The sequence below is a fragment of the Ixodes scapularis genome, unplaced genomic scaffold (genome assembly GCF_016920785.2).
Source record: "Ixodes scapularis isolate PalLabHiFi unplaced genomic scaffold, ASM1692078v2 PGA_scaffold0__279_contigs__length_252992795, whole genome shotgun sequence".
Taxonomy (NCBI): Eukaryota; Metazoa; Arthropoda; class Arachnida; order Ixodida; family Ixodidae; genus Ixodes; species Ixodes scapularis.
This window is the reverse complement of record NW_024609835.1, coordinates 42,399,874-42,544,052: the sequence shown is the minus strand read 5'-3', so window position 1 is coordinate 42,544,052 and position 144,179 is coordinate 42,399,874. Positions and strand designations below refer to the sequence as shown.

At 46.6% G+C, this 144,179-nt stretch overlaps 1 protein-coding gene across 3 annotated transcripts; it reads left to right on the top strand.

Annotated features, from left to right (window-relative positions):
* The first annotated feature begins 55,243 nt into the window (after nt 1-55,243).
* On the top strand, nt 55,244-140,427 carry LOC8033158 (protein draper). Of its 3 annotated transcripts, none has more exons than XM_042286088.1 (26): nt 55,244-55,326; nt 114,990-115,157; nt 116,089-116,172; nt 117,164-117,259; nt 117,365-117,471; nt 117,609-117,701; nt 117,974-118,075; nt 119,641-119,785; nt 123,437-123,557; nt 123,960-124,145; nt 124,950-125,043; nt 125,239-125,308; nt 125,381-125,563; nt 125,968-126,080; nt 127,812-127,975; nt 128,107-128,215; nt 128,308-128,454; nt 128,919-129,053; nt 131,015-131,143; nt 132,066-132,194; nt 136,041-136,166; nt 137,941-138,109; nt 138,241-138,269; nt 138,405-138,590; nt 138,840-139,049; nt 139,449-140,427. In XM_042286088.1, the coding sequence occupies exons 2-26, from the start codon at nt 115,120-115,122 to the stop codon at nt 139,553-139,555; spliced, it is 3,072 nt and encodes a 1,023-aa protein (XP_042142022.1). In that variant the 5' UTR covers nt 55,244-55,326; nt 114,990-115,119; the 3' UTR covers nt 139,556-140,427. The 3 variants fall into 3 exon arrangements, with proteins under 3 accessions (XP_042142022.1, XP_042142012.1, XP_040076941.2); XM_042286078.1 differs by lacking the exon at nt 55,244-55,326 and adding an exon at nt 85,942-86,263; XM_040221007.2 differs by lacking the exon at nt 55,244-55,326 and adding an exon at nt 85,965-86,263 and having other exon boundaries at nt 138,444-138,590.
* Nucleotides 140,428-144,179: the final 3,752 nt, after the last annotated feature.

The following is a 144,179-nucleotide window of genomic DNA, read 5'->3' as shown; positions in this document are numbered from 1 at the left end:
CATTAGCTTGTGCAAACGTGAGCGCTTTTTTACTATAAATGGAATGCCCCTCCCCCCTCCCCTGCCTCCTTTTTATCGGAAGACCGCCCGCGCACGGTAATGCCTCCATAGCATGATAGACACTAAATTTAGTTTATCCGTTTTTTTTTTGTGTTTGTTTTTTTAGAGGCGAAAAACGATTTACTTTTGCTCACTTAGCGCCTGTCGAATGCAGAAAAGGGCAGGCTCGTCGGTGTACTATTCATTTTCTGGAAGATCATTATCGGCACGTCCCAACAAAAAACAGCGAGCCCATATATTGAGTCTGCATACCTTTTAAGTATCCAATCCAAAAATGCTGAGTCACTCAGCTGTGGACGCACGACATATCAACAGCTCATGTTGAGAAGGCGTTCACAGCCCAGCAAACAAAGATGGCGGCGCGGAGAAGGCGATTTTTGCAAAGGTCTATATATACTCCGAGCTTGTATTGGGCACGAGGGTGACGTCAGCGTTCGGCGTGAACTCGGATCCAATCACGCGCTTCGTGCCCAAGAAATGGTGACTGCCAATGTTGCTCGATGCGACCCTCGAAAAAGGCCTATCGAGTCCGAGTTCTCCTCGTTTTTGTCCTTGTACAGGCGCGATGGCGGGTCTCAGGTGCTGTCTGGCGGTGCTCTCGGAGTTCTCCGCGCTGTTCATTCGGTGGCTGGCAGGGTTGGGTCGTCGTAGCGAGCCGAGCGACCCTCTCACTTATTCACGAGGCGTGGGTCGTTTCTCAGAGGAGGTCGTGCCGTGACGTCAGCAGTGTGGAAGCGGCGCGGGGACGCCTGGCTTGCCGCTTTCGCGATTTTCCGCTTTTCGGTAATGTCCATAAAAAAAGGTGAATCCAGAAAGAAAACAACAATAGAAAAGCAAAACTGACGTCCGAGAAACCAGGCAGCGAAGGCCGCCAACATGAATCCCAAAACACTTTGGGCGATTCAGCGGAGGTATTTTAATATTCTCTTCGAGAAGAAACACGCGGGCGCAAGCAATAACTTAGCGGAAAGAAAAAAAAAAAAAGAAAGAAAGAAACGAGCGCGCTTATGCTAGCTTTCCCGTAGGTCATTATTTTATATTCTTTCGATAAATGTAATTCAGTTACCGCGTACTTTCTCGAATAACGTTCTAATGAAAAATATGAATAACTGAAAAACCTTGCCCGGCAGTCTGCCTCTTTTACTTTCTTTTTTCTCAACGGTAGTGTTTTAGTGTCTTATTGTTGTTTTATGTACCGTTCTAACGCAGTTTTATCTATCGTCGTCTCGTGTGACGGCCCCTGGCATAGCCTAGAGAGGAACGTTATCTCAATATCCCTTGATTTTCAGTGCTTCGCAAATGTTTACTCTGCGTTCGTTAGTGATGACGCCGGCCTTAATAATTGTGCTCAACTTCTTCAGATGTTTGCCGTGAAGAATTGAGCACGGCTCTTTGAGATCTTTTGCGGTTGTTTTTATTTACAGCGGGGTCATTTTCATCGTAATAGTTATCGCTCTCGAACGTCTTTTTTTTTCTTAAATTGAAGATATATATAGATATAGATATATATTATCATTAATTATTGTTTGGATTATTGCACCTCCTCGTCCTGCTTTGAGTATTCCTACATTATGATCCGTTACGTTGAATTCCTTCTCTTGCTTGCGGTTCTCAATAAAAGCGTAGATCGTGCACTACAGCTTAGCCGTCACTTCGAAGCATGGATTGAGCACGCGCCCGCTGGGCTCGTGCTCAACTACAGCCACACTGCTCATACACCATTAAAAAAAAAAAACACACGCACGGTGTTCGCTGCAAACATGATGACAAGATGATCTGCGAACCTTTACTGCTGATATACTTCAAGCTTTGAACATTTCTGCAAACATATCTGCGAACAGTTTTGGTATGACCAGTGAAACAGGGCGCTATTCAAGGAAAAATTTACTCTCAAAAACGCCCGTGTGTCTACTTTCCCGCACAACACTCGGAGAGCCAATCACCGAAACTTACGGAGGCAGCTCAGGGAATGACGATGTCGAAACATCTTTAGACAAAAAAACCCAGTCTGAGTTGTGACATTAAGCAATGCAAAACATCAGAATTGCATTGCTTGATGTCACAACTCAGACTACGTTTTCTTTTTTTTTTCGTCTAAGCATATGTTTCTGCATCGTCATTCGCTGAGCTGTCTCCGTAAGTTGCGGTGATTGGCTCTCCGAGTGTTGTGAGGGAAAGTAGACACACGGGCGTTTTTAAGAGTGAAGGTGGCCTCAGACAGCGTCAGATGTCAGATCCCTCAACAGAGGTCTTAAAAGGCAACTCCGCTTCATTTTTGTTTTTGAGAAAAAACAATGCAGTCCTCTCCAGTAACACATGGAAAGACCACACGTCAAATATTACGAAATCGGCTAACTCGAGAGTGGGAATTTAGGCACAACCAACAGCGCAATCAAAGCTACGGCGTTGGCGTGGCCAACATTAACCTAAACGACACCACCATTGCACAGTTTTGTTTGTTTTTAGTTCTCCGGGCAAGCGTAACGGGTGGCGTGAGCAACGTTTCCCCTAGGCGCTCAGCGATGTCCACGTGGTTGGCGTAACACGCCCCCGCAGCGCGCTTCTTAGGAGCCGTCCGGCCGACCCCGACGTTACGCCACCGACGTTACCGCCGTCTCCCGCGTCACAACCGCCGTCGTCGTCTCGCCATTTGTGATGATTAGGGAGTTTTAGTAGACTGTGTTTCCCCCTCCGCTACGAGGAAACTGCGCCTGCGCGCCGATGGCCTTGGCTGTAGAGTTCCGGGTAGCGGAGGGGTTTAGCGGAGCGGGAAACACGGTCTACTAAAACTCGCTACTAAGGAGTTTTAGTAGACCGTGCTTCCCCCTTCGCTAACCGTCCGCTACGAAGAAACCGCCACTGCGCCTGCGTGCCGATGGCCTCGGCTGTAGAGTTCCGATAGCGGAGGGGCTGGAGCGGGAAACACGGTCTACTAAAACTCGCTACTAAGGAGTTTTAGTAGACCGTGCTTCCCGCTCCGCTAAGCCCCTCCGCTACCCGGAACTCTACAGCCGAGGCCATCGGCACGCAGGCGCAGTGGCGGTTTCTTCGTAGCGGACGGTTAGCGCAGGGGGAAACACGGTCTACTTAAACTCCCGATTGTCTCACGGAGTTTCGTTGACACTACTCCCGCAGATTGATGCCTCAGTTGTGCAGACGTCGTCGAGTGTCGAGGACACCAAAACGTGAAGAGTGCAGTGCAGACGACACTTGCGCCTGGCACACGCACGCCCCAATGGTGGCCCGCCGCTTAGTGGATCACGTGGAATCTCGTACCACGTGATAGCCATGTTTATGACGGCCCGAGGACAATGTTGCCGGACGGAGCCGAAAGTTCGGTTTCGATCTATACTCATGTTTACATTAAGTTTCAGCCACATAAATTCTATTTTTCGCGAAGCAAACGACGCTGGCCTTTTATTAGTGCTTTTTAATGTGTAATCACTCATTATCCTGAAATTTTCGGTATTGAGCGGACTTGCCCTTTAAAGGGAATATCCAGCGCGTTTAGACGGCAAACAAAGGGACGACGAAGCCGTCGACGTGTCGTTGGCCAAAATGAAACTGAATTATGTGAGGACATGACCTCCGAGTTCCCCGGTTACGGCAACTGAGACTTACCGACGCGTCGTACGACCAGAGTTGCAGCTATCGATAAAAGTACCGAAAGAGGTTACTCCTTGCTTCGACCTTTTTTCCACATTCGAAATCTACCCTTGTTGTGTTATGCACGTATCCCAAAGGCTTGGTGGGATTAAGATTACAAGCACCTTCACTTCCACGCCTCCTTGAAATTGTTCCTTCGTTTTACGCCAGCTAAAATAAATAATCTCGAATAAACGTTTACATTCACACTAAGCTTTGTAGACCGCACCCTCAAAGCAATTGGACACGATGTACAGTGCGCAACGCTGTGAGCACGAACACGCCTTCGACGCTTTTTGCACATTTATACTTTTGGAAGGTAGTGGTGACTGCCAAACTTTACCGCTTATGTCGGTGCCCCTAATAAGCACTGTCCTCCACATTAGAAGTTTTGATGACAATCCTTCGATTGTAACAGGAAAAAAAAAAAAAAGGACCGACGATTGCTTGTTCGCGTTAGCAATGTCGTGCTGCATACACGAAAAAAAAAATAAGAATCAAAGAAAGCAGCTGCATTAATTAGGCAGACTTTGCGCGCGCGGTTGACAGCCCACCCGACCATGTGGTTGTGATGAGCGCACCTGCACGTCGTTCTTCGTAATAATAACAGCCAGGAAGAACATTCTGTGGAAGGGCGGAGGGGAGGTCATGCCGTAAAGGGCTTTTGTCGCTGTCTCGAGTGCCTCTTCACGTTTGATTGGCGCGCTCAGATTGTGGTCTTTAGGGTTACCTGAGTTTGTTGTTGCTGTCGTGGGGCTGTTTTTGTACCGCCCTCTCGAGCGGGGCTCTCTTAGCGGTTTCGTCTTGTTTGGAGGGTTTTGGAGGTGCTTCCGGCAAGGAGGGTCCCGGTGCCATTACCCGGTCGTTTTTCTAGGGCATACTCACTTGGTCTCTCTCTCGTGCGCGCGAGTGCGTGTGTGTTTGTATGTGCGTGATTACGTGTGCGTGCGTGCTGGCATCCTTGCATACATGTAAGTGTGTATGTGTGTGTATGCGTGCCGGAGTGCGTACGTGTGTATATATGCGTGACTGTATTTGTATTTTTGTGCCGGCGTGCGTGTATACGTGTGCATGTGCGTGTGAGAGATTATGTGTGTGCGCATGCCGACATAGGTGCGTGTGTATGTGCGTGCATGCGTGTATGCATTTGTGTTGTATTTGTTTTATGTGTGTGTGTGCGCGTGCGTGTGTGTGTGTGTCTACGTGTGCGCGCCTGCATACACGTGTGCGTTTATTTGGTTTAGAATGACGTGGGTTGGCGTTGTTATTCCGGCCGGAATCTTTCCCACGGCAACGAAACAACGAAGCTTCCTTTCTAGAAATGTTTTGTTGCTTATTTGTCAAGTAAGTACCCGGCCGCTTCAAGAGTGACAGTTTTTACGACAATGAATGGAGGACTCGCAGTTAGTTTTATGCGGTTTCTGAAACCCAAACTGGATGTAGTTTTCTTGGCTTATATGGAAGTTGTAGACTTGATGGGCGCACAAAATTCCCCTGGCGAAGTTTTTTTAGTTTCCGGAGTGCGTTTTTGAACTGTTTTTGCTAAATCTGTTTTTAAACAGCAATAGGTAGGCTCCGCCACAGCTGTTGGTGGTTTCTAAACTTGGATGTTACAAAGAACAATACATTTATTTTAATCTTTTATGGGTTCAAGTTACGACTATATATCACTTGACATTAACCTCCCAATTTAATATCAGACGTTGCGTGGTGGTGGACTCAAGAAAGAGGCACCAGGGCCCGTTTGCTCGAACCACTAACCGCGGCTAAAGTTAGCCGCAGTACCTAGGAGAGGGATTTTGAGATCACGTGACTGGGCTCGGTAGGGATGCGGGGAAACATGGCGGTGCCCCAGTGAGTGAGCGCCGCTCGCTTTGGAACTAATATGTCGTTGTGGTTGCAATATCGGGCGCGTTAGTCAGCAACGAATGGTGCAGGAGGCTTTCGCTTTGCCTTACCTCATTAAACCGCGAAGCATGGGCAATGACATCGCCGCATTTTTTAGATAGTCTTTCGATTCTGGGCACTCGTAAGCCTAAATGAACGCGATAATGGACCTTTTCCGAGAAGCGTTCTGCGCACGCGCGAGCGCCCGATGCCAAGCGGCGGAAGTCGGAACGAAAAATCAAGGAAATTCGGAAGGAGGCTGTATATCAGCGAGTAGAACACGTAACTGCAGCATATATATAATTGTGTTACACAAAAAAAGAACGTCGACGGAAAGGAAAACACGACGTTTGGGTGGACGCCACGGATGCCCCTTTTTAAAGTGGCGTTGGGCAAGCGCCGCTGCTCAGAGAGCGAAGAAACTGGTAGCGTAGCTCCCATTATCGATTGGTAGCGCAGGTAGGTCACTTCCTCGATTTTTAGTTCGTGCACCCACCGCCTGGTGTCGTCGGTATGTGGAAAAGGTCCATTGTCGGCATAGCAACGTCTTTGGAAAGCGGATTGTTGATAGCACACAAAAGCAGACGGCGTCCCAACAGACTTTTTTTCTAAATTATCCAAGCACCGAGGTGCATGCTACGACTGTAGTTGCACGCGTCGCACGTGCTGGCGTCTGCAGTAGTAACCGTTCTGAAGCAAAAAGTATAAAACAAATTTTGCCTTGCACGCGCGTTCGTTAAAGCCTTATTGTGATTTTTTACTTCAAATCTTTTATAAGAGGAAGGCCAGCGCGCGTGAACCGTAGAATTACACTTCCAGCGTTCTCCTCGCGATGCTTGGATAATTTATAAAAAAAAGTCTCTCGGGACGCCGTCTGCTTTTGTGTGCTATCAAGAATCCGCTTTCCGAAGACGTTGCCATGTCGACAATTATCGCGGTCATTTAGGCTTAGGAATGCCCAGAATCGAAACAATATCTAAAAAATGCGGCGATATCATTGCCCATGCTTTACGGTTTAAGTGAGGTAAGGCAAAGCAAAAGCCTCCTGCATTATTCATTGCTGACTAACGCGCCCGATATTGCAGCTACAACGACATATTACTTCCAAAGCGAGCGGCGCTCACTCACTGGGGCACCGCCATGTTTCCCCGCATCCCTACCGAGCCCAGCTCACGTGATCTCGAATTCCCTCTCCTACGTACCGCGGCTAACTTTAGCCGCGGTTAGCGCTTCGAGCAAACGGGCCCAGGTGATAACCATTGTAAATTAAAGTGGACGAAAAGTTTATGGTGTATTGCACGCGAGATATAAAATGACCCTTGGGATTCATGGCTCCAAATGTTTTATCAAAACCGAAAATGTGCAAATTTGCACTACTTTTTTTGTTTATGTGAGGAGGAGGAGGAAGAAGAGAGTGCATAACAAATGTGCATCTAGCCTCTTAAACGTTCGTGTTCGATATAATAAATTAATAAGAAAAAGAAAAACGCTTTCGTTTTCTTTATTTTTTTATTTCTGCCGTATTTATAAAATCTACCCAACGTTACAACTCTGCACGTAAATCACGCACCTAAAGTTTTTAGCCTGACCTCGCTCTACTTTATGTCTGCGCGTAAAAGCGTGTAGATGTTTTTTTTTTCTTTCTTTTTTTCAACATAAATCTTTTTTAAGATTTTTTTTTTTTTTTTACGAGCATAATTTACTTACGTATGCAGTGATGTGATTCCTGCGCCAAGTGCGCGAAACTGCGCCATGGGGCTAACCCTGCTACATCCTGCTACATTTTGCCAAAATATGAGTAATCTTTGCCAAGCCTGCGCCAAAAACAAACTAATTTCGATCGCCTTTCAAAACCGAAACTAAACTCAGTTCCGTAATTGAGCTCGCGTGTGTTATGTGGCGCAAGCGGCCGCCCGACACCAAGTTCCCTGCATCAATTGTTCATCCGGTCCTGCATAGTTTTACCGCTGTCTCGAGTTTCGCGCTCTCGTCATCTCGCGGGTCTCGTCTCGCGTCTTTTTTTTTTATTTTGAATATTTTCTACGATAGACGCGGGTGTGTGCATACGCTCCGACACTATCGTACCTCGTACCAGACATGCCGTCATGCCATGAAACCAAACCACGTTTTTTCCATGGCGGGAGTTAAGGCCCGTTCACACATTTGCGTTCGGAGCGACCACTATGCTTACGAACGAATGCAACCGCTGCGACTTCAACGACAACTGTGCGCAACGTGTACACACACATGCAACCGCATGCAACCATACGAAGCAACAGCCAATGAGAAACGAACTTCAGCTCTTGCTCCTAGCCAATAGGAAGCGACCCAGCTACGCTTACAAACATGGCGGACGGTTTCGTGCCCGACGCGGGGTAGCGGGGTCCTCACCGGAGCAGCCCGAGGGTTCGGCTACGGCGTAGTCACGAAGATCTGCTGTGCGCCTACAATAGCTGTGTAAAGGCTGGTTCAGACATCTAAAACGAACCCGTTATCCGCGACTGCGTCCGTTGTGACCAGAGCGACCGGAACGATCGCTCTGCGCCGCGCGTACACTCCTGCTACCACTGCAACAAGCGCAGCGGGTCGGCAGCACGGCGACCGCCTCTCCGTTGCCGTCAGCTCTTTCAGCGGTGCCTCCAAAAAGAAGGGGACGCGCTGCCACTCACTTGCGTAACAGAAAATAGACAGACCGTCTTCTATGACCTCAAGCTTTATTACTCTTTATTTCAGGATACGCTTGCAGGGTAGTGCATTAAAAAAAGAAAAAGATGCAGTACGCCGTCTTGGACGATTACGACTTTAATACACGACTTTGCCAACAGTACAAATCTCGCCACACGCCTTTTTTACGATTATAAAAGACGATGTAATCTTAGCAACGATATAGCAATGTAGAAATATAATTTGACAGACGATGCGAGCGTTCAGGATTGCTAACACTAATCACCTTTTTCGGGCGATGAAAACGAGTAAAAAATTCGCATCCTTTGTACGGTACGCACCAGTAATACCTTGAACTTGAGCACACGCAAGGAATGCGCCAAAAAAGAAATCCGGGGGATGTTTGAGGACACAAATGCTAAGAAAGCACCACTGTAGTCGAAGTAAACAAACACGACGGCACGGGCGTTTCTGCTGTCTTGAGAGTGCCGCCACGAGATCGCCGCACAAGTAGGTGGATCTTCCCTTTTAGTACGTGCTGGGTTATCCTAACGACACACGACGAAAATTCACAGTCAAGGATAGCCCTTTTACGGGGAACGATGAGCCTTCACCACACCGTCCTGCCGACGATCACCACCGACGCCATGTTTACAAATAGAAGGAGCCTGGAACGACCGGCATGCAACGCGCGCGACCGAGCTCCTCGACCTGTGATTGGTCTGTCGCTCCCGTCGTTCCCGAACGTAACGAAAAAGTTCAGCCCGGCTCAACTCCTTGCGTTGCGAACGAACACGAACGAAACGACCGTTTGGCGCTTCGTTGCTATGGTAACTTGTCGCTCCAACCGGTTGCATTCGTTCGTAAGCGTAGTGGTCGCTCCGAACGCAACTGTGTGAACGGGCCTTTACTTTGTGAGCTGAAGCACTCGCACCTGGAAGCAACGGCCGTGAGAAATTATATTTTGTCCCTGTCTTCCAATTACCGTGGTCGCGCGACGTCGGATGTTGCCGTCCCCACGTCGCTGCAGATATGGTGCTTTCTAAAATGAAACTAACTGTCACCGTATGTTCATCAACATTCCTGTTTTTGTTTAAATCATACGCTACTACAAAAATCCCTCTTTAACTCAGACTGCTGGGTCGAAGTATTGATTACATAGATTTCTCTGGGTGGGCTTTTTTTCGAGAGGGGCCCCGGTGAAGTTGGTGAAGAGAAGTGAGCTAAAGCAAAGAAGGCACTGTCTGCACGCTGAACCCGCACAGCGCGCTTGCTTGTCTCGAGTTCAGTCGTTGCACAAAGCGTTTATAGAGCATTTTGACCCTGTCTTGCGATATTTCTTGCATCGATGGCTCAGGTTCTTTTTTTGTTTGTGTGTGTGTGCGTGCGCGCGCGCGTATCTGTGTGCGTGCGTGCGTGCGTGCGTGCGTGTGTGTGTGTGTGTGCGTGCGCGTGCGTGTGTGTGTGTGTGTGTGTGTGTCTGTGTGTGTGTGTGTGTGTGTGTGTGTGTGTGTGTGTGTGTGTGTGTGTGTGTGTGTGTGTGTGTGTGTGTGTGTGTGTGTGTGTGTGTGTGTGTGTGTTCAGTTAGTCCTTATTTGCCGGCCTGACAAGCACGCGCCGCTAAACTGCTTTTGTCGTTGCTCGACAGTTACATTTTGCATACAATTTTTGGAATCAGTTGGCGACGGAGCGGGGTTTCGATCGAACAAGACGTCTCCGGTCGCGCGACGAAGCACGCGCAACTGCAAGCCTGCTGAAGTTGCCGTCACGTGCATGCGAACATGACTGCACGACAGAGGCATCAGCACGGTGGCCATCAGCCGGGACGCTTGCAATCCATTGTTTTACGTTTGCTTCCTTTTGACAAAGATCTGGTACTTCAGTAAAACGGTGGCAAGCGGTTTTTCGGGATAGCTCGGCAACGCGTACAGCACTGTATGCTTGTGGGATGTCTCAGCAGTAAAAACACAAGCAGCGAGTTCCACCACAACACGTCACATCAGAACACAACAGAACACAAAGTGTTCTTCGTTTCTACAGCGCTTAAAGGAAATATTTTTATTTTTCTAGAAATATCTGCTCCAAAACCCAGTTTTGCTGCTCCGAAACGCTGTTTTGGCTGCTCCGAAAAGTGCTCCAAAATGGCTTAGGACAATCACATCACCGCGTATGTATATCATGATATATGTAATTGAGCAAAATCCAAATGCTCGCCACCCCTCGTTATAAGATGATACAACCCGCGTAGTTGCGCAGCGATAAATAAAAGTGGTAAAAAAAATTACGTGATGGCTGTCATTGAACATTTAGATCGCGTTTGTACGCGCAATTAAATCGCCACATGCCGCACTGACCATAGATACACGCGCGGCGTCGTAGATCTATTTCCAAATAAATTTGGCGGAACGACTGAACAGAAGTTTTCTTATCGTCTCGCGGCACTTCGGAACAATCGCTGCCGGTAACGTCGGTGGAGAGAAGGGGGGGAATGTAATTTCGTATAATTTGTCCGCATTCGGCCCGCTCCCCTTTGCCGCCGCCGCCGTCCTGGCCGACCGGGACTCCTGCCGCGAAGAAGGTTGTGATAAGGAGCAGCCGATCTCAACAACGCATATGCACAAAGCCAGACGAATTCCGGAGAAGATAGGTCGTCGCAAAGCTGGGCGAAGAAGCACCACCGGTGACCGCTCTAGCGACGCGCCCGGGCGAGAGTGAAAGGAGGGGGAAGAAGCGGGAGGATGGCTGTTTCTATGCCTCGCTCGATCGATGCGGCCTGCAGCAGGGACCCCTCTTCTTCCCCTATGGCGCGTTTTCTGGGCTCCGGAAGCACGCAGAAAACTATCCCAGTACGAGATGGGGCACAAACCAGTCAGCATCCGCTTGTAAACCCTTGTTCCACTCTACGTATATACGATTTCTTTTTTGCCTCTTAAAATATCATGAACTCGATCTTCCACTATATGCCTTTTAGTAGCTAAAATTCTTGCGCTGCGCGTAGTTCCGACTTGCTTTTGTCGGGATGTCTCTGGTTCTCACTTTTTGTTTCGAGCACGTCGACGTCTTCGTGTAATAGGTGAAAATCAGCGAAGAAAGGGGAAAGTTTTTAGGCTGGTAGGCTCGTGGAAATATGTCAGGATCGCTTTCCAAGAACGCGTTTGTTTCCCTCTAGCCTGCGGGCTGCTCTATCGACTGTTCGGTTTTTGGTGTTTTTCTGTTTTTATTCTGGGGGCTACGTTGTCAGGTTCTGCGTTCTCTCTTGCGAGTCGAGCGCGCTCATCGTTGTTTAACGCGCCCTTTTTTTTGTTTGGTTATTATAATTTTTTTGTCTCGCTTTCCGCGGCAGACTAGGTAATACTTTCAACAACAATGAAGTCTGGGTTCGTTGAATGCGGGCGTGTTTGCGCGTGGCGTGTTTGCCCTCGGAACACATGCTCCTGTGATACGTGTTTACACTGCTGCATGCTTGCCGGATCAGAACCGGCGGGGAAACTGTCCGAGGGGCAAAAACGAACGTCTGCTCGCTCACGCCGGCGATTTGCGTGAAGCAGAGAGGTTCACTGAAACGTTCACTTTTATGAACTGAGGCGGAAATAAACCGAGTTTGCTTCCATTACGTTTTCTGCGACTGCGCTAGACAAATCTCGTTAAGTATTAGCCTTACTTGACTCGAGAGAGATTTCTTGTGTGACTTCGCTGCTCGCCTTTTATAAGAGACGTCAAAGAAAGCGAACTGTACCCGTGACTTTGCGAAGATGTATGTATGTGTGTGTGTAATGTTGATAGGGAGCGGAGCAGGTTAACGACTGACCTTAATGAACAGGGGTTTTAGTTTATAGCTTCTTCTTTTTTATATCCAATTACAAACATGACGGCAAGCCCAATTGCCATTGCACGTATTTCGACACTGTTGCCTCGCACCGTGACAGTTAAACGTGTTATATACATATATAAACACACACAAAAAAAAAAAAAACGTGCGTTTACTTTTTCGCTTAACGCTCAGCCAATCACCGCAACTTACGGAAGCAGCTCAGCGAATGACGATGCCGAAACATATTTTTAGACCAAAAAACGCAGTCTGAGTTGTATATATGTATATATAACATGAAGCAGGCAGCGGAGCATTATGAGCCTAAGTTGGTGGACATATCACTATACATGGTGTTCGGGACACTTCTGACAGCGAGCCTGGAACACTTCCGGTTCTGATTTTGTTTGCATGCTCTTAAAGGGCAGTATCGTGTATATATTCACTGACACGGTGAGAACGACAGTGGAGAGGGGCTTCAGTTGTTCCCACCTTCAGTGAAAGCTCTCTGTCTTCGACAATAATGCACGGGCGTTTCGTGGAGCATTCGCGCGCTGCCAAAGCACGGCGGAAGGCAGGGGGCGGAAGCCGGGAGTTGGAACGACACGCCCTGACCTTCTAATTCTGTCAGCGATTATACACGATTCTGAATATTTAAAGCGAACCATTTATGCGCTGAAAGCGCGATTGCAAGGTTGTCGAAGTTACCCCCGCGTACGCGCTGCACGCGCTTGCGCACGTGGGGCGCCAACCAGGGCGCGCTCTCCGCTCGGGGAGACTCCAGAGACATCTGTCAAGTTGGCTTCAGTGCTGGCAAAAGGCGCTGGCGCGAGCGCGTATCATTAAACCTTTGGTTTGGGCTAGTTGGTTCATGGTAGGTATAAGGTTTAAAAGCGCAAACAGAGAGGGACAATAAAAAATAACACAAACGACATGGACAAGGAGCTACTCTCAACTGATTTATTGCGAGACTGTTCAACGCTTATATGGACAAATCGTCTACCGTTTACATTTCAAACAACGCCAACAGCTGTTGGCGTTGCTATAACGCTTATATGGAAGGAAGAGTCCCACAAAAGAATGACCCGGATGACTCAAGTCAAGAGGGTTCGGTGTAACTTTCTGTATTTCATATCAATATGAATTTGAAATAGCTTTCGTCCCACGTTAATTTTATTCAGTAGATAAGGCCATTTGAGTTTTGAAAACGGAAAGAACCGATTCAGTGCAAACTTTCCAATCCCCAAGCCGGGCGGCGACTCTTCCCTCAACGGAGCCCGCATTTCCCCTGGCTATCCCTAATTTATCTGCACTAAAGGACCAAACATGGTTAGGAATCGACACTCTGACAAAGCATTTACTCGTCGCTTTCTTTTCTTTTTTCATGCACGCAAGAATTGTCATAAACACGGGATACGTGCTTCATGTGGACAATCGTCTATATTCTCGTAGTACTAGTTACTCCGAGAGGAAGCCTTTAGCTCGTGTCCATCGGTGGTCATTGCGGCACGCTGTTCTCGCATAACTGCTTTACCCGCCGCAGGGCGCATGGGCTCTTGTCCCGACTGTCCACCGCCCACTAATCCCGAAACGCTCAGTTTAACGAGGCCACGCGTTCGGAATTCGCTACGACTGGAAACATTCGGGCATCTTTCTGGTCGTCGTTATGCGCGCAGAACAAGAGCTAGCGCGTTTATCCACATATGCACACTCAATGCACGCATCGCTGTAAGACCCGAGCGGGAGAACGTTTCTACGTCGTGACGGAAGCCAGCACGCTCTTCTCCCTAATCTTCCCTTTGTCCTCGCTTGGTCCCGTTCTTCGCGTATCTCTTCCTTCGCTCCCCCCATGCGTTCTCCGGTTCTCCTCGGATCGATGTGCCTCTCTGTTCCATCTTACGATGAACCGCAGGGGACGCTGGGAGCCATTCCAGCCAATCAAGTGCTCCGAACGTACCACGTGACCACGCGCCACGCGTCCACTGCTCCTTTCCCCAAGGTCATGAGGCATTTACGCGGCATTATGTTGGCTCCGATGGTTCTGTGGGGTTCGCTGCTGTGCGTCGCAAGATGAAACGGGCGGGTAGGGTACGGGCCGGGTGATCACGCACGCGTGTGGGCCGGGCCGCCTTCTTCCCTTCTCGGAGTCGTTGTCTTTGGCCGCGCCGTCCTTGCCGGATTCCGGCCCTCCGGGGGACGAGAAGTTCGCGGCTCTCCGCCGTTCTGTTCTGGCATCGCCGAGGCTTCCGCTTGTTCGGCCGCCAGATCGGGTCGCTGCCGAAGCACGCATGAAGTCCCGTGTACCGAAGCCTTCTTTTTTCCTCGCACGGCACCGTCGCTATCTCTGGTTGCAGTTGCGACCTGGGATGCCGCTTCTTCGGGTTAATTGGTTGGACGAGCGCTGCGTGGCGATTGTGTGACGATTTGGGCTCGGATTTCGTTGCTTTGTACCTGATGCTGCCTTTTTTTTTTTTTTGTGTGATTTGTTTTTTGTTGTTTTCGCTGGCTCGTGGGTCGGTGTGTTTGATCTTCTTGCTGAGAAGGTGAATGATTGTATCTCTAATGTTTTTATTTAGTTCAGCTTGACGTTGTTCTTCTTTTCTTTTTTTTAGACGAAGAGGTGAAGACAATCGTATAATCTGTCAAGACTTGGACGGGGTGGAAGGTATCATTGACGGAGATTAAAGGGGCCACGAAATGATGTTGGGTTTCGCCGTTACGCGCTTTCCGCAGTCCTGCTGCCAGATGTGTGATACTACCTTGGAAAGCTACTGAGCCAGAGGTTCGTTTATTGCCGCTTTCAGAGTGTCGGAAATGTATGCGAGACGATTTGTTTGTGTCTCTTCCTCGCAAAGCTTACTGTCATACAAGGTCCGGGGTTTTGACCTAATCGGAGTATTGTCCTAATCCTGGAGCTCACCTCGGGGTGACCACAGATGTACGCGCCTTACCGATTTGACATGGCCAGTGCTTCAGCGCTCCCCATGCCTCGGTGGACATTTGGGTTGGGGCCCGTGCGCAATATTCTCGGTGATAAAAACCGCCAAGCTCCAACCATACCCCGGGCAAACTGTCCCTGGTTATGGCAACATATCCCGCGGGCGGTCAAAAATCGTTCGCTTATTTGCCCAGGCTCTACCCGACCCGCTCTTCAAACACGCCGAGAGATATGTGCTGCACCGTGAACGGATTGTGGCAGTGCTCGCGAGCTGACCTCCCGTGGCCCCTCCGCCCGAACAACCGCGATCTTTTGTCATCGATCAGGCATTAGCCGACGTTCCAAACCCTGGGTTGGCCACACCGGGCTATCATCCGTCGCGGGGAAACGAACGTCGCCATCTGACCCAATCTCGTGTCTCCCCGTTCGACGCGGTTTTCATCTTCCCCTCGGGAGGAAGCAGCAGCGGCAGATATATATAGACGTGACCCGTGCGCTTCGCTTCGTTCTGCGCGTCTTGCTGCCCCTCCTCCTTCCCCGCGGAACCAACCCTGCAGCCGAACGACACAATCGTTCCAGGAGATGGCTATCCCCGACTTTTGCGCCCGTGTCCCACCAGCCCTCTGTGTTCTGTTCTTGCCCTAAACCCGCGCAGTCAGACTGTTTATATATGTACAGGCAGAAAAGACACACGGTGTTTGCTTGCGGCAGACATGATCGCAGCGTTATGTGTGGACACGCGTCGAGCAAATTTGAACCATGTTATTTCCTTCGTGCTTAGAACATGTCCGCAGGCAGTGTTTGTGTGACCCATGACCCATGTGACGTCGTACGAGCAAAACGCGCCTCAGACTGATGTCTTTAAAGGCTGTCTTTGGCATGACGTGTTAGCAGTGTGAGCGGTTTTTTAGTATTCTTTTTAGTGTGTTTTCTCCTGACTGAATTATTCTTCAACCTCAGCATTCACAAAAACAAAACGAATTACAACTCGCGTGTCGATAAAAAAAAAAAAAAAAAGCAGTTTATATATCGTCAAGAATAGAATACAAGAATACCAGATTCAAGAATACTTATGCTTGTTTGTGGACACATTGCTGTGACCGGTGAACGTGCTTCGTAACTTCACTTAATATGCTTGTCAATCAAATAAAAAAAATATATCCGTGGTTTCATTTCCCTTCCTTAAAAAAAAAAGTAGTTTCCTTCAGTTTACATTTCATTCCATTCACCAAAGCAGGAACCTCACACTTTATATATATATATATACACATACATACATACACAAAAAGAAGAAAACAAATTACGGTTTATTTATTTTTTCGCAAGGTCCGCTGGCTCGTTCTTTATCGCTCGTTTGCCACCTGTGCTTTGGAGAATCGGCTAATCCGCAAGAACCTCCATTTGAACGCTGTCAGATATTTTCTTTTTATATATATTTGCCTTTTTCTTGTGTGCGTTTGCGTGTGAAAGGTAATTTTGTTTGACTTGTATAAATTTGTCTATTGAATACGCTCCGCGTTTGTGAGTGTTCTGAATCCCAAGAAATTAGTTTCTGAGTCTTACGAAACCACACCGCCAATGAAAGGACCAGCTCTGCTCTGGCGTAAAGCAGAGTGTACGAATGTTTTATACGTTTGTAGGTGCACTTCACAATTTCTCAAAAATTTCAAACTGGCGTTCGATTACGTTGCGTTTAAATTGGAGTTACCGCTGCTTTTAGGATATTGCCACGGCCTGGATGTGTCGAGAATCTGCAGCGAAAATATGCTTGAATCATCGGTATCTTTTTCTTTTTTTCGTTGCGTGTTGTTATAATTTACGATAACGAAAGACGGACATGGAAGACAAATAGACAACACAGGCTTTCAACTTGCAGCAAAACGTTAGCGTAAATTAGAAACCAACACTTTCAACCACCTACGTTTTTATAAATTTTCAATTATTTCCAATTTTTCGGTACTCCAACTTTGAGCTCATTTTTTAGACGATGATTGTTTTGAGTTCCTAGCGTGATAACGAGCAGACTATGTTTTCTTGCGGTTTGGCTTTTCAAGCCGCGCGTATGTAGCGAACGTTGCCAAATAATGTTGCGTGGATTGTTCATCCGTCTATACACGTTTAGCCACGCTCAAAAAGCCAGTCTGACCACCGTGGATCGACTGCGCTTTATTTTAGAGCCAGTCTGCCAACCGTGGGCACGCCTTAGCGGGGCTCGACTATCAGACAGCAAGATGGTGGCACCCATGGACAGTACTTGCAAACGCCTATGGACCGACACCCTGTTTACAAACAAGGAAGTGTTTGCCCACACCAAGTGTGGCCACGGCGCCTGCGCAGAAACCAGAATCACGTCAAGTGAAGTATTTGCGCATGCGCTGTGCCGACAGCAGCCTCGCAGCAGCGGCGGGACTTCAGTCCCGCGTAATGGTGTATATATCTTAATAAATATATAAACAAAGAACACGCTGTGCGTTACTAATGTGACACATGTGTTTGGTTTTGTAACAATAGTTACACTACTAGTAACGATACTCTGAGTCAATTATATTTGCGGAAACTCCATGTTTCTATTGCATCATTTTTTTTTTCTTTTTTTCTTCGTCGTATTTAATTATTTGGTAGGAAGGCCTTTAACCTTTGCGGCGCTGTTTCAGTATCAGCCCGAACCCGAGCTCTGGAAACCCTCTTCCAATGCTTTGTTTCGGAACTGAATTAAGTCGCTAACGTCGCAAAGGGCGTTGAGAACGCAATCTTTTTGTTGTTGTTGTTTTTCTTCGAAACCTATAATCGGATTTCTTCGTCACAGACCTACAACGACGCTACGTCTCCGACAGACCGTTCACTGTTGACACGGGGATACACCGGACATCGCCGACGCCGAACCATGCTTTGGTACAGCCCCCCCAAAAAACCCACAAAGAAGCACGTAGAGAACTTGGCTTCGACTCCGTGCCGGTTCGTTCGTCCCGCGTTTCGAATTCTTGGCATCGCCGGTCGTCTCTTTCGTCGCGATGTTTTCGTTGCGGCCCTTCACCGCGATCGCTATTGACTCGCCTGATCTCATTATACTTCGAGCTCCTTCCCGTTCGTTCGTTTTCGGGGATATCAAGTTTCTACGCTTCGAAGAACTTGCCGCTGTTCGGGAAAGCTTCCCCGAGAAAGATTGGGACGACGGGGAAGAGGAACAAAAAAAGATTAAGCTCGCAGGCTTTGTTTTTGTCGAAGGAATTTTTGGTTCTTCATTACAGTCGGAACCCGTATCCTTTCATCTGTTCGAACTATAGCTAATGACTTCAATCCGACATCTCCGCGCTCCGCTGTCGGAAAGAATGATTGGGATTTTAATGATGCGCAGATACTGGGGTGTGCGGAGTGCACGACGTCGCTATCCTCGGCAAGCACAATCATCGGTATAGTAGACCATTTGGGAACGAGTGGAAGAACAAATCATCTAAAAACTGTTTTTTTTTTTTTTTTTTTTTTTTGTGCAAGCAGAATTAGCTGTTCACTCATTTCAAAAGACTCTAACGTCTTCCGCTCATTTGAGAGTTGGGGGTGCCTGCACATAAACTATTGTCAATAATGCTCTGTATTTATATATGTATATGTATGTATGGGTGTTCCATTTTAATTCGAACAGATTTATTACAAAAGATTCGTAAAAGATGCACTACTAACGGTTTGTGCGGATGATATAAACGGCAAGGAGGACATCATATAGGTGGCTAATCTTTGCGATAATTCCAATAATTAACTAAACTTCTTTAATTAACTTTTTAATTAGTAAAAGTGATCATACAGTTTCAATAAGAAACATGCTGAGCATAATCGGAAACCGCTATATCAGTCAATTTTAGAACGACTTGAAGCTCGTGGGAAACTCGGGGGCACACCAAAGTTACCACCCGTGCTGCAGGCGCCACCGTGGCAGGCGCAAAGCAAACAGTGGCAAAACGCGGATGATTAGATCATCATCCGCGTTCCGCCGCTGCTAGCTTTGCGCCTTCTGCTCGAGTGGTAACTTTGGTGCGCCCCCGAGTTTCCCACGAGCTTCAAGTCGTTCTAAATTTACTGATATAGCGGTTTCCGATTATGCTCAGGATGTTTCTGATTGAAACTGTATGATTAGTTTTACCAATTAAAAAGTTAATGAAGGAAGTTTAGTTAATTATCCGACTTATCGCAAAGATTAGCCACCTATATGATGTCCTCCTTGCCGCTTATATCATCCGCACAAACCGTTAGTAGTGCATCTTTTACGAATGTTTTCTAATAAATCTGTTCGAATTCAAACGGAGCACCCGGTATATATAAAACAGTGACACGGCCGTCATACAGAGAAGCACGCCTCAAACATTGTCTGCCGACTATCTTCTACGATGTATTAGGAGTGTAACCGCGGCTTTATGCATTCTCCTCAATGTTCACAAATGGACTCGTGCAATCGCTTTCGCTAATTATGATCAATCGTTACCGCATTTGCCCGCTGCATGCCTGTGGACCTCGTTACCTCCACAAATTGCATTATCTTTTGCTTCGTCAGTGGGTTGAGCGTTCCAGTCCTAGACCGGAATAGTCTGGACCAGAGCTTGTTTAAAAACTAGGAAATGCGCCGTACAACCATGGTGGCCTGATCACGCTCATTTTATTCTCGGACTTCGCGGTAGTATACTCTCCGCGAAACTGTTAACGCGAACAGAGCCATCTCCAGTTTTTTATGGTTTTCTCTCAACATTGAAGGACTATCAACAAAACTACCATAGCGGTAAAAAGTGCTCGGTTCGAGTAGTGGCATAAGTGGTGAATTTTGATGCCCGACAGTATACCCTTTCGAAGTAATAATATGCGAAAAATCGCCGAAGTCCTGCGGGTGTTAACGGCAAAGTACATTCTGAAGCCACGCGCTCGCTCGCGTGCCCCCAGAAACGCAGAATTTTGCTGTGAGGAAGTGTCGTCTGGAATTCGGCGACGACTGAAAAGGACGCGAGCAAACCTCATCCCGTTTAGGCGACATTGCTGACTTCCATCTGCCGATCGCATTTATTCTTACACCGGCCACGCGGGGAAGTACAGTTGTGCGGGAATTACTTCGGAAGGCGGTTTCGAACCGGTTGCGCGTGCCGAATCCCGTCGACACGGACCGTTGAACCCGCTCCAAGTCCCCCGACGGCCTGGAGCCGAAGCGAGCTGTCGTATCTTGTCCGTCTCCGAAATTAGACTCTGCTCAGAGGGTGCACTTATACCGGCTCGGATGGAAAGTTCGACACCGCGGCCTGTTTCCGCCGGGACAAATGGCGCCGTAATGAAATTTGGAGCCAGGTCCCGCTCTCTCTCTTTCCTCCTCACCTTCGACTTGGTTCATCTCTGGCAGGGCGCCGTCGAGCGAACTCTTGAAAATGGCGGAAACGGAAGTTAAGGATACGCGCTAATTGGCGCCGCATGGGGTCTTTGTTCGGCGGCGTGTTACGAACACTTTGTTGTTGTTTTTTGTTTTTTTTTGTCTGTGTGAGAGTTTTTGAGTTTGACAGAACGTGAACGTGTTTGCGCGTACGTGGGTGCGAATAATGTGCTTGCTAGTCACGGCCCCTTTCTACCTGGGCATGTTGTGTTTGAACGTGTGTTTGTCCTTGCAGATTTTTTTTTTATTTTCTTTTGGGTAATAATTGTAAATGCGAAATTAGTTTAGTGCTATCAATTCAATTTTACTGTGAATATGGATATTATAGGTCTCGTTGTTCGCCTTGTTATTCTTGTTGATGATTTTTTTTTTTTTTAGTAGCCTGACGCTTTTTTTTTTTTGTCCTACCGTTTAATTTTGTTTGGCACCTTCTGTGTCGCAGCTTACGACGGCTGACTACAGTTATTAACGAAGCCGTACACATTTTTTTTGGTATATATGTGTGCGATTATTCTAGCTATTGGCGTAAATATAAACACAGTTAATTGATGTCGAAAAAAATTGAATCACTTTTATTTCGCAATTCAAACATGAAGCACTCAACAATATATATACATATTTTTTAAGGCAGCGAATGTTCAGTGGAGATGTTTTGCCATTTTTTTTATTAAAGTTTGATTCCTTGTTCAGAAACTAAAATGTTTTGCCTGAAAGCTCATAAATCCTAAATATCATAATATGAACTCCTTTCAAAGATCCCTTTAGCGCCCCCATCCCCCCACGCCCTTTTTTTTTTCTTCCTCAGGTTGTCTTTTTATTTCTTAACTTCATACGCGCTTTAGTAGTTTTCAATATCAGACATAGAGCAGCTTTCTGGGTCCAACTGGAACTCTGAGACAAAAACACAAATGGTCTTTCTGAGAGCCAATTGCAAAATATCATTTTTGAAGAAGGTTTTGGACCCTTGTGGGAGCTGGAATGCATCGTTCTTTTATCAGCATATAGCATAGTAGAGGGTACGTCGTAAATGCTACGAGGAAGGTTTGAGCTCCGAAACTGTCAACCCGGACTTGCCCCTTTCCAGTATGGAGCACTTGGCATGTCGCTGAGCTCTCGTCATAAAGGGTAAAGTGGGGGCCGGGGCGGGGCGGGGCGGGGCGGGCGGGGGTGGATGCAGAAGGCGGAAGTTTTTGCTAATGATGGTGAATTTCTTTTTTGTCGTTCGAATTCTGAGGAGACAGCCGCGAAAAGTGGTGGATAGTTGAGGACCCTGGTCAACGGGTACTCAGATAATTGCATATATGAGAGTGGACCTTGATCCAAATACCACTCTTTCTTTCTATTTCTGTATGTGTGTGCGTGTAACCTTACTTGACCTCTTCGCAAAACAGTGATACTTTGGAGGAGTTATACTTGGGCCACACGGGCAACTCGAATGCCATTTACAACGAATGACATTCGTGTGATCAACGAATCCGCTCGCGATTTGCCGCGCTTGGAACGCCCCACGCTCGGAGTGTCGCGCGCTGATTGGCCGATCGTTCAAATATCATTCTTTGTAAATGGCATTCGAATTGCCCGTGTGGCCCAAGTATTAGAGTGCATGTTTCTTGAAGTAATCCCGCGGTAACAAATTTGTCTAGTCGTAAAATAATGTTCATACATTGCAGAATGACGCACGAATTAGTAATAAAAAATACTCCTGTGAGTACTCTGTCATCCACCTCTGTCTTTGGAGTAAATATGCCTAATATTTACTACATATTGGTTTATAACTTTCTATATATATACGTTTCTCCTTCGGTTATGTTTTCAAGGTTTGTTCTGTTCTGTAGTCGTACTGTTATCTCGCCTCGTCTATCGTTCTCTGCCCGTACGTGTTTACTAACGAGTCGAAAAGTCTTCCGTCGGCCTACCTTCTCCGTGTCCGCTCACACGAAGCCCCAAGAGCAACCTCCAAGACGGGATCCGCCACAGCGGCCCGCGAGTCTTTGATCTTCCTCGTCCGCCTATTTCTTGCTTCGCTCAGTTCCTCGCTGTAGCATGGCTACATAGTATAAGACGCGTATACAAATCTTAAAAAAAAAAAAAGCGCGAAAAGAAGATAAAGAAAAAAGGACACAGCTTAGTGTTGACCACATTTTCGGAGTACTCGGCCGGGGCTTCCCAAAAGAACGCGCTGCAGGAAAGTCGTCCACGCAGTAGATGCGCGGCGAAACGCGGTTGGCACGCAAGGTTGAACCGTGGACGGCGACCCAGTGAGAGGCCCCCCCTTCTTCGAGCAAGACTACAGTGCGGGCAGTGTCGGCGAACAGACTTTCTGCTACAAGAGCAGCTATAGACCGTGTGGCTGCGGTCACACTGCCCGTGCATGGTACAGAAGACACATTGTTCGCTGCTGACAGTGTGAGAGAAGTATCTGCGGAAACGCCCCGAGCATCTTCGAAGGCCATGTTTGCTCCATGCATGCTTCAAACATGTCTGCAGACGGTTTTGGCATGGCCGATGTAACGGGACTGTGGCGACGAAGAAACACGCCCGGGGCAGTCTCTGCACACTGCCTTTTGTACGATGTATTCGCAGTTAGACCGCGGCTTAAAAGGCAATACACTCGATGAATGCCTTTAGCGGAACCGTTTTTGGCGTTCACGTACGCGACCGACTAAATGTCAACTCGTCAATATATATATTTACTCGAACAACTCTCAGATCTATCCTACTTTAATGCCAAATGGGGACTCCTGCTGAACACAGATAGTAGTACCTTGGGGCAAATCGCTTCCCTTGCCCCTGTGCACCCCAGAGATCTAAACGTAAGGGCAATGGCGCCGACCCAATATCAGACGTCGTTACGGCAATAAAAGAAAAAGACAGACACACACACACACGCATACTCCGGGCTCTTACTGCGTTTGACTCTTCGAGCGTTTCTGCTACTCATCGCTGGCGGATGGGGACATTTGGGCAGCTCGGCGAAGCACGTCGGAGCAGCTTCGTCGTGGCTCGGTGAATACGGACCCCGGATCCCACCATTGTTTCCAAACGGCGACCTCGGTCCGACTGCCCCGTCGCGGTTGACGTCGATGCGGTCGGTGCACCCGCGGCGGAGGGCCCTTCTTGGCTCTGCATGCATTCTTCGTGGTCACCTATTTTTTTTATTTTTATCTACTCTCTCCACTCTCGTCCTGCGGACAAGGGGGGACTCTGAACTGTGGCTGCGTGCCTCGGGGAATATCATTTTTTTTTTTTTTTTTTGTTCTGCTTGTGCAAATGAAATGAAGCTTGGACTTCGATCGGACCTATACTGCGGTTGTCACTCTCGGCATTCCGGCCCCGTGATTTGGGTCACTCGAGTGGATGGATGAACCCGGAATGGACATTGGGGTCCGCGGGCCCTATTGGTGGTCTTTGATTTGCACTCCTTTTTCTCTTCGTGTTTCTCAGCCGTGGCTGTGCGTGGAGTTTTGTTTTATATATCTACGCGAAGGGCGGTCACTCCAACACGTTTCTAATGGATTTCCCTATTTCCTCATACAAAACGTCGTGCGAAGCCTAACCAGAAATGGTATAAATTGATAGCAGTTGAACCGTGTAAGACAAACGACGTAAAGAAAATTTGGTAGCCTTTGGAAAACCACTCGTCCATTCCAAGCATGTCATTTCATTCTCTGACGCAAGAGGGGGATGAACAAGCGTGCCATGCATCGTTATTCTTGCCTCGGTATGCACGTGCCCAAGAAGGGTTTTCCCATACAGTACGAACGTTTTCTTGAATTTCCATGGACTAGGCTCCAAGAGCTTAAGGTCTGCGTCGGTATCATGTACTTAGTAGTCGTACCCGCTTTATACCTTCAGCGCATTACTATGGTGTAGGCAGCATGCCGTAAAGGATTCCGGCAAACGAACCATAGGCTCTTAGAGATGCTTGTATCGTGGATACCGCCCCTCTTCCCTTTCCCTACGCGCACTCAACACCAGTAAATGATATTTACTTGGATCTTACAACTTTACTTACTTACTTACTTTACTTGGATCTTACAAGGGGAAGGCGACCGCTATCGCTTCCCGATGCCCACCCGGTCCGAGTGTCAAAGAGGTAGGCGCCTTTTTGCAAGGGGGCCTGCATGATAATCAGCGCGTGGTAGCTCGCCCCCGCCTCATTAGCTGAGCAGGAAACGTGAATGATTGTTGATTCGATGTCACATTCAGGGCGACGTTCGTGTATGGCAACATTTATCAGGGTCGTTGACCTTTTTGGCCTGGGTTTTGAGGCTTTGACTTTGTTTACCTTGGCACTCATTCAAGACACAAAATGTTGAAACGCCCACACAAAAAACACGTTAGTACGGACTTGTTTTCAATCGTAACTTGTCTTAGCTACGGTATTCACAGCCGAGAACTCAGCATCGCTATCGTTCTTGGTGTGTGTGTGTGTGTGTGTGTGTGTGTGTGTGTGTGTGTGTGTGTGTGTGTGTGTGTGTGTGTGTGTGTGTGTGTGTGTGTGTGTGTGTGTGTGTGTGTGTGTGTGTGTGTGTGTGTGTGTGTGTGTGTGTTTTCTCTATTCCCCGAGCAATTTCCGGTTTGTGCTTATTTTTTTATGGGTTCCTTTCTTTTTGTGTGTGCGTGTAAGCAGCCCCAGGGGGAGTTTTCAGGTTTCCGCAGCGCTATCTTGAACTAAAAGTAAATGACAGTGGCTAAAAAAAAAAAAAAAAAAAAAGTTCACTTTGTTTCAACGCGTGTTTTACTTAGTGTTTGTGTTGGATTACGAGACTATACAAACTTTCGTTTTTGTTCCTGATCTCCGAAACGCGTATACCTTCACGCAAAAGTGAGAGCCAGACTTCTCGGCCTGTCCGCTCTCTCCATAATTATCAATCAGAAACATCTGGCTCATTATGTCTTTCTTCGTCGTTTCTGGTTTTAGTTTCTCATTTACTGTATTCCTATATGAAAGTATAAAACCTTTACATTAAAGCAAGGGGAAAAAAACAAACAAAAAAAAAAAAAACATCGGTGCAGAAGGGTCAGAGCTTAAAGGGACCATGAAGGCAGTTTCGAAGTTTTATTCGACTATTGAAATGGATGTCAGGGCACGTCTCAGATACTGTTGACCAAAATTGGGTTGTGTGTGTGTTTATACAGCCTAGAACTTGGTCTGCCTCACAGGGGCGACGAGTCTCCCAGCTGTAGATGAGAAATTTAGCCAGTGCGGTACAGCCGCTAGCCTGGGGTCTTTAACGTGCATCACGCAGTAGTGATACACGACCGCACGCCGGTACGATGCTCATCCAGATCGAAACGGGCAGGGGTGGGGCTCGAACCCAGGATTCCTGGGATCTGCAGCGCGAGCTTTCGCTCCACGTGCTCCGAGCTGGTGTGCGCTAGACCACTCGGCCACCGATCCCCCCGTACTGTTGACCAAGTTCTAGCCCGAACAGAAGTTTGGGTGCCGCACCAATCGAGCAAACAGGCGCGGTAATAATAGCGCCGGGAACGATGCCTGAGACCCCACCGAGGCGGCGGCAGAAAGGTGAACTAAAGTGCTCCGAAGCGTGACGACAACGGGCTCCTCGTCTGGCGATTGGTTCAAACGATAGACGCGCTTTTGGTTTCGATTTCGGTGGTGAGATGTGATGAAAAAAGTTTATTTGAACGTTGGATAATATTTTGAAGTTGCAGTTAGGAATTTATAGGTTTCATACCGTGTATAAAAGCATAATCTGAAGCGATCCCTCCGTTTGTCACTGCTTGAAGGCATCCCGCACTGCTACCTCGGGCGCGTAACAAGCATCGAGCAACCATGGGCAAAAAAAAAAAGAAAACGAGGTACGAGCGCCGTGGGCGGCGGACTTTTGGCTTTGGTTTCGTGCGTCGTCTCGTGTTCGCTTTGCGAACTGGTGTCTCACCAATCATGCCGCATTTATGTGCAGTAGTAGGTTGCGCGAAAGGTCGGCTAAAGACGTGCGGTCGATCGGGCGACGTTAGTTTCCATAAACTACCGACCGATGCAGCAATGCGCAGCATTGCTGCATCGGTCGCCAATCCAGAGTTCTGCGTCCTTAGCAGCATCTCCCGTTCAGTCGGCGTGAGATCGCTGAACGGGAGCTCAAACTCGTTTGCGAGCGCGGCGTTGTCGTCCATTTCTTCCAGGTTTTCTTCACAGACCGCCGTGCACTAGAGCGAACCACGGGAGCCACACTGAGTGTGCACTAAATCCTACCGATGCCGACAGTGCTCCCTGACGTCACTTCTCTTTCCAGAGGCGAAAAAGGGAAGAAATCTGAATGTTTGTTTCGGTTTCGCAAATTTATTCGCAGGTACAAAAATAAGAGACACAACGTTCTAGAAAAAATTGTGTGGCATGCCAGGACCCCAATGCTTGCGGAAACACCTTCTTTTAAAAAAAAAAAAAAAAAAAAAAAATTAAATTGCCTTCATGGTCCCTTTAAGACTCGAATGAAAGCAAGGAAGAAAAAGAAAAGAAAAAAAAAAACAAAAAGACATTGGTGAAGAAGAGTCAGAGCTCGGCTGTCGTCCACGTGACATCGCCGAAGCTATAGGGTCGCTTACGAATTTTTGGTTTGCTTTTTGTTTTGGTATAATATACTACTCCCTCTCGCGTGTTTTAAATATGTTCCGAGCGCTGAGGATCGATGCTTCCTCGCCATTTGACGCTGTGTTTTGATGGCTGCATTTTTTGTCCGGCTTATAATTTGTTTAGCCCTAGGCCGACAGTGCGGTGGAAGGTATACGCGTACGCGTGCTCGTTGCACCAGTCACACCATTCTTTGGCCACATCATCGCTCTCCCTCCGCACAAACCTTCGCGCAGAGAGCGGGGTCATGTGATGAAAGGAGGTAGTTTTATTGGGCCAGCGGGCCCGTATAGCTCCCACTGCACTGTCAACTTAGGTGTGAGCCGAGCATAATCAGAACCATGACCTGCGCCTCTAACTGGGTAGCAGGACCGGGTCAGCTAATATCTATATATATATATATATATATATACTCAAGCGCATACCCTCAGGGCTAAGGAAACGCGCAGAGCGCAGTACTTCATTTTGAAACGCGTTAAAACGCACACATTTTGCGTATGCAGTTCCCTGGCTATAATTGTTTTATCCTACCAGTCTCCACTTTCCAGTTCTTAAGCCGCCTGGTGGCTCCGAGGAGAAGGTCCGGCCTACGGATCTCCAGGTGGTGGGTATATTGCGAAGAGGGCGTCGTGTAACCGAGTTTTGGTTGCACGTCAAAAGATCCCCAAGTTGTCGAAATCAATCCTAAGTCCTCCTAGGCTGGGGCGTGCCAGATCTGGTCAAATTCCCTACGTTATATCCCGATCTTCTTTTTTTTTTTTAATTATTGTATATGGCGCACGTTAGGGTTGACCTATTAACAGGGGATAGCATCGCGATCCCTAGAACGCGGTTGGCGGTTGATATCCGGCTAACGAGGAAGAGCCAGAGCGGTCAGCGTCCACGTTTCGTATACGTGAAATATCTTGGGCTTCTAAGACTTCGTTAAAAAGCCAAAGTTCATGAACTTGGCAGTTTTCATTTTGAAATTGCAAAATCATGGCAAGCAGACGCATCCATATGCTGGCGTCGCGCTTGGAAGACTCAAGACGCATTTGTGCCTTAGCGCTTCACGCAATAGAACGACAGATGCAACATTCAGCAAGCCTCCTCTACGGACACTTTTCATTCTGTCGCGGTATTTAAACGCACATATATGCGTCACACGTGATCATTATTGGAGCGCTTTATACACAATAACAGGAATAGCTTTTACGGTTACACTGCCTCGCAGTGTATATGGTGTGTTGCAGCGTTGTCAATCCCTCATGGCTTTTTTTTTTTTTTTTTTTTGAAAAACAAAAAGCAGCATTAAAATAACTGGTGTGTGTACTCCTTTCAAACAGTACTTACGTACGAGACACCAATAACAGTATTATATTGATATTATATTGAACGCGGAGTGTCTATTGTTTTGTGACAAATTAAAATTATATACCCAGATTTCTTTCTGTTTTACAGTTTCTGCGCTGTACCTAAATCCGCAATTTGTTCACATATTGCATGACATGTGTGCTCGCTAGCTGAGCTCCACGGTGCGAATGTGCGGCGAAAGAGCAGCGAATTTCTTATACGGTGGCGTTCCGGGCGGGACATCAGAGCGGTAAGCGTCGTGTTGACGTTGCGTAAAGCGAACGCGTGCCACGTGCCTGGTGAAGATTCAGAGGTTTTTCGCCACATATTGGACTCTTACGCATATCATTTATCGATGGTATGCCGTATGCTGTGCATTCGTCGGCAATGCAGTGTCGAAGCTCCGCTTCGGAGGAGGCCCATTTCTTGGGGCGCCTGCAAGATAGGGCGCTCGTTCCGTGTTAGGAGTGACCATCAACATCATCGACTACCTGTCGTCGTATTTCGGGTGTGACAAACGACTTACACAATTTTTCGTTGTTTGTTTTCATAGGTGTCTCGTTATAGCCTATGAAACACTTTTCGAATGCTCGCGTGCCTGCACACGCTGTACATTTACCGAGCCTCTCTGGGTCATTTTTGAAAACGAAATGTATACCGCTCAATTCTTTGTCGGAAAAGCCTACCGGCGGACGAAAATAACCCAGAGCGCCCGCCGGCAACGGCACCACTCCCCAAAATTTTCGGACGCCCGCTTTCCGTTCGATGTTCCAGGACTGAGTGTACCTAATAACCTCGGGAAGTTGGCACGTCGCGCCCATTGGTCGCGCCGAGCGCGCGTGCTCACGGGCGACGTGCATGCGTCAACACAGAGGGCCGCGCCACACACCGCCGAAGGGATCCCCAGACAACACAAAGAGAGCTCGAGAGTATATGGTGTTTCGAAGACGTGACTCACTGCTGCGTGTCCAAGCGCGGGGTTTCTGTCGACATGCCATCTCGACCGATCCGTGGCGTTTATTAGATTACCTCTCCGCAATACTTCTGTCTCATTCGCGCATACGTGGTCGGCCCTGCCGGGAAGCCGCGAGTATCGGAATCGCTCTTTCACTTTCCGCAGTCGCCGACAGTTTAAGAAGCGCCAGGCGTGGCGATTGCCGAGACTCTCGGTATCAGTCAGTGAGCCTGCACAATTGGAGGACGCCGGAGAACGAATGGCCATGGCAACGTATGCGTTCACATACGCGTGTTTGGTTTCCGCCCAAAATCTGTGCAAGTTGGCCAACATCGTCGATAAGTCGAACGTCGTCGAATTTCGCTGTACTTCGTTTCACGTGAAGTGCGACCGCAGCCCACGTTATATGGTCCAATCAAAGAACGCCAGAAGTTCACCGTCACCGCGCTCGTCGTCTTTTGTGCGTTTGGTGCGACGAGGTAGAAGGGCTTAGGGCGATAAACTGGCAGCTGGAAGTGACCCCACATTGGCCGTCGCCATGTTGCACATTTTCGACCACTAGACACGTGACCTTATAGTTTTACGTCAAGATATTAACGAAGTACCGCGCAGAAATAATTACTTATTGATCTTTAATAACAGTACCACGAGATAAGTTATGTTTCGTTCGTTTTAAGTCCAAGATGTGCTTTCACGACAAAATCTCGGCCAGCTTCGCAATGCCTCCGCTAGATGCCGTCAGCCGCGGTGCTGTATTTTGGGTTTTTATCGGAGCTAGACGCTAATCTCTAGGGCTGACAGTATCGAAAAAAAAAAACGACAACTTTATAGCGTTTTTTTTTTTTTTACAGCGATCGCAATACAAATCTTGGCTCAGTTTTCCGTAAAAGTCTCAGGATCTGATGCGGTCACGTGTCTAGTGATCAAAATCGTACAACATGGCGGCAGCCAAGTGAGGGTCACTTTTACCCGGTGAACAGGATACCAGTTTATCGCTCTCAATCTCTCTACCTCGTTGGTTTGGTGCCGCCATGCAACTAAACCAAACATACGCAAAAAAAAAAAAAAAAGCAGTATTAAAGGGCATTTCCTTCGGCTGGGGTCCTAAACTCGCCGTCAAACACAAAGTTGGAGCAGAAAGTTCGCGGAGCGCGCCGATTGGACGTCGGCGAAAAAAGCGCCAAGTCATCGTCGTGATGGGCCAATTGGTACGCTCTCCGTCAACTTCGGCCTCAACTTGGTGTTTGACGAATGTAGAGGCCCTGGGGCTCTAAACTCATCAGAGGCGAAGTTGGGGCCGAAGTTCAGGAAGCGTCACGCAGTCGGCGCTCTTGAGAATGTCGGTACTTGTAGGAAAGCCTTATCTTGGGACTTTAGGGATAGCAAACATAGAGCCCCTTTATAGGGAAAAGTAGCGCCATCCTTTGAAGAATGCCGCCTGCTACCTTGGGCCAATCTAGGTGGCGCTACAGTCGACGCGCGGGTGTAAAAAATGCAAATTATAAAGACGGAAGGTGTGCGCGTCAGAGGAGGAGGGAGAAGGAATGTATATGGTGTCGGAATGCAGTGCATGCTATGAGTTCATGTCGCCAATCAAATAACGCCGACTGTCCAACGTCGCGGCTTTCATTGTCTTTCTTTAAGCACATCCTTCGATGCTGGTAGACCGTGACAGTGCGCTTTTAGCCTGTGTGTGCATCTGCGTGTCTTTCAGCCTTTGACTGCGCTCTGGCTCAAGTGTAGGAAGGCCGTCTGCTATCTTGGGCCATTCCAGGCGGTGCTACAGTCGACGCGCGGGTGTAAAAAAGCAAAACATAAAGATAAAAGGTGTGCGCGTCAGAGGAGGACGGAGAACATGTCGCTACATTTTTTATTCAGGGGCATTAAGCAAACCCGCAAAGTCGACAATCAAAGTTATGATGCACTTTTGGTGCTGGTTGATTGGCTCCATCCAACGAGGTAGAGAGGCTGAGAGCGATAAACTGCGATAAACAACATAGCGGGTCACCAGTGACCCGCTATGTTGTACAATTTTTGGTCACTATAGACACGTGACCGTACCTATTCCTGAGGCTTGTACGGAAAACTAAGCCGAGATTTGCATTGCGATTGCTGTAAAAAATATGATAAACTATTTTTCAATACCGTTAGCCCCAGATATCATATCAGATACCAGCTTAAAAACCGGTTTTGTCGCTCTCGGTCGTACTTGGTTGCACGTCTGTGAACGGGCCTTTATACTTCCAACGGGATCGCGTCGACGACGAGGGTTCGAGTCCTACACGCGCGGCCTGCATGCAGCGACGACGAGCGCGAACGTGCGCGCTTGGTCTTGCGAGGCGCCGTTATGCCTAAGAGCGCGTCGACCGGGAAGGCCGCGGTCCATCCATCGTCTCGGCGTAATTCACGTACACAAAGCGACTGCGATCGTTTGGACCGATTGTGCGCCGTGTACGACGAGCAACACTCCGCCCGATCCACCATTATCTCCGGCGCCCCGGCGCTCGCGCCAAACCGGCCGCTTCGAAATTTCAAAGGCGCAGCTGAGCCGTCTTTGTGCGCGCCTTGGAGACGCGGCCCGGGGTTCTTGGCCCCGGAGATAGCGGAGTTCCCTCCAGAGGTCCCCTTTCTTTATGGGCGTTGTTGCTTCTTTCTTCGTTTTGTTTATTACGAAGTGTGCTGGGCTTGGGTGAGATCTATTAATCAAGGTTTCTTTGGAGCGAGGGACGATCGGAGCCAGCCGCTCGAACCCTGGCTCTGCGTTGACCCCGCGAAGGAAACCTTTGTCTGACGCGTCGAGGAATCATGCACTGGCTCCCTCCGGAGAGCGTTGCCGGCTCAGGAGGCCGCGTGTCCCTAAGATGTTGGGGCCTTTCTCCCTTCAAAGTTTTCGGAAGATTAAAATAAAAAAAAAAAATGTTTGAGAACTTTATATCGGTACCTGACCCAGTTTTCTGCTAACACGGACGTCGCTTTATGTGAACACTGCGTGGCGCAGTTAGCGTGAACGATGCATGGGCGCTTTTTTTTTTTTTTTTCGCATTTTATTTTAAGAGGATATTGAGTTGACCACACCAAATTTTGCCGCTTATCTTGGTTTCTTGTACGAGCGCTTTATACCATGCTAGGAGATCTGAACACGTTTTAGTTTTAGTTGAAAAAAAAAAAATAATAACCAGCGATTGCTTGTTCGCGCTAACAGCGTCGCGCTCTGTATGTACTTACGACACATCTAAAGCGAATATTGGCGAGAAAATCAAACCATCCACCCTCACGCCCTATAGTGGCTAAATTAAAAACTACACCGAAGGGGACAGTCAGTAAGCGTTTTCTGGCCATATGTGTCACGGCTGGTTGCCCTGCACCAGCTGCACTACCATTCGACATAAAATAATAATAATAATAAGTATTGCAGAGCCGCCATCCACATCTCTTCACACACAGACAACACACGGAAACTTAACGGCACGGCTACCAGGACTAGCACCTACAAGTTTTCCCCTTTACAGCTGTCTATTACCGACAGGAATTCACTCCCCGATAACATTGTAACAATAGAAGACCCCAGCACGTTTCGAGCCGCCCTTGCCGCTCTCTATACGTAACTAACCTAAACTGCCTTTTTTTTCTGTGTGCGTGTGTGTGTGTGTGTTTCCTTTGTGAGTTTTAATATATATTGCTGTGTGTGCTCCCTTATGTAAAGCCACCTGAGGGCGATATAAGAGTGCAATAAATGAAAAAAAAAAAAATATAAGCGATAGGGAAAGGGGAGGGCGTCCGTGACTACGCGGTCTGGACACTGGCTCAAACGAGGAGAGCCGGATTTAAATCAAGATCCCACCGACGGGGACAACGACATAGAGATTATATTTGTTTGTGTTTAGACGCAGCGCTCGGCCTGCGTAACCGAACGTTGCGTCATCCCGTTCGATGGGGCTCGTGCTCAATCAGAGAAGCCAAACGCGGACGCAGCGCTCCTGGAGTTTTGACTTATCTTTCTCCACTGAGCGACCAAGGGCCGTGCCCAATCTTTGCCACGCGCCCAATCAAGGAAGACAAAGCAAAGCATTTAGTGCGCGTGTCTTGTGTAAGCGAACACACTAAACAAAACAACAACGTCTGTGGAAATGATGATGATGATGATTTTGAGGCAATTCCATTTGAAACGGATGGTTGCAAAACAAGTTGTTCGTTCCTAGCGAAGTTATAAATGAAATAGTTATAGAAACAACACAAAATATATCGTCACTTCTCATGCGTTCTTCGCTACCGGCTCTCCAGACTCCTTCGAACCGAGTGCCTTGAAACCTCTTAAAATATCTTAGGGCGAGAGAACACACTGGCACGCTGGCGCCATCTGTCGGTGACCCTGGAACTGCATTTCACAGGAGCGAAGGTTTTGCGGGATTTCCGAGGTCAAATGTGCTTTAATACATGTGAGAAAGGCTCGTTTATAACGTTGACAGAAGGTTTTCGAGTCAAGAAAGAAAGGACGATGCGCGAGAGAAATAGAAAATATGCGGGACCGCCAAGTTTCCGCTGCTACCCAATAAATGGTGCCAGTGTATCCTCTCGTCGTAAAAGATGATGTAGAACCAACCGGCTGCGGAATAGCAGCCGGTTGGTGTCCTTGCAAGAGGTCTTTGGTTACAACATGCAGGATGTACTACATCTTGGGAATTTTCCTCTCCTGTTCTTCGTATTCCGCGATGATCGTGTGGACTGTATCCACAGTTCCGGTTCTGTTCATCAATATTTTCAAAGCTTTGGTCATTCACCGTTTCGCCGTAAAAATATTGGACAAACTGAGCTACATTGTGGTTTCCAGAGATCAAGACCTCCCGTTTTGCCCTCCGTGATGGTCGTACAGTCGACTGGCTGTTTTCTGTACGCCTCGTCCAGAGATCACGAATGGGCGTGTTCTTTACATGCGACTGCGTAGGCTGATGGTAATGCAAGTGATGGCATATTTGGTCTGTCCTTTCTGTCTAGTAGTTCATTGGTGCCTGAGGCACTGTCTGGACCCTTGTAATGAACACATAGCTGCTTCGTTATAACCGCATCCTTGTCATTGCCGTATTGAACGTGACCAGACCCGTCACCACCTTTGGGGATTTCAAAAGGGTGGGCTTTTCCTCGGTCAAATCAGAGGCTACCTCTTGTTTGCTGGGTAGTCTTTTTTTTTTTTTTTTGCGGCCACTTAGACAAATTTTTCAGCTACGTACCCAGTAGTTTGCGCACTCATGTTTCCATTTCGAGCAATCAGACCCAGCAGCCCTTCGCGACCTTCTCTTCTCTCTTGCCTTTTCTTTTTTAAGCTTGTTCAACATCAGTTCCAAACAATTAATTGTTTTCTCCGTCTACGGCCGCTCAATGCGGATGGTCTGTCAAATTGCTCAGCTTATGTTCCAACTCTTCAGTCCGAGTTTCACCGGATTTTCTATGCACACTCTAGCGACGTGAAAGCACAGCTGCAGCGAAAGCTAGCACTGTCCCCTGTCCACCCCATGTTGGTTGGCGTAGCCTCACTTCGTGCACTGGCTGAGTATGACCCGTTGTACGTAGGCTCCAGATTTTCATCTTCCACAAGCAGCTCTGTGGAGAACGTCTTGGGAGTGTCAATGCAGTCATTATTTGCCTTACTGTTCGGCCGTGCGTCGATATGTATCTCGGTATTCTGGCCAGCCCCTAGGGGCAGGACAGGCTGGGAACATTGCGCGAGGGTCTGATTGTTCCATACTGTCCTGGGCCTGTGCGTCAGCCGGCGGCTGTTGCGCGGTTAGAAGAGGTCCGCATTGGGATACTTGGGACGTATGCGTGGTTCCTGATTCTACGGAACCTAGCGGAGAAACGCTGAACTGGCCGGAACAGGTCCTTTTGCTATTTCTGCTCGTCTCTTGTGGCTTCCATGATTACATGTTGTCAATGGTTTGCGCGATAGAATAGTTGTCCATGTGACTCGCAACTGTGTTATCAGCTTGTTCCCAGGATACTCCTTACGCAACCTACGCAACCGTGTGAACCAGACATTGCGTTTTTATCAACGTGCATCAGCACCGTGGAAGGGCATACAGTAGGCAGTCCTTTCATCGCAGCACATCGCCGTAGGTTCGAAACGTGGAGGATAAAAAGCGGGGCAAGCTATTTTGGGTTCAGTGCTTGCTCGCTGATGCCCCTGCCTTTTGTGGTGAGCTGGCACATGGCACGGCACGACGTATTAGACTGCCATATTCGAAAACTTTCCGCCATAGAACAAGGTGGACGTAGCCCCCCAAATAGTTCAATCTCCTTGCCAATAGGTATATAGAGGGTGTCTAAAATGCCGAGACTCAATATAAAATGGCCCGTAAAATTCGACGTCTGCACGTAGCAATCTAAACTTTTCGTCAAAGGTGTACTTCGCAGCTGAGTTTTACCCTGCAAAATTAGAAGGCGTAACTCCCTTTCTGTAAAAAATAGGGCCAAAAAACTTGCCAGGGTCAACGGCGGACGGTCGCGCAGACAACCGAGTCGAGTGGCGGGTCGCGTTTGGCACACGTATTTATAGGTGGTGCTACCTCCTTGTTCCGGCTTACAAAAAAAAAAAATATTGAGACGGCTATACCCGAGGTCAGCTTTCTGTGGCAATGCAGGCAATGCCAGGGGAGACGGTGCGCCAACCGCTGTAGACGCACTTTCCTTCTCTCTTCGGATTGCCACGGAGAGCTGACCGCGAGTATATAGCGACGACCGTGGCCTAATAAAATGAACATAATCTCTTTGTAATGTGCCTTTTGTTTAAAAATATATGCGGAAAATTATAACAAATCTTGAAGTAAAAAATGATTGACGTTTACAATTCCCTGTAATGCCGAAATCGAACACAGCTCCTGACGAGGAAGAGGGGAGGGCACGGAGAGAAGGGTATGCCCTTCCCCCTTTCCTCTTCCCCCTCCCTTCTCCCTTGTTACCCTCGTGACGTCATTGTGAGAAACGTCCCATAATGCAACGCGCGGTTACGCTGACGGCGGCGCCGCTCAAGCCGGAAACGGGCGCCTAAGAGCTGCGCTCTAAAACAATGAAAGAAAACGCTTTGTTTAGCTGCGGCGCTCTTGTTGCGGACTGATTTCGTCTGCTTGTCGTCTGTTTTCTTTCGCTGGTCGGCTACACCTTCCGACGCTGCTCCCGACGCCATCTATCAATACGTGCGCCAAACGCACCCCGCCTACTCGTCTCGGTTGTCAGCGTCGCCGTCCGCCATTGACCCCAACACGTTTCTTGGCCTTTTTTTTCAGAAAGGGAGCTACGCAGTGTAGTTTTACAAGGTACTGCCCACTTGTGAAATACACCTTTAACGAAAGGTTTAGATTGCTCCGTGCAGGCGCCGAGTTTTACGGTGCATTTTAATTCCAGCCTCGGCCTTCATATGTGGGCCACTGACCAGGGTCGGGTTTATGTCAACGGAACTTAACTATATATTGCGTGTTCTATTCAGTCCGTCCACTTAGGGATAAGACGTTTTCGATGTGCTTCGCTGTTCCTTTTGTATGTGTGTGTGTGTCTGTGTGTGTGTGTGTGTGTGTGTGTGTGTGTGTGTGTGTGTGTGTGTGTGTGTGTGTGTGTGTGTGTGTGTGTGTGTTGTTTTCGTTTATTTTTCTTCTTGAAGTGAAAGAATTTTTGGTTGTCAGAGCGAGGGTGTTGTATGATTCCAACTATGCATTGCTACGGCATTCTGATACGATACATCGCACCTGATAGGAGGCTTTGGCGTTTTGTTGGTTCTGGGTAGAGCCCAGTAGGAACCTAACGCTCCATTCAGCCTCCTGTATGCAGACCGAATTCGATTTACCCTTTACGGATAGATGGGTTCATGAATGACATCATCTCATTGTTCACACGCTGTCTGATGCCCGTTGACGGCAACCGTTGCATGTTGCTACTCAAAATTAGGCGGCAGTACATATATATATATATATATAGTCATACTTTTTTTTATATCTTATCAGAAGGCCCCAAGAGGGCCTTCTTGTTAGCTCCGCTGTTTCACTATTGACGTCGTCTTGATGTTGTTCCTCTATCGACAGTCAGAGCGTGCCAGCTGTCTGAACCCATGGTAAGGTAATAAAAGAACAACCAGCATTTGCTATTAATGTTCGCCCGGGATCATGAGTTCGCATCATTACAAGTCAAGAAGGTAGGAGAAGCTCCCCCCACGAGCGTGATGCGCCCGTTTCTAATCTCTCCGCATGCAGTCGAAAGAAGAGTTCACTGGAAACGCTCCTTGTTTCGCTTCAATGGATTCCCACTTGTCTCCGATCCCACTTTTTAAGAAAGCGACCTTTGTATTCATTGGAGAAGGAACCGAGCCCCTGAAAGGCAGCCTTTGTATGCATCGGAGGGGATACCTAATCCCCGAAAGTCGTATTTGTTTCTATCGGAGGCGGAAAACTCTAATCTCCCTCTCGTGGCTTCCACAATGCCAAGTCAAAGTCGAAAGATAAAGCAAATATGTACAGAAAGGCAAGACCCTCCTCGCGCGTTGGCCGCGACGTCACGAAAACGATGGGACGCTATTGGATGCAGAGGTGGCGGAGGGATATGTGATTCCCTTTGAGGGGCATTTGCCACTACCTTCTTAGCCTGTAACCGACACTAGCGCTTTCAACCAGCTTCTTTGTGAAAGTTGCGAGCAGGTCAAAGGAAATTATTCAACTGCGCTGTCCGTAACGCTTCAACCGAGACATTATGGTGGACAACTTGCACGCAGATCGCTCTTTTTTTTTTTTTTTTTTTTCCACCTTGGTGTTGTAAACTCGGTGTGCGGTTTTTTGATGACCCGCCTTTACCGCTCATTCACACTGGAAGCGGATCCGCGTTCGCAGAATGGTGCGAACGCGGTTGTGTAAAGATCCAGTACAAGTGCACGCGCACTTGATGAGATCAAGTGTGCGTGACATTTTACTGGATCTTTATACAACCGCGTTTGCAACCGCTTTGCGAACGCGGATCCGCTTCCAGTGTGAATGAGCGGTTAGACCGCCCGACATTCCCAACAACCGTTTCAAGAAACCGAAATGCAAACTCGCTTTCTCGAGGAGCCTCCTTCTCATCTGGGGTCCAGAAACTCATCCCGCAGACCGTATGCACGCAGCGGAGCAATCATGATTTCGGATGAACGCATCTCGCAGAACGCGTTCCTGCGGACCTTTTGAATTCCGCGGCTGCTTTTCCCGGTGAGCTTTCCTCCGGTAAGCTTGCCTGCGGGAATCGGCACGCTACAGTGCGGATGGTGTATGCGCGCTAAAAGAAATTCCTGCGGATATACTTTCCCGCAAGGCACACAATGAGCGAATCACAGCCAACGACGAGGCGCTAAACAAAAACACGGTTTGGCTCAAAATCGTGATCTGCTCACGGGACAACGAGCGAGTGAGATCTCATGCTCATTGTGTTCGCAACTCCAGCGTCGTGCATTCTAATCCCCTTTCGCCTGTTTCACATTTCGGCCGCCAGTCCGCGCCAGTTTAGGCGCGGATTGGTAAAAATCCTCGCTTCTCTCTTCCGCGTCTTTTCCTCTACGGGTGGCGTCGCGTTCTCTGGAGTTGCGAAAACCTTCGAGGTGTACCTGTGGTTCAAACCGTCTTTTGAGCTCAGTCATTCACTGAGTGCATTCCGTAAATTGTAGGCCCGTCATGTGATCCGCAAAAATTAAACAGGCTTTTGTTTGTTTCTGTGTGTGTGTCTGTTTGTGTGTGTGTGTGTGTGTGTGCGTGTGTGTGTGTGTGTGAGTGAGTGAGTGAGTGAGTGAGTGAGTGAGTGAGTGTGTGTGTGTGTGTGTGTGTGTGTGTGTGTGTGTGTGTGTGTGTGTGTGTGTGTGTGTGTGTGTGTGTGTGTGTGTGTGTGTGTGTGTGTGTGTGTGTGCAACGCGTTACTAATTACAATACGTAAGCTTGTTTGACGAATTATTTGCTGCTCATGGCGGGGTGGTACAGCCCGCTAGAGGCAAGGTGATCCCATAACTTGAGTTCATAAAAAATTGATAAATCACGGGGAATTCGTCGGTGTTCTTGTTTCGAGCTCCCACGTTTATTCCTCTGCACCGTCAAAAAAAGCCACGTTTAGAGCCCCGACTTCCTTACGGGTGCCGCCATTTTGTTACCCGCTCGGCGATACTTGCGATGCGAAAATGCGGCTAACAGAAAGCTCGGGCGATATTGCTTTGCTCTTTCGCGGACCGTTTTTTTACGTTTCTGGCAAACGAAAACGCATTTACCGCAATTAAAAAAAAAAGTTTTGATGATTGGCAACAATGGTTTCAAGCAACGATATTAATCAAGTGTCGCTCCTCTAAAGTGTAGCTTGCTTAGTTGCTCTGTTGTACAGGGAATACCACGGGCAGGTTGCTGTCTTATATATAGGGGTTAGGGAGTGTATATCCATTGTGGGATATGGGCGCACGTGCGCTTGCGCCTCTGGAACTCCCTTCAAAGCCGCGCTCTTCACCTCTGCAATGCCAAAGTAATCCGCGAGTATAACAGACGGCTCTAACGTCATGCCGCGGCGGTGGCGCTTCTGTCGACATGGCGCACACGCAGACGCGCTTTTCTTCTCGCAAATCTGGTCTCTGCGCACGCGCGATGCCCGCGCCTCGAGTGGGAACGACGCGGGCTTGTTTGTAAACAGCGTGTTGGCTATGATATGACGCGAGAAAAGTGGCATGCAATTATAGATTTATGGCCCCGAGGAAGGGTGTTCTCGGCACCTCTGCGTGTAATTTGTTCCGCGGGTCCAGTTTTTGTATATCTCGCGGTGTCCGACCATCTGCCGTCAGCTGTTGCGTGAAGGGCACGCAATGAGGATGGCACTCGTGCCTGTGTGCATTCCCGTCTTTTGCGTCTGAGCATGTCGTTGTTTTATATATATATATTTTTTTTTTTTTTTTTTTTTTTTTTTTTGCGTGGGGGGAGAGAGATTAGGTTGCCAGAAACGGAACAGGCACGAAAAGGAGCTCTCTGAAAACACGCTTCTTAATCGACGAAATCATCAGGGGGTTTTGCTCTTCCTAACAGTAGTTCCCTTTTTATTCTGCGCGTTTTTGTTTATGCTGCTCTATTACTTTTTAAATAACTTCTGTCTGGGCACCGGAAGTAAAAATGTTATTTGAAGTGTTGTTGTTTTTGTTTTTTTTTTCCTTTTTTTACATTAATTGCGTAAAAATTTGATTAAAAAAAAAAGAAAGGGAGGAGACTCGGTGCAGTCGAAAAAAAGCCTAAAAACACTGGAAGTATTTGCGGGTGTTTCAGTAGAGGGCCGAAGGGTCGAATCGGGTCGTCGGTAACCGGTGTTGCGTGTAAGCTGGAACGGCAAGGTCGTGGCTAACGAACCTTCTCGAGGTTCGATTAAATGCGCCACGCGGTCTACCTAGAACTTCTTTTTGCTGCCGCTTAAATTGGGGTTCTTTTTTTCGTGATATTTTGTTCGGTCATTAGTGGTGTGATTAAAGCTTAACGAAATCAGCGGGTGCTTAATTTTTTTCTTCTTTTTTTTTAGCTTGTTCTCGTCAGGGCGCACTACATTTAGAACATACACTGTTTTTATTGTGTTTGTATCGCGTTGTAAAAAGTATAACGGGTCAGTTAGAAAATTACATGAAAAAGTAATGTACTACATGTAGAACGCCTTATTTTTTGGCGTATCGCTTCCTCGCAACGCTTGATACCGACGTTTCGTGAGCGCGAAGACTTTAGCGCCGTGCATTCCAAGGTACGGACTGTCTAAAGAGGCGCTTGGTGCCGCAGAACTTCCTCCCCGACCGAACCCAGCGGCCAGCGCGGCAAGGAATCGTTCTGTCGCCAAGGGCGAAAAGAGAACAAAATACATATCGCGGAGGCTGCAATTACAAGCCGCTCACGCCTCAGTGCATTCAGCGGGGATGGCGATCGCCGTCATCCGCGGCCCAGGGCAGTCTCGCGCACCAACGCTTCCCTCGAGTCTATTTTTCCGGCGTCTCTCTCCCTCTCACTGTCATTTTTTTACTCCTCCTTTGTTTCTCACCGGTCAACCGAACCGCCTTCTACCTTTCAGGATCGATAGACGTCTCTGAGAAGGCTTTGCACTCAGTAACTTTTGAGCGCAAGTCTTACATGTGTAAGCGTGCCATTCGAGACGTAACCGTCCTCTTGCGCATATTTTGTGACAAGCGAATATACGTCGGCCGTCTGAGTCTGCAGTGCTCGTACATTAAACGCAAGACTCGCGGTGTTCCCTGCATGTGTGCTTTATACATGCGAATGTTTCACACATGTCTAAGGACAGTTTTTTTGTGTAACCAATTGGTCGGAAGCATCGCACGAGAAAAAAAAAAGCATGCGTCATTTGCAGTCTGTTCCTCGTAAGACGTGTTTGCAGTGTGACCGTGGCAGAGACGGTTAACCAAGATGGAGAGTGGGGCCACGGCCGCGGTGAGCCAAAGCACGCCTGGCATTTCCAACTTTTTGTGTTGGTCGCTGGACGACACGCGTTTGTTTCCCCAGCAGCTGCGGGTATTTCTGTTTGGATCGCGTCTCCCTTCGATCGATGGCTGTCCTCTTAGCCGCTTCTTCGACGCCGAGTTCTCCGCAAACGGAGGTCAAAAGAAGCCGGGGAGCTCTTCGATCGGCACGAGCCACCCGCTGAGGCTGGCCCGGACAAAGCTGCGCTGTAAACCTCTTGATTGCGCAGAGATCGACCATTTCCCGAACTGCGCGAGGCAGTGCCGACGCAGCTTTTCACTTCGATTCGATCGAACATCCCATCGCTGAAAGCAGGTCAGTTGACACTGCACAATGAGTCACCAAGTGTCACCTCCGATTCCTTATCCTTCAATTCGGTTCTTTTCTATAAGCGATAGAAAAGAACCGAAAGAGGATCAGGAATCCGAAGTGACGTTTGCCAAGTTTGCCACGAGATCGAGTCTTGCGTTTCAGTGCTGTTTCGAGATCCAGAAAACCAAAAGAAAGAGGAGATATGAAAGAGACAAGGCTAGAACGCAGAAGCAAGCCAGTGCGCGTATTGTCGGGTATACCTCGGCGGCCGCTCGCGCCTGTCCCGTCTCCATCAGCAGACAGACACTGATAGGTTGGAGAGGGAAGACGAAAACAAGAAACGATAAAAGGAATTGGGAACTCCGAGGCAGAAAAATCCGGCGAAGAAGAGCAGCACCTAAACGCCCTGTCTTCGTCGAAAGCCTGGAAGAGAAGATCAAGTTCAGTTAATGCGCCGAAACTTTTCTGTTACTTTCTCTCTTCCTGTCCAGGGAGTACGTGCGGCTTAAGCCGTACGACTCCTTTTCTCTGAGCGCACGGAGGTATGCTACGGGGTAGGTACAGTGCCCACCAAACTTATACGGAACACGCGAACTGTGTCCTAGCTAATGCATGGCAGCGCTATCCTGGCGGCAGCCGAAAAATTACAGGAGGTCGCTTGAGGTTACGTACGTGTAGGCATACGAAAGCATTCGTATACGTAGCGTATTCCTACAAGCTGCGCGCCCTGCTGCCCTCTGCAGAGGACGGCCGGACAGCGTCTGTCTGCGGACGTCGGCCGGCCGCACTCTGCGGAGCGGTGGGTGTGTGCTGCTGCGTCGGCGCGCCGGAGCAGCGCCAGGTGGCGTTCCTTGGAACTATGGCGCGCGAGCCGCGTCGCATATATTGTAAAAGCCGTTCCGCGGAGGGAATTTCTCTGCCGTTTTTTCGCGGTTACGCTGCGGAAGGAATTTCTCTGCCGTTTTTAGAGGTTACGGACAACGCCGGCTTTTGGGACAGTTAATGCTTTCGGATTAAAACTTTCTTACGGCGTAGTGCAAAGGCCCGAGCAAGCGAAGCTGCTCGCTCAACGTCGACATTGCAGCTGGACCGTGAAAACCGCAAAAATAAATCATTTTCTAAAATGCGCGCCATCTACATAGTAGGTGCTGCTCCAAGTATCCCGTGCACTATTCTTTGGGCACGTTCCCTGACCATCTATTGGGTACGAGGGTGGCGTCAGTGTTCGGCGTGGACTCGGATACAATCACACGCTTCGTGCTCAAAAAATGGCGACCGCCATCGTTGCCTGATCGACTCGTGAAAGATAGCTATTTTCGATTTATAGACCGACACAGGGGTTTGACGTCACGGAGCTGCGGCATCGCTGCATGCGATCGAGCCGGAGGTGGGTGGTGCGGGCAGAAGGGCGCTCGTTTTTCATGGGCGTCATAGCATTTCAGCGTGCCGCAATGCTGTGTAGCCGTTCATTGCATCGAAAGGTACAGCAAAAGTAACGGAGTGAGTTTGCTCAAGTTCCCGGCGAACTCTGAAAGGCGCGGAAGGTGGATAATATCCTTGTATCGAAAAGAATTGTCGCCTCGCGAGGACGACCGTTTGTACGGCTAGCACCTTCTTGAAACCAAGTGGGGGTTCCAGTTCGATCTCCGTTCCGAGGCGTGCTTATGGGCAGAAACACCGTCGTCTGATCGAGACCACCCATATTTTGTTTCCTCGGCGTTCGCGCACAAACACCGGCCAAGCGCTCATCGGTGGCTCGATACGCCCGTGTTGCCGAGCGGAAGGAGATCGGCAGCAGAACGGATAAAGCGTTATCGCTTGTCGCGCCTTTCAGTCATGAGGGTAAGAAAATGATCATACTTTGACTCGAAGGACGCTTTGTGTATTTAATCAATTAATCTATGCACTTCCGCAGACCCACAGTCTGCTGATGCCGCCGCAGCGCGGAAACCTGCTCGAAATAATTATACGCCTCGAGAGACTTGCACGCCTGTAGCGTGTCGGCCGTGAACTGGCTTGGCGAAAAAACAAAATAAACGACGACGACGTGAGCCATCGACGTCGGTGGCAGCAACTTCACGTCGGAACTCCAGCAGTCATTGTTTACGGCGTACGGATCGTTGAAAACAACGCCGTCGACGCACAGTTTGTATCGATACCGCTGCCGTTCAGGTTCGGGTAGCGAGTTCAAAGAGTCGGGCATAACATCCGACATACGTTGGCAGGAACTTCGACGCACAAATAAATTACAAACGTCTCTACAACGTCAAAAATGAGCGCACGCTGCACAACGCTGTGGCGAAAACATGGAGCCCACATAGCTCCTGCGCATGCGCGGCCTTCGGGCCTTGTTGGTAAACGAAGCCGCGCAGCGTATTGGTCTATAGACTTATCGCACACACATACACACAAAATTATCAGTTATTGGATTATTGGATGGCTTGTAATTAGAAAGATGAAATGCCTGCGATTGAGCCATGCCTAGTCACTGCCACTTTACGCAGTTACCTGTGCACCTTCGTGTCAGGGTGCAGCGAAAAGTGCAGATTGCCCGTCCGGCAAAATACACCCTTTCCGGCAGTCCATCGAGCATTGTTGATGGTCACCATTTCTCGGGCACGAGACGAGTGTTTGGATCCGAGTTCATGCCAAAGGGTGACGCAGCCCTCGTCTCCCATACACATGCCTAGAGTACTTGATCGAGCAATGACCAACACGCGACGGCGCAGTCTTTTGGAAAGGATCTATCGCTGCGGTGTCCACAACAGTGTTGCCAACTCGAAAAATCAAAAGCCTGTTGTGAATCCCAAAAAACCGCACATTTTTAGGCGCAGACCACCTGTTGCTATTAGTCTAAAAACGGTACATTAAATAAGCGAGTCCTTAGAAGGGAGCTACGTTGCTTGACGCAGATCGCTTCCATGTATAGAACGATGCCGGTTGTATGATCTTACCGTTACCAGCTGTTATCAGGTGTGCTGTCTGCCACACCTCCATCGTTCCGTTCTTTAGTGCAATAAACTGTTGCACTTCAAAGTTTGTCGCCAAATTCACATGCTCTGGAAAAAGCATATTTTCCAGGGTATTTGACTTGTCTAACGTCGCTCGAAGCTTCCAGTAACCGATCTTGAAACTTAGCTTCCTATTTTTCCTATGTTTTCCTGATTTTTCTGCATAGTTGCACTGGTCGCTTTTAATGTGGCAGATTCGGAAGAGCAAATCATTCCATTCACGCACAAATCAGTCGAAGGCATGCGTTCGAGGTTTGTCACTATAATATGTGAATGGCGTCGCAAGCGTATACTCCCGCTGACAATGTTTCTGCCAGTAAGCAAATATGAATACTTCGTGACTCCCTCTTACCGCAAAAATTAAATCATTTATGATTCATAATTGTAAATTCGAGAACATTTGAGACTTGGAAACCGCTAAAAAAATCCCGCCGCCCGTAAAACGGCCATTCTGCCCGTTATAGACGACTCAGAAAACCGCTAAATTTAGCGAGAAAAACCGCTAAATTGGCAACACAACTCCACAGTGTGATTCCGACCTCGAGAAAGCGGGAGGGGGGGAGAGGGGAGAGGGGAGGGAAGGGAAGGGAAGGGGGGGTTTAACGACGTGCCGTGCGGGGAAGTAAACACGTGGCTTGGAACAACAGTGGAGCGACTTGTATTAGCTTTCAAATAATTACGGCATGGGCGTTTACTTTTTACTAAGAGATTCATCCCCTGAGCCGTTCAAAATACTCCCAGATGTCTGACTTTAATGAAAAAGAAAAAAATTCAACATGCTGGGAATTTTGTTTATTGCTCAGGTGGGGGTGGTCACCGAGGAAATCCGTGCCTTCAAAACAACTAGTATAAAAGGTGGAAACGTAGAGCTCGGAAGTAGGAATCGGGTTAGTGTGCTGTTGAATTGATGTTTGTATGTGCCATCTATGTGTATGCGTTCAGTGTGTATGTTCAGCGGATGCTTGTAGTATGCGTCATGTATCTACATGTGTGTATAATAAAGGTTCCCGAAGCGCTGTGGTGGCACGAGCAAAGAAAAATATTTCTGTTGTACATGAATTGGGCGGTACCTAGCGCCACCTAGCCTAGCTACTCTGCTTAACCCTGCCATCGATTTAACCTTGTTTCACGCTTCTCGATAATGTCTGGTTAGCGTGCAATAACGAGTCAAATATATAGGATGCTTCGAAGTAGGGTCGGGCAGTTACGCGATACAAATGTATCGCGATAGTATTTTAGAAATACATTTCGTATCTGTATTTCTGTATCGCGATACATTTTTTCACCAGTATCTGTATTCCTGTATCGAAATACTTTTGGAATGTTCCTTTGTATCGCTATACAGTCAGGGTGAAATGTATTTCGATAAATTTCTTGAAAAATACTCCTCTCCCCCCCCCCCCCCCCCGAAAAAAAAAATCCAAACGCATCTATATATATATATATATATATATATATATATATATATATATATATATATATATATATATATATATATATATATATATATATATATATATATATATATATATATATATATATATATTATTTTTTTTTTACTTCTGAGGTGGGTCAAGGAGATGCTGGGGATTGTTACCATGCCGACCGAGGTTCCCTCCGATTCTCCGAACTACTTTTTTATGCGTCCTCTTCTCTCTTTTGAGAAGTGTTGCCCAGTCGGGGACTCGAACCAGGTGGAGTGCCGGGAGTGGAGTGAGAGCATCTTCTCCCGCAGTTCCTTAGGTAGGGATTTCTTGAGTCATTGTTTGCTGGCATCCAATGCCAGTGTCTAACCGCCCCTCTTGCCTAATCTTACACAGTACACCCAGCCGGCAAAGCTGACTCACAGTCCGTTGCAGCACGAGTCTGACGGTGGTTGACTTGAAATAGATAGGATGACTCACGCACTGAAGTTCAACACATAATCGAAGGCGTCTGCGGCTGCGCCCGTAATACTGCGCGGCTCAAGGGTACGTCATCAGCCGACGTGAAGGTGACCCGCTGCTCTGGTGATCCTAAACCCAGAGAGGAGGCCAGACGTCGCCTCGCTGTGCCGACCCAGACTTCGTACACCTGCGACTCGTCTCGAGCGCGCTGTTTCTCGAAGGGCTCGCACCTGTACCGGCGATATCAGGTCGCAATCCACGAGGCCCCTGTTTGGAGGATGCTAGGCGAAACTTGAGGACTGCAATCCATGCGTCGGTGGCGAAGGGTCGGCAGGAAGGACCTTCACAACAAGGATGCCACCGTATCGTTTTTTTTTTTTTTTTTTTTTTTCAGCCGTAACAGAAGGCATGTGTTCCAAAATGTTTCAGGTAGTTCACTATTCTCGAAAATTCCAAATGCGCCTCCATGAAAGTGCGTATTGTCCTTTTATACAGTGGTATTCTTGATCTGTAGGTGTGGCACCTACAGATCAATAATACCAGTTCATTCCACCATGACACCATTTGATCAATGTTGACAGGGGCGTCCTTATTGGACAGGGGCGTTGTGACGTTTTGATGAGGTTTAGGATGACATGTAAATTATTTAGAGATCGAAGTCTTTTCGCATCCCTCGCCAGACAGACAGCATGTCAGAAAAGGAACCGCGGACAGTCCTTGATGGAACATTTTTTTAAGTCCATTGAAGACTCCTCGTCGTCTGATACCACTACCTAGAAGGCAAAGTGCCGAGCCTACGGGAAAGTAATTTCGGGATCAAAAACTTCCACTTCAAACTTCAAGCTTCATCTCATTTGGCGTCTCAAATAAATTCGAAAAATGTATTGCAGTATCAGTATTTCTGCCCTCCCTAAAATGTAATCCTGTATTTCTATTTCCAAATACTTTTTGCCTCTATTTAAAATGTATTTCCGATACGTATCGCGATACACTTTTTCAGATATATTTCAGTATCAGTATTTTAGCTACTATTTTAATGTATCCCAGTATTTGTATTTCCAAATACATTTTTGAGTATTTCTGCCCAACCCTGCTTCGAAGTTGCTCTTTTGAGAACGGCTTTTGGTTTCGCGGATTGGTTTACCATTCTTCCGTGATGTGCGGTTGACGAAGGAATTGTGCCTCGAGGAATAGCAAAGGTAAGACGTAAAGTGCGCGAAGTAACTGGGTATCGGTTGTCTTCGTTTAACATCGCAGTGCTGACGCAGTGATGTGATTGCTGCGCCAATTGCGCCAAACTGCGCCAAGGGGCTAACCCTGCTACATTTTGCAAAAATGTAGGTAATCTGCGCCAAGCCTGCGCCACTTTTGGCCGCCTTTCAAAACCGAAACTAAACTAAGTGCCGTCATTGGGCATGCGTAAGCTAGGTGGCGCAAGCGTCCGCCCGACACAAAGTGCCCTGCATCAATCGTCCATCTGGTCTTGCATGGTATTTTTCCGCCGTGCCGTCTTTTTCCGCGCTCTCGTAGTCTCGTAAGTCTTGTCTCGCGGCTAGCATGCTGACCCTGGGTACCAGCCATGATGTCAGACTGTGAAACGAAACTACGTTTCTGCGCGGCGGGGGTCACTTTTTGAGCTGAAGTACTCGCGTCTGAAATCAACGGCCTTGTGAAAACTATATTTGGTCCTTGCCTGCCAGTCCGCACGACGCTGCAGCTATGGAGCTTCCTAAACTGAAACATAAGGAGCGCCGCATGTTCATCAACATTCCTGTTCTTGTTTAAAACATACGCCGCTACGAAAAATTCATCTGAAGTGCTGTGTCGAAGTATTGATTACCTAGGTTTCTCTTGGTGGGCTTTCTTTCGAAAGGGACCCCGGTACGTGAAAAATGAGTCGCGAAAGAAAGTTGGGGAAGAGAAGTGACCTGAAACAAAGAAGGCAATGTCTGCACGCTGAACCCGCACAGCGCGCTTGTTTGTGTCGAGTTTAGTCGTTGCACAAAGCGCTCCAAAAACTTTTTGACCCTCGCTAGCGATGTCTTGCATCGCTGCGCTCAGGTTCTTTTTTTCTGTGTCTAGCTTGTACCTCGCCTGCCGGCCTGGCAAGCACGCGGCGCTGGATTGTCTTTTGTCGCATGCTGGGCAGTTACATTTTGCATACATTTTTTGGCAACCGGTTGGCGACGGAGCGGAGAGGCATGGTTTCGGTTGTGATCGAACAGCCATTTCGCTCTTGCGACGAAGCACGTGCAGCTGCAAGCCTGCCGCAGTTGCCCTCACGTGCATTCGAACATGATTGCACTACAGAGGCACCAGCCAGAACGTTTAGAAGCCACGGTTTTACGTTTACTTACTTTTGATGAAACTCTGCACGTCGGGGATCAGTAAAACGGTGGCAAGCGGTTTTTCGGAATCCCTCGGCGGGTCCATATCACATGAGCGAATCACGTTTTAGCCGGAAACAGCGACATTTGAGCGAATCGACGTTTTAGCAAATAACGGGGGCGCGCGTTAACCCATCCCCCGCGCTGCGCTTACGCCGTTTCGCGGCGACAGTCTGCGGCGGGTCATTACAAAAATGTGAACCGACTTGGCTCACCCGAAAACGCATCTTCGCGGCGTCCGACTATTCGCTAAAGCATCATTCGGTAAAACGTGGGCGTTCGCTAAAACGTCATTCGATGAAGCGAGTGTCTCCCCATTATACTAGCCTAAGCCAGAGCAAAGCTTACAGCAGCATTGCAGAAAGTTTCGAAAAGCAAAAAGTACCCGCTAGTCGGAATGAACTTTTTTTTGTGTGTACAATTTCGCATTGCACTGCAATTTTTACGTGTTTCATCAGTCGGAGACTGCTTCCATTTATTATATTATATAACTAGTCAACCTAATGCTGTGATATTTACTACTAAGCTGGTTGTTTTTAAATGAATTATAATATGTGTAGTTTGGTTCTTATCTATCTGCAGTGGGTACATATATATGTATCATTTAACTGAAGCATTGCAAAATGTGTCAAGTCATTGGAATTGCAATTACATCTTGAAAGTCTCCCAGGTGATCGAACTTAACCATAATTCGTTTATTTCGGCGAGCAAGGTACCCTTCGCGTGTCCAGCGCTTTCAAACGAATATTTTTTTTTTTTTTTTTTTTTTTAAGAATGCTTGTTTTGAAAGTTACTTTTAGTGCTCCAAAGCACTGTCTTGGCTGCTCCGAAAGGTGCTCCAAAACGGCTTAGGCCAATCACATCACTGCTGACGACGAGAAGTCTGAGTGGCTGCTTTCGAAACGCAAGTTTCTTTACCTGCGGGAGGAAGCTGGCTTCGGAAATGAATACAGTTCGCGAAAAGCTCGTGTTACGCGTTTCTTTTTTCTTCTTTTTTTTTGCTGCTTCTTTTGTTTTGTACAATAGACGTAGCGACCTCGTTAAGCCTTATTGAGCTCGATTTGCTCGATTCCGGACCGCCATAATGAGATGCAGGCGACGGAGGAACTTTGCTCCCCTGGTTTCAGGGCGAAAGTTTACCCTTGGTGAACGAACATAGATTACAAGAACGTTCGTCCCTTTAGGGAGGACCATGTAGAGACCCTTTTCTCTAAGAGAAAATTGTGTCGGCATTTAATCGGACTTAAAGTGAAAGAGAGCAGAGCCACGGTTGACATATCGTACTCTAGACAGGCGAAAAAAAAAAAAAAAAATATATATATATATATATATATATATATATATATATATATATATATATATATATATATATATATATATATATATATATATATATATCAGGATCCCTGCATATTTGCACTCTGCCCTAGTAATGTACCGAAACCCACGCAATGCGTGTTTTCTTCGATTTTTTTTTCTGAGCAGGAAGCAGAATTGGTTGGCGCTTTCGCTCTCTTCAATGATACGCAATAATTTATTGATATATATATATAGATACCATATCTTTCCTTGCAGCTTTATATTCACTTCAGATTTACGTGCGGCATACCGTAATCTAACATGGAGTAAGTCTAAAACTTCATGTCTATTTTTTGCTCCCTCTTTATTTCTTTTTCTTTCTCTCTCTCTCTCTCTTTGTGTGTGTGGTGTGTTCGTGCGTGCGTGCGTGCGTGTGTGCGTGCGTGCGTGCGTGCGAGGGTGCGTGCCTGACATTTCAAATAGTTTTGGACGAGAAGAATAAAACTGAATAGTAATTTACTTTTAGTGGGTTGATTTAATGGCATCTAAGGAATGTCATATTCCCAGTTTCGGAACTTCGACAATAAAAAGAGGTTGGCGGTCTTTACAGTAGCAAATATACACAACTCTCGCGCAAGCAGCTCGCCAGTGTGTCACAAAAAAAGACGGCTATGGCAGAAAAAAAAAAACAAAAAAAAACACAAACGTATTGTACGTGCGAGCGAAGTTTCAAATTGAAAGTGGAAAGTAAAATTACAAAGGAAAGCTGCACCAGAGGCAAAAAGCGAGCGAAGGGAGAAAAGGAGAAATCATTGTTTTATCGATCTCCATTTCTGCAATCGGTTTTTGCGCGAACGCATTTTTTTTTTTTTCTTGCGGTGGAACTTTTTTTTTATTTGACGATCGTTTTTCTTTCTTTTTCTTTTCTTTTTTTGTTTATTTGACTCGGGAGCTTTATTTTGGAATATGCATATGTGTCTTTGCCTCAGCGATGGAGGCATATTCCAAACGAAACCTTCAGTATGCTAGATTATTCTGTTATCCGATAGAACTATGTTTCTCTATCTCGTCTTTCTTCTTCGGCCGGCGGCCTCTTCAAATGTGAAAAGTAATAAAGAGCTTTGTATCGTTGGACTTCCTGTCGGATACACAGCTTTATTCGCTTTGTCAATTCTTCATTTGCTTCCCTAATTGGCAACAACGGATCAACGCTGTTATTTTAAGTTCTTCTGTCCTCTTTTATTTATTTTTTTTTTTGGGGGGGGGGGGGGCGAGGGGAGTTAGGGGGGGGGGGGGAGAGAGGTTGTACTTTGTTTCAAGCGGTAGCGACGCAAGGGCTACGTTTTCGAGCCTAGCACATTAAGCGTGACTGCCTTGCGACCGCGCTCATGGAAGTTAATCATTCTTTAAGTACAGTGGACTAGGCGCATACTTGATACGCTTATCGAAGTGGCCGTGCACCAAAACGACCCGTGCACCGAAACCTCCTTGCAGCGTAGTTCGAGCCAACAAATGCTCGCGCTTGGAGCTTGCACGGAATGTGGTCGTCAGGATTGGGGCCACTCCTTATACATCATACAAACGACAGTCCGCAGGCACGAATCACCGCGATATCCGTTGTTCGAATGACGCGCGCCCTAGTTTTGTTCTTGAACTCATTGCCATGCAGCATTCGAAGCACGGATCTGGCGGTGACTCGCGTTCGAATCTGTATGAAGGCTGTCTTTTGTATGATGTATATGCAGCGGGACCCCGGCTTATGTGTGCAAGCCCTTGCAACGCGTACTCGGGATACCTGTGACAAGCTTGCCATCGCTTGAGCCACGGCCGTGCTTGTACTTTCTGCAAGGGCAAAAACGTAGCGGCTAGGTTTACTTCCGGGCTGTATATATTGGCTCGATTATGTAGTGCGGCGCATGAATACGAGCATTTTCGTGAGAAAACGAAACGATCAGCAACTTACACGAGTTCACGATCAGCAACTTATACGAGTGACATGAGCACATCGACAGCAGGTTTTCAAGAGGAGACAATACAAAGTCATACCGTGTTTATGTCCAAAGCTGTATTTGAATTAGCCACCGGTCTATAACTGCACCGTGCTTGTACATATATGACACCACGGTATTTATAGAGTTTTCTTTGTCTCATATCTCAGGCAGGTCCGCCTCCCTTTGGTGTTAATTGTTTTTTTTTTTTTTTTTTTTTTTTAACAATTTAACTTGTGTGTGTTTTTTTGTTGTTGTCTTTTTTTTTTTTTTTTTTCGGAGGAAGCGAAGTTTATACAGACTCGATTGGTCGAGGAAGTTGCCACGCAGAAAGGCGCGAGTCTGAACCCATTTTGATCGCCTTTTCTCTTCATTTCTTTTTCCTTTGGAATGCAGCTGTTTAGTTGCGATTGCGTAATTGCGTACGTAGCGCCAGTGGGGTCGAGGAATTACCAGCGGTAACAGAGCGCGCGCCCAAAATCCCGCTCGGAAGACGGAGAGCGGGTACCGTTGGAAAATTAGGTCGCCTACAGCTGGCCTCGACTTGAGGCGCGCAAACAGAGATCAGGCATTTTAATTAAGTGACCTAATCTCTTTGGGCGTAATCTCGACTCCGAATCGCTGAATTGTGAGGTCCCTTGGAAACCGGGGTCTCAGTCGGGCTTTCGTGCCGTATCGACAGCATACATAAATCTCGGGATATTTTTAGAACCGCGAAGTTTGACAACAACAAGAATAGCAAAGTTATCAACATACAAACTTTGCTTTCTTTTTCCATCCCCTTTCCTGGTGGTTCCCGTGTGTTTGCAGACTGCCTTTTTGTATGATGTAAGTGCAGTGTGACCCCGGCATAAGTGCGTAGGGTTCATTCAAGCTTGAAACGTGAATACTTGCCAGTGGCGTAGTGAGAGCTTAAACGATGCTTTCCCACATACAGCGAAAGCTTTGTTATTCAAGTTGCGGACATCCGGTTATTTCTTCTCTCTCTCTTTTTGTGTGTGTGTTTGTGTGTGTGGTTTTGTCGAGGACGAACGACGATAAAGTTATGCGAAACAAAAAGTAACTTGTGTGTTGCTGAGAGGATGATGAGGATAATATTAAGACGACGATTATCAAAAATTTCGCGGGAGAATCATGCAGAAATAACTTCCGCGTAAAGTTCAAAGTAGGCAGGAGAGAAAAAGAAGAGCAGAAAAAGAGTCAAATTATATTACAGGTTTCGGACGCCTTGGCTTTTTCGGTGAGTAATGATTATGGAGTTTTAGAATAACGTACGCAATTTTAGCGCACGCAAGCGCACGCGACGCGAGAGCGTTTTAGCATAGCAGTTCTCCGTCGCGACGCAAAAGCCCAAGCATCTCGCGCTTGCGACGCCACCAAGATAGTCGCAATTTTTATTTCACACACGAAATGCTGTAACTTTAAAAAATAAAAAAATAAAAACAAGTTTTTTGGTCCAGAGTACCATTTTAGATTTGTTTAAACATGAAAATGCGGCGCGAGCGGTTGACCGGTTGTGTTCGCTTGCGTCGCCTCGGCAGGGCAGGTCTCGTGTACTGATCTTCGCACATCGTACCTTCGCCGAGAAATGTTCGCGCGTCACAAGCATCAAGTTGCCAGTTATCGTTGCCAAACCGATGTCGTCCTGTATTGAAAATAGCAGTCGCGAAGACGCCGCCGTCGTCGCACTCACGACACCGCCAAAGCAGTTGCTGACATCGCTGACATAATCCTGGAAGCCGCCATTTTTTAGCTCTGCTCGTCTTGGCTTTAGCCAACTTCTCATCACGAATCCTCCTTGGAGAAGCGCAACGACTCTCTGCCTACGCACGCTATTTCCGAGAAATAGCGCACGGTAAAATTGCGCACGCAAAGCGCAAAACCTGGCTGGCGTTCGGAGCATGCGCAGTGGCCGACGACGCTATTCTTTGCGTACGCAAAGCTTTAGCGTGCGCTATTCTAAAACTCCCCATTAACGTTGTTTCATCGAAAGATTTTGTGTTGTTTATGAAATTCTGATTCGCTATTTTCGTTTGAGACTGCTCGCAGCCTTTGTGTGCGTCAGAGCAAAAATATTTCCGCAGAATTTTATTACTAATATGAGCGTGGGAAAGTACTGCCAACCTTTACCGTCTAATCCAACGGATAAAAAAAAATTGCGTGTAACTGAATTACACAATCCTCTTTACGCCCCCGTCGTTTATGTGTGCGTCATTATATATACGTCCTGTCTTTTTAATTACGACGCCAGTTCCCATGATACATAAGAGGCTCTCTTAACCATGCTGGTCTCTGTGTCATCAATCTCACCTAAATAAATGAACCCCGGGTTTTTCTTTCCTGTTTTTATTTTTTTCGTATTATTTTTTTGTTGATCGCACAACTGTCGTGATTTGCCTTTGTCAGTCTAGTTACCGAGAGCTTAAGCACCACGGGGCATGGCCAGTCCCACTCATCTCATTATTGCGCGGCAGCCAATGAGGTTGCGAAGTTAACCGATTGAGAACCGCGAAGAACCAATCACGAAGCAGTAGGCGTGAGCGCAATAATTATTTAGCTGTCAGTGACTATATTGCGTCTTCAATGCTAATTTTTCGTTCTCCGTACCCTTTCAGGTGTTCGCCAGGCCTGGCCGCACGCCGTCATGTGACCCCTCCGGGACTGCCTGCAGCGCACTGCGCATTTCTAACGGTGCGTTCACATGCATTACGTTATGCTAAGCTCGCCTGTAACGCATCATTGATTATTTTCATGTTTTATGCATTTTTATGTTTAACTTTTTTTATATTTACGCGTGAGGTAATTATCATATAGTGACGTACCGTTTATCACCTCGCACTTGTGCGTGGGCACTTGTGCGGGACAGTTGCGCTCCGCAGTGATTTCCCTACACACCTCCTGGGGGGGGGGGGGGGGGGTGGGGGGTGGTGGTGGTGGTGGTGGTGGTGGTGGTACACCCCTTTTTCCTTGTTTTTCTGAAGGCATCCCCTTAATTCGCAGCGCTCCGACCGCCAAGTAGGCATATCTGGTATGGGCGACGAAAAAATATAAAAACGTTTCAACCTGCAAATAGTAAAAAAAAAAAAATAGAGGCGAAACGACAATGTGCGACGGTTACGTTTATGTCCTAAATGCCTTCTATTGGCGTGGCAACTGCAAAACAATGTTTTCGCCCATACTGGAAGTGACAACAATTCAAGATGGCGGCGCCCTTGCCCCCCGTCTTTCCCCCTCCCTAATTTCAATTCCTGGGAAAACCCATGTCGCTCCTTTTCGCGAGCTCCCTTGAACGCTGCCGTTGGAATGAAGAACGGATACTGGTACTTGGAGCATTCCAGCTCAACCACGTGTGAGTGTGCACGCGTGGCGTCATGCGAGCGCCTGACTTCTCTTTGGGGAGTTAATGGTCAAGGAGAGGCGACGCGTGATCGTGGACCTTAGCATGACCGAGGCATCGCTATACGGGTCCATCGGCTGCCAACTGTACGTGGACAACGAGGAGGTGAGCGGCGCTTTCCAGCCCTTCGGCAGGGTAGTCTTCACCCGGCATCATGTGAACGTCGCTGGGTGAAGACTATGAAATCCAAACTTGGACCAGGATAACTACCCTCATTCTTTACGATGGAGTCGCCAAGGAGGGGCTACCTCACCAGGTGACTGTCTCCGGCTAACCGGTTCTTGTCTCTGTGGGGTTGTCGACCGTTCCTGTGTCTACGCTTCAAGCAGCTGAGTCCCATAAGCCGTCAATGCAAGCTCCCTCCTCCCTCCCTCCCTCCTCCCTCCCCGGTGTCGGGTGTGCAATAAATTTGTACATGCAGAAGAGGACTGCGTTCCCACACCTTCGTGATTAAAACGAAAGGGCCTACGAGCGCACCTGTAAACCTTCCGATGAGGGACCAACAAATGCAGAAGATCTTACCACGATGGCGCCGGCGGAGAAGACGGCGGTCCCGTAAAGGACGCAAGCCAGTGTCGCGACCACGACCGTTAGCGCAGAAACACGGGAAGCGCAAATCCACGGCTGCTAAATCGGACAAAAACGAGAAGCCGCCGGCTGATCTTCTGACGGAGTCGAATTCTTTAGCAGACATTGACACGACCGATTCGTCAGCGGAGGCAACGGTAACCGTTCCATGAGGACCTTTTCGCCGGGATCTGAAGGGGTCGACGACCAGACAATATTCCAAGGAAACATCAAATCAAACCCTCATTCTTCACTGTCCTCGGCGGGGTACTAAAAAGCGGTCCTGCCTCTCTTGGTGCCCCGAGGATGTTTGTGTCAACAAAGGCGTTCAAATCACGACCCGGCTGCATTCCCGATTCTGCCTCAAGGGCCCAAGGCACAGAGGAGCCGTGCTCGAGGACAGCACTTGGAAAGTGTCACTTTAGACGAAGCAGGTCGAGTCATGAGCGAGATCGCCGTTTTGCGTTGTTTTGATAATGTGTTAGTCAGATGTGTCTTATAATCTCCTAACTCCTACTGACATTTTCAACAAAAAAAAAAAAATAATAATAGCATTTTTTATTTTTTATTTGAATACGCTGTTTGCTTGCAATAAGGACGATGATCTGCACGTGTTGTTCTCTCGTTTTGGTTTCTCTTTTGATGTTCCGACGCTTTCCGAAACATGGTATCAGAAGTCGAAGTATCAATTTTTAAAAATGCCTGGCTACGATGCCCTACCTGAAACACTGACAGAAAGGGCAGGGGTATATTTTCGGCAACATGGCATAACTTGAAGTCCGTTTTAGTTCGAAAGTTTGCAAAAATAACTCACGATTTGGAAGTCTTAACTGTCACTTGCAATCAGAATATTTTTTTGTTTCGTACCGCCCTCCAATTCCTCCCCCCACCCTTCTCCTCACCTTCCCCCCTTCCCCCGGTGCAGGTGTGTGTACCTCTCTGGCTTTTCTCGACGTCTTGAGTTAGGTAAAGGAACGTGGATACAATGTAGTATTGGCAGGTGATATAAATATTAACGTGCTAAATACATCGACAGTACAACGCGACTTCATAAGATTACTAGTCTATACTAACGCCATTGCCATGCTCACTCGCACTCCAAATTGTTCTACTACATTACTCGACGTTTTTATTACAAATATTGGTACGCAGGAACTGCCTTCAGGAGCTATCGCCGCTGACATAAGTGATTACCTGCCGATCTTTATAATACCAAATAAGGATACAGTTGCCAAATCTCGTAAGGAAACGCATACCATTTCCTTTCAAGACGTACATCCATGCACTTACATTAAAATTACGTAAGGAGCACTCACAGATTTGATGGGAGGAAGTATACGCTAAAACTTAACCAAACGATACCTACGATATGTTCTTGGCTTTATTCCAATTATTTTATACCGTAAAGCATTTCCGTCAGGAATGTTAATTGCAGCAAATAATGATTTTCATTCACGTATCGTGCGCAATCCATTGTCAAGCCCGAGTTGTCTAGTTAGTGGGAAACAATTGAAGAAGCGTATTCGTGACTTCCCAGAGTTAACAACCTTTTTTTTTTATATGTATATCGGTATATTACAAACTCCTCTTCATTCGTTGCGCCTCGTGCTACGCTTATTAGGAACCTTCTTTACGCCGGGATCTCATCTCAGAGGAACAGTTTAGTGCGTATTCGTTCCCGCGAAAACGAAACGAGCTTTTGTACGTACTTCTTTCTGCCGGTTCGCAGTATTATGATCATAGAATATGGGAATTTTTACGTTGTTCATTATTTTTATGTAAATATTATAAGAATATTTGAAGTGTGTATGTGTTTTTTTGTTTGTATTTTGATGTATTTTACTGGAAAGGCGTGTTGCTGTTAGTGGGCGTCATCGAGAAATAAACAAATGAAAACAAAGTGTGTGATCCAGGAAAATAAACAGACAGAGAGAGAGAGAGGGGGGAAGTTTTAATAGGCAAAGAAAACGATGGTGCACATTCTGTGCATTCCTCGAGTTAGGAGTCCTTACGCCGTCCGATTTCCCGGGAATCGCTCCCGCCGTTACCGTATGCAGCCCAGAAAGAGCCTCGAGACGGGAACTGGCAAGTACGCGTTCTCTCGCGTGCTTTTTCGTGCCGGGCCCCGCACGTTTCTGCATTCCTTCTCCGGTTGCGTCGTGTGGCCGGGACTCGGCGCGCGAAAGAGGGACACTTATCGCCGGGAATGTATTGCGGCCCAAATAGCACGCGCGCAAATTCGATGACGCGCCCGAACGTCCGAAAATAATACCCCGACGTTTGCGTATGCACGTGCCGGTGAAAATGAAGAAAAAAAAAAAGAGCAAGAAGAGTACAACTTTGCTGACATTGCGCTCGTTGTCGGCAGAGATAGAAAGAAATGTTGTTTGCCGTTTAAAGATGTTAATTTTAGTTTTTTTTTTTTTTTGTTCTTTTTATTTCGATTGTTTGTGTACAATGTTCAGCTGTTGCGACATGTAGACCCTCGTCCTCGTAGTTTACCGAGCCCTTTTGTACTCAAAACGGCGTGCCTTATTCGCGAGCTCGATTTTCTCGGCAATGTTGTCGCCGGACCTGGGGTCATTGCGCTTCTTTTGCTACAACTTTTATCGCGGCTCTTTAATTTCAAAACCCTGTCCCGTTATGCGAACGCAACTTTGTCGACGATACATCTGCGAGAGGATGGGGGGTCACTTCGACGATGCCAGCAGCTGGGATCGAAAAACTATGGATCGGTCCAGTTTGTTTTTCTTCGGCGGTTTTTCGACAGAGTTCAGTGAGAGGCGTTCGGCTGCCACTCCACACGTTGATTCAATCAAGCGCGAAGCGTGTGTCATGACATTGCGTTTTTACTTTGTTCGTTTGTATCGATATCGCAACTAGCTTTTGACACCGCTCAGACGCAGGGGCAGATTTAAAGGGGGGGGGGGGGGGCGAACGCCCTCCCCCAAGGCCCCCCCCCCCCCCCCCCCCAATGGCTGACCCATAAATCCGCCCCTGCTCAGTCTTGGAGTATGGTCTTGCTTCGTTGGTTTCGTCAGGACCGCCCATATATGAAAATGCGAGCTGTTTTCTCCGCTCATACATCACCAACAGTGTGCCGAGTGCGGAACTAATTCTGTGCTTCTGTACTTTGCTGTTTCTTTTGGTTGCCGCTCCTTGCAAACACTCGAATTTCACGTAATCCGCACGGATGTCCCCCGTTTTCTGCTGACCTTTATATATATATATATATATTATTTTTCTTTCATCGCGTACATTCCGGAAGCGCAAGAAACAGTGAGAGTCTGCTTCGCGCCAATCCAATTCATCCCGACGATCTCGAGACGAGAGCCTACTTCGTCCGAAGGACCAGTTATGCCATCGAGATCCGATTATGCGAAGGAGGGACAAGACACACAAAAAGGTCCGGCCGCTCCTTTGCTTCGGAGGGGCCAGCCATTTAGAAAGGCGGCTTCCGAACCGCGCGCCCTAATCCATTTCTGAGTCGGAGTCCATCTGAGGGCGCTGCGGCAGCCATCGACGCTGCCGGCAGCTGGACGCTCCGCTGCCCTCCCCATCTTCGTCGCGAAAAAGCCCGGACTGCACCGCCGATGGGATCAATCGACGCTGGATGGCAGCTCCCCGAATGTATCTTTCTCTGCCTGCTTCTGTGTGCGCGGGGGAAGAGGCCTTCCAGTCTTCTTCATCTCGTCGTCTCAGGAAAGATCGAGCAGCTTAGCGGCGGCCGAGCTTCTTTTTTTTTTTTTTTTTTTTTTCTCCAGTTAAGATGTGTAGTCTGTTTCGTCCTAAGGTGAACCATTGTGGAAGGCGACGCCGCTACCTGGGCCAATCCGGTACCGGGGAGCGCGTCACGTGGGATCTTGCTCTCCGATTATCGTTGCGCCCGATCGGGAGATCACCTGACATCTTCGCCGCTTTTGAGTGGCCCGTGGCCTATCGTGGGGTGACGCGGAATCGAGTGCCGGAGCATCGAAGGAGGGGGAGACGCTGGATAGAGACATATATCCGAGTGCGAAATTGCGTTCGTCTTCTCGGAGAGAGCAAAAGTGCGCAGCGATCGGGACCTCGCCGAATCTGCCAAGGGGAAACGGACCGAAGAGGGGGGGTGAAGCTTAGGTTATCGGCGGACCAGTTCCGCTAGAGACGTGACGTATACTGTTCAGCTTCACCGCGCACTACGTTGTCCGTACATGCGTGCGCGCGTATTTGAGAAGCTGTGGCGCAGTAACTATTTGTGATAATCATTCGTAGCACGTTTCACACTTTTGCCAGTCGTTCTTCAATTTCAGGATTAAAAAAAACTTGTGTATGATTTTCTTATTTATCTGCCGGAATCTTTTTTCCGAGGAAAGAAGGCAAAGCAAAGCTAAGGGGAGGTGTCAATCTTCCGTTGTGCAATACTGATTCAGTGCTGTGAAGGGCCGATTTGCCCTGTGCAGTGCGACTGCTAACGTGTATTGCCCGTAACGGGAATCGCGCTGTAGTGGGGACACGACCTCACGCCGACACGTGCCCCTCTATATCGAAACTTCAGGGGTGAAGATTGAAACCAATATCCTCCAATTCTGCAGTGCCAAGTTTTGTCAGAGACGCTCCGAGTTTGCGGTGCGTCAGCTCACTCGACCATCCCCTTTTCCACATTTCCTTTGGTTGGTGCGAATTCTCAGCATTTTTATTATATAGCTAATACTACAATCATCGCATTAGATTTGTTGTACCGTAAACAACGTACTTTCTTATAGTCTTATAAACGGGCATGTGCAGCTTATTGGCTATCGCACATTCAGTTTCTTACGTCATGTTTTGTTCTCACCTTTTTTTTTTTTTTTTTTTAAGATATCTTAGTTGCACCTGATTCGAACAAGCGTCTCGGTGCATTGAGACGTCTATAGTATCGGTCTGCAGGAATGGCTTCGTTTTAGATGGACTATCGCGGTTATCCCGTCTCCAAAATAACACGCGAATGAGCGGTTAGTTCGGAAATGGATTTGAACAATCCTCATTCCTCTCGCTTGCCCAGTTATCCGCGACCAGATTCCCTGCCGCAACCCCTTCCGAGTCCCCCCGTTCGTATAGCGCTTAACGCCCCGCCATAAATCCTTCGTAATACAATTTAACGAGGCAGCCGTGCCTTTTTAACGGCGAAAACGACCAGTGCCGCTCAAAGTTATTAACCGCGAGTGGCGCAGCTGCCGCGGAAAATGCGGCGCGCACCTCCTTACTCCTGTTTTCGCTAATGACCAAAGCAGTCGGTATATATAGACAGGAACCTGTACCTCCCCTTTTTTGTTTTCGTCGCTTCTATCTTTGCCAGTTTCGGTTCTATGTGGGAAAAGTCTCGTTTGTTCGTGTACGGCCCGGAAATTAGGTTTGCGCCGTGGTCCTTTTTCGACCAGCGAACACACAGTATGCGGTTCCGGTTGAATCTTCGTTGCTGGCTGCCTTCTTCGTGTCTGCTCCTGGCCATCGATTCGAGTTCTTCTTGGGTCCCCCTGAGACTTCCCTTCCAGGGTGCTCCCTCGAATCGGGGCAGAAAAGGGCGCGAGGCCGAGCTCTGTACATTGTTTCATCTTACGCGATGTACCGCAACGAAGGCTTACGAGCAACCGCGAGGCCAATCGGTAGCTCGGAGATTGTCACCTGACCTTCCGGTTGGGAGCAGCGACCCGCCGAGGATCGAGTCACGTGACATGCGTGGAGGGCTGGATTGGACGAGATGGCTCGTACGCGTCCGCTGCGCTCCGTTGTAGGGGACGCGGCATGTTCGTTCGAGCAAGGCGCGTGTCCCTCGAGGACGACCGCCGCGAAACTGCGGGACCCGCAGTTTCTTCTGCGCAGATGAAGCGGTCGTTGTGCCTTTCTCTTGCGTGTATAGATATATACATGCGGTCGAGTGTTTGTCGTGGACTTTGAGACCGAGTAACCCGCCATGTGGCTCTTTTTACTATACATTCCGGCATTTCTTAGAAACAACGCAAAAAAAAAAAAAAACAACAACGCAGGGCGTAGTTTTTTTTATGCTCACCCGTCTTTCTTTGTGATTCGTTTTTCGGTGTTCTTATCAGCAAACAACGCACCTCGTGGCTGCGCAGCGATGATGATAATGCTCCAGACTCAGTACACGAGTTTCGTAAGCTGACATAGTATTGTGTTGGTCGCTCCTTTTTTGCATGGTCCACAACGAGGACAAGACATGGCCTTGCCAAAGCTAACCCGCCACAAAACCCTGCATTGTAAACAAACAAAAATGACCGCATCTCCACGCGGTGAATGATGTTAATTGAGGCGAAGCTCTGGTGGTGCTGATGATACTGATTTTACTGTTCATAGGTAGTGCTGATGGTGCTGATTTTTTATTTTTATTGCTCATATGTAGTGCTGAGTTCCGGGTTGCGTTTCGACTTTAATATTACTGCTTTATGGTCGGTAAAACGCAGAGCGAGTGGTTCTTCTAGCGGATCAGCTTGGGTCCGCTAGAAGCCGTGGGAACGCATCTCTACCGCTTAAGTTAACGGTCCATGTCAGAAAGAGAATGTGTGGTATGGATCGTGGTTATATACGCAGTTGAGCATTTGACCGCAGCGCCCTCTCGTCTATAAACGTTGAGCCAATGCATGCAAAGTTTAACGCGATTATATACGCATTTGACTGCAACGCCCTCTCTCCTGTATAGACGTTGAGCGGCTACATGCAACGTTTCATCCATGACATCCCCAGCTCTTGAGTTACTACCACATCTCAGAGCGCCCCCCCCCCCCCCCCCCTCCCCTCCCCCTCTCCTCTACTTGTCCCGCAGTCGTGGCCGAGTGGTTAAGACTAGAAATCCATTAGGGTCTCCCCGCACAGGTTCGAATCCTGTCGACTGCGCAAACATTTTTTTCCCTTTTTTTAAGAAGACAGATGGGATGGCAATCGATGTGAGCACGGACGCCGGACAAGGCTAGACCTTAAGGAGCTTCGCCTCTAAAAAAAAAAAAAAAAGGGAAACGCACGAGAAACGAGCGAGTTTAACCCCAATAGCTTTGTTTTTTGTCGAAAAGGTATGGCCAACCCCTCTAAAATGGCCATGATCGCCGCTGCCTCGTTCACTCGTGAATGTGCGCGACCGAAAGCATCTCCCGCTCTGGCAATCGCTCGCTCGTTTCTCCGATCCAGGCAGGAATGGGCTCGCCGCTCTCCGCGTTCTTTCCTCTTCGACGCAGTTTCCTTCGCGCCGGAACAAATAACGCCCAGAACGGGGAAACTGCCTCCGAATAGCAAGAAAGGGCCCCGGCTCGCACGCGCCAGATAGAAAGGGGTCAGGTGCATGGTTCGCATGGCGATCACGTCTTCCTCACGACCCAGGCGCAAATAAAACGACCTCTCTTTTCGACAGCGCTCTCCATCGAGTTCCGCGGCACCGCGCCGCGTGCTGCCCGGACCTCACGGCTTCGTTCCGTTTCCATATGCTGACAGTGCGACGGAAGTCACACACTTGCCGGACCAATAAACCGCCTCCCGTTCGTCACCCGACCCCCGCTCCCTGCGTGTGGGTATTGCGGGAGCGTTATCACGTGATGGAAGATAGACGTATGACTACTTCGAAGGAGATGCACCTAGCTTACACCACACTGACAGCCTAGGGGTGAACAGCGCCTGTCACGAGGTTCTGGTTCATCTCCTGCAGGCCTTCCGCTGGACGCTCGATCGAACACGAGCTCCCTCTTGTGCTTCTGCTCGTAGCTTCGGTGTGCGTCCTCTGCACCCGGAACACCGGGTCCTGACCTCCGGTCCTTCAGACTCCATTTCTTCCGCCGGTCATCTTCAGCGGACATGAGGGGAGGACAGGAGAACGGACACCCCCTGTCCATTGGTGCGTTCCTGTAATAGATTTGGACGCCATTTTCGGTCATTTATTCTCGTTCCTGCTGTACCGAGTCGGGTTTTCCCAGCGAGACGACAGTTTGTTGTCCAGTTATCCCGATGTGTGATGTTCGAACGTTTCTATATCGCTTCTCGTTTTATGTGTTTGTTCCCTTCTTGTAGGTAGTGTGTCTTCCAACGCGCGTATGTTTGTACGTTTTAGCAATGTTTCTTGTCACATCACGCGCGTCCTCTTGGTTCTGGCATGTTGTACTGCATGCCTCTCGTCATGTCATCCGACGATTGGGAACTTCCGCCGTCTCTTTCTAAACTTCTAAATATTTCCGAGCTTTCAGATATGTTTTAATTCATGTTTGCGATCACAGGAGAGCGAGGAACAAGCTGCTCATGTAATTTCTTTCTTCAGCAAACAACGCGTCCTACTAAAAATTAAAAAAAAAAAAACTTGTTTTTTTTATTTAATACGGCGACCGTGCAGACATAAAGCACCGCGGAAAATGTCTCGCGATTCCCAGCTTATTTTTACGCATTCTGTCCCGCACGTCCGGAAGACAAGCTGTTGGGGGCTTTAACGAAACGCGTGTTCTGAAAATATGACATTAGTTCCGACGATCGCATTTACGTCCAAAGAAATTCCACCCGGGGATGCTAAATAACAGTGATAGCGCCTCAAACAGACTGTGCACTCTGTTTGAGGCACTATCACTATTATTCGGCTGCTGCCTCAAGTTGCGAATGACCTCAGAGTTATTCAGTGGCAATTGCTTTCGAGCGTTTGGCACGTGTAAATCACGGCCAGGCACCGCACAACGGGCTTCCGAGTTGCAACCTCGACGAAGCAAGTTCAAAAGAAATCGGGGAGTCATTTAAAGGAGGTGGCACCTTCGCTATATATTCCCCACTGCAACACAGTTAACGGTGGCGATACCAACATCTGCGCGTCCAGCGACATGCGATACAGTATATGTTTTGTCTTCTATTTCCATTTGGGTCCGTCAGGCTAGCGAGGCTACAGAAGGCTAGACTGGCGAAGCATTGATATCCTGGGATGTGGCTAACTTATCGACATCATTTGTTGCTTCCTTATTTGCTCCTGCTTATTCGTATCGGTGATATGTCACATGCGCATTGGCTGCAAAGGGACAATGGACCCACCACGCCCTCGGTTTCTTAAGCTGTTCGTGATTCTTTGCCTTCCTTCTCAGTTGGCTCGGGGGTCTTGAAAGGCTCTCTCGTTTCCCGACGAATAACTCAGATCGTTCCTCGCTCATTGAGTCCACGACTGGACCGTCTGTCCGTCCCGTTTTCGGGGGCCAGCGGAAGCTCCTTTGTCCCCCGCCGCAATTCGAAGCATCGAACAGTTTGGAGGCAACGCCCACGCACGCAGCGCACGAGGCACCGCAAATCTGACTTCGTTCGTCAGTGTCACTTCCAGAGTTTCCTTTCCAAGGGGCACACCATCCGTCCGCGCGCTCTCGTCTGTAAAAAAAACGTCGCCGGACCTTCCGCCATCGTAAAAGCGGCCTTTCCAGCGCTCCCTCGGTTGTATATCCAAGCAGCGTCGTCTGTGACGGACAAATTCCGGAGTAAAGGATAAAAAAGAAAGATAAAGAGAAGAGTTTTTTTTCTTTTTAGCGGGAATGAATTTGTGATCTTCCTGCAGCCTCAGTTGCTGGCAGCCTTTCAAAGCCCGGCAAACCCCACCACCAACGGGGTTTTGTACAAAGTTTGCGGGCGCTCTCTCTTCTTATCGTCCGCGAGTTTCTCCTCCCGCTCTTAAGACTCCCGATATTTTTATTTTTATTTTATCTTTACTTCCACGCGTAAAAAGAAGATATGAGTTCTCAGATTGGAAGATTTTTGTTTGCACCGTCGGCTTACTCTCTACATTTTGTACAGCTTTTATTCGTTAACTTTTTTATTCACGTGCACGTGAACTTTTTTTTTTTTTTTGTTTATGTATCTAACGGTGAGGCACATAAGGACTGGATGTAGCTCGAAATTGGTAACTCTGCGTGTGTGTGCGCGCGCTCTTTATTTGAATCTTGGTCTCCCGCATTTGCGTAATGGGATCAAGCGGCCGAGTAAAACGATTTCTCGGGCGCCCCGTAATCTACTCGATGTTTAGGTTGAGTGACGAGCTCAAATTGCTGTACGAGGAAGCGGCAGAGCCCGTTGGCCATCAGAGCAGCAGCTGGCACCGACGGAGTGACTGCAGCACGTATTACGGGCTCCCGAAGTGCCCTGGCCCACTTGCCCCGAAATCTCTGAAAAAGGCCTCGGCGAGCAACGATCGAGGTGGCAGGATTCGAAGCGCCGTTATCTCGCCGCTTTTTTTTAAATTTTTTATGGAGATTTTTTGGTGCTCTTATTACTAAGGATGGACATCTCAATGGCTGTTGAGATAGAATAGAAAAGATGGACTAATACTTACGCTTTTTTTTTGCATATTTGCACCGGACTTTTTTTAAATAAGTCGGTCTGAACGCTAGATAGAAATGGGTGGGAAGAGGTACAAAATCAGAATGCGAGTGCAGATCATTTTTAAATGCTTGAAAGCCCTGATCCTTTAGTGTTTCCTGTTAGGCTTAATTTATATAGATGCGGAAATTTGAGCTTTTCAAATCAAACCAGATTTTTGTTGTTCCGCTTGTTTGAACGGTATTGCAACTAAATTATTGAACAACCGGCCAAACGCCGTCGATGTATTCGTGATACTTGGCGTGGCGGCTACTGTGTGTTCTTCAAAGCATTAATCATATAAATAATTTTTTAGTTAATTATTATGTTAATCAATATTTAAGTGTTTAGTTAATAAATTAAAGTAAAAAGAAAGCAAAATGGCTAAGAACCGAACGTAGCGAACTGATTTGAATACACGCACCGTCTCAAAATTGTTACATTACTAAAATACCGTCTTAAGTATAATAACCTCATTACTAAAATTCCCTGTCTCATTAATTGAATTGCCTACATGACTATGTTGCCGTCCTCGTTAAACGATAACCTACCTTTCAAAATTACCTGAATCGCGCAATGAGAAATTACTTTGCTTATTAGTGAAGAATATAATTCTATTTCTATAAGACACTATTGCCACCTCTGTTCAGTAACATCAAACTTTGTCGATATTCCCGCCTCGAAAACACTTTGATACGCTGCTGGACCGGTCGGTTTCCGTCAGTAAATGCAGATTAATTATCTGAACAAAAACGTGAGGTCGGCCTTGTCGAAAATAATTTTGTGCCGCTGATCCTTCTCGGCTTTCGCACGCACTGTCTATCCAAGAACTTGGTGCAGCTCAGTCAAAGGTACAGAAAAAAAAAATTACTTTAAAATACGATTTTACGATTACTTTTTTTTTATGATTATTTGTTTTAGGAATGGAGTTTCAAAAGTATGGCTCTTGTTTTCATTTCTCTGGGAACTCCAAGGGGAGCTCTTCACAAACCTCTAAAAAAATACACCGTCAAAAATAAGAAAAAAGAAGAGGACTCTTATTTTCTGCCATCTTCAGTGAATGCACCTACGCTTGCTCACTCTCGAAAGCGTAAGCTAGCGCTTGTTGAATGCGGAATGGGCACGCTGAGTCCCTTTCTCAATCACAAACTTGGTCACACTAATCTACGACGCCGAAGATGTTTGGCGCGGATGCTAATGTGCCGTTTGAGGCGCTGTAACTGCTAGAGCAACCGGCTCACATACTTTTATTTCAGCGTTGCAAGTCGCTCGTGGTTTAAACCGCAGCACGAAAATGGGGCCCTTAAGACAATTGCGTCGGGACGGCACTGTCTGGGAAATAGCCCCGGAAGGTTTTATGGAGTTAAGTGTAAGTAACATTACACCACCAGCGAGCAGCCAGTCATTGGTCGACATTTGGAGAAACGTTGGTGCCATGTACCCACCACGCACGCCGCCTCGGACTTTACGCGAGACATGCCTAGCGATCTCCGCGGCACAGTTCATCGAGGCGAGAAGATTCTTGCACACAAGACCGAACCTCGTGGGCAGCACCTCCACGTCAACGGTCCCGAGTCCACCCTGTATGAAAGCCACGTTTTGTTCCTAAAAACGCGCTCGAGCAAGCAAGTAGGGAAAGAACGCACATATCCATGGCACGTACTGAATTCACCTTTTAGTCAAGTCGTGCTTTTCTTTGATTCATTTCAGTGCCTATTTGTAACCCGAGCAAGATACTGACTGACGTCTACGAGAGAGGTCTGAGCCATGCACAAAGCGAGCAGCGAAAATATCATAAAATGTCCGAAACCATTCCAGATGAGTGACGAATGAAACGCCTACAAGTGCACTTCGATCCGAGACGCGGACGAAGCGTCGCCTGTCACGGGAACCGTCACCGGATAGCCGGTGTGTCCTGTCCGTTCTGCGAAGAATCCCGCGCTCACAATGGACAACCGAGCTCCGTGCTTCCTGCCCGTCGCGAAATGAGGCTCGGCGACTGTGACACCTTCCGGCGACGACGCTATACTGCTCTGCGCATGCTCGTATCAGAGACGAGACTCTTCCACGCAGTTACTTTTTTTTTTACAGCTTTTGGCTGCAACCGGAGTACGCGATATGCTTATTGTAGTGCTCGCTCTGATAACTAGCCGACATAATGCCGTGGTCACACTTCTAACACAGCAGACCATGTATGTTATATGATGTACGTATGAGCAGTGGGACTTCGGCTTTAATACGCCAAACAGTGATTTAGAATCCCCCTAGGTTTACAATACTGAATAAACCCTTGACGCGAGCAACTTAGGAGGACATTTGTATGCGTAGGCTGTCATTAGACAAACATTGGCGAACTCTTGCCAAGTTCATTCATTAGTACCCCGACGTTTCGGGACCGATTCGGTCCCTTGCTCACGGGTGAGTGCCTGTGGGGTACACGCGTCGCTATTTGCACGCCAGCCCTGAGACATAATTGCTCGGCAGATATGCTCGTGCTCTCCACCCTTAAGGTTCTGTTTTGTGTCACGGCTTTGTCGTCCTTCGGGTCTAAGTCGTTGTGAGAAATCGCTACAATAGTAGAATTTTATTTTTCTAAGTATCCTACCTTCAGAACACACCATTAAAAAAAAAAAAAAAGGAAAGCGTTTTTTTTTTTTTTTTTTTAGTACAGTCTATCTATCACCACTACCAGACGCAACTCGAAGAAATGTCTCCAAAGAGGTGTTTCAGGGCTCGGACGCGATGAGTGATACTATATCGACTAGTAGCTTCGGATACGTCACAAAGAAGTGACGTAATTATATATAAAACGCCCTTGTCACTTTGATAAGAAGTTAGGAACGTTCGGAGAGCTCAATTATGCGCAGGTTTGTGTGTTCTCGTTAGAAACCCAACGAGACAGAGCGGCATTTTTCTTACTTATTTCGGAGGTGAGGACGTCAGGGAAGACCATGTTCCTTTCACGATCACTCGATGTAGGGTTTTCGAGCACCTGCTTAAAAGTCAACCACGAATTAAAGTCTTTCAAACGACGTTTACCCTTCTATGTGCGCCGAAGCCCAGCCGAAAACACTGCGAGCCTCGTGACATTGTTCGCAGGCACGTCATGCTCTTTGTTGCCAGCCTGCTTTTGCTCTTAGTAAGCGTCATCGAGCGTTCACGAAATAACATTTTAATGAACAGATCACATTTCAAAAAATTTCTAGGTAAAGAAAACGGAATTTGCTTGCCGGCTGCTAAAATTTGGCTGAAGACAAAGTGAGCAAAACGGACGAGCTGCATTTTGGTTACACGCAATTTAAACCGGTGACTTAGGTGTTCCCTTTTTGTCATCCGCTCGTCTCCGGGTTAAATTATATATAACAATCGACGCTTGTTGCGCCAGGTTAAACATTTACTTCACAGCCTTACAATGACCTTTGTTTTTGCCATTGTAGTTCTTTATTTGATTCTCTGAACTTCGTTTCACGAGAAAAATTGGGTTGTGTGTATGTTTATACAGCCTAGAACTTGGTCTGCCTCACAGGGGCGACGAGTCTCCCAGCTGTAGATGAGAAATTTAGCCAGTGCGGTACAACCGCTAGCCTGGGGTCTTTAACGTGCATCACGCAGTAGTGATACACGACCGCACGCCGGTACGATGCTCATCCAGATCGAAACGGGCAGGGGTGGGGCTCGAACCCAGGATCCCTGGGTTCTGCAGCGCGAGCTTTCGCTCCACGTGCTCCGAGCTGGTGTGCGCTAGACCACTCGGCCACCGATCCCCCCGTTTCACGAGAAGAAAGAACCCCGCCTGTGTTCGGAGACAAGTGTGGAAGTATAGCGGAAGGGCATTTAAGAAAAAAAAAGGTACTCCAACGGGAAGACTGTCCGGAATGCATTGTCGCTCGTCGATCGTTTCTCGGTCTTTGTTCCTGTCACGCGCTTGGCTCCTCGTAATCTGCCCGAGGCAGGCTTACAGGCGTCATGTCAGGCGGTTCCAGATTTAGCGTGCCGCTCTTGTTTCTATTAGAGTACGCGTCACCGCGCTTTCTTGCATATCTGAGCTGCCGGTTTGCGTTCCGCGCGTCGTTCGCTGCGGGAGAGCTGGGCTTGCGTCCAAGACCGGACGAACGTCTTGGATTGCCGGTTTTCCTGTGTTTTCTGCAATCCTTTCCTTCCAGCGAATGCCGCGGCGACCAAGGGGAGAGGGAAGGACATGTTTTTTGTTGCGCGGTTACGGCGGGAGACTGGGACGAGGCGGTACGGACCGCAGATGATGGGGATCTTCGTTTTGATTCGTTCTGACTCATGTAATCGATTGACCTACCGATTAATCGAGTAATGAGGTAATTGGCGTAGCATTTTTTTTTTTTTACCGCTTGGTTGGCCCAGAGTTACGTGCGTTATCTTCGTCACTGTCAAATTGAGAAAATATGAATTAGCTTGTCTAGAAGCTACAGCATATTTTGTGATAAGTTTGGATAGTATATCTTTCTATATTGGCGTTTGTTTCGTTTTCTATGTTTTTACCGCTCACGGTATAAGGGGGATGAGAGATTAGCGCAGCATCCCACATATGTCACATTTTTTTAATTAATTAGGGGTTAGCTAGAAATTCGACGTTAGTAAAAAATGTAAATACATTTCTTTTTGTCTTCTTTACTCCTGCCACCAGTCCGTTTTAAAATTAACTGCTGGGCTAGTTGGGTAGACATCTTAAATACAAAGGCGCAAAGGACAAGGAGCGAACAAAGAGAGCGCTTGTCGATCCTGTTCTCATCTTTGTTCTGTCCTTGTCCTTGGCGCTTTTGTAATTAAGACTCCACTCGGTTTTATAAGAAATGTGCAAAAGAAACCAATAACTGAAATAAACGGTCGTGCTCTACCTTGCATCGCTAGAACTATACAAATTTCAGTTCTGTTATCTTAATGAAACATTTTATATTAATGATTTCATTTTGCATTAACAATTCTATCAACCTCCAGATTATTGATCATATGAATTCTTAATTGATTAATGATCACCGATTAATCTGTTAGGTGTTCCTAACGTTGCTTGAACAGGAAAAAAATTTGGGTTTGCTTGGTTTTGCATATTCTTCATAATTTTTAGGTTTGACTTTTGACACGCTCATGTTGGAACCGGTATGCTTCGTCACGCAGTTAAATGAAGGTATTCTAGCTTAATGTTTTAATTACACGGAGACTTATAAGAAGATCGATACTGTCACAGTCAGTGAAAGAATGGGTGAGCTGCTGGAAAGGTATTTGAAGACAGTAAAGCAGCCGCAGTGCTGTCTTCGAGGTAACGCGCCGGCCTGCATATCCCATATTAGAATGAATCTGGATACGCAATCGAACGAACGCTAGTCGGAATCCTAGCGACCCCAGTGACGCAACTGCGTTGGAGCACTTGAAATATAAAGCTATTCTGACACTGCACCTTGTACTAAATTACCGCAGTTCTATTCATTACTGCGGCATTTGGCGGCCAGAACACACAGTATCTAATAGAGTGAGCGCCCGAAATCACGGATTAATGAACGCTGTTTTAGTTTGGTTGCACCCCCGTAACAGATCGAAATAACTTAAATTAATGAGTGTCCTTGGCTGCCGACTTATTAGATTTCACGCTCCTCGATGAAATGTGACGTAAACCATACAAATATATTAATAGTTTCGTGCCAACTCAGTGGGCTACAGTGTTCGCGGGTTTACCTAGTCACACCTTTCCTCGTTCATTCAGCTAAAAATTGGCTCTGCTGACAGATTTTTAAGGACCACGTAAAGCACGGGAAATGTTACTTGGTACACAATCCCAGGAGAGAACGAAGCGTGAAGTAAGCGAACAAAACATCAAGCCTGGCTGCTTCTATGGTTCTTATATTTATTTATTTCTTCATTTGGCGCAATTAAGTTAATGAGATGTTGTTTGGCTGCTTCTGTGTTGTTTCTTGTATTTTTGTTCTTCGGGTTTTCTTTTCGTTTCCTTTTTAGGTCTCCGTACTGAGTGGCACTCCTGGGCACTCAATGTCATTCACCTCGTATTTCCGGCGTTGCCCGATCTGGATGTTTGACTCGGTGGTCGATAAAGCTCTGTGGGTCCCGCTTGCTTGCCCTAGTTCTCCAGCCGGTTCGACAGTCAACTGTCACGGACACGGATCGAGGTCTAGCACGGGACGGGGTGGCACCCAAGCCCGACTGTAGGCGGACCTCGCGTTTTCTTCCCTGAGTCAGACCACCCTTCGCGCTTGGCTCTGCGAACGCCGTCCCTTCGGAAGCGAGCCAAGTGAGTCGGCTCGATCAACGACGGCCGTTCGAGACACGCGGAAACGCGGGGCACCGTTGCTTCGAGGAACTGTGACCTCGCCAAGAAACATACCCTCGCTTTCTTTTGCTTTGTTTTTTTTTTTCGTTGTCTCTGTTTTTCTCTTTTTCTCACTTCTTGGCAGCGTCTGTGCCTCTTTCCTGAGGTAGTGTGGGCGTCGACGTTTGCCGGTTTAAGAACTCGCCTTTGATGAAGGAGGTGTGAGGTCTTATGTGCGCGCGTGGCCTTGCGCTTACCCAAGCTCCCTCTTTTTTTTTTTTTTTTAGTATTTGTTGTTTATACTTCGTGTTTCATTGGATGCGTATTTTTTGTAGGAATTTCCAGACAACCATTCTCCGATCACCCTTCCGTGCGTCTGCTTTCCCCTAAAGTCCAAATTATATGTATTATTTTCTATCTCAAACTATTAGCCGAATTAGTGTGCTTAGCTGCTAGTCTCGGCCTTTCTCCGATAATCTGTTTTTCCTACAAAGATTGCTTGGAACATTATCATCTGGGAAACCAGACATCTGCCTTCGTGCATGCCGACTGAGTCACGGGGTGTATTGGGAGTGGGATTAGTTCAGCGGAAGTGTAGCGCGATTATCATGTAGTAGGACATTCCTCAGCACGCACTCGATGAATGCGGACGAACGGGAACGATTTTAAATCGTCTGAATGACCATGGTTCCCACTAAAAGAAACGCCCAACAACTTCTGTGTGTTCTTTTCGGACGCAACAAAAAAGCATATTGGTAAAGCCTTTGTGACGCTTCGGTAGTATAACCAATCGTTCATGAACGAAGGTGTTCACCAACAAGCTGTACTTCGGGAGTCTGTCCGAGTCGCCGGCGAGTTGTACCTGCTACGTCTGCGAGCGACCTTCCTGTAGAAGTCTCAGTTCTGTCAAGGCTTCCTAATTTATGAGTATTCAGTTAAGCGATTCGGGAAAACTTAAGGAGGCTATATGACCCCTCACTCGCAGCATTCCGCGAAGTTCGAGCAAACGTGTGCATCAGCGGACGAGCAACGCTGTTTTACTTGCATCTTAGTCGGTTAGTTTTTTTTATTTAGCACTCGCCTCACTCCACCTCGCGTTTCGACAAGAAACGTATGTGTGCGAATAAAGAAGAAGTAAAATTTACACGTGCCTTCGTAAAGTGGCAGTCATCTGTATCGATTCGCTGGGTGCGAAGAATCGACGACGACAGCGTGAGGGAAAAGGGTTCCTTTCGCCACAACGATGCTCGTGTTAGGAAAACATCTGCCGCTGATGTCGCGTCGCTCACGTCCCCTTGTCTCCGAGAACTTTCTGAAACTCGCTTAAAAAAAGTTCGCGGAACAAGAGTTCACAATGGTGGCACGCTTGCTCCACACGGTAGAAAAGCGTTTTCTCTAAAGGGGGATGGCTTAACGTAAGAGACACGCAGAACGTAAATGCAGCCTACTGGTTTATTAGACGTTACTCCGTTTTTAGTATAAGGCGCAATTGTGCGCTGTTCAGTGCGTAGTGTTATAATTCACGAACGAATTTAGTTTAAATTTATACTGGCAATATCGCGAAACAAATGGTACCCAACTAAAACGAGACGTTTCATTACATCTCATTTACTCTGCCTTCACAGTCGGGGGCGTTGGCTAGGAGAGGAAGTTTGTTAAATAAAATAAAGGTAACTAAGATGTAAACAAAATGACTGAATCACCGTACCAAGCGCAAAATAGCAATTATTGGGTATCAAACATTATGACTGGCTGAGATTTCTTAGTTCGATTATCGGGTGTGGTCGCTGAGTTTATAATGTATGATGCAAATTAGTAGAGTGACTGGGTCTTTCATGGGGCAGAACGCCTTCAGGAAACATTGCAAGGACCTTCGGGGCCTCGTTTGCCTTGCAGCTCCTACGTCGAGTAATGTGAAGTTTAAAGGGGAGTCCGCCAAAGACAATTTCAACCGTTTCGTAATTCTTTTTTTTTTTTTTGCGAGAATGTTTAAGGATGTTTACTTGAGGAATTTGCAGAAATTTCAAAGGACAAATCAAAATAAAATGTTTTCACGGCTCTTCTTTTCATTATGCTCTCATCGAGGGATTATTTTATGTATATGAATGTTCTGTAATAGACGATTCCGAGTCAGGACGGCACTTCTCAAAACTGAAGTTTCGTTCCTGTGCATTCGAGAATCGACAGCAGTTGCATACCGACCTGCCTTTTTCTTTGTCTTCAAGGTGAGGCTGCGTCGCCGCGGCTGTTTCCCTTAACTTGCCATTGTTAGCGGTTCTCCTTTACTCATGCGACATCATCTCTCCCATTGTTAGTGGACATCTCGGACGGCCATTGTTAGTGGGCAACGTTTCGGACTAAGAACTGCATCACCCGCTCACCCGCTCCGGGAGTCTTGAAAATACAGTCCACGAATACTGATCGTCATCTGCAAGCTCAAAATGCGATTGAGTGTACCTTTAAAAGCTGCACGCACGGTGAGTAAATGATTGGCAGGTGCTATCCTTGCAGGTCCGCAGTGCTAGCGTTTTCTGTGGCGCTTTTACTTGAATCAGGGTCAGCCAGTCGTCAGTGAACAGCGGATGCCAGTTCTAATCGGCTGTTGATTATCGGTCTTTCTTTTTTTCTCTCGCTTTTATTATTATTTTTTTTTCGTTTTGCTCTCTTTTTCTGTGTGCGTGCGTGCGTCCGCCTTTCTATGGGTAGAGGGAAGAGCTGCAGACTGAGAGAATAAAAGAACTTGAAAATGGTAAAACAATATTCCAAATGCAAATACAAAAACAAAATAAAAAAAGTCGCGATGTTTTTTGTTTGCTTGTTTTTTTCGTCCGCGTACAACCGGTACATCTGCGAACCGCCAACGTTTCTGTTGAATATTTTTTCTAACTTCTGGCATGTTATTAAGGGGAAACAAATTTTCGATACTAACGCAAGATATGATGATGTACTTCGAAGAGCACTGGAGCGAAACAAGTGGATCTACTCGAGTCCGGAGCGGAACACAAAAGCACCTGGGTCCGTTGCCTGCGTGAGATTGACCGGAAGTACACATATCGCTTTGTGTTCGGTTTCCGCGTGCGAGCAGCCCTTTCGCTTCTTCCACCCACGCGCGTGCTCGCGCCCGTGAAAGCCAGAATCAGCGCGCGCGTCGGCTCGGCGCGCTGTCCGTTCTCGGAACGGCGGCGGGCGTCTGTAGTCGAGGAAGAGAGGGTGGATGCGTTGTTCAAAACAAGAGGCCGACCTTGCGTACGCGCCTTCCTCGCTTCGCGGGAAGGGCGGGTATATACGTGTGACCGAGACCCTTTCCGAACACATCCTGCCGTCGTAATGAGACGCTCGCTTCGACGGAGTCGGCACGCCGATTCCCGCGAAGGCGCCGGAGATTCCCAGCCTCGGTCGGTAGGCACCCAACTATATTTCGAATAATTCGCCTTTGCCCCGTTTTATTTTGTCCTTACCGGCAACAATCCCGGTGTTGTGACGAGAAAATGATTTGCCCGGCGGTGTTCCCAAGGTCTTCTCTTGCGAGGCTAAGGAATTACCTTCTTAGTATGTCCGGAGGGTCTTTGTGAGCTACCTACCTGACTGATTGTTTAGTAGGTGACACGTTAAGAACCCAGCAGACGCTCCGCCGCCGGCGCGAGCTTTCCGCCTTCGATAACACTTGGTGGCACACATAACCAAAGGCCGTCCGAAGATACGTCACAGCCAGCCGGAGGCACTTATAGGACGCGAGCGCGGCGTCAGCGTTCGGCTTGGACTCGTGTTCAATCAGCGAGGACACGAGTGCCGGCCGAGCGCTGACGCGGCTCTCGTGTCCAGTCTCTGTCCCGCGCTGGCCTTCGGTAGGTGACGTAATATTTCTAGCACCGCGGCCTTGTTACGTAGGGGGCTTTGGGTGGACACACCAGTTGTAGACGAGTGCGGGCAGCCACAGTTCTGACTACCCCAAGGCAAGACTTCAGCCAGGTCAACTTTACAAGAGTGATCACGCACGTGTAATCAGGCCAATAAAGGAAATGAGGAACATCACACAGTGAATCTATACCTCGTTTCGCCTTCAGTCCAGACGCAGGCGACGCTGCGAGCTAGTGGGACCAATCAAGCAGCGTCAAAAGCGCAAGTCACTGGGCCTTTATTCGTTTATGATTGGTTCTGATTGGTTTAGCGATGATGGAACTCGTGCAGAAACATGACGAACACCATGCATGATGTGTGCTTTTGGCGCTGTCAGCTCGTAGCGTTGGCTGCCTCTGGACCGGCGTCAATTTAAACGTTTTCAACTAAGCATATTTTCTGAAAAACCGTAAGAAACTGAGCCTAGAGCCGCGAGTAAATTTTTTAAAAACTGTTTGAATAATTTGTGATCGTAGAAGTAAATCCCAGACCGATACTAACCTCCAACTTTGCCCGTCCGCCATCTTGTTGTGAAGTTAGATTTTTAATAAACATCAGCACATAGGCAGCTTGAGCCTGTTTCGCCCAGCGTCACTAGCACACAAAAGGCCGTTGTCCGCGGGAAATAATCGCCTACGATTCCTCGAGCTTGTCCGAGTCTCGCAATGACCAGCAGGAGCATGAGATATCAGACGAGTCACCGTTCGCGTTTGATCCGCCGGCGTCGCCTGCGAGGGTACGAACCGTCGCGGCTGCATTCGCGATCCGCCGACATATGGACCCAGATGCCTTCTTCAGAAGCGGGATGGTGTGGAAGATTTCGTTTGCTAGCACGGTGCGAACTGTTTTCTAGCACGACGCGAAGGCTCTAGGAGCTAGCGTTCGCGTCGTTCTGCTCGGACGTACTTTCGTAGTCGAGTTTCTCGGTCGGAAGCCGAAGAAATGTCACTCTGCTGCATTTTTTCGTGGTGTTACTGTACCCCACAGCACATCACCAACTTCCCCCACCCTCCACTGCATATGCCGCACATAGCCTAAGACACGATCCCTAAAAACACAGACGCATGCACACCATGACTCCAACGTATCTGCTCTCGGATACAACATGTGACTTCACGAGCGGCCCTGCTCATTGTTGCCAGTAAAGCGGCAGCCAGCGATTCGCGGACGTGAACGCTTACACTCGAAAATTCGTTTTCTCGAAAGCAAATGATTATTTTGGTGAGATTGTAGGCACACTAAAGCGTGTATATTTAGTGCAGGGTGAAAATTTTATAAAAATCGATGACCATCGTTGATTCGACGGAGTTCCTTTTCCCTGGAACCATAGTATAGGTGCGGTTTACAGAACCACACCTATAGTTTAAACTTAAGCAGGTGCAGTTATTTTCACTATCAATCGGTAACTTGGCACCTGTGCGCGCATTGCCGCATAGCTCTCGGTTTCCCGCTGTGTCGGTACAAAGAGGCGAATGATTGATGAAGACAGATAGCTCGTCAGACTTCGTTCGTCTATACACCACGACGTTCCTGTCCCGCTTCGCAGTCTTGAAAAACGTCGTGCTCGCGTGACTTCGGTCGCTTTTTTTTTCACGACCAGGGGGGCCTCGTTTGAGTGCCTATATTCCTTGTCGGTCGAGAGGGGAGTTCGGCGCGGACCGTTATAGATTAATGTGTTTGCCCGCGTGCAAACTGCACCTCTTGGAGTCGGTGTTCTTTCCGAGTGGTGATAAAAGCACGACTCGAAGGAAACTACCCGCCTTCGGGGATACGGCGATAGCGATGATTGATTCGTGTCGTTGCGTGGCGTACTATGCGTTATCTGCAGTTCCTAAGAGCTTTCGTCTTGTTCGTCGGTTTACGGTCTTAGCATCTATCATCATGGTAATGAATACAATGCGTACTTTTTGTGCCACCTTTCACTTCTCGCTGTTATATATATATATATATATATATATATATATAGAGAGAGAGAGAGAGAGAGAGAGAGAGAGAGAGAGAAATAGAGATTTTTTGTTGCGTTGACGATTTATTGTTAGTTTTGTCTCCAGAATAGCCCTGCAACCTGATTTTCGCATTTCTCAAAAAGAAAGTAGTCCCCTGTGCAACCTTCAACGCACTCGAGCGCTTTTGTCTTTGCCCTGGTTGGTCACTGGTGAACACTTTCGACTATTTCCATGTCACGTTTAGCTTTCTATTCCCGTTCAGAGCAATTTAGGATGTTCCTGTCTTGCCAGCTTCAATCTGACGGGTACAAAATTCGTTGTATAGCGTTGCACGTTGGTCTCTTTTCTTGAAATGTCGAATACATGTATGCCTCACACTTTCTTAACGTTGTCCAGAAAACCGTGATAATGATTCGCCAACTCCAGCTACGCGCCACTGAGGCAATAGACCGTGGTCTCACAAAGCTTTTGGCGCGTCCGCGACGCCGCCATAACGTTAGTTCCTATAGAGGCAGGCAGCGGTGCTCGAGACAACAGCAGCGTCGTAGGGAAACTGGCTGGGAAACTGGCTGGCCTTCCCAACGATGTAGTGCAGGGTGCGGTACTGCGAGCTAACCGACCAGAACGCCGGCCGGAGCGATAAAAATCCCGCGTGGGGCGTCCCGGGCGCGATAAGATGTTGGGAGCGAGATTGGAACGGGCAGCCGCGAATTTATGCGCGAAGGCTGTTTTTAGAATCCGCAGACCGCGCGTCCGCCGAAAAAAAAAAAAAAAAATGTAATATCAGTTAAGAAAAGAGGAACGTATAAATAAATATTAAATAAATGTCGTGCGGCTTTCCATGATGTTGCATCAGAACTAATCACCCGCAGGACAAGCCCATCGCTGTGTAAGTTCACGGCGGATACGCGGCCTATCATTTCTACCAACCCAGTCCTTTCCGATCTCGTTCCCAACACGGGCCTGGGACGTCCCACGCGGGATTTTTACCGCTGCGGCCGAGATTCCGTTGGACGGTTCATTTGCAACTCGAGAAGGTACGGCGAGGGAAAGGAAGGTCGGGGAGGAGGAAGCAGACGGAACGCTGAAGAGAGAAGGAGGCTTCCCCTTGTCTTCTCCAGCGTTCTTGGGTTACAACGGACTTTTCGCGACTCCAGCAAAACGGACGCCACCAAGCGGGAAAACCGGGAACCAGCCGGACCAGGTTGCTCCGCGCCCCTCCGCGTCTCTGGCGGCTTTCGCGGACACGTGTTGTCGGCGCGGTGGCGAACAGCGTAATTTCACGAAGGTCCGAAAATTTCTTAAGTTTGCCTGAGTGTTCATTAGTGTGGTGAAGCCCCAATATATTGTTTCCTTCCATCACGTGTTTGAAAGCCCGTTTACTCCACAACACACGGTCGCGTGCTTTCGATTTCTTGGATGGGAAGGGAATCACGGAAAAACGTTTTGATTTCTTGCCTGTCTCGAATCACATTTAAAGGGACGATTGTTTGGTAACTGATAAGTGGTTTCTTTATAAGGATGTAGAACAATGGACTGAGGGCGACAGACGAGGCATTTTGTTGGACGGAACACCAATGTTGCAGTCAAATGAATGCGAAGGTTCGGTAGCTGCTTTTCTTGAGTTTGGTTATATTCGGCTAGCTTCAAGTTTGAGCCACCCACGCCGGTCGGTGCGTTCGCTATTCATCTTGGCTGCTTGTCGCCGAAAAAGCCTCTGGACCACACTGAAGGAGTTGGGCTGATTTCCCAATTACTTGATTCCGGAAAACCTGCTCGCTGCATTCGATTCATCAGGGAAATTATCTGTTTTCAAAAGGTCGGGGACGAGTCTCGCAACGTTAGAAGCTGTCCCGGCATTTTGATCTATCGCGCCTCCAATACTTATATCATACCCCTGTCGAAGCCAGCAGCAATATACGTCTACATTGCTCAGGTTGACCGGCCACAAAAAATACTCTTCTCCGTTCAAGATTCGAAGCAAAGTTCAATGCAGAGAGGTTCTGCGTGAATCTCCGATGAAGACTTTCTTCAGTTTGTCTCCGTGCTGTCGGCTAGAACCATTTGGCTAAGTTTAAGTAGCATCTCTCTGCCCGCCAAATATACTTTTATTCAGCAGTTCACCTAATAGATAGTCGACTGAGCTCATATTTTAAGCCGAAGAATGTACTAATATCGCTTTAGTGGGACATAGCACGTAATATAATACATAACCCGCTCGTCAAAATGACTTCTCGATTGCTACTCAGCAAAACCTGAATTGAGATACAAGTATCAGCTGCTTAGTGGGGCGCCGGCGGGTTAACATGGTCCTTGGCTCAAGAAGCGCTTGCTTAATTTTCGTAATTTTCCTGCAGCCTTTGTTGTTGGCCGAGTAGACGACTGGAGCCGTCTCTTAAACGTGGATGCGCACAAAAGCTCGATTTCGCGGGCAGATAAGTCGCATGGTCGAGGCATGCGAGTTAGCTGAAAATTACTCTCGGTGGAACAATTTTGTAGTCATCGCCGCTTTCCTTAGATGATCAAGACTAATTAGTATATTACCGTCTCTCCGTAGCCTATAGTTTCGGTTTTGAACGAAATCTCCGAGACAAAAGTTTGACATGAAAAGAACAAAAACCACCGGAAAAACAAAACTATGCTTTGGAAGTTTATGTGCACCGGCTAAACTTAACCGTCTCAGTTCAAATACCTATAAAATTGGGTATTAAAAAAAAAATAATAATACCGTTAAATTGAACGCGCCACCTGTTCAGGCGGCCCGGCCAAGCCGACGCGACCTGGACTCAGCCGCCATGTTTGTTTGGTGGTGGCGCCCCCTGTAGGTCGCTGGAGTCGCGAATAGTATTTACAATCGTTGAATATTACGGTTTTCTTTTTTTTTTTTTTTTTTTTTTTGCTTAGACGTAAACGGGTTTTATGAAATATACAAGTGGTGGAATGTGCTCATCCGATGCATCATTTCAGGTAATAATTAAGCTTATCACTACTTCCCCGTAGTTTTGCATAAAAAACAATACATATACAGTTTTTTATTTCTCGTTTGTCGCAAACAAAACGGGAAAAAAAAATTTAACCTGGATTTTATGCACTTTACATTCGGTGACAAGGCTCACACTGGATGGATGAATTTTTACACAACGAGAGTTCGGCAATGCGGCAATGCGACAGCAGTTTCCGTATAATAGGAAGTTTTCGTAGATCGTTTCCGCCGTCCAGCAACACTTTCCGCAACCCGCGACGAGATCAGAGCTCTTCAGTCGAGGCTAGTGGCGCGCAGGCGCAGTAGCCGATCGCCATCCTTGTTAACAGAGTGCGTCGTCTACTCGCTGCGTTTATCGGGAGATGGTGCCACATGTGGGCTACAGGGATGGAACGGCTGCGCCATTTGCGCCATTTTGTGCCCTACGCATTTGTCTGCGCCATTCTGCGCCATGTTGCGGAAACTGCGCCACAGCCAATACCTTGCGCCATTATGCACCAAATCGCAAAACGTGCGCCAAAAAAAGTGTTTTGTCTTGGTTTCGGTTTCTATCGACTCGATTGGCAACAATGAGCGCGTTTAGCTTGGTCGGCCTAGCAATACTTTGCTCTCTTTATTCTCCCTGTGTATCCCGAGTCTTGAAGCGCGCGAAAGAAATCGGAGGTCTGATCTCAACCACTACACCACCTGCTACTAGATTGTTATTCTTCAACCATGAGCGGTTAAGCAAGCCGAGGGGAGATCGAGTCGTTAAGCGTCTGATTGTTTTGGGCTCTGCGGCCCGGGGTCCGGACGTCAGCCAGATGAAAACAACTGAGCAAAATATTCCTTTCAGTACTTCATCGTTAGAACTTGGAACCGCATTCCCGCAAGATAAATCGTGATTTGATAACTTCCGAAACGACGGTCCGATCCGAAATCTTGCCGGCCAGCAGCTCTCACGCGAGCGTTAGATCTGCTCGGCGTACTTTAACCATGCTCCAGCTTATCGCTTCGAATATGATAACTCCGTTAATCGTAGTCTGCTGCTTCGATATTGAGTTGCACGATAGGATAAACTCAAAATTTGTTTCCCTGTTCCTTCGCGCAACTGCACGTCCGTTGCTTAAGCACGTCACGTGGTTCGCACGTGTAATTACTATGTCGCGCACGTGTGGGTTTTGCGATAAGCAGTGCTGGTTTGGATTTTGAACAGCTGAAAGCCACTCAGTAAATATCAAGGACGCTATCTTCAGAAGCATGTGGTTATTGCCTTTTGGTTATCATTAAGGCTCACAAAGTTTCAAGTTTTCGCATCCGTTACAATGGTATCCCATCTAACGAAGTTCCTAACCACTCGTGTTCATATGTGCTGCTAAGCACAATTGAAATTGCTTCCGTGCTTGTGTGAAACACAAGCTGAAATGCAATGAAAACTAATCTGAGCTGCTCCTAGCGTGCTCCAAAATGTAGTTTTAGCTGTTTCGACCTGCTCCAAAACAGCTGTTTTAGCTGCTCCCAACCTGCTCCAAAACAGCTGTTTCAGCTGCTCCCATGGCTGCTCTCAAGTACGTTTCACGAGTTCCACCCCTGTAATAGCGTCGCGAACTCGATTGTCTGCGAACGCGTTCTACGTTGACTTTTGCAAGTTTGTTGCTCCCATTTTTTACAGGAAGACAACAACGCCTTGAAATTTCACACAATAAAACTGACCCGCTCAGTGCACACTCGGCGAGAGTTCGAGCTTACTGCATGAAGGCGCCGCTTTTTCCGGCTCGTTTTACAGCGTCGGAAATCCCTTCATGCCACCCTATATTTATTGGCTGCTCCAGTTCGTTTAGAGCCCGATTTCCAAAGAACTAACTGGTCTTTGCCGTTGTGACGCTGCTCTCAGCATACGGACATGTGTGATACCATGGTGAGTGACACGGGGGCGCAAATGCCATGGGACCTCTTTCGGCCTCTGGGAGAAGCGACGCGATCACCACATCTCCCTTTCCAGCGCTCCATAGCGCGATCAGACATGAGCAACTTGCGCTTGTAGCTTTGGCAGTTCTTCACTCATCTGCGCGTTCGGCCAACGAACCCCACTTCGTTCTATTCAGCTCTCCAAATCTTTTTGTAGCGCTTACTTTGGCTTCTCATCCATCGATTTGCATTTTTCTTTTTTGGTCGACGTTCACACCATCGTCGATCTAACCAGGGAGGGAGCGCTGAAAGGGGAGCGAGAAGCGCGGAACATTCGTCTTGACGCGCGAAACTGCACGAACCGTTGCGCGCTTTGAGGGGGGGGGGGGGGGGGGGGGGGGGGGGGGGGGCGTCGTTTCGTGTTTTGCCAAAGTTGTGCACAAGATCGGCGATTTCTCTTCCTTTTTTGTATGCATTTTTGGCGGATGACTAGTTGTGTGCGTATAGGCATGTATATACCTGTAAAAGGGGTCCCCCCTTTCCCCCTTTTCGAGCTTAAATCGGAGATTGCAAACAAATTTTGCCGGGCTTTTTTTTTTTTTTTTTTTGGTTTGTGTGTTTGTGACACGTTTGGTTTTTACTGCGAACGCTGGAATTCGGAAGCAATGACGCTGATCTCTCTTCTCTCGCGTTTCTATTTCATTTCTGTGGAAGTTTGTTGGTTATTGTAGCCAGTCTTCCGCATACCATTTTTCTTATTTCTACTTCTTATCATATTTTCCCCTCCTTTCTCTCGCTCAATGCACGTTTCACTCGGATGCGTTACTCTGTCCAACTACGATGTCGTAAAATAACGCGGCGTTTTAAATGAAAAGTTCCGCAGGAATTACATTCTTTTTTTTTTCGTCAGTGTTCGGTGCCTGTCTACACTTTCCAGCTCTCTCGATGGCAGCCATGTTGCGTCACGCAGGCTTTCCAACGGAAGGGGAGCTTTTCGCCTGCTGCTTTCGTTTCTCGATTCGTATCTCCCAACGCATTGGGCATTTTGATCACCCTTCAGTGACTGACTCAATCGTCAGCTCTTGGTTTCCACGCAAAACTGGTTTGAGGCGCAATTGAACCGGAGGAATTGCGTAAGTCATTCTGGATTGCGGTGTAATGGAGCGATCACATCGTGTCAGGGCTGGAATTTTATGAGAGAAGACTTGAGAAATTTGATGGGGTTCTGGAAATAGACAGTGAACAGGTCGCGGACCGTCCAAGCGCGTAGCGCGCAAGCCGCGTCGTTCATGGGCCTCAAAGAAGCTTTCTTTCGGGACACGCAATATGCCGATGAAATGAATTTGCTGCACAAGGTAATGAACCATAAACTACAAAATATTTTTTTTTTTTTCCCCGGGGAGCGGGGTGTTAGGATTTATTAAAAGTTGCCTATAGTGCGTGGGGTGGATATATATGACAGGTTATGTTTCAAACTCCCGCCTCGTCTAATGGTGTCTCCGGCGTGTAGAAAACGCGGTGCCACTTGACTGTTACTTTGGAAACAAATGTCCATCGTCCAACTCTCGGTGAGAGATAGAATCAGATAGGAGTCCTTTCTCGCTACTCGTTCAAGTTTCAAGATTGCTGCGATAACCAAGTTCTGAAAATATCTCCCCGGCTGAGTCCGACGTCCAAAGGAACAAGTTCGGTTCTCAAAACTGGTCGCGAGGGTATCTTATCTAGAAAAAAATGCGACGAATGCGGTTTCTGTTTAGTCCTGCGAGGAGGCGCTCAGCCGCTCAGCGATTGATATTGCCCTAAGATTTAAAAAAACAAAAAAAAAAAAAAAAAAACAAGCGCAGCCGGCATTACGGGCTCGACGCACGAACAACTCGCCAGCGTTCCTCCTCTTTCCCCATCCCTTCGCACCGCCGCCGACGCCGGAAGTGCACGTGACTCCGGTGTGACGTCGCGGCGGAGTGGGCGGGCTCCTCACCGGAAGTCACGTGGACTTTCCGTGACGTAATCGTTGTGGTCGCCTCCTTCTCCCATCCAACGTTTCCCAGCGGAACGGACGGAACGTTTGCCCGCTCGACGCGTTCGCCTCGAGTGCCGTTCGCCCGTGCCGCTGGGTCGTCCTGCTTCTGCCGCGTCGCCTCGCCGCAATGTGGGCCCCGTGCGCGCTGCTGCGGGTCTGAAGTCGTGCGAAGAAGGAACGGCCATCACGCGAGTGTTCGGTATCGCGTTCGTCGGAGTGGTGACATTCGTCGGCCGAAGGATTACGCGCGATCGACGACAAAATTGGGCCACGCAGAACAGGATGCGGAGAATCAGCGCGCCTTCGCGGGATCCGGGTAGGTCCCGCCGAGGATCGGCCCGTGCTGGCCTGTTCCCAATTTCACGTGTTGGCAGGCAGTATGCCTGCTGACCCGACTAACAGCGAGTGCTTGTTTTCGTTCATTTTTTACGCCAGCCTTTGCGCTGATTGCGCTTCGGTTCGTGCCTGTTACCGCGCTGGAAAAACCCCAAACTCGGCGAGGAATCTCGGCCAAGACGAAGGGACTTCAGGGGGCTTCTCTCTAAACTCAGTATCTACTCAGTCGTAAATTTCTCCCAGTATACCGGCTTTTTTTCTTTTCTTTTTTTAGGTTTTGGTTAGAAACATCGTAATAAACGTTCTGAATAGAACCCCTTACAGTACGCATTTTTTTTTCGTATTACCTTTGCCCGGCCCATGACGCCCCTTCGTTGATTCTTCTGATTTCTACTCTGCGGTTTCCTTGTTCGCGCGGTTCTGTGCGGAGCAAGCGCATCTCCTGAGATTAACAATGACGAAAATAAACTCGGAAGGACGAGAATAGCTCGCCTTATGGCTCCCTCAGCATTATAAGGTAGCGTCCACGTCGGGAAATGATCCTAGTAGACTGGTAGGAAACTATCAACCAGGTGTTCCGTAATCGCTCGGGATAAAAGACTATTCGCAGTCGTACACCCGATATCGCATACAGGCGCCGCACCCAGCTCACGCCAGCTTCGTCCGTTCTGTCCTGGACGATTTAGAAGGAAACTGAGTAGGGGGTGTGCGAATATCGCTTCGACTCGAATAGTGTAGCGTCATTCCTAATTTTCGATACTCTAAGCTAGCTCGTATGTCGTGGCTTTCCCTTGTGCCATGAGGGCTATTATTAATCATGCAGCACTATTCGGTTCGAACCGTTATTCACACACCCATAAAACAAAACGAATTTTCGCTCAGCTTCATCTTCACTCATAAAGGTTCATTTTCTTCTACGTGACAGCCGCTTCTTAAATCGCGATGACGCGACAGTTTACGTTCTCGTCTTTCCTCCCTATTAATGTACCCAAAAGAAGTGCTGCGGACTACCTCAGGTTTCGGGAAATCACCAAGTTCAAGAAGTGTTGGAAAACTGGGGGAATTGATACTGGTTCAATATGAAAATAAAGGCGCAAGGAAATAAAAAAACGGATTAAAGAAACAGGTAAACGACAGACGAGAGCTCGTCTGTCGTACGTACTACCCTCCTTTCTTAGATCTCTGTTGAGCGCTCTGGTTTATAACGCCGAGTTCCATCGGTTCTCAGAGTCGCGCGATGGGTTCCATCGCGATCTCGGATAAGTTATTCGCCGTTCTGAAAGGTTACGTGTCTACCTGGAACGCCGTTTAGGGCGACCTGTTGTCTGTGTCGGCCGCCATCGAATCTGGCGAAACCGGTTTGCGGAACCCTTGTTTTTATTTTCCCCACGCTCTCTCTGTGTGTGTATGATTGCCTGGCTGGCCGCTCCGGCGGCAGCGCTCTTTGCGAGGCCACCGTTTCCGCAGCACCCGCGAGAGAACGCTAGAGTTTGTTGTTCCAGCCGCCCGGGGGATCACGTTCGAAGTCAATGGCCGATGAGGTTCGATTAGGCGTGAACGGTAAATAGGAATCCGAAAATAGTTTCGCTCTACCGAGCGGGAGGATGTTGTAGAGAGGGAAAATGACGAAATCAGTCCAACTAAATCTGTCGCCTGAGAACCTGATGTTCACGATGCAAGAGTGCAAACACAGGCAACCTGTGGGGCTTTATACTCTGTTTCATACTTAGTGTGCAACGCTGTCAAAGCTACTGGCGCGAGCGCGTGGCTTCATCTGAGGTATTTGTTTGCGCGACAATGCGTGCAAATAATCAACGAGATCAAGCCCTACGCTCGCGCCAGTAGCTTTGACAGCGTTGCACACTAAGTATGAAAGCGCGGAGCGCGCCGGTTTGGACTTGGGCGACAAAAGCCCTGCGTCATTGTCATGCAAGTCTGATCGGCGCGCTCCGGGAACTTTGTGTTCGACGAGTCTATAGTACTCCGTTTCATCTTATGTTGTACCGCAGCGAAGGCTAGACGCGCGAGATCATAGCTTTGTCTTGTGCCGCCGAGATATGCCCCAGTGCAAGGAGCTCGCGCTGGTAGCCTTTCCTGCGGTACATCATAAGGTGAAACAGAGTATAGTGCGCCTGGTGAATGGCTCTGATACTTCGACTCAAGGTAAAATAACCATACACACATTTTCACAGTTGCGCTGCTTTCGGCGCGTACTCCCGCCGGCATTGGAATGTGAACACCTTACCTGGTTTCTTGCCTGTTTTACGGTTTCCTAAAGCTATATTAACTGTCAACGTCTCAAATAATACGTGGCTTGGGGGTCCAACCTTTGCGTTCTAGCCCTCTTCTGGAATAGAGCTTGTTCCAAAACTTGCAGGAGCGTCAAAAACAAGAAGAGGGCTGTTCACCTTCATATCGCTCACGAAAGTACCTCAGGAAGCTTCATGACCTCGCTTGGTGTCTCCTCTTAGTAAACAAATATGGTATTACCAAATAGAGCCCGACGTGAATGGCAAACAGTAACGCTCACTACATCCATAATATCTATCCAGTGGCTAGCACATGGAACGCTCGTGCAAGTAATCATCCCCCTTGCCCTTTTCATGCTAGGACACGAATATTACTCGAGGTCGTTCGTTTCAAAGCGAGTAACCGCCAAATAATATATCATCGCACATCGCACAGTTTCGCACTCTTGGAAGTCCTGATAGCTTATCTAAAGTTTCGGCTTTGTGCTCGGGACGGCGCCTGCCGTGGGTTGGCGGTTTCCTCCAGGCAAGGAAATGAAGTGGCAAGTCCGGATGCCGCCATTTATCTGCATTTATGACGCTAATAAATTGGAAATGAGTGTGCCTAACATTTTGGGATGTCTTCTTTTTTTTTTCTTCTTCTTTTTTGGTCGGGTCAAGGGGGCATGATATAGCGGTATGCGTAGCGTAAGTTCGTCTGCTTTCAGCGCAGGGGTTGCGATGATGTCCAGAACGCCGAACTCTTATTGGCTGACCCACTATCTTTTCCATCAAAGCCAATCAGAACTCGGCGTTGTTTTGACGTCACTGCAAGCCCTGCGCGAGAAGCAGAGACACCCTCTCCTCATAATCGTTAGGATAAGTTGGTTAATTAACGAATAGTGGTTAATTAACGCTTTAATGATTGAAATTAGAGATATGGTTCCAACCAGGAACTCACCGAGCGTCATCGAAACCCACGAAATCATTGAGTTTTTAAGAAGATTTGTGGCGCGCGGGAAGGATGGTGGTACGCTAAAGTTACCGCTTGTGCAAAGGGGCGCAAGACTAGGGGCGCCAAAACGCTTCCGCGCGCTCTTTCCGTCTCTTATCATCCGCGCTTTCGCACCCGGCCAGCATTGCGCCCGTTGCACAGGTGATACCTCCAGCACACCGCCGGGCTTACCACGCGCTCCAAATATTTCTAAGATCATCTTGTTTAGTGGTTTTTAGTGACGCTCAGCAAGGTTTTGATTGGAGCGATGCTTCTATCCTTGATAATTAAAAGAAAGTTAATCAACAAATATTAGCTAGTAAATCGACTTATCGTCACAAGTATCCCTCTTTATGTCCCCCTGGCCGTATAGCTCAACTGCACAAACCGTCTTAATGTAGCTTTCGCAATTTCTTTATTTTTATTTTTAAAAAATTGTATAGTTAAAAGAGTTATCCTGATAAAAGAAAAAAAGGAAACACTTTGAGCGGTGCAGCGAGACGTCGTTTTGCGAACTGCGACACTGGGAAAGCACGAGAAAAGATCGCGCAAAAAAAAAAAAAAAAAAAACAACGAGACTTTCTTTTTCTCTATTTCTCTCTCTCTTACACCCCGCTAACACGTTTAATGTCAAACTTTTTTTTTTCTTTCTTTTTGCGACAGAGAGCGTGTACCGTAGGTCATTGGCCAAAAGTCAAATTTGGGGGTTTTACGCGCCAAACCAACGACGGGCATCTGGCACGCCCCAGCGGAGGACTGAGGATTAATTTGGACCACTAGGGGATCTTTTAACGTGCAACCGAAAGCTCGGTTACACGGCGCCTCCTCCGCAATAAGCCTCCGTCAGATTTCGGGTACCTCGGCCGGGTTTCGAACCCGCCACATGGGGATCCGTAGGCCAGCGCTCTCGCCTCGGAGTTACCGAGGCGGCTCGTAGGTCATTGGTCATAGCACTCTACTGATCTTCTGACCTAAAGTCGTGTGACGCGCGATCCCTAGTTTTTTGCCGTGTTTCCTTCGCCGATATAAACAGTGTCACCTCACTAGGCAACAACGGCCTAGTGAGGTGACAGCGTTTCGCGTCACGACTTTAGGTCTGAAGATCGGTAGAGTGGTATATGCATACGGCGGATACTGAAAAAAGGTTCACGATCTGATTCTCAACTGTATGGATTCCCTCGGGGACTACTGTCCCACGCATTAAAGCCGCGGTCCCCATGCTACCACGTTATACCAAAGACATTCTGCAAACACTGTCTGAAGCAAACATATGTATGTGAATGAAACAAACATATACTTCGCACAATAGGGGTCCGATTCGCGAGTTACGAGAGCCGAGGACCCGCCCTTCAGAGTTTCCCATATGAAAGATGCGAGTTCGTCTCTTACGAGCGATAAACAAGCGCGTTTTTTCCTGAGACGGCAAGCAAGCTCGTGGCATGCAGAGCCGAAATGAGCCGTGGAGTGCCACGCAATAATTGACCGACGACTCTACGCGTAACTTGTTCTGTCTCGCGATAGAGCCAAGGACGTGGCGGCGGGCCGCACAGACGCGCGAGCAGTCGGCCCAAGTGGCCGCCGCGGGGGGACATCTCGTCGGTGAAAAGATCGCTGCACGCGACGGGGCGTCATTTTACGACGCCCCCTCTGTCAAACGCGCCTTCACCTCGGGAACGAAATCCGGAATCCCCCCCGAGACTAGTGTGGCGACGACCAGAAGGGTCTTGTCCATTGGTCCTACAAAAACAGCCCACAGACGATGTTTCAAGCATACTGTTGTATGAAACAAAAGTGCTTCGAACTTGCTTTGAGGCGTGGCCGTGCGTCTCAACAGCGAACACAGCGTACCTTGTATGAGCAGTGTGGCTCCGGCTTTAAAATGGGTAGTGTGCGAATGGCAGTGTGGACTTTCGCTAAAACTTTATTACACGTCGATTCCGTTTTTTGGGGTGGTTTCCTCTCTTAGTTTTTGTGCCTTTCGGAACTTTTTTTTTTTTTTTCCGGCACGTTATCCGCTCCAATTCGTGTAATTGTTTGAACGAGTGCAATGAAAACGCGAGACTTTGCTGCTTCCGCACTGGGAGAGCACATCGACTTGATGGCACGAAGTTTAGATGGACAGTCGTCCAGAAGTTTGACTAATGTTAGCTCTCCTTTTTTTTTATTTTTTTTTTTTATTTAACAAATAGGGAAAAGTAGAGATTTATTCCAATTTTTTCGGGAAGAAAATTTCCCCGTTGGGGCTCAACCCGCATCGCATCATGAGAAGGAATATTGACGCGATCGATGTTTGGCGATTTTTTATTCGCGAAAATGAAGTCGTAGTGAGGTATGAGCCGTTTATAGTATAGTCTGCGCATTCGACTGTACTTCGATCGGATGCCCAACTGCCCTCGTGACTTATGGCGAATTCGCGTGGTCGCCTCTCTCCTCTGACCTCGATTCAGCAGAGCGCCCCCTCCACTCCGCCAGAGCTGCTCGGGATCCTTTTCAGCCGATCACAACTGCTGGCTTCAGAGCGCTCCGAGATTCTCAGACCAGTCACGGAATTCATATTTCTTGACATTGGTAATGCGTTAAAAACAACACGATCTTACAGCGTACGGTGGACGACTGAGCAAAGTTTACGCTCGCAACGTGATGAAATAAGTGTTGGGACGTAAATTGGTTTACGCATCAACATGTAAAAAAAAAAAAAGGAAAAAAAAGAAGAAAACGGCAGTATGCGAATTGATTTTCGCAGAACGGAACGAAAGCCAACGCTCGGAAAGAGTTGTCAACTGTTAATAAACCGCATTTTTGTCACGGCGAAATACCGTGCAAGCATCGCCATGTGGCCAAAATCACAGTGCATTATATTCGGCTCTCCCTTTATTTTAGAACACAAACCTTTGAACGCATTTTTGCCAAACCTGAAAATGTCTTGAAGCGACCACAAAACCCGGTAAAACAGCGGCGAGCCCTGCGAGCTGTTTCTTCGTCGGTTAGGCTTAGCGGATTCACCGCCGTGAGATGAACGATCTCGTGAAAGCACTGGGAATACTTCACACGTAGACTTTTTCTGTTACGGTCGCAAAGGAATGTCGTCCCGTCCGTCGTAATCCTCGCACCGTCGAATTCACAAGCACTTCGTAGAACCACACATCAACCGCCGTCATGCCGTACCCCGCACACCACCACCGAACCACAGACCACTCCCGGCCATCGTCAACAAAACCACGTGATCCCCGTCCAAGTACCACGTGACGCCTGCCCCACTCCGCACTCCGACGGCTACACACGGAGTGCCAAAGAGCGCTCTGAGAGGGAGAGGCGCCCTCGGAATGAACCACCCGATCAGGCCGCAGCAAAGAACCACGCGAATTCGCCATTAGACGTTACGTTCCTATTTTCGGAGCTCAAAGTGAAGGGCTAAAACCCTAGGCGGTCCCTTCCCCCATAGACGCTTTGCAGCAGCTGTGCATGGGCGCCGCCATAAACGACCTTGAGTTTTTCTTTCCTCTTATTACGTTTACTTTACTTGATCATTACCATAGCAGTCCGGGTTATTGACATTTTATTTTCTATTGTGTCCTTCTCCTCAGCATTGTCCTCTGTGGAGGCTCGTCAACGCTTTTTTCAGTGGCTCGATATCTCGGTAAGACAAGAGAAGGTCAGCAATGGCGGTTGTAATCTGGCGCGTGTGTAAAGCGTCTGTACGAGAGTTTGGGGCGTCGCAGATGGCCTCAGTTGATTTGCAACGTAAAGCCCCAACAAGTTTTTTGTTTGTTTTTATCAAACGTGGTTTATCGCAGACAGCGGAAGTCAGATTGTGGACTTTTCACAAACCGTGTTCGGAGCTCGCGCTGCCTGTTTCTAACCCACGGGCCACGGTGTAAGATAATCTTACACCGTGTTCTAACCTCTCCTCGTGATGGTGAAGAATCAATGCCTTGGCGATTTTTGGCATTTGTGTTTTTGTATGTCTGAAAGCAGTTTCCTCTCTACCCTCGCCTTTTAACCCGAACCGAATGATCGACATTTGCCTCCGGAAATGATTACTAGGTTTACAGCCTCGACCATTAAAACTAATCTTCACGTTCAACGATCAATTCCTGATCGAGCATCGAGCATCGTGAGCCCGAGCTTGTAGTAGCTTACCGCGCCGTTCCCGCTGCCCTCGAGCTTTCACCTTCCGCTCGTAAGTTCTTTGCTGCTGTCGGACAGGTTGACGAAGAACGTTGCTGAAGGCGGCTTACACGTAAATCTCCTGCAAGGTTGGGTCTCCCGCGAACTGCCGCGAAAACAACCTTGAGCGCTAAGGACCGCCGGGCTTGCCCTTCGGAGGGAGCTCCCGTTTTCCGCCCCAGGACGTCAGCTCACTGTCCGCCCCTCGCGTACTACCTCCAACCAACCGTCTCCTTTTCATCAACTGCCCTTGCTCCCTACGCGTGGGTACAGGCGGGAGCTTCATTACGTGCACGACTGGCCCAGCGAGCAGGTAGCTTCCACAGCAGTGCCAGCTTAGGGGCGAACGAACCCACGACCTTCACCCGCTTCGTAATACTCGGTCCACTCTCACTTTCTCAGTCAGCTTTGACTTCCCCTGGGCTTCCACGTAAGTGCCTCATTCTTCCCGAAAATCCACCGCATCGCTCACGAACGCGCATTATGTCCCCTTGAACTTCTGTCCTGCGCCATTTTCTGCCTGACCCCGTCTGGGAGGTTGTCCTGTGCAGTGTGCACGCCGGGGAGGTCGGCGACGGGGATTTTCCAGCTGCAGTGAGCGAGATAGAGAAGCTCGACGTTTTTTCATACGCTGTTTTCTTGTTCGTTTGTGTCTCGAGACTTTCCGAGAAGTACTGGCTGGTACGATGCCAGCGAGCACCTACCTAGATTCGGATAGATACCGGTATGTGTCCATTCTTTTTTTGTGTTCGATCGCACGCATGCAAACCTCTTTCAATGCCATTTTACCAAATACGTATTTCGATACTTTTATAGCATTATGTGAACTCGAAACCTTGCTTTGCTTATCGTAACCATATCGTTTTCCTATATGTGTGTTGTGCCCGTCGTAGATTTGCGTTCGTATGTAGTGCATCGTGTCAAGACTGCTGATTTGAGTCACGGAATAATGAAGCATCACTATTATAACAGCGTTTGCACACGCTACTGCGGGGTCCGTCACTTTTGCAGCGCCTTTATATCGCTGTGGTGCGTACATGTATGTACAATATCCAGAAACTTTCAATCGTAGACTTTTATGTGCGTCTAAACCTGCGTGCTTTCTTCTTCTTTATTATTATCTTTTGTGCTTTTTTTCGGTTTGTGCACGCGAGTGTGCCATTCATGTACGAAGTGCAGCCTCTATACTGAACACTACGGGAGTAAAGAAAAACTGGCAGCGACCTTTACTTCAAAGTCTTATATTGCATGAAATGCGTTATAGGAAATAGGTGAGGGAATTGGTGTGTCACGTGACGTATATTTTCCCGCTAAATTTATCGGGGAAACTGCATGGTTGTATAGGTCACGTGAGATCGATTTCTTCCGGTAAACTTAACGGGGAAACTGAATTGATGTTTTGACCGCAAGTCTTGAATTTGCCGCTAAATTTAGCGAGAAAACGAAATTGACGTGTATGTGTAAAATAATGCACAAACGGACGGGCGGACTATCCGATGGACGGACTATATTTCGGGGTTCGGCGGCATTGTTAAAAAACCCCCATTTCAAGCATAAAAAAAAAAAAAAGACAACACCACTTTATCTTTGATTAAATTTGTACAGAGGCCGGCTCTCTTTTCCCTGCATCCTTCACATGACGTACGTGCGCGTGTCTTTCAGCCCTAACTATATTTCAATAACGCAAGATTTCGGGATACTAATCCTCACGCCGCCCCCGTGTGACGAGTTTTTCATGCATCACTGTGTAATAGGATTATAACTGTCATCTGATGCGACCCCCGCCGAGATTACACCTTCGTCCGTATCGCATCGCTCTGCGGTTTTCTTTTGGAGCAACGTCTGCAGTTGTTTATTTAGCTTTACACTCGACTCGATTCGGGGGGGGGGGGGGGGGGGGGGGGGGCGGGGGCGGGCGGGCGGGGGGGGGGGGGGGGGCGTCGTAATCCTCTTCCTCGCTTCCTCGAAATGAAATTCGTACGCCCGCTGAAGTAATACCGTCTGGCTTTTAAAATGTATGAACCCGTGACGCCCTGTGCAATCTTTTACCGTCCTGGCGGCTTCGCAACTTCTCCAATTTGCTCCTCCGTCGCGTTGTCTTCGCCCGCTTTTTTTTTTTTTTTTTTTTTTTCTGTATCGTTTTTTTTTTGCCCGAATGGAAGACGAGATCATTTTACGGCAGCCCCTTCGCGGTATTTTTTTTTTTTTTTTAATTATTCATCGTAATTTGTGTATGCTTGCCGAAATTGCGAACTTAAAAGTAGCGTCTGCCAAGAATAAGTGAATAAATAAGAGGCAGCGACCTTTGTCTACATAGTCATGTAATTATGGAATGCGGTATGTAAGGATCGATTGCTTAAATTTGTTTACGAGACATTAAACGGTCGTTTCGAGGAGCGAAGAACAACCTCAATTTTTTATCAATTTTTCCTGCCAAATTTAGCGGGGAAACCGACTTGGTGCCTGGGTCACGTAATTTCAATTTTCGCGCTAAATTTAGCGGGGAAACCATATTATTTTCCAGGTTACGTGACGCAAATTTCCCCGCCAAAGTGAAAAAGAAAATGCGCGCTCGCATTTTATTTATTTTTTTTTTAAAGATTATAGGCTTCCGTTAACAAAACTTGTTATATAATAATAAAAAAAAAACAGAAAAAAACAACAACACGATAATGACTGACGTGAAGACCTTCCAATGCCGAGGCGAGAGCAAAGCAACGTTTTCGCCCACACAGGAAGTGTTGCTGGTCCGTTTCACCAAGCTGTCCAAGTGGTCTATCTAAAGTAGCACGGACCCACAACCGGCGAGAAAAATATTCAGTAAACTGATATTCTCGAAAATGGGACGTTTCCCTGTCCCTTTGGGCTTGCCCTTTTCCAGTGCACGTAATATATTCGTTAGCATAAGCGCGTTTATGTATTCATGGCGTGGGCGTTACGCGGCTGTTTAGCGTCACATAATATCGACGATTTCGTTCGATTCTCACAAAATCTACTTCTATAAAGTTATGGTGTGTGGCGGGTGTATGAATTATTGGTTGTCGACCTCGAGCAGTGGTATCATTATTTAAACGCGCAGTGTATCATCAGTATTCCGTAACGCACTTTAAAAGGGGAGGCGTAGGCGAGTCATATCATTAATTTTAACATTCTTATTTTTATGGCACGATTGAAAGTTGATCCGGGCAAAGCTTAACTCGTGAAAGTTGCAAACCTAAACCGCTGTTTCGCACGAGAGGCATATTAATTTAGTCAATGAATAGACCGATTGCTTTACAACCTGACGACAGCATATAGTTTATAAAATGAACCGAAGAGTTTGATGAAGAAGTTGACTTCTTGCCTGACTGCATCGCACGCTTGCGTTGCTTCGTAATTAAAAGAAAAGTACCATTAGAAGCCTTCCTTTGCCGTTATAAGAGAGACAGCTGACATAGGGGGGGGGGGGGGGGGGGGTTGCGACAACTGAGCCGACGGGTTCATGATGAAAGCTTTTATTTCGCTTTGTTAAGTTAGTGTGCATCCTACTCGCGTGACTTGATAATGAACGCCAAGGTCTCCGGCGCCGATAGCGCATGTCATAACGACTTCCGTCCATGATTGTGTTCAGCCTTATCGTGAAGCAACCCCCGTCCTCTTATCAAACTCAAACACTCATGTGTTACGACGTGCAGTACCTTTTAATGTTAGACCATTTTACTTTCGTGCACCCGAATTTCGACAGAAGTGGAGCCACGCAGCCTCACGCAGTGTAAGAATTCTTGTTTCCACTCGAACTTGGTGCCTCGAGTTAAATAACCTCGGAAACGCGAGCGTGATGGTCGGCGGCTCAAGTATTTTTGCCCGCCTTCAATGAATGGGGGGCGGAACTCGAAAACGAGTGTCGGAAATCCGGAATCCTTTTGGAAGCATTCGCGGCTCTCGCAGTCACACCGAGCTTATAATTTTTTTTTTCTCAATTTTTGGCGTGAGGCGAGCGCTAACGTCTCCGTCACGAGCGTAATCGACAAGCGCCAAAGCCCTTCTAAACCGCGCACATGCGCTCGACACGTACCCCTAAGCTGATCAATCGTGCATCTATATTTCGTCACGTGATCACGCTCCCTCCCCATACCCAGGCGCAACAGGGAGGCGGTTGATTTGTTCCGGTGAGAGCATAACTTTCCCCGCACTGTCAGCTTGGGGCTGAACGGGGCATCATAGCTCAGGCGGAAACGTACAACGAAGGACGCATTCGTGGAGGTTCCTCGTCGATGGGGGGTGGTGCCGTGGATGATCCTCCGGGTGCTGACGACGGAGGGGCGGGGACGCTGCGAAGGTGTTTGTGCGCCAGATGGGTTTGTCGTCGTCATTGCGGCTGTTGGGATTCCTGCGGCGCCTATCGCGCGAAAGCCGGAAGCCACTGATGCGAAAGCCTTTGATGGTGCGGGCGTTCCCCGTGCTGTTGCGGCCGCCACCGCACTACGCGGGAATCCTCTGAGCTGAAAAGTCCTGCGGTTTTTCCTAGTAGAATAAACAGTCGCGTGACTGAGATGTTGCGCAGACATTTCTAGTGCGTATTGTTGTACACTCTCCACGTCATTTAAGCGCGTGCGATACTAACTTTGAGGTGATTGTTTCCAGTTTTAGCTAAAGTACTTCTGGAAGGTACTTAAAGTAAAGTGTAAAGTAAATGAGAGGTTATGTACTTCAAGCAGAGTAGTAAGTAGACCGGGGGCAATGTACTTGAAGCACTATAAACAATGTATGTTCAACGTAAAGTACAGTACTTTTTATTACAATCTTCCGTGATGCCCTTTCTTTCCCCTATATTTCTTTTCTTTAACTGGTTTGCATTGTTTTAAGTAATTTTTGGTAAGTCATTTTAAGTCATTTTCGGTAATTGGGGCGAATATTGGATAAAGCAAGTGGCCCAAAAGTTGTTGTTTTCGGAAATGGCGCCAAATTCAGGAGTCCCTCCAACTTCTGAATTTGGCGCCGCTTGCACTGATTTGCACCCAAGCAGCCCCGTAGCTTCCTCATGCGATTCTCTCGTGGAGGAGTGTGAGAGTTTGAAATGCTGCGGGAAGGCCTCGCCCCATACAAACAGAGCGATGCGTCGTCTGCTCGCGCTTATGGTGAGAGTAGAATGTCCCTCCCAGTATTTTTTCACAGTTGACGAAGCATCATTTTGTGATACACAATTAACAAGACCCAATTTGGGGAATGCACTTTGAAATCGGGAGTTCTACTTTCCTCGTACAATACATATACTCAGAGAACGTACTGCAAGTAAAGTACAAGTTTTCTAAACCTACTTGGAAGTAGTACCTTAAGTAGAATGTATTTAAGGACTTCCCAACACTGATTGTGTGAAACCACGCAGAGCAAAACACTAATGCCGCATGTTCGCGGTGCTGACGTGCCAACTATGCGGATATGTTTAGATGTTCTTTCTTCGGGCTTGTTTTATTTATTCGTTCCCAGTGTAGGGATGGGCCACTGACGACGAGAGATTGTTCAAACAAGGCATTGGTTTGTCATCGCCGAAGTTTTGTACTGAGAGCTTCGCGTCTAACCATCAGTCTCTCGGCGGCTCTTTTCAACTGTTTCGTTCGCGTCGTTTTCTTTCACAGCGTTCGTGAGCAATCGAAACGCGACCTAAAAGTATTATATTTTTCTCGCCAGAGGCGTTGCAGTTCGATGTTTGCATGAGCTCTGCAGCGTCTGTGTTCGCTTGGCCGCACCGTCGTGAACTTGGGCGTGTTCTGCGTGTTGTTCGACGAACATTTTCATCTAAGCTGTTCTTCTGAGCACGATTCTTGGGTGCGAGAGAGAGTGTAGAAGACCGAAATACACCGGTCATTTGACACGGGCGAGATAAGATAACCTGCCCCACGATATTTGTTGTTGAGCAGCTCGTGTATACGTCGTGGAGGGAACGCAATCTCAATTTCGCTCTTATGTCGCGCTCAACGTATACGAGTTTAGTGCGACAAGCGCAGCACTCCTTTTTGACGTTCAAACGGCGCATTATTAGCTAAGGCTCCGAGCTTCTAGGCCTTTATTTCCAGCTGCATCCGTACCCACCTTGACGAGTAATGTTGCTCGCGTCTTTCCGTTAATTTATTTATTAATTACAGTACCCCCCGCGCCCAGAGGTCATTAAAGAGGGTGAGACGAAGTGTAATTATGGCATTATGCGGCCAGTTGGTAGTAATCGTTATTGTGCGAAGAAATGTAAAAGAGTATGAGGAGGAGTTTCTCTCTGAAGCCGCAGTCGCATATTGGTCCTGCATCATACAAAAGAAGGGGTGTTTGTGTGCAGACATGATGACAGAATTAGCTGCGTCTCAAGCATGTTCGAAAGCATGGTTGCTTCAACGCTTCAGAAAGTGTCTGCACACTGCCTTTTGTATGAGGTATTAGCAGCGCGAGGGCTGCCTTCAGAGCCTCGGCAGCATGACGCGTGAAGTCGGTCCTTCCTTCAGCCGCGTCATGCTCGCTGCCGTCGCCGGACGACAAGATGCTTGCCTCGGTCGTTCGTCGCCCATGTGGCGCGTTAGTCACGGCCGTATCGAGTGGAGGCGTCCTTCTATCTCGCCGTCGTCCGTCGGCCGCCTTCCCTCCGGAGAACCGGAAGCGGACCGCGCAAGTTGCCGCGTTTCTTGACTCACTCTTTGCTCTCTGATGGCATCGAGAGAGCGGCCCTCGTCGCTTGACTTTCCGTTCTTTTTTTTTTTTTTTTGTTCGTTTATCCGCGAGGCGTAGGCTATTTCTCATTTCAACCATACACTTCCGGCTAACCGTATGTCTTTTAATTGACTTTTGTTTTGTAACTTAAAAAAAATTAGGCAGAAAAAACAAAACAGAGAGACTCGGGTGTTGCTTGACAAGTTTCTGCCTCTCCCTCACCAGCGCAGGATCAACTTAAATATACATAATTTCCGAAATATTAATACGAAGGCGCAACAACATATAAAGTGGTACGTATGTGTTGGGGGAAAATGATGCGATCAATTAATTCAGATTTCCGTTATTCACAACGGTCGTGAGAGACTTCTTAACAAAGACTAAAGCGCGCGTTTTTAACGTGTGTCACGCGGTAGTGATTACACAAATGCACACCGGTACAATGCCCGCTCAAATCGAAACGGGCAAAAGTCAGATCTGAAAGTTTGCAAGCTGAGCTTCCGCTCCGCGTGCTGCGGAATCGCGGCGTGTTAGCACATTCGCGCACCGAACTTTGCTTACCTGAGTGCGTTGGACCACGGGAAGGGAGAGTCAATAGACCCTTCTCAAACGTGCATCAAGCAACACTGGCGGCCGCCATATATCTAGGGAGAATTGATTGACTTAAAACTAGGCTAGGTGGCGCAAGCTACCGCCCGATATAGAGGGTACAGCCGTTACCATACATCCACCAGAGCCGTATATGTAGAGACTTTGGCCATTCGTTGGGAAGTATAGGAGACAAATGAGGAGGCGTCATTGGCCGACAGCGGGCTGGGCGTGTTCCAGGGTGTCTTCAGAAATTCGAATGTGACCAACCAGAAGCCGGAAATAATACCCTGGCGGTGGTCGCGAGAAACAAACCTGATAACTGCATTAGAGTAACTCTCGATGACTGAAAATATGGTACACGTGATGTTTCAATCGCGCTCATCCAAAATGATGGTGGAAGAGTGCGACTAGCGGAACGATCGACATAATCCGTACGTCAGGCGCCGAGGGCCGGGAATCTGCGGTCCGAGCGGTCACACTCTGTCCGAGCAAAACAGAGTTGAGCGGCGCATTCGTTTCTTGCATCTTTCTACACGATCATGATCAAAACAACACGTGCACCCTATTTTCAACCACAAAGAGTTACTACACTTCACTCTTACGCGCTTATTAAAACCATTTACGAACATAGACCTTTGATCAGAACGATTTCTCGCTACCACCGCTAGGGGATTCTTTTCGGCTTCGGGTTGGTCAAGAGAGCATGCCAAGCCCTCTTTCCGAATCTGATGCACGCCCTGGCTCTGCCCGCACCTCCCATTGACCAAACTCTCTACATATACGGCTCTGCCATCCACCCATCGATCCATCCATGGTCATCGCTTCCCGGGAGGAGCGTGTGATTGGATCCGAGTTCACGCCGAGCGCTGACGCAATTCTCGTGCCAAATACAGTTGGACCCGAGAACTCCCCGAACGCCGACGCTGCGGTAGTCAATGCATGGTCAAAATGCACGCTCAAAAAATGCCGTCCCCAGAAATCGACGCTTTTGAAAGGGAACTATTCAACGCTCGGGCGAAACGTACATGGCTCGACCAACACGTCCCCTACCCGTGGGACATAGCTTTCGTAATCACAGCATGTGACAAAAGAAAAACAAATATAAAATAAGCGGGCGATTTTTTTTTTTTTTTTTTGTCATGTTCTGTAAGTGATAGACGAACGTCTGAGGTATGTCTGACGCGCGTCCGAATCCCAGTCATTGTGCCCATTATTTGGATAGGGTTAGATCAAATCGCGATGGCTCGCGTGACTGAACGTAGCGAGATGGAATGAAGAGCTGTGTCACGGATTTCTGGTACTTAATTACACGCACCGAAGGGCATCGAACAGCGAGCGTGCAGAAGAACGACTCGTCGTGACGACTTGGGTGTCCCGGATGTTTTGTTCGCCCGTTTCCTCATCACTTCAAGACATTAGTTCATTATTTTCCGATAGCGGAACATAAAGTACATAGAAAAAAAAAGCATTAACACGAAGATTCTTTTTTTTTTTTAATGACAATTAAAATTTTTTTTTGAAAGTCGTGTCCATCGCGCAGCACACTGCCATTCGTGTTTCCTTTTTTTTTAAATATATTTTGTTTTATTAGCACATTCGTTCTATTGAGCCGCATACGTTTCGTTATGCCGGGGTCACACGTGTGCATGCAGATTCGAACGCGAGTCACCGCCAGATCCGTGCTTCGAATGCCGCATGGGAAGGACTTGGAGGACACAATTTGGCACGCGGCATTCGAACCACGGATATTGCGGTGACTCCTGTTTGCAGACTGTTTTTTTTTTTTTTCTTTTTTTTTTTTTGTATGATGTATGAGCAGTGTGACCCCGGATTAAGTGGCTTTCGTTCGAACCGTACTATTCGAAGAAAATGTGGTAGAAAAGCTGATTTTCTACCAGTTGTTTTTGCAAACGATCGACGAGTGGAATGTGCTGCCCTCCGACTACGTGCATGCTCCGAGTGTTGACTGCTTTGAAACAACCGTTCGAAACTTACCTCTCCTGCTCGGACGGTAAATAACCACCTGCAATGCTACTTACCAAAAAAAAAGAACGTTTTGAAGGATGTTTTGTTAAGACAACAAAAACGTTCGACATTTGTAATTAATCCGTTCTATTTAGTCACATATTTCGTGTCCAAATATAAATCTCTACATTAACCTGTGCAACTTGTGCGTAGTGTACGCGGCAGAGCTTGGTCGTATTTATACAATTTGAATGATACACTTATTATTGTATCGGAGACTTTCCTCGAGTAAGAAACAAATGAAGAACACCATAGGAATAATTTCCCTTCACTAGATTTATAAAATTTCAAGAATATCCTTATGTAATTTACCACAAACGTCACTAAAAACAAAAAAAAAAAAAAAAAAAAAAAAAAACAAGAAGCTAGGGCAGCAGCGATTATATGCCTTCCTCCGATTTAATACAATTTCAGTACTTGTTATACTATACAGGCGCCACTTTTTCCATCGATCTCAATGCTGAACTCGCGACGTGTGCGTGTTTTCCCCTTTAACCTCCAAACAAACAATGAAACAAGAGATTTTTTTTTAATGTGGACGGAAGGATTTGTTGAGTGGAAGGATACCACTCATGCGGCGCCGGTGCCGCGTTTCGGTGTGTAACAAAATACGAGCTCTTTACACGGGAGTTTAGCACGCGACAATGGGTTCCGTGTCACTTCACTGACTGACGTACATTGCTGACGAACGTTTGTTTCCCTCGTGAAAGTCCTCACTTTTTAGTACAACCGCGTTGGATAACAGATAGATTACTGACGTGCTGTTTTTCCGTAGTTCCGTCGAAAGTATCTATAGTTGGTGTCAGGTTACCAACCCAGAGCGAGGGAAAGCAAGGCTGGGGAGGAGGAACCAGATGGAATGCTGGACAGGCGAGTATTCCGCCTGCTTCCTCCTCTCCAGCCTTCCTTTCCCTCACCCTGGGTTCTTGACCTGTCACCGACTGTAAGTAACGTTGCTGTCTTACGGTTACATTCAGCTTAACTTTTATTCTGGCGATCAGTGGATTAGGTCGCAATTCCACAGTCATTGACTGGATGCGAACGGCAGGGCGTGTCTCTTGGATGTACTTGCTCTTTGCCTTCCACCGTGCTTTGGCTGCTCGTGCACGCTTGAATAAGCTCACGACACGCCGAAGGGTTATCGAAAGTACGAAAGTCAGTGATGGATGCGGAACAACTTAATGGCGTTTTCATCTTGTCAGTGACCATAGTCTCGACTGCGTTCCTGACACTCATCTTTGTCCTCCCTCATGCTCCCTGTCTATTTTATTGTTGGTCTGTATTTACCGCGCATGACGCAGTCTTACGAATGCCCAGCCTCCAGCATACACTCGTTGCCTTCAACCGTGCTTTGGCTGCGCGTGCACGCTCGAATAAGCTCACGAGACACCGAAGTTTTTATGGAGGTGTATACAGGAAGCTCACACTGGAGGGGGGACAACCGGTAGACCTCCCTGCTGTTCTCCTGTCAATGACTGTAGTACAACGAACCTTTTGCTAAATTACCGAAGCATCAAGAAGCGCTGCGAGTGTAGTTACACGCTTCGGAGGTGCTGGTGCTGTCGTCTGCCGCAGTAACTGTTCGAAAGCAAAAATATAAAACAAATGGCCCCTGCGTTTTTCAACACGTCAATTTCGTCTGCCTGTAATCTTTTGTGCGGAGAAGGCGGGTGCGTGCAGCGCCTCTGCTTACGTTCCCAGCAGTCCTGTTGGTGCTCGGTTAATTTGGCGAAAGGTCCTTATGTTCCCCCGCCACGCATATTCTTGGTCTTCGGGATGCAACTGTTGCCAGACCTCAAACGAGGGTTAACTCCGCTTTCTGCTCCGAACGACGCACCACTGCAATCATTCAGGCCTCGATAAAGGCTTTCAAAAAGGGCGTACCTTTCGATAAGGCAGGGTGTAACGCGAACAGCTGGCGTACTTCGAGGGGTTACGTTTCGTCCAGATTTGGGAACAAACGACTGCGGCACCGGGGTAGAGTAAGTTTCACTGGACGATTTGTTCTCCATTTTTTTTACGAAACTTTGTGGGGCGATGCACTGTGGCGTGTTATGAGGTTCTAAAGTCGAGCGTTGAAAGCTGCCAACGCGACGTCGGTGACACCTTGGGAGCAGAAATATTCCCCGACAACCGTCGGCGCATTGTGGGGAAAGCGATAAAGCGAGGGCGAACAAACCAAAACCGGCTGTTGGATATTGGATTCGGTAAATGTTTCTTTGAGTTTTAATGATGACCTTTCAGTCATCATTCAACAAAGTTATTATTGGTAGAGACCTGCGAATAGAGGTGCCACTCGAAAAGTGCACTGCCATCAAGCCGGTTGTGATTGCTTTCCTCTTCGCTGTGAAGGTTATGATTGGGATTTGTGTTTTCGGGGTTTATTTTTCGGCGATTTCGGGGGTATTTTTTCTTCCACGGATTCTATGTTTTTCGGTGTCAATTTGTGGTCTCGGTCGAAACTCGGCGTTTATCGGGGTTTCTGCTAAAGAAAATATATGGCACGGACCTGGAATTTTGCAACCTTCAGGGAACATACACTTGCCCCGAATACTAAAGAGGAGAATGCCCCTGTAGGCTGTACCGATAATAAAAGAAAAGGAAATAATATGTACAGTGCTAATCACACTTGTCTATAACGCGCGAGCATGCTACTTTCTGCGGGGAGCGCTAGACTGGTGGCAATTGCGGAAACTAAGGTAGTCACGTGGCGCAACATCGAACGGCCCGCGTGAGGGGTGTCCTGCCCACTCTATCAGCTGGCGGCGAACGCGGAAGGCTGCTCGCGCTGTTTTTACAAACAGCATTACTCGAACAATAAACAAACAAAAGCATGAAGGCGTATAACGATGTCGTTATCAAAAAACAAAAATATATCATAAAACACTTTACTTATATCGCTTATAAAGCTGATAGAGTGTGCAGGACACCCCTCGAGCGGGCCGTTCCACGTTGCGCCACGTTACTAGCTTAGTTTCCGTGAATGCCACCAGTCTAGCGCTCCCCGGAGAAAGCCGCACGCTCGCGCGTTATAGACAAGTGCATAGCCTCCTCTATAGAGGAGGCTATGACAAGTGTGATTAGCACTGTACTGTTCCGAAGAAAGAACAGCCTCGCGGAAGTACTTTAGGGGCTGTTTTGCGGGTAAACTGAAAGTAAAGCTGGAGATAAAAAATTTTATACTGAAACTTGAGTTTTTCTCTTTGACAAACACCTCAAAGTCAAGGATTTTTTTTTTTGTTTTTGGTGGGGGGGGGGGGGGGGGTTAATTTTGATAACACCGGGCCAAGGCTTAATTTTTGGAGTTTATCGGTATTTACACCATGAAACCCTATAGTTATGAATCACGCAGTGCTATTCGATTCAAACAGGTATTCGCACACCCCTAATTTTTTACAAGATTTTTTTTTTTTTTTGCTGCGTTTATTTTTAATGTGAAGGTGTCTCAAAGGGTGTTAGGGCGAGCTCTTGTCATACTTAGTTGATTACTGTATGCCTCGTGCCTCGCGAATATTGGTACAGAGCTAGTAGTATAGCCCCTTACACCGACGTTGCCACGTGGGGTCCCCAGAAGGATGGAGTTTCGTAGCGGAAGCTCCTGGTTCATTCAATTTTTTTTTTCGATTGAACTTGTGGCTCTCTGACAAGGTTAGCTTAAACTAAGTTTTTTTTAATTTTTTTTCTGAGCTTGACCTGTAGGAAAAAAATCCCGGTTCCTTGCCCTTTCCTAGAGATGCGGGGGTGGCCTAGACGCTGCACCCTGCTCCACACAGTTACATTGCCGTGTTTGAATGTAGCGAGCCTTGGTCCCGCTAACTCGAGCTGACGGTGCGCCACTTGACATCCACACATGACGTGACTCGGTGACGTCACGTGGCGCCATGGCGTCATGGGACGTTAAATTCCCGCTAAACTTGGCGGAGTAATAGTCCCGCTCAATTCAGCGAAAACATTTTTCCGCTAAATTTAGCGGTCCACGCACACGCGAAGCGCACACACGGGATCCACTGCAAAATTTCGGCAGTAACTGCGTGTTACCGTCGTAGAAAAAGAAGGTCGCTATTAGTGTGAGTGTGTCGGTGTGTTGGTTCAATATCACGTAGAAGACAAGGCCTGCGCGTGACGTCATCTTCGGTGGATCCCCGACCCGCTCCAAGCGGCAAACAGGCCGAAGCTCGACGAGAAACACCGCAAAGAGCAGACGCGTGCGTCTTGGCGTCGCCGCGTGCGTTTTGGCGTCGCCGCGTGCTAGCGTCGCGCTCGTTGTGAGACGCTGCGAGACGCGCTGGCGGCGACGCTGACGCAAGCCAGGTGACGCCGCTTGGATCCACGAGTGATGGCTTCTGGGAGGGAAAGGCACAGGCCTTCTTTTCTATAGGTGGTAGGATTGGTCGGAAGCGTTCTAAAGTCGCCTGCCAAAGTGTGTATATATCACGTTTGACGGTTATATGCAAAGGAAGGCTTCCGTTGCTCAAGTGCAATTCAAATAAGGATATAATTATAATGCAATTAAATGCAAAGGTGCGAGCGAGCTGGACAAGAACGACGAAAATAATCCCTGGAGAAGGGGAACAAGAGGGACAAAGGACAAACATAAATCTCCAAACACAGCTAGGTGACTGGTGAGCGACCGAAGAAATCCGCCTGGTCCGGGTTTCGAACCCGGGACCTCTCCACCTGTAATGGAGAGGTCCCGGGTTCGATACCCGGACCAGGCGGATTTTTTTCGGTCGCCCACCGGTCAGTCACCTAGCTATGTTTGGAGATTTATGTTTGTCCTTTGTCCCTCTTGTTCCCCTTCTCCAGGGATTATTTTCGTCAAAATAAGGAGCTCCCATTTTTTCACATCAGGCTGTATAGACTCATTAATGTTGCAGTTGGCCCATTAATTCGAAGTGAAAAAGTCGGTGGTTGCTTTCCTTCCAGACCCACGTTTTCGTGGAATGTCCTCTGGGATATGTCGAGTCGAGGCCCGCGCGGAGAGCTAATGGACGGTTTTAAGGAAATGTGGCTTTCAAATATTAAGGTCCCGTACCGGCAATCCGTACCATTTCATTGAAAAAAAAGAAACAATGAAATATATATATATATATCGCTACGCTTGGTAGGGCATACACTTATCAAACAAAAATACCCCAAACAGTGCTGCGGTCACTTCTCACAGGCTCGGCGATCTTCCTCGAGACAGGAACTTCTACTTCTATTATTCACCTCAGTCAAAAAGCTTTTTTTATATATTTTTTGTACTATGAAATATATATGTTTCTAATTTTCGCCGAATAAAAATTGAAATTTACATTAGTGCGCAATTACTCTCACATACTAAACGAACTCCCCGGTACTAGGTGCCATCCCTGCTGTATATATCCCTCGCGAACGATGGTGAACTTAAAGTCCCGGTACTTAACGAAGAATTGGTTTCTCTCTTCAATGACGGATATATATATATATATATATATATATATATATATATATATATATATATACACATACATACATACACACACATACATACATACATAGAGAGAGAGAGAGAAAGAGAACTTCTGGATAATTTGTACATTGTAAGTGCTTGGAAAAACATTCAAGGTTTGCTAGGTTTATGTGATTTACATTTACGATAAAGTATTTTAGCACTCCGCATTCTGGATGTACTGTAAGCAGACTTTGAATTACTTGTTAAGAAACGAGGAGTGCTACTTAGAGTATCCTCTCTTTCTTAATCTAACCTGGCGTAAGCACACCCCACGCAACTCATACGCAATGGAACTGGTTTGTCGATCAGACAATGTTGGAGCGAGTCTCGACGAAACGCCTTCCTTTGCCGAAACAGCGCGCTCTCAAGAACGAGTAGCTCACGACTATGCCATTCCACAGAACGAACGCCACTTACACGTCCACCTCCCTTCCGTGGCGCGCTTACAAGAACCCTGATAGCTGTCGAGTGCCACCGTTGCGTCGTCTGCGCAATTTTATGATGCCGCATTGTTCGACCTTTCTGAAAGGGTATGCTTGTTTCATCAAGTAAGATGCTAAAAAGACCCGCTATCAAAGAGAATGTCTTTTTTTTTATCATAAGCCGAACGACACGTAATTCTTGCGTAGTCTACATACAGCTATGTGGACGATTTCTTCAAAAGCGTCTTTCACGACCACCTATGCCTTTTGCTTTCTATCATTATCACGTATAGACAACCTGCAATGTTGTTAGTTGGGTAGCGGTTGAAGCAAGAAGCATTGGGTATACCTGGAAGCGAGGGCTGCATTGTTCAAACGTGAGCTATTACTTTGGTGGCGTCGCTTAGCCTAGTGACCGAAGCAAGAAATACTGGGCAGGCCAGAAAGCTGTGGAAGTATAACGTGCCAGTACGGCGGAAGCTACGGCCCCTGGCGGACCCATCGGAACAACGGAATGAGGCACGTGACTACGTATCGCCGTAGTGCGCTTTTACTGCGAACGAGAGCCAGGCTTTTCGCTGCGTCATGCTCCAATATGTGTGCTTTTGCACTCCTATACGTAGCGCATATCGAAAAAAGCCGCAGGAACGCAATGTATGGCGTAGCGTTCACCCCTTTACCAAGTTACGACGAAACAGTGTATACATAACCAGTACAACCGTGGGCTTTCACTCCGCTGGCGCCACCTGGCCGTTGCATGGGGGCTACGAGACCATTCCAATAACCGCCTTCTACACGCCGCCATCTTTGTCGACTGGTCTGTGAAACGCCTTCTGAGTATCCGCGGTAGCTGTCTTCTGCCAAGTATCGGGCGCCGCGCATGCGTCCTCAACCTCGTGACTCGGCATTTTTCGCTTGGGTGATACGCGCCAGACCCGCTTCTGTCACGAGCGTCTAAATGTTCCTGGTAAAATAAACGCCGCCGCTTTCCGTGGTTCTTACAAGTCGTGACGACCTTTAAGGGTGCCGTCCGACGTGACGGTGCAGGTTTTGGGAAGAATATATGGCCGCTCCGGTCTTCCTCCCCAACACGTGTTTGGTCATGCGTGTGTGTTATCGCTGTACTTGTAAAAGGCGATGTCACGTCGGACGCGTACTTTGAAACGTGCACCTCGTTGTTAGCAGACGACTTAATTATGCGGAGCCCAAGTTCGTCTGCTCCTTTTGCAGGGGTGGTGGTGACGTCAGAAGGCCGAGCTCTGATTCGCTCTACTTGAGGGACAGTGGGTAGGCCTCAATGCTAGCTGCCCTGAGGTCTACCCACTATCCTTCACATCAAAGCCAATCGGAGCTCGGCGTTCTGACGTCACCACAACCCTGCAAAAGATGCAGACGGACTTGCGCTCTGCATTGATTGGACAAAAGGAGTACAACGACGCTGCATTACTGATTTATGGTCCCTGACGGCTTCAATTCGCAGCGTGCGACCTGACGGGGAGGACATTTTGGCATATCCTAAACGCTCATTTTTCTTTCGTGATGGACAGATACGCAACGGAGGCTTTCCGCGGCAAGGGCTTGTGCGATTGCGTGCCTCCGACGTACTTTACGATTTCGCATTGAAAATTCTGTACATCTGCGATTCCGCCCACTTTTGGCTTCGTCGGGTACGTCAGGAATAAATATTGCATGTATGTCTGGCCGAGTACTCACGGGTGTTTTTGGAATACGGAGCGAAGAGCGAAGGAGAAGGTGTGGGTGTTGAAAGTACGATCCTGCCTGCATGTGTTCTTGCTTCCGTATAAAATCGTACTGCTCGTATTTTTTTTTTTTTCTACGCGCGCATGTTTCCTTGTCGTTCTGGCTAAAGTAACTGTAGGGTGTAACACAGTTGCGCTTTTTCCCGCTCTGACGAGTTCGTGTGAAAAGTTCTGGCTCAAAATTCCGCAGAAAAGCTGGGTGTTTATAGTCTGCAATGTTTGCTTCCCCCATCCCTAAACACACACAAAAAAAAAAAAAAAAAACATGTCCCTATTGCTATGTTTCGATCCCTTCGGGAACTGTTTGTCTCGAGTGTCACAGTCCCTACTGTGGACGCTGCGGGCATTTATCGCTTCTTATGAACTATGCGGGAAATATCCTGTGCTCGCAATGTACGGGGAGACAATGGCCCTTCCAGCAGTGAAATAAAGCCACACGCAATGCTAGGCTAAATGGCGTCGTTCCGCTCTTCACCGTAGAGCGCGTGGCGGCGCAATGTTCAGTTGCGATCGATACAGGGAGTTTTTTTCAAGCCATGTGGCTCGCTCAACCCCCTCCCCCCCCCCCTTTTTTTTTTCGCTCTCCCCATACGTGTTTTTTACTACGCTGCACTGAACTGCGTGGTGCCCTCTCCTTCATATTGATTGCAAATTTTCTCGCAGTGAAAACCACGGTGAGAGCGGGCTCGTTCAAAACAATGATTTTAACCGTAGACGGAGGAGACAACACAACTCGAATCTCTAAATGGAGATTTGTGTTATCTTGCCCCTTCTGTCTCCAATTTTAGCAAATTAACCGAAAAGACTCAATTGTATTTCTACTTTTTGAGAGCGCTACGCACGGGGATATCTCTTGTTCTGGGCTCGTTGTTTCACGAACTATTTCTATAATGTGCGTATAGTGGGCTACGTCGAATGGTGCACCTTCATTCCTAGCTTCAACATCATTAAGAGAACCGGCTATCGAAGTTTTTCCTCGGAAAGGGACTTTCTTCTATTTATTCGATTCGAGCCACTATTCGCACATTTCTGACTATATCGTAAACATGATATTCCCTTATTCTTCAAGCTTCTTGCGTGCATGCCGCCACGAAGATGTTTCCGTAGAACAACGCTACAGAAACAACTTCAGACACCTATTGGGGCTTCCTCATGCCGCAGTGAATAACAAACAAGATAATTAACTTCGAGTGCGCCACGTTCTTTGTGCTGTTTTCCATGGCCTTCCCGGCGCTGCTCACAGCAACAAAGTGGGCTGCAGGCTGCGGAAGTTAGGCGAGGCGATGATCCTTACTAATGAAGACGACGCACTCTCCTCCTCAGTCGCTGTCTCTGTTGGCATCAACGGCTTCTCGCGCTTCATATTACTAACTCAAAGCCAGTGCGTAAAATATATCTTTCTTTGCGCTGAAAATAGGTAAATTATGTGAATTGAAAAAAAAAAAAAAATAGTGCCTTTACAATCTGCTTTGTTCTTCGAAAACGGACGTGGAAATTCATTTCTGAGTGGCCATTTGGCGCTAACACAACACGCACTAAATAAAAAAAAAAAATATATAATTTTGAACACGTATTTTTTTTGTTTTTTCTTTTCTCTTTTGGCACAGTGCCCGGGAAGTAATATTCCCTTTTGAGCAGGGGTGTGGGAGTCACGTAGTGTTGTGTTATAACTTATTGCTAACCATTATAGTGCAAAGCTGGATTATTATCGCTTTCCCTTTCGCTGTGCATGCTTTGAATGACGCAGCGCCATTTGATTCGAACTTCTATGAAGCACTCTCGGCAAAGTCCGGCCAAGGTTTAAAATTGAATTCTTCTTGTTAAAAGTTTGTAGCGCTCTGCCATGAATGCGCTGATAATTTGTAGCAAAAATGCAGTTTTTTTTTTTTTTTTTTATACATATAAAACGCGGTGTTTTTTCGGTGTTTAGTTTTAAGAAACCGATGTATTCCAGCTATTGGTTTCGTGTAAACGCTAAAAAAAACAAAAAAAAAACACAACACTGTTGATTGTCGGGGGGACCGATAGGTATAAACAACTAACGATAAACTAATAGTTCAAATTGAATATTCAATTTGTATACACCCTTATATGTTATAACGCTGTTCGCTTACCATATGATGTGACAATGCTTCCAAATGACAAACTATGAATCCGAACACGGGACAAAATCCGGGTGCTAAACGAAGTTTTTTTTTTGTTGTTTTTTGCGATTTTTGTTTTTTGCGACGGCAAAATGTGAAAGTATTCTCAACCAAAATGTTTCCGCCATGGGGAAGGGAAGTTGCTCTTCTTGCACAAGATTCAACCGATAATGACATCCGGTGTAGATTCAAACAAGATTGTTCAGCTCTGGCGTGAGTAGAACAAAGACATTGTAGCCATCATGGTGACCGACTAACTGACCAGACACTACCTTCCAAGTTCAGTTATTTCACTGATTCGGGTTTGACTGGGTGCTTGATTGCAGGTTAAATTATGCGTCGAACGAACGTCTAAAAAGGAAGGTTATCGAGGAAAAATAAATTCCAGAAGTGTGCATTAGGTTAAATACGCAAAAAAAAAAACCACAGGGACAAAGAAAGAAGCACACAGGACGAGGCGCATGTCTTTGTCCTTGTGTTTTTCGGCGTATTTATCACCATGCATAAGTACCAACTAGCCCAACTCGCAGTGTTAATTCAAAAGACTGGTTTTTCGGTTATATCCGATTTTGTGTTCTTGGCACTGGTAGATGTTTATAGCTCCTTTAAAGATTAACCCTCAATTCTGCGGCCTTTATTTGTCATATAGTCGTGTATGTCCTGATAAACGAAAAAAAAAAAATGTTGCAGGCGTGCATTACATACAGTATAAAAAAGATGAACTTAAAAACAGAATATAAACAATATCAGCATTATTTTGCTTGTCCCATGAAATGAAGAACAGAGTGATTGGGAATTTGCAATCATTATAATAACATTGAACAATGTTCCAAGTTAAAAAAATGAAGAAAATTAGCCCTGTTTATCATTGCATAGAAATCTTAGAAAAATTTCTTAAGGTTCTACCTTGCTTCTACATGATAAAACTGTCCAGGATAGAGTTTCAGTAGGACGTTCCGATACCCCCGATCGGTACCTGATAACCGTACCTGATAACGATACAGTGCACGCGCAAAGGCACCAGCGGAGTATCCGGGTATCGTTATCAGAGTCATGGGAGCGATCTACTAAAGCTCCGAAATAAAGAAAACTGAGATCTGAATTATTGAGGTTCGTACCCCTGAAATCAGGTGTCGGCTTGCTAGGACAGCGTCTCAGCTGAGACGGGGTGAAAGAAAGCTCTGTAAAGGCTGGGGTGCGCGAGCGTCTTGAGTTGCGGTTTGAGTCCTGCTCAGCTCGTGCGCTGGCTTCCGCAGTGTTTTCTTTGCCCCAGTCTCAGCTGAGACGCTGTTTCTAGCTAGTCGGCAAAGGAAAGCTTTATATTCTCAAACTTTTCCGTGCATACGCAGGGATGCATGTTGGTTTGTGAAATTCTTTAATCTTGTTTATTTGTGTACATGCCCATGTATACAGAGAAAGAAACCCCACCTATTTCAAAAGTTGTCAGAATAATAGCGAAACCATGATCTGAAAAAAGTTGAATTTATCCTGTAGGTAAATGCTCTCTAGTAAACCTTTAAAAAGAAAAAGATTTTTTTTAAGTCTGTCTGAAACACACGCGTGTTAAAAACATTAATTTTACGCGAATTTTTTTTTTTTTTTTTTTTTTTTTTTTTTTTTTTTTTTTTTTTACAGCAATATTGACGGCGCGAGACGCCATTTAGTCGGTAGTCACTGCCTTTCCACTTGTTTTTTCTCTCGGCATTTCGGGAGCGTGGAGGAGAGCTGAATCGGCTTCACCTTCACCATGAGGGGAAAAAGTGAAAGACCATCTCGTTCAGGTCGAAAGAGCGAGTGACCATTCCGTGACGTCATGGACTTTGCGTGCATAATTTCAAATAAATCTCTCGCCGTCAGTATTGCTCTAATTTTTTTTTTTCGCGCAATTTTTTTTTTTTTTTTTTTGACACGCGTGTTCCAGTTAGACTGTTTAAAAAAGTATTTTTTTCCTTTTCAAGGGCTTTTTAATTGGATATCTAATTTTTATAATCATTAGAAGAGAATGTGATGATGACCTGCTATTCCTTGAAAGTATCCATTCAAGGGATGTAAATTCAAAGCATTGGTGTGAAAGGATTAGTGCATTATAATTTTACTGCATGCACTGCATGTTGAGGAATATTAGGGTCATTTCTAATACACAGATTTGTTTTGCCTTTTATGAACCCATGAGTGGCACATACATCCTGATTAAAAATATTCTTTGTTCTTTTTTGTGTGTTTACAGGTTGCATCGTGCTTGAAGTACAATGATTCATCAAGGATGGGACCTCTGTATTCCAGCCTTGGGAATATCTACTAATCACAACCTAGTCTTGGGCCATCTCTAAAGTCAACTTCACAAGTCACACTTCAGCATGGCTTTTCCATCATCCTCCAGCTTTAGACATTTCCTGTGAGTGCTCACATTTAGATTTCAGACAGGCATCACCTAGTATGCTGAGGAAAGCAAGGTCACATATATCTTCATTGTTCTGTTCGTTTAAGCAAAAATTATGACATACATTGAATGATACTGCTGGGAGACAAAAAGAAGCCTTTAAGTGTTCCTGCGAAAAGAAAATTCTTTTTTTATTATTTAGTTTGCCTGTGTAAATGTATATACCATTATCACTTTGCAACACTTGTAATATTAATTGTTTTGTAAATTTTGCCGTTGGGCTGACGAGAGTGTAAAATAGCAGATTTTTCAAAGTAGGTAATGTAATGTCCACAAATGAGTATGATATTACGCTAATTCAGTATTACAAATTGTACATATTTTAGAGCGCAGCTCTTAGGCGCCCGTTTCCCGATTGAGCGGCATCGGCGTAACCGCCCATTGCATTATGAGAAGTTTCCCCACTAAAGTTGATGGGGAAATTTTTACGCTAAATTTTACGGGGAAATTTTTATGCTAAATCTTACGAAAAAATTTTTCCGCTAAATTTAGCATAAATATTTTCCCGCTAAATTTAGCGGAGAACTTTTCCCGCAAAATTTAGCGGGAAAATTTCCCTCCCAAATTTAGCGGAGATATTGACGTCACGTGACCTCAACACCAATTAAGTTTCCACACTAAATTTAGTGGGAAAATCTTCGCTAATTTTCTCGCTAAATTTAGCGGGAATATTTCCCCACTAAATTTAGCCGGGAAATGTTTGCTAAATTCCGCGGGGAATTTAGCGAAAATTTACTGCTAAATAGGAGGGGAGCAGGAGAGGAGGAGGGAAGGGGGAGGAGGGGCATACCCTTCTCTCCCTTCCCTCATCTCCTCCTCCTCAAGAGCTGCACTCTAATTCGGCATTAAAGAGAATTGTAAACGTTTCTTTTTATTTTTTCTTCAGATACTGGAGCTTTATTTTAGTTGTGGGATTTCCTGCCATCTTCAGCTTGGATGATGGACCAAATGTTTGTACAAAGCAAGAAACGTGAGTTTTCAAGTTCCTGTTATGTTGCTTGCTAAAATGCTGCGATTCAACACATACAAAGAACCTGATGAACGATGGGAAGAAAAATAAGAGGTGGGGCTTTATGTATGCCAGTAGGACATGGGCTCATAGCAGTTTTTTTACCATGAACAAGTTTTACCCATAAAAGCATTAACAGGCTACTTCATAAGTTAGTCTGTAGAAACCTTTTGATGAAATAAATTATTCTGGAATGCAGCTGCTGTCACTGCTCCCTAATAATTTTTGACCAGCATCATGAAAGCTCGAGTATAAGGTTTTTCATAGCTTTCTATTGTGTAAGATTTGACGGAGGGTTGGGAAGGGGGGGGGGGGGGGGGGGTCTTGAAAATTGGGTTTTGTCTTTAAAATAAAGATTTAAAGGAAAATTTGACGATTTTGCTTTCACTGCAAATAACCATATTTCACGGTGATTTCATTTTTGAGAATTTTGGTAATAGTAAACAATCAGTAATATTCCTCACCAAAATATATCTGGTATTTATGGGGCTCAGTCGCCAGTTTAATTCCTATTGCAAACTTTAGTTTGCAATCGGAAAAAGTAATAGCCTGCGAAAGCAGGATTATGAACTTAGTCCTCATTTTTTAATCAAATAGTCAATAAATTTATATAATCAAAGTTGGTGATTTAAAGGTAAAACGTTGCCACTTCACAGATAAAATATGATTGATAGATAATTATATGGGCCTGGCTTTAATCACGAATTGTTTCCATATAAATTGTAGTGTAGTGCATGTTTTGCTACTTTTGTAGTGACTTGTAAGACTTAAATTTGCGGTCCTTAGGAAAAGCTGGGTTTAGCAGATTGTTAGTAAAACAAGCTCAGAGTGCTAATTTCCAAAAAAATCAGTTTCCAAATATAAAGAGTCATAACCATAATATATGGTGTTTGCTGTGATGTCAAATACATCCTATTCTGATATCAATTTAATATTTTTTGATCCAATGCAGGTATCTCACCACAGTAAGAGTATCCTACAACAAGCCATACCAAATACGAACATACACTTGGTGCTTTGCGTTTCCACCACGATGCTCGAAGTACAGGCAAGTCCACTTAACAAACTGTTCAATATATGAAATGTGCATGCTTGGTGTCATTGGCCAATGTTGTGCATGACAAGGTAACTAAACTGTTACATAATTTTCCAGGATTTCCTACACAGTCGCTTACAAGACGGAGGTTAAAGAAAGCACACGAACAGTGAAGGTGTGCTGCAAAGGTTTTGTGGAGACGGCTGATGGCTCCAAATGTTTGCGTACGTTCGACCCTCCTGCGATTTTCTGGTTTCAGATATTTTGTTGCAACCATTCAGGAAGGATTTGTGCATTGGCCGCTCTTTCTAATCTGTCTATTTTGTCATCAATGTCTCGTCTTCATATCTTTTACATGCAGCACTGTGCAACAATCCATGCATCCATGGAACCTGCTCGAGTCCAGAAACATGTGAATGCCAGCCAGGTTGGGGAGGGCCAACATGCAACTTTTGTAAGTGTTTCTCGCCACACCCATTCATTGTTCCCATACATTTTCAGTGGATGATTCTAGGATAGTAACGTTATATTGTGAGTACCCACAAGGATCATGATCGCCTGTCTTTTATCTCCTTCATGCAAACACAGTGATATACAGTAAGTGACTGCCGGTTCTCCTGTTTGAGAAGGGGTGTAGATGTTTCCAAGTGTTCTTGGCACACTTAGAATGCTTCAGAAAGGGGACCCATCCAGCGCTAACTTCTTTTCTGCTTCTTTGTATTGCAGCCTGCCCAGATGGCAAATGGGGGAAGTCCTGCCACAGAGACTGCCCCTGCAAGAATGGCGCTAGGTGCGACCCTGTGAGCGGGGCCTGCTCATGCAAGCCAGGTGAACAGAATATCTCTCTCTGCCTCATATTCAATGTCATGCTCCATGTCACCCTGAAGGTTCTGGCTGTCAGCCATTGCAAACCCTGTTTTTCATTCTAACTTTCTGCAAATCAGTAGTCACGTATCTGTGTTACTGTAAGTCCTCAGCATGGTGGAACTTGCTACTGTCTTGCGTCCATATCGAAAGCAACTCACCTGTAGTCTTTCATGAGTCATTTTGCCTTACCCTTCATCCAATAATTATAGGACATCTATCTTGAGGTTGAGATATGCATGACCCCACCTGCTGAGCTGCCAGTAAGCAACAGAAAGCAATGCTATGATCTGATGTCATGAAGTGTCTCTATTGCATGTTTCATCTGAGATACTCTCACATTAATTTGTGCAGGTGAATCATCGCTCTATCTTTTACCAGGGGGGGCTCCATTTTTTCAAATTTACTCAAAGGTCCTTTTTCGCATTCTCATCGTCTCTGCCAGCCAGCATGATCAGTCACAAAAGTATCAGCATCTACCGTAAAATACTGCGGAAGCACTCACTTCATTCAAGCTCCCACTATTAACATGTTCCAAATTTGGGAATTGTGCAAATTATATGTTAAGCACCCGATTTGACCAGACAAGCGCCCATGTCTAGATTAATCCAGTTTTCAGTGAAAGTAGAGTGGGCACTCCCCTGGTATTTTATAGTAGTGTTTGATTCTTTCCAATACTGGCAGTTATGGGGGATTAATACAAGTCAATGGCCAATGAAGTGGCTGGCAGCAAAAATGGTACTGAAAGTAACACCAGGACCACTTTTTGTTTAAACAACAGTAAACGAATGAATCTCAGATTGTTCATTATCTCTGTTGCTGTCATCATGAGACTCACTAATACAAAGAATTATGCTAATAAACAATTCTTCCAGATGGTAGAATGGGTTTACCATCGCGGCCACGGACGACTTCATAGAACTGTACAGGGGTTTAGTGAAACTGCCCTATTCCCAATGTTATATACCAATACTGTATGGTTTACAGTACCTTTTAGCTAGAAATGTTGTTTTATATATATATATATATATATATATATTCATTCATTCATTCATTCATTCATTCATTCAGGGGTTCTCAAACTGGGTTCCGGGGAACACAGTGGTTCCACGAGCTGATCTCATGGGTTCCACAAGCACCCAAATTGCAACCCCCCCCCCATGCCGCAGGCTGCGCGGCAGGACCATGCAAAGCGCCTTCATCTCACTTTGTGCTGACATCTTGATTGATATGGTGGGGATATATATGGGAAGCGACACAAGCAAAATTGCCTACCATTGTGCATCTGTTACCTCTCGGTCGGCAAATATGGAGGGGTCCTGGGGTTCCGTGAGACCAAAAAGTTTGAGAACCCCTTCATTCATCCATTCATTCATTTAGCCTAGCCTATAATTGCAATAGTGACTTGGGTTTCTCAGCTTGAAATTCTGAATATCACAAATCATATTTTGGGGAGTGATCATCTTGGGGCGTGTTAACTTTCTGATAATAAGTAATTAATCTGGGGAATGTTATTTTTTCTCGCACAGGTTGGCAGGGTATTGACTGTAATGAACCTTGTGATTCTGGGAAGTATGGCTACGAATGCGGGCAGGCATGCCGCTGTCTCAACGGAGCTCTTTGTGACCACATCTCGGGAGGTTGCACCTGTGCCCCTGGCTACCGTGGGCCATTGTAAGTCTTTTTTCTCTTCTTACCCCTTTTGATTAATTGGTCCATCGAGATATTCCCACAGAAACATGATTTATGATGATTTCTCATGCATATACTTCTGGAGTACTAATAGGATAACAGTTTGTGCTAAAAATATGGCCAAACACAAATAAAAGCAAAGAAAAAGCATTAAAACTTGGGTTTGGGCTAGTTGGTCCATTACTGAATAAAAGGTTAAAAAGCACGAACAAACGAGGACAATAAAGAAACACGGACGACAGGACAGGTGCTTCACTCTCAACTGGTTGAGAGTGAAGCGCCTGTCACTCTCAACTTCACTCTCAACTGGTTGAGAGTGAAGTGCCTGTCCTGTCGTCCGTGTTTCTTTATTGTCCTCGTTTGTTCGCGCTTTTTAACCTTTTATTCAAAGAAAAAGCAGCAAGTTGTGACATGAACACTCCAGCCTACCAGTTTCACCATGCCTTGAAGAAAATTATGAGCTTGATTGCTGGTGCAGATCATGTGGGTAGTGATGCCAGAAAAGTCCCAAGAATTTGTTTTTCTTGAAATGACAATGTTGAAATTTACAACTCTCTTTTTTCTGCTCTGCCAAGTTTCCAATTTTGGGGGTAAACACTTGAGGCATAATATCAGTTTATAATTTCAATGCAGGCTGAATTTGCCTTGAAATTAATGCTAAAACAATGCTTTCTGAAAAAAAAAGAGAAAAGAAATATTTCAAATTATTTGCAGGAGGGCTATCTCAGTATCTAAGGCAGCTAGAAACATATATATATATATATATATATATATATATATATATATATATATATATATATATATTTTTTTTTTTTTTTTTTAACATGTAGTTAAATGTTCAAAGCATACAATGCAGAGAGTAAATTCTTCAATATTGGCCTAGAAATCTTTTAATTGATCTATGGTTTTATAACTTAGTAGCCGCACATTGAATAGTGAGATTTGATGTGTCATAAAATCATTAATAATTGTTCAGTGTAAAAAGTACTTTCAATATTGTATTTATATTTACCGTAAAATACCGCAGAAGCGCCCACTTCGTTCAAGTGCCCGCTGTTAGCATTTCTTAAATTTGGGAATTCTGCAAATTATATGTTAACCACTCGATTTGACCGGACAAGCACTGTCACAGGTTCAGAAAATTAACAATAAAAGATCCAAATGATCCCCATGCAAACAAAATTTATAATTTTGTTAGGACCGCTGACCGGATGATAGGTCCACGCCCTGGTGGACGGACTCACTGTGAGGGGCGAGGAACGAGACGGAGACGTTGCGTGAAAATAACGAAGGATTTACTTGAATCCCGTTCAAGACTCAATGCATACACCAAACGCAAACAAAAATAATAATCACACGCTAACTCTGCCCTTCTCGCGCGCAGCGCTTTTACACATAGTGAAATTCAAGTAAAAAAACAAAAAAATCACACCGCTTTTCTTAGCGCACAGGCACTACTCACAAAACAAAACAAAAAAAAATAACCGGCAGAGCAGCGGTTTAAAGGCTTTGTCCACACTGGACAGTACACAAGAACAAACAAACAAAAAAAAATGTATAACACAATAATGACTCTAAATGCTATACAATTCTACTAAAGTGAGTGAGCGAACCTGGGTCCGGAGAGTGGTGTGGGTGACGCGGGCCCGTTGCGGCGCTGGTCGAAACGGGGAAGTCTGTGCGTGCTTGGATGCTCGGTGAGATGCTCCTCGGCACCACACTCACCCACGAGCACACACACTTGGGGGGACCTGCAGAGCCGCTCCGAGCTCTTCCCGCGTTCCCCCTTCCGCCGCACCCGCTGTCGCTCCCAACTTTCGCGTCGTGTCCACCCACCGGTCTAGTCTTCGCATACACTGCCTTGACTCGGCTCGGAATCAAGCCGAGGTCCTCACTTTCCCAAATTCAAGCGGCAGACACTACTCTCCCTTGCCCAAAAAAATAATTGTTTCTCTGCTGTGGCAACAACAAAAATACATAAAAAAAACACACGTCACACTGGCAAGCCCCGCAGTGAGCCTACCCCCAGCGAACCATAAAGCGCACCCTCACTTGGACATCTGGAAGCTATCCCCAACATTCCGGGAAGCGAGTCCGCCCATCGCCTCCAACTAACAACCCCGCGAGAAACGTCTTCGGGACGAGGAAGGGCCAAGGAGCCATAAAACAGGAAGCGGGCGAGACCCGAACTCTCCCGCTCAACCGACGAGGGGGCCAGAGGCCATAAAACAAAAAGTGGACGGGGCCCGAACCCTGCCGCTCAACGCGCGGGGCAAGGGAGCGTTGGACGGCTGGATGCGCTCCCTCGCAAAAACTTTAACAAAACATTTAAAAAAAAATAGTCGAATTCTGTGACAAGCACCCACGTCTAGATTAACCTGGTTTTCAGTGAAAGTGGGGTGGGCGCTCCCTCGGTATTTTATGGTAGTTGTATCTAGCCATGTGTCGGACACAATTTCGTGCTCTCTTGAGGTGGGCAACTTTTCTTTATCTTGAGGATTAATGTATTGATGAAAATTATGACTGGATACATGAAATAAGCACAAAGAACTGAGCGTGTGCAGTTTCATTGGGTTTAGCCAAAAGCTAAGCAAAAAATGACCGCATCTCCATGTGGTGAATGATGTTGATTGGGGCGAAGCTCTGGTGGTGCTGATGACGTTCGTTTTCATTCATGTCAGAAAGAGAATGTGTGGCATGGAACGTAGTTATATTTGCATTTGAGCATTTGACCGCAGCGCCCTCTCGTCTATGAACGTTGAGCCAATGCATGCAAAGTTTATTGCGATTATATACGCATTTGACAGCAGAGCCCTCTCCTGTATAGACGTCGAGCGGCTACATGCAACGTTTCATCCATGACATCCCCAGCTCTTGAGTTACTACCACATTTCAGAGCCCCCTACTGGTCCTGCAGTCGTGGCAGAGTGGTTAAGGCGATAGACTAGAAATCCATTAGGGTCTCCCCGCACAGGTTTGAATCCTGTCGACTGCGCAAACATTTTTTCTTTTTCTAAGAAGACAGATGGGATGGCAATCGATGTAAGCACGGACGCCGGACGGACAAGGCTAGACCCTAACGAGCTTCGCCCCTAAAAAACTTTCAGCCTTTCCAATCTAATGAAGAAGGAAGAGCAGCGGGGCTGGTACTATGTGCCGCCATATGAGCAACAGCGGCAACCAGACAACCGGCAAGCCGGATGTCTGGTTGCCACTGTCGCTCATAGGCGGCGGTAGCTGTCCAGAGAGTTGTGTCAAGATTTATTTGTTCACGGACATGAAACTGGGGAAACTAGCCCTTAACAGTTCCACTGTAAAAACACTTTCAAGACCAGAACTCCCCCTTAGGTGGCAAACTTGACTGTGCTAGGCTATGGAGTCTACTCAGCACCAGCAGAGCAGTTCCGTGATCGAGATTAGTTCAAAGGAGGTGTGATTTCACTAATATCCTTACGATGTTTCAACTAATCTTCCCACTGAATCACGAAATAATTGTAACATCTGGATTTTAGAGACAGATAAAGGACAGCTAAGTTTCTGTGTAGCATTACTTTTTTCCTTTTTTTTTTTTTTATGAAGGCAAGTTGGTAATTTTTAATGAACTTAACTTGGTGTTACACTGTCTTATTTCAGGTGCCACGAGCTCTGTCCAAAAGGCACTCACGGTGACCAGTGCTCGAGCAAGTGTGGTTGCCAGAACGGTGGGACCTGCAATCCCATTAATGGCAACTGCTTCTGCCCTGAGGGATGGACCGTAAGTGCGCACTGCAACATGTTAATGTACAACCTCTCCTTGTTTGCTTTTGGTGCATTGGGCTCTACATATTGTTGGCCAGTACAGCCTTTTCTCAAAGGAAGAAACAACATGTGTGAGGAGCTTGGGCGAATTCTTCCGGCTTTATTGGGGAAGCATAATATTCTCTCGGAAGACTAGTTGCGCGCATTTGGTTGCACACACTTTACGCACCAGGATTTGCTAAATGTTAAGAAATGATTGGTGAGGGGAACGTGTGAGTCGCTCTAGAACTCACCTGCTTAAGTTGACCCTGCATTTCTGTTCAAAAATCATTTATTTCTCTGGATTTAGAAAATTGGAAGCTTCACGTGGTAATCGCATAGTTACTGACTCACTGACTCATTGGTATCTGTCTCTCAGGGTGCTGTTTGTGCAAATCCATGCCCCGCTGGCTTCTACGGAACCAACTGCAGCCAACGCTGCCGATGCTACAATGGCGCCCTCTGTGACCACCTGACTGGCACGTGCATCTGCAGCCCGGGCTACGTCGGAGAGCGCTGCCAGGATGAGTGTCCAGTCGGAACTTACGGCCTGAACTGCAGCAAGGTGATCTTGCTCTTTTAGTCCTCACTTATAATGCAGAGATTTCACCTGACAAGCATATGGTAAACATTACCAGAAGTCAAGAGGCCTGAGAACCTGCAATTGGTATTTTATAAAACGGGCTCTTGGATTTTTTCAGGGTGTCACTGAGGAAGCAAGTTCCTTAGCATAATGTTGACGGCTGTTTCAGGGTTGTTATGGTGATACCTTATCAAAAACATTGCTCCAGCCAATTGCACCTGTTTCCTTTTGTTGAGGAACATAAAGAAAGCAGATAATGCTGATGGGGAATTTTTTATCCATCCTATCTAAGCAGTCTATCCATCTGAAATGTCTGCTAGAAGTATTCAGTACTTGTCATTCTGGTGGGTCAAGGTCCTTTTTGTTTTAGGAATTGGCTGCAATTAGCTGGTCCTTTGTGTAACCCATGAGCACAGTTTACCTGGCTAGTGCTGAAAAAGTGATTACTAATTTGAGTTATGTTACATTGACTGTACTTGGTTTTCTCCAGATGCCATAGTTAAGTTCATTGCTCACAATGCTTGCGCTGTGAGAGCTCCCAGTATATTTTAATTTTTTCAAGAATAAAAATCTCTCATTTGAAGAATTGAGGTAGCCTCGTCGGTATTTGCCCAGCAGCAACGGATTCAGTTGTGGCTGTCAGGAGATACCACACCATCTACTATATACGCTTGATTGCTTTGAATATCAGCTGAGACCCGGTCTTTCTTAACGCTACGGCAGTGACTCAGGAATACTTGTATGTTCAGTCTGTTGCAACAAATGCCTTGAAACACCCTATTACAGAAATGTGACTGTGACAACGGTGCAAGCTGCAACGTTTCGAATGGACAGTGCATCTGCCTTCCTGGCTTTACAGGACCTCGATGTGAGACAAGAGGTGAGCTAATGTTTTCTTCTAGTTTGAACACATTCAGATTAATCTTGCCAAAATCATATGAAGCTGAAAAAAGTTGGAATTAAACAGGCCCCAGTTTTTACCTTGTACTTTTCTTTGGGCAGCATGCCATGCTTGTCTGTTTGCTTTCAGAGACAATTTGTGAGCTCAGAACAACCATTTTCTCTTTGGTTTCAGCCTGCACGGACGACTATTATGGTCCAGAGTGTGACCAGGTCTGCCAATGTAGCAAGGAAAACACACTTCTGTAAGTGCTCTTGAGTCACCTGCCATATGCACGGGCAAAGATTTCCCCTCTGACCTGTTCTTCGATTTCCAGGTGTCACCCCTGGACTGGCACGTGCAAGTGCAAGCCCGGCTGGAATGGAGAGACCTGTGTCCGGCCCTGTCCACCGCTGCTGTATGGCCCGGACTGCGCTTTGACGTGCAGCTGCGAAAACGACGGAACCTGCGATCCAGTCGATGGAATGTGCATCTGTGAGCCCGGATATGTTGGTCCCAAGTATGCATCGTTACGCTCTCTACATGAAAATTTTCTTTCTGCGCACCTATTTAAAAACTACTACTCGGTGTAACAGCAAATATCTCTGCAATCTCATTAACACGTTCTGTGAAGCAGTGCACCCTGTGCGAGCACCAAGCTCTGCAATCTACCTAGGGTATATGGGTGCGTACTCAACCCAAGCCACTTTTTAGAACTAAGGATCTGCATCTGTTGCTTCTTAATGCCACGTACAACGTTAAGCGGGAGTCAGACACTGCCCTGCCGGTGATGGAGAATGTGCAAAGTATGTTTAAATTCACATCAGACATAAGATTCCGTAAAAGAAAATAAGATTATAGTATGTTTTTTTTTTTAGTGTTCTTGTCTTTTATAACCCTTTGTTTTGTTTTCCCCTTTTGCAGCTGCAAGGAGAAGTGCCCTGTTGGACGGTTTGGCACCAATTGCACCCAGAACTGCAGCTGTGAAAATGGAGGAGTCTGCTCCCACGTGAATGGGTACTGCAGCTGTCCTCCTGGTGGGTGGCACTCTTTATTACTATGTAGTGCTGTTTATTCATCACTGTTTTGTGTAGTGTCATTGATACATAATTGTTACTATAAATTATTCTAAACTAAATTGTTCCAACCATGGCACCAAAAATAACTTGATAATTTTTGGACCACTTAAAAGGGCACTGAACTTCCAAAAAAACTTGTGACATACATTACATGTATGTCACAAAATGAAGTTTCCCGTAAAAAGGGTTTTTCCAGTGCAATTTTTTTGTCGTGAGACAGATTTTGACTTGAGAGCAATTTTGAAACGTGCTACTATTTAGGCACGCCGACCCGCAATAGAAGAATATTCCAGAATCACTTCTAAGGACGTCAAGCTTCGCCCTCCAAAAATTTGTAATTGCCTGGATTGCACACATCAGAAAGTCTGCGTTTTGTGGCATCTCTAACTAAAAGCAGCATTATCTTGTCCCCCGAAATTCACACAAAAAGGTGTTTTTCTTTTTTTTTTATGATACAATAATCTGTGACTTTCTCCTACAATGCTGCACATAACTCTTGAGATAGAGTATAGTCAGGTTTGAAATTAGAAGAAAAAAAACATACTAATGTTTCGTGGCGTATATCTGTGTGTAGAGTCAGTATTTTTCTAAGTGTACGCTGCTTGACACTGTTAATGCAAGGCAGTGCACTATTTTAAATTTTTTTCAGATTGATCATTGCCAGGCATTGGTCTTTATTGCCTAATGTTAGTGCCCCGAAGGCGGACTTTCTACGCCGTAATATGTCTTAGTGGCAGCAGTCTAGTCCCAAGCAAAAAAATCGTGGAAAATTTAGGATAGCTTGTTTGGGCTAACAGTACATCCAGTGTACAGCATGAAATCAGAGTGTAACATTTGTAACTTCAAGCAACAAAAGTGTTCCCTCTTGTAAAGTTTCGACACCTTCATGGTTCAGTTGTTTCTGGGTCTTTTTGTTACATCTTCACTTCAGGGGAGACACAGGTATTTGGTGTGCTAAAACAATCCCTGAAAAATTTTTTTTTATCGGAATGGTGATTTTGAAATTTAGGGCTATTTTTCTTTTGATCTGTCAAGTTCCTTATATTGTAGGTCCATATTTGAGCCATAATATTTGTTTATAATATTTATGCAGGCTAAAATTGCATTGGGCTGACACTAAAGCTTCACCTTACCGAAAACACAAATTTCAGACGTGTTGCATATTTTCAGGAGGGATATCTCAGCACCTAGGGGAGATAAAAATATTACCTTTGCAGCATGTAGATCAATGCACAAGGAATGCAATGTTGGGAGCGAATTCTTGAATATGGATCTAGAAAACTGTTCAACTTTAATATTGTCTTATTGCTTGGTAGCCACATATTGGACCCTGAACTTCGATTTGTTGTAAAGTCATTAATAATAGTTTGGTCTGATAAATGCTTCCAACATTGTATTTTTCACACTGTATCTAGCCACATAGGCAACATATTATTTTCGTTGGGCAGTTTTTTTGTTTTTTTTTCGTCTTCACCCAAAGAAGGGTAAGTTACCTTGAGCACAAATTACTTGACTGAAAAAATGACCAGATATTTTATACCGACACAAAAAATTAACAAGCTTGTGCAGTTTTTTGGGATTAGGTATAAAAATAAGGGGAAAAGCTCCAATACCAATGTTTCCCCTTAACCATGTTCATAAGTGTCCATTATTGTTGATGATGCCCTGATTATATGTGCTTTCTTGTAGGCTTTTCCAAGTCCCGTTGCGATGAACTTTGCCCGGTTGGTCTCTATGGGCCCGGTTGCCAGATAAAGTGCAAATGTAGGAATGGGGCCGGGTGCGATCCTGTCAGTGGCGATTGCACCTGCCCGCCCGGGTTCATGGGCAAACTCTGTGAATCCAAGTGCGATGTAAGTACCTTAATTGGTTCGCTTCACATTTTGACAGGGCAAGAACCTTGAGTCTTCCAAAGAAGCAAAGTGCTAGTGCTGCAATTTCTTTTTTGCTTTTTTGTTTTTTATTCTTGCATTTTATTCAACAGCATGGAAGATTTGGAACTCAGTGCGAGAAAAAATGCAAGTGCGACTGGGAACACTCACTTGGATGTGACCATGTCTCTGGAAGCTGCATCTGTGCACCTGGGTTTAAAGGTCAGTGATGCGCACCTGTGGTCACATTCCATGAATTTGATGAAGAGTACATATTTGATAAAGAGTACATATCTTACCTTTCCTTTCTCTAGGTGTGTCGTGTGATAGTCAGTGTCAGCGAGGTCAGTGGGGTTCCTCATGTGAAAACACCTGCGACTGCAAGAACAATTCCTCCTGTGACCCAGAAACGGGAGTCTGCATTTGCGAAAGGGGATGGATGGGCAAGGACTGCAATCAGCGTAAGTGTGCTCGTGCACATCAGCACAGGTCTGCTGGTTTGTTTGTTCTGATGTGTGTAACCCCTGAGTCTTGGTTGCTACAAGCATGCTTTTGCTGATAAGTATTTCTAATTGACATTGAAGTGATGTTTGTGAAGCAACTTGGTAAATTTTGATGCCATGTTAACATTTGGCAGGAGTTCTATCTGGTTATCAGATTTTTAAGAGACCTGAGCATCACAGTGATCCTAAAAAATTTGATGAGGAAAGTGGCCTACATTGTTTCACTTGTTTGATAAAACAAATTATTCTTCCAAGGAACGGACACAAGTAATTGACAATTATTTTAAAGCCATTGAAATGTGGCCATAAATTGACACTCAATTGATTTGTTCAATCTTTTTGCTGGGACATTACTGTATATCATACATTTATTGCAAGAACCTTGTTGCTTACAGAAGCTTTTCTTTTTTTTTATGTTGCAGCATGTCCGGCCGGATACTTTGGCCAAAATTGTTCTGAAGTGTGTACTGACTGCATGCATGCGGATGGCCCATGTGACCATATCACAGGAAAGTGCCGCTGTAGGTCTGGCTACATGGGTCTCAGCTGCAGTGAATGTAAGTAAATGGCATTGGGTGATCATTATTTTAGCTTAAATGTATTCGTATGTCGGCATGCATGAATGTTACTTTTATATATATGCTAGGATCAGTATATTCCAACACAATTCTTATGAAAAAATGCCTGTGATGTTGTTTTCCCTTATACACATCATTTCAGGATTTTAACACATGCATGATTAATGCACCTTGTTCTATAAACTCACTTTTATTGGGAAAAGCTTTTTGTTTTAACGGGATAAATATGTGAAGACCTACATATCAGACCCTCTTTTAGAGCACAGCTCTTAGGCGCCGGTTTCCGGCTTGAGCGTCGTCGCCGTCACCATATGCATAACCGCACGTTGCATTATGGGACGTTTCCCATAATGCCTCCCTCGTGACATCACGTGTGACGTCACGAGGGAGAAGAAGAGAATATTTTCCGCGAAATGTAGCAGAAAAAATTCCCCGCTAGATGTAAGAGAAACATTTTCCCGTTAAATTTAGTGGAAAAATTCTCTCGCTAAATTTAGCAGGAAATATTCCCCACTAAATTCAGCGGAAAAAATTCCCCGCTAAGTTTAGCGGAAAAAATTTGCCTCTAAATTTAGCAGAAAAATTTCCCCGCTAAATCTAGTAGACAAATTTCCCCGATAAAATTAGCGGAAAAATTTCCCACTAAATATAACGGGGAATATTTTCCGCTGGTTTTAGCGGGGAAATTTTTCCGCTAAATGGGAGGGGAGCAGGAGGGGGGGAGGGGAGGAGAGAAGAGGAGGGCCATACCCTCCTTTCCGTACCCTCCCCTCCTCCTCCTTAAGAGCTGCACTCCAATTCGGCATTACAGGGAGCTGTAAACGTCTTTCATTTTTTACTTCAACGTTAAACACATACATAACCATCTTTTAATGTAGGAGTTGAAGAGTTTACTGTCACTTTTCTATTGCTTCTGAAACACCTAGGGCTAATCAAAGAATACTTTCTTTATCCCTTTAAAGTTATTCGCAAAGGTTTTTAGCTTCATTCTCCTGGTTATGAAATGGTGTTGCTGAAACGGAAAAGATTACAGTATTTAGAGCTACCCACAGCAATAAGGTAATTGGTCAAGATCCAATTTCCTCTCGTTGCCAAATCAATGGTGGTCATGCGCGAATATGTAGTGGAATTTGGAGTTCAAAGTGATTAGTGGTTTTGGTCGAATATTTTCTAATTGAATATTGAATAGTTTCTCCAAGCCTTTCACTACAGTTTCACCAGGAATGGAAACCCAGCTAAACTTGTGAAGCTACTAATTACTACTAAAAATTACTAAAAGAACTAATCTTTAATCTAGCAATATTTATTGACTGTGACCTCTGAAAGAGTGATGCCTTGCGAGGGCAAGTAAATGTTGGATTCGACATACAATTAAACCTATAGAGATGCCATGCTATGCCTAATTGAGGTGATTTACAAATCTCGCTATATGCAAAAATTCTTCAATATTGAATTTGAAAAAGAAGGATTATGAATGATGAACACAGGTTGTCAGGGCATCTCTCCCTAAAATACTCTTGCATAACAGGCACAGTTTTATTTTTAAAAGTTTTACTGCAATCTAGATGCCAACATTCACAAAATTGTTGTTTCATTTTAAATACATCATGCACACACGTGCACCATCCCGCTTTTAAAGCGTGCTTTTCTCCCAAGCACACAATTGCGATATTCTTACTGTTCCAAGCGTTGATCGCTACGGCTTACCTTGTTGAGTGTGTTTCTTACCGAGCACCGGTGCACTACAAAGAAGCAACACCCGCGGAGCTCGCTTCCGCAAGTGTTGCTTCTCTGCAGTGCACCCGTGCTCGGTAAGGAGTGTGCTCAACGAGGCTAACCTGCCGCAATCAACACTTCGAAAAATATGAATATCACAGTTCATCTTGAAGCGAATATCGAATATTAGCATGAGACTAATCAATGGTGCTCGTTTCCTGCAGCGTGTCCCATCGACAGGTGGGGTGACAGCTGCAGCCAGAAATGCAAGTGTCAAAACGGTGGCGAGTGCAACTCTGTCACCGGAACCTGCCTCTGCATGCCAGGGTGGCAGGGCGACAACTGCACCATTCGTAAGTCATTTTCTTCAGGAATGTGTGCAGTGCCCACATTTGGGCCACTCTCCATGTTTATTTACACAGCTTATTTATTTAGCTTAACCTGCAGTGCCCAGAGGCATTATTGCAGGGGAGTGATAGAGGTATGAAGAAATCAACTCGCAGATAACTACAGTGGCAGCCCTCAATCCCACCCAACTCCTGCTAGTTTCGACATGGATGGGTGCTATATTGCCGCACAGTCACTGGTGTATTTTTTGGTCAGCAGCACTAATACTGTACTGGCTAAATTTTATCTATATAGCGGTGAGACTAATCATCATTTTAATGCAGTCAAGCTAGTCAAGCTGTCTTAACCTCCATACAGCAATGGCCACCATGTGTCAAGAATGTGTGAGGACATCGATGAACCTATATTTGATTTTGTCCAGCATGCAATGTACAAAGTTATCGCTATCTTCATGGGGAAGGATATGTTGCTTGTAAGACGTGATGGCATAACTGTGGTTTTGGTAATTGACTTGACTAGTATCAAGATCTGGAAATTCTCAGCACCCATGCGTGTGCCAATGCACTGGCTCGGTAATTAGTCATCATAACAAAAGCTCAAAAAGGAAACCTGTTAAATTTTTTTGGAACTGTGATATTTCTGACTTTTTTCATGGGACAAAATGAACACTAAGAGCCAAGGTATAATGAATGAACTTGGATATGTCCTTGGTACAAATTAGTGGAATAATTTCGGAAGAAATAAACAAAGTCGGCTTCCCATTCAAACCTTTTAAGAGGGTATGAAGGGACACACTGTGCTGCAGCTTCATTTTAGGCTAGAAAACAAGTTATATAAAATATCCAGTCAGGTATGGTTGTTGCTTCCAGCTATTGCATCAGGTGTCTGTACTAACTCACAGTTCATTTCTTTTGTGAATTACTGCAGCCTGCACTAACGGAACCTATGGCTTCAACTGCACCCAGAAGTGCACCTGTCAGAACGGGGGCCTGTGCCGTGCAAGCGACGGCAAATGCCGGTGCAAGCATGGATGGATGGGCTCCCGCTGTACAGAGAGTAGGTGCTTTATTCGTGGGCAATATGTAGTCTCCACTCATGACTCGGCCATTCTGTTAATTCAATAATCAGAAATGTGTATGTTGATTGTATTGCTTATGCTTATGCTTAAGGCGCTTGAAGTAGGCAAACACTCACACTTTGCTGAGAGAGGGAGAGATGTCAAAGCACCTTGAACCCTTGTTTCCATTTTTCTTTAAAAAAGACAGTTTTCCATTTTTTATGTTTTATGCCTTTGACTCCACGGAATCAGCTCCGTGACTGTCTCCTTCCTGTTGACACTTGTTACGCCCTGGTCCCACTAGAGCGTCAATCAAAAACAACCGACACCAAAAAGCAGCAAGCACATGCAGCATGCACGCGAAGGACTGCAAGCCCCTTGAGGGGCTTGAAGTCTCTGAGTGCTTGTGAAGTAAGCACCAGTGATTGCAAGCCTGCGAAATATACCTTCGGGTGCTTGCTGCTTGTTCCTGTCGGTTGTTTCTGTTAGTCGCTTTAGTGGGACTCGGCCATTTGGGAAAGACAGGGATGGAACAGCTGCGCAAATTGCGCCATTGTGCACCTAATGACTTTTCATGCGCCACATTGATACAAAAGTATAAATAAGAACGAAATTGCACCAAGCTGCGCCCAAACTGATATTAGCCTCGTCGAAATTAGCTGTCTCACAGTTTCTGTTGGCAACATTGATATCGGAACTTCCGGCCCAAAGGGAACGCCAATGGGTCCATATCCGAATTTGAAGCTTTGTATCCGAAGGTTGCTGCCATGGTTATACAGTCGAACCTCGATTTAACGAAACCCGATTTTACAAATTTCCCGATTTAACAAACAAATTCGGATTCCCCGCGTAGCCTATGTGCGAGGTCTCCCTTCCTCGATCTTACGAAGGTCCCGATTTAACGAAGTAATTAGCAGGCCCCGGTGACTTTGTTAAATCGAGGTTCAACTGTACTTGTTTCAGCTTAAAACAGTTGTTACAGCATCCCTCATTGCGATGCTTCTGCTACCAGACCTTTGAAGCCATTTGCTGTTGCTCTGCTTCGTCTAAGTCCACACACAGATGATGCTACAAGCGCAAACTTTGGGCTTTCAGCATCCTTGCCAAGAAGTGCGCTCGTGCAGTGCAAGCACTGTTCAAGCCCACATGCTGGCGCTTGTAGCACCGGCTGCGTCTGGACATAAGCTGAAACGAAGTATAGCTGCTGTTGCTCTTCGCTTTTCTGGAGTCCTGGAGTCACTTCATCCGAACAGTGGAGCAAACAGAGCTGCCATATTACGATGTATTAGAATATGGGGTAGTGTTTGGACCGGTGTGACTTGACAATGGGAACTTGTGAGGCAGTGCGTGTAGACAAAAATTATGGCGCTGCAGTTGACAGGGCAATAGAAGTCGCTGCAGTCTGCACGAGCCGCCACATGTCCATGTGCACACAGTGCACGTGCACAACCCACCTTACCGACCCTAGTGCCGATGCACCGGCGTCGACACCTATTGCAATCTACGCCACATGCCTCACACAAGTCGTTCCGATCCCAAAACTACCTCGTATTCTAGTACACTGTAGCCTATTGCACTTGACTCATATGTATTTAAGTTGGCGTGCCTCCCTCTTGGCTGTACTTGCGAGACTATAGACGTTTCCACTGTTTACAAAAATCACAGTCCACATGTGCAAAATTACAGTCCAGCCAGTGCTGGCTCGCAATTGCAGCCAGCCCAAAACACAGCAATGAAAGGGCTCCAATACACTTTTATAGAAGTTTGTTTATATTTACCTCTTTGCAAGTCGGCTCCCTCACGTGTCACACTGTCGTGCAGTTTTGCTTAATATGTTTTGTGTAATTTTATTTAATTTCATGAAAAAAATGTTTTAAATAAAATATTAATTCAAACCTACCGTTAGGCTTCACATGGAGTTATCTGCACGCCATATTTCCTTGAGCTTTGAAAACCAGGTGACATTTATCCTCTATTTTAACATCCTTAAAACTTGTATGCTGCTCCCAACTTGCTCCAAGACCTCGTATTTGCTGCTTCCAGCCTGCTCCAAACTAGTTTTTTTTCTCTCCCAAGATTGCTCCAAAGCTGGTTCGCCCAGTTCCATCCCTGGAAAGGGATAGGGAAAGCCATTGTGCAGAAATTTGTAGCATATCTCCATATTTTATTTTATTTGATCTTATTACGCTTTCCTTTTTTTGTACCACGCCCACTGGCCATCAATCACGCTTGATCAATGGTTTCCACGCGCCGCCAAAATTCGAATTTGGTGCGCAGAAATGCGTTGCTTCATCTCGTGGATAACTGAACAGCATCTTGGACTTCAATTTCGTTTTGCGCTTTCCCGCAAGCTGTCGGAAGCAAATGTGCGCGACAGTGGCACTTGTCAAGCATGGCGTCCTGCTAGCATTCAGGACTGCTACAAAGGTAGCCTCAATCTCTGCTTGTCTTTTGTATGACAGCAGTAGTGAAGACTGTAGATGATGTAGGATAATTTGATCTGAGCTCCTACAGCGAAATTTCATCTCCTAGGTGCAGAGTATCGACAAGTCCTTGTGGGGGAGCGTCATTCTAGTTTTCTAGGCCATCCTGAGCCGGGGCTTACGTTTTATTTATGCTGAGAGTTGTAAAAACACCAGCAGAGGAGAAGCTAGAGCGGTGCTATGACAAACCAAGGTTTCCTACAAAAAAATATCTTTTTTTTCTGGAGGGCATACACCTCAGCATGCAACAGCACATCTGAATGGCATGACACCATGGAGGCGCACCTGCCAACGGACCAAAAAAAGACAATATCACTTGGAGTTCTCTAACTTAAGGAAGTGTTAGTGGTGTGTATGGCACACACATCGTGTATTTACATTTTTTTTCTTTTAATGATAGTGCGATTTAATATACAGTCAAACGCCGCTACAATGAACGCTTCTACAAAGAAATAGCCAGTACAACGGTCTATTTCATTGCTTATCTGCTTTATTGGGGTCATTAAAGTGCGCGACGGATATAACGAAGTGACGTGTATAATGAAGAATTGTCGCGGTCCCACATGCTTCGTTATACAGGCGTTGGACTGTAGTTTCTAATAATTATACTTTTTGTTCAAATTTTGGCACAAATTCCAGGTTCAACATTTAAATTTGACGTTTTTTCAGACATTAGCGTAAACTTTCTTTTCTTTCAAAGAGCAACTTAGTGGCTACACTTAGATGTATCATAATTATCCATATGCTGAGCAATTCCTGAAGTACAATTTTTTGTTTTGTCCATCGCTAAAAAATCACCACTTTTCCCCATGGTATGAAAAAAGTTAAGTCACCCATTTCTGGGCCTTCTAGACATTCATTTGTACACATGCGCAACAAATTCCATCGCTTCCCATTGATGTTAAGTTGAGTGGTTCTGAAGCGAGTACTTCATTATTCTGCAGGGAAGCAGACCACTGACTCTTGAGTTACTACTAATTAATTTATATTTGCAAGCTCAATATTTTGCGAGATTTACAGGGTGTGGATTTCGAGAATATTTTGTGGTTGTGGGTGGTATGCCATGTATTTGTTACCACAGGGTCATATATTCTCATAGTGATCTATTTTCCCAGTATTCTTCAAGTTTTGAAACTTACAAAAATTAGGTCCTTGCCAAAATTGAGCCGTTTACAGTCATGACTGTGATTTGGTATTCCAGTTTAGCAGCCAGAAAATAGGGTTTGAAGGCATTTTTGGAAATCAGATAGAATTAAAGAGCATTTGGCTCATTCACCCGGCCTAGTAGTACTCGCACCTGAAAACCTCCGTAAAATTTTAGTATGCAGTTGTTGGGTTGTTTTTCACTGCTTGTCATTTCAGTTTGTGCAGAGGGATTCTACGGAGACCACTGCATGCAGACTTGCAACTGCAAGGAGAACTTTGTCTGTAGCCCCATCTCAGGTTGTGTGTGTCGCTACGGTTTCACTGGAGAGTACTGCAACATCCGTAAGTACACAAGTTTTGTCATCTTTTAAAAATAAGATTGAGGCATGACTGTTAACCCAGATTCCTGGGTTTTCACATTATTTTTTTATGACTAAAAAGCTACAGTGTGCTTATTAGTGTATTTGAATCGTACGTGGCATCACACTTAGCTGTTTGCACTGCATTATGGGATTTTTTGGTCCCACTGACGCCGGATTTTCTGCGACACGGGCTCCTAAACACTATCGCATTAAAATGCAAAGGCAGTGAAGACCATCTTTTCATTTTATTTTTCTTGGGTATTTTTTGGCAATAAAGGGGACACTGACAGGGTATTTATGCTTGCCAAGGATTTTATTTGTACATGACACATGAGAGCCCAACTACCCAGAACAAAATTTGCAGCTCAAAATTTGTTTTCTTTTCCGCTTGAAAACCACTGATCGAGAACTGGCCGGTTTGAGTTGCGCCCACTCTCTTCTTGGTGGTCACGTGCCATTTTCTATGATTTAGACACAACTACCAAATATAATCAGTCAGGGGTCATCGAAAACACACGCTCAATATTAAATATAGAAAAATAAATTATACCTATTTTTTGTGGCTTCTAAAAAACTGCATTTAAGTTGATTAAAAAAAAAAAAAATTTTGCACAGCTGTGTGTTTTCTGGCAATGCTATTTTCCTCTATATGTTTCTTCTTCCTTTGTGATGAGCAAACACTAGGACGAAGGCCTAGTGTTTGCTCATCCTGTGGGTCCGGACAGCCACTAACACACTCTGGTGCCTGTCATCAAGGCCTTTGCTGCCGCTCGGGTCGGGAAGGATACGAGGGCGAGGAGGCGAAGCCTCTTTACGTGAGCCGAACCTGTCCAGTCCAGTTTTACTTTCGGTCTCGAGCAGCTGTGTTTTTTTACTTTATTAAAAATATACATGATGCTGTATCAAATTATTGATTGGATAGTCTTCTGACACCATGTTAAAATGCCTGGCAAAACATCAAAAATATATTTTTGGGGGGTGTCAGTTTCTCTTTGAGACAGTCACGTATCCAGGGGAGGGCCCATGGGGTCTGCCCTCCCCCGACATCTTTCATTTTGCTGGGGCTTCCTCTTCCCCCTCTGCCTCATGCAGCATTTTATCATAGGCGGCCCCCCCCCCCCCCACCCAAATCAAAATCCTGGCTACATGCCTGCTTTAAGGTTTTGAGACGTCGTCCTGTCTATTTTCTGTCCCTTCTACGTTTTGATGTTTCTTCTCTACCCCAGTCTTGGGTTAATTCAACATGGTTAATATCAGCAAACAGTTTTTGTTTTTTGAGCTTTCTGTTTTAGTCAATTATCTATCTTAGCACTTACGTTTGCAAGTCATTTCGTGCTGTAGCACGTCCTACCAGGATGTTTGGGCATGTAAAAGATACCTTTCTCGCACTGCGCAGTTATTCTTAGCAGCTTGAACATATCTTCTTTTTTTTTAAAATAAATATGCTGAATTTGGGAACATCCTTAAATGTAAACAATGTATGTCGGGGAGTGACAACAAAAGTAGCGCAAGACATTAAATAGTAACTAATGCGACACTGCGCTAATGAATACCAAAAGAACATTCACAGATCTACAAACCACGGTCTCAGAAAGCTTCCTCATATAACTCTAAATATTTATCTTCCCTTAATTTGCATTGAAACAAATCTTTTTTGCAGTATTGTAGAACCCCTTCGCTAGGATCTCTGCAGCCAGATCTCTAGACAGTGCATTGATTCTATCATTCATCTCTGCCTCCATTTCCCCCAACAGGACTGGTCGACAGAAGCGTGATGTACATTGAGGAAGAGCCCAAGTCAAATTCGGGCATCGTTGCCGGAACCATTGTTGCCATACTGCTTGTGGTCGTGATTGTCATCTGTATCGTCTTCTACTACAGAAGAAGGGTCAGCCATCTCAAGAATGAACTCGCCTATGTGACGTGAGTGGGATTTCATTGCCCCGTTGCTTTACTACATCACCAACATAACTGATTTCTCAAAGCAGTTCTGAAAGCATGCCTGGTTTGAGAAAGTGCACTTACGCTTACCCGCAACACATTTCATCTTGCAGGTATACAGCAGACGTCCGGCCGTCTCCAGGTATGTTATCTGATTGTGCGCTTTCGTGCATGCCGCTTTAACAGGTTCAGCATTCTCCTTGTTTCTGCACGTCTGCACGCAGTTCTCCTTGGTTTAGTGATTTACCACTTGGTGTTGTTGTATGGGTGTTTGTAGATCGGCGTCACTTTGACAACCCTGTCTATGCTTTCCAAGCTGTTCAATTGGATGGTGCACTCAACAATGCGTCTGGAGCATCTAACATCAAGCAGATTCATAACGACCTAAACTGCACCAAGAGTAACATTGAAAAGGCAAAGCTGGGATACTGCGAAGATGATCAGGACATGCAAAGCTTGAAAGGTAACTGGTGCTAGCTTGACATTCCTTGCCTGCTTGTGATGTGATGGTGTCTCGTTACACTTTGGGTAGCATTGTTGTCATTGCAGCATTAAATGACAATGGGGAAATGCATAGTATGACTAGGCTTCTTTCTGTATTGTATCTTTTTAAGGATCACAGTTGATAATGAGTGATCAATGACTCTGCAATAGATATAGTGACTTGCAGTGCTATTGAAAATCAACTTGCTGATATTGTTTGTTTTTTTAGGGGCTTGTGGTGTGTCCAATGACTATGAAGAGAACCCTACATTGAAGGATTTTGATTTCAAACCAAATATCTACCAGAGCATTGAGGATTTGAAGTGTTATGCTGATAAAAAGGAGCCTTTCTACGATGAAGTGAAAGACAAGAGTGACACCAGTAATGCCAGCACTGCGATTTCGTTGACCACAACTGTGCCTACCAGTACAATGCGTGGTAAGTACTTGCTTGTTGGGCTCTTGAACCTATTCTAAATGTTTTTAACTCGAAAGCAAACATAGCCAGAGACTACCTCCGTGTTAACTTCCTGCTTTCTGGGCTCGCTTTGCAATCAAATGCATCTCTTTTTTTATTCCCTAGTTTTCATGTTTTTGAAAGTTATTGTCATGAGTGTGCAGCTACTGCACTTGGCCTTCAGATATTTGCCTTAATATCCAGAAGTCTTCTTTTTAGCGATGGCATTGAACTGTTATTTGGCATGGAAGCCCTTTCTTTTTGTTCTCTCGCTTTTTTTAACATGCATTCTCCTCCTAACAGAATATAAGTTATTCTGTCTTATAATTCAGTAATCACTAAGCATGATCGAATACCAATGATTCTTTGCCCTTTGTGCAGATGCAGACGCAGATGCTTACGATCACTTGGAGTACAACAGGCCAAAGACGGAAGCGAAACCAAACTACTTCAGACTCGACAGCACTCTCTCCAAAAAGAAGACTTAGCGCGATGGACGTCAGTGACGTTCCTCTCACTGGTACTACCGGTGGCTTGTGGGAGCATGTGTGGTTTCTGTCAAGAACTGTGATTTTTAACCTCCTGGATTCCTGGGAGCCTCAAAACCAGAACTTTGGCTCTCATTGCTCCAATTGTCTTCCCCCAAGATTCAGAACTATGACTTTCTTCTTTAGTGAAGTCCAGCAGCAGAGTTCAGCAACAAGCAGACTTTCACTTTATGCTTTGTAGTGGCCGTTCTTCCACCCATCAAGTTAGCGCTGGACAGTTTCATGGTCTTTTGTGATACCCTCACCTATCGTGTGTATATTGTGAGATTGTTTATATTTCCGAGTAGTCACGATTTTATTTTGATCTTTATTTTGATGTGGTATTATGATTGTCTCAGTTTGTTGAGAGATCTCCGAGTCTGAGTGGCATGTGCATGTATTAGTGCTGACAATTGTTAGCACAAACTGGCTGGCCAGTTATGTTTTTTCTTAAGAGCAATGCATTTTTAATTTAATTTAATGACGTTCAAGCTGCCAGTGAAACCACCTGTTGTTCTTACTGAGCAAATATTCACAACTGAAGCATTCTTTCGTTCTGACTGCTTTTTGGAAGAACTGAACAGGTAAGGAAAGGGGTGCATAGTTTATTCTGAAAACGTGATTATTTTTGTCTGTAAATATTTATACTTACTAGTATAGTCCAGACATCTGAGTATATCTAAAAAAGCTCTATGATTTCTATCCACAAAACATAGTATTTAGATTGAACTTCTTATGAAAACAGTTTGAGTCACAATTCCACCAGGTACTGTACAAAACTGTATATAATTCCTCTCTGTATGGAAGTAGATAATAAAAAATATAGATCTTGAGCTTGTGTCATTTTCAGTTAACCTAGGATTCTTACGGCATTCAGTTCTGCAGAAACAACATATGTGAGGGGGCAAGCAGCATCGCCAGCTTGCGGGATTGAGCGTGACTGGGTTCGAGATTCAAGCTCTTGGTGGCGCGCTCCGAGGATAGCTGGAGCAACCGCTGTTTGGACAATCGCGGTTTGCTTTGCAAACGACATAAACCACCCTCACATTTTGATGGAGGTCAGCCCAGCACTCTCCCGTAACTCCTCATTTCGCCAGTCCAGGATGACGACGACAAGCTTCTACCAACCTGAAGCTCCGAGCCCGTACTCTGCCGGTTCCTACTGCGATGGCGACGTCAGCTCAATTCCCAACATGCATCTCGTCGTCTGTGATCTCACAACCTATCACCTATCTACAAACCCTAACCACAATGGTGATGACAGTCTTGGTACGTGATGCAATGGTCATCTTCTAAGGAGCAACACATGCTGCCACAGGAATTCCATCCCAACCATTTTTTGGATGCACGTCCTCCCAACAACAAGACCCCAGAACCTTTTTTAGCATCGGTGACGAAGACATTGAGGAATGGGCTGACTTCTACACCAGGGTGAGCCTGCACAATCGGTTGGATTACTGTACGAAACTGGAAATTGTTGTGTTCTACCTCACTGACGTTGCGAAAACGTGGTTTTTAAACCACGAAGCTGAAATGACATTGTGGCAGGCCTTCTCACATTTACACGAGGTCTTTGGATGCCCAGAAGATAGATGCTCGCAGGAGATTGAATGTCCACATCTAGTTACCATCAGAGGGCTACACTTCCCACATCGAAGGCATTTTGACTTTGTGTAGTAAATTCGATGCCAACATGGGCGAAGCAGACCGTACTCGGCACGTGCTACAAGGCATCGCGGAAGGGGTCGTTTACCTCTTTGTACTCCAATCCCCATCAGTTTTTAATTCCATCCGGATTCTCTGCCAAGCACTGGAAGCTGCAAGACGTCGAAAGTCTCCCCTGTTGACACTTCGTTCGGCGTCGCCCCTGCACCATCTCCACTACCACAGGTCGACACTTTAAGAGGATACTACAACGAAATTTCGGCGCTCATTTTTTTGTCTAAATTTGTTCAAAGGAGCCGTATCACATCGAACACACGAATATGTTGTTAAAAAGTCACGAAAAGGAATTTTAAAACAAATTAAACGATTAGCAAAGAGCACCTGGTGGATGTCGCTAACACCTCGTTTGTAATGCCCGTCTAGGAACCTTGACAGGTAGTGACTGTAACTAGGGAGTTTTAGTAGACCGTTTTCTTGCAGCCGCTCTGCAGAGCGGAGCGCGGAAACGCCACTACGCATGCGCGACCTCGCTCTGGGTCGAGCGTGGTTACCGTATTCAGCGTCCCCTTTCGCTCTCGACGGCGCAGAGCGGAGTGGACCGAGCGTACGCTATCAGATCCGCTTCCCAAGAATGGCTGCGTGCAGTGTGTCTGGGACGTTTGGAATCGCGCCGTCAAGAAAGTGGTTCCGCTAGTTTAGGATCTCCCGCTGCTTCGGGATATCACCGCTCGGAACCCTTACGGAGAGCCTCAACGATGGGCGGATATCCTAAGGAAGCTGATCGCAGCCACCGGGCGCGATCAGCCTTCAAGTTCAGCTGGCGGGAGGTTTTCGATTTCTCGCCAGCTCAACTCTTCTAGTTAGAGTTTGTTCTTGAGAAAACTTCGACGCTCCATCGGGGACAGCACTTCTCAGCGACACCAGATTCGACGACGACGCAGCCCAAAACCTCGTACTCCTAAGCTCGTACTTGCGCGTTTGCCGGCTAGCCTTGCTTTTTAGCTCGGAATGCGTTGGCTACGAAAGAGTAGAGAGCAACGATTTCAGGGTATCTCAATACAGCAAACCGCCTCTGGATGAAAAAAAAAAACAACAAAAAACAGCAAAAGTACAGACACATGTTTTAACTGAGACTACGAGCGCGTTGCTAATGAAAAAACTTGATAATGTGGATGCTTGGGCTCTTGGATGTCCGCACTATTCTTTTTTATTTTTTCATTTTTTCATTTGTAATTAGAACAGCCGCTCGAGGCGCTGGGCACGTCGCCATTTCGTATTATTTCGCGCGCTTTCATAACGCTCCTGGTTAGAAGAAAGACGGTATACTATAACCGATTCAGGAACTCCGCTCGACACATTAGCAGAGCGGACCGCGCGTGCGCAGTTCTACGGGCGCAGAGCGGAGCGGAAAAGTCAAAACGGCCTATTAAAACTCGCTAGTGGGGAATTTTAGTAGACCGTGTTTCCCTCCGCTACGAAGAAACCGCCACTGCGCCTGCGGGGCCGATGGCCTTGGCTGTAGAGTTCCGGGTAGCGGAGGGGCTTAGCGGGGAAGGAGGAACTTCCCTCTTCTTGAGAATCCGTTTTGTGTGTCCCAGAACTCGCTATTGTCCCTCTACAAGATTATAGAAGATTAACCCGTCACTCAAAATTCACACAAAAGCAGCCGCTTCGGTGGCTGGAACGACTAGGCCATCCTCTCTACGTCAGCCTCGCCGTAGCTTTGCTCGTCCCGAGACGAACTACGTCACGATTGCTTTGGATGTCACGTGCTCTCCGCTGGCTGTTCTCATCGCGTTTGCCAGAGTGGGCCGTTTATACCGAAAAATTCAGCCACCAGACTCAAAATACAAACGTGCGATTGTCATTTACGGATATTGCGGATCATATTCAATCTATTTTTGAACACGACGGGTATACTTCAAATTTCGTTGAAGTATCCCTTTAAAACTACTGATCTGAACTATCGTGCACGAAGATCTAGCAGGCTATTTCCAAGCCCCTCCGGCAACTCCGCTCACCAGTCCAGATTTTCGCTCTATCATGTGTGAAGAAATTACTCAAGCTTCCCCGCTTCCAACGGCGTTTGCTTCACATCCACCAACCACAGACATCCTCCGCCACCCGCCACCCCCAGTGGTTACCACCACCTCGTCTATTCACTCCGTGCGACCTCTGCGTGCGACGCGACTGGCGCGCCGCCGCGCGGCCGGTACCGAAGTTAGGCAGTGAGAACCCCAGAGAAAACGAAACCGAAACCACGCCGCGTACATTGGTACGCATTGAAGTCGGAGTGGTGCGGTTGCGCTGGGTTCACAGCATGAAGTGCTGCCTGTGCTGCGTTATTAAGTGCTTCAATAGTTATGCGTCGTATCTCGTGGAGACAAAGTTTCACAGTTTTTCACCTGGTCGATATTTTGTAAGACAGCGACAACGATGGAGCCGTGCCGTACGACGCGAGAAATTTGGTCTCCCGATCGTGACTGCCACTGTGTCGGCACTGCTGACATACTCTACACTGCCGCTTTGCGCTCTGCGTTTGTTTTCGTACCAGTGACGCGTACATGTGTCAGCGCCGATGGGACGAACTGAAACGCCATCCCACACTCGCGGATATGCAGTGCCAATTTCGTTAGAGGAATGCCCTCCAAAGAAGTTTCGTCCCCATCGTACGTGTCGATGATATTTCCGGACAAGTATGGCACGCAATCTGTACTTCATGAAGAAAGATTCTAACGGTAAAAAAAGTGACAAATATAAATCTAAAGAAAACAACAATGAAACTCGGAATCACTGGAGACTCGACGTTTGAATATGGACGTTTATGTGGTGTGCTTTCTTTCTTGATCAGCCTCTTTTTGGATGTGGAAACGCTGACACCACGAGCTCTGCAGACAACAATTTTTTTTTCTCGGCTTTA

Bases quoted from the DNA above. Each gene is read 5' to 3' on its own strand.
- LOC8033158 (XM_042286088.1), top strand. From the start codon at position 115,120: ATGGCTTTTCCATCATCCTCCAGCTTTAGACATTTCCT. The intron at 118,076-119,640 runs GTGAACAGAATA...TTTCTCGCACAG, and splicing joins GGCCTGCTCATGCAAGCCAG to GTTGGCAGGGTATTGACTGT. The intron at 125,044-125,238 runs GTGAGCTAATGT...CTTTGGTTTCAG, and splicing joins ACCTCGATGTGAGACAAGAG to CCTGCACGGACGACTATTAT.